This window comes from Motacilla alba, chromosome 1A (assembly GCF_015832195.1).
Source record: "Motacilla alba alba isolate MOTALB_02 chromosome 1A, Motacilla_alba_V1.0_pri, whole genome shotgun sequence".
Lineage (NCBI taxonomy): Eukaryota > Metazoa > Chordata > Aves > Passeriformes > Motacillidae > Motacilla > Motacilla alba.
The window spans coordinates 36,772,783-36,916,961 of NC_052031.1; the positions used below are offsets into that span (position 1 = coordinate 36,772,783).

General features: G+C 42.7%; 2 protein-coding genes across 3 annotated transcripts; both read right to left on the reverse strand.

Moving 5' to 3' along the window:
* Positions 1-59,532: 59,532 nt before the first annotated feature.
* PHLDA1 (pleckstrin homology like domain family A member 1) lies at positions 59,533-64,056 on the reverse strand. Its single transcript, XM_038153798.1, has one exon. The coding sequence runs from the start codon at positions 63,914-63,916 to the stop codon at positions 63,458-63,460; it is 459 nt and encodes a 152-aa protein (XP_038009726.1). The 5' UTR covers positions 63,917-64,056; the 3' UTR covers positions 59,533-63,457.
* Positions 64,057-68,989: 4,933 nt separating this feature from the next.
* NAP1L1 (nucleosome assembly protein 1 like 1) lies at positions 68,990-97,771 on the reverse strand. 2 transcript variants are annotated; one of them, XM_038153795.1, is made up of 15 exons: positions 97,606-97,765; positions 83,891-83,925; positions 83,098-83,186; positions 81,882-81,984; positions 80,685-80,826; positions 80,163-80,243; positions 79,804-79,932; positions 79,231-79,302; positions 78,469-78,608; positions 76,598-76,743; positions 76,492-76,511; positions 75,239-75,361; positions 73,971-74,003; positions 73,489-73,539; positions 68,990-71,754 (listed from the first exon to the last, which is right to left on the reverse strand). In XM_038153795.1, exons 2-15 carry the CDS (start codon positions 83,905-83,907, stop codon positions 71,719-71,721), a joined length of 1,182 nt encoding a protein of 393 aa, XP_038009723.1. In that variant the 5' UTR covers positions 83,908-83,925; positions 97,606-97,765; the 3' UTR covers positions 68,990-71,718. The 2 variants fall into 2 exon arrangements, with proteins under 2 accessions (XP_038009723.1, XP_038009724.1); XM_038153796.1 differs by lacking the exon at positions 73,489-73,539 and having other exon boundaries at positions 97,606-97,771.
* Positions 97,772-144,179: the final 46,408 nt, after the last annotated feature.

Sequence of the window (144,179 nt, forward strand, 5' to 3'; positions counted from 1 at the left end):
CTGCATTATGAACCCTGCAGGTGATTTAAGTGTGTGTGAGGGGAGGAGTAGGGAAAATGTGCCACAGTGTTGTGCAGTATCATTACACCTGTGCCAGCTCCATCACCCAGTGCTCTGTCCAGTCACTCTGACCTGAATGGGGCAATTGCTGGTACTGCAGCCACTGCTGACCTTGCTGTGGCTGAGCTACAGGAGCTGCACATAGGCAGGCAATTGGATCTGCGTGAAGAGGGGCTGCTGAGGGAAACAGCTGTCAGAGTGCAAAACACCTGGAGGGAAAGGAAGAAGTCATATCTTGCTTGTTGGCTGGCCTCTGCATGGCCAGAGAGAAGGGCAAGGGAAAGAGACATCTTGCCAGATGATTCAGTGTTCGTAAAAATAAACACCTGCAGTTACCTGCCGTGACTGAAAGAGTGTCATGAGAAGATGTGCACCCAGCCAAAGATGTTCATCCAACATGGCAACTTGCTCCAGAGCTCACACAGATGTGGGCGTGGTGAGTCCTGCAAGGAGAGTCAAATACAACCTTCCTCATGTCCATTCCCTGGGGTAAATGTGCTGAGAATCTTAAGGACAGCTGGTGTCACCTCCTGCACCGTGCAGGTGTCACATTCTGTGCAAGTCAACAGCATTGACTGCACCTTTGCTTCTCTCCACCACCACTTGGGGCTGCCTTTGGCGTGCAGGAGGCCCCGTGCTGCTGCCACAGGGAGCTGCAGTGCCACAAGGTTTTGTGACCCGGGTGAGTCACGGATCTGCATTTTTGCTCTGCACAGTCAAAGACTTGGGTTTCATGTTTATATCTTTGAACAGAAACGAGACACAGCAGTCACAGCTCAGGAATGGCTGTCCTCCAAGGGTCTGGTGACATACCTGCTGTGACTAATGTAGGAGGTTGCTCTTCCTGGAAGAAAAAAGAAGAGACTGGAAAGGGCTGTGTGTCCACAGGACAAAGCAGATTTCCCCAAGTCTCTCTTCTGCTCTCCTCAAGTCTGGGAAGTGCTAAAGTGCTGGAGGTCACTCCAGATGGCTCCATGTGTAGGAGTAGGTCACAGAAGTGTAGCTATCTAGGGCTTCTCCAGGGTGCTGCCAGGTGATGGGGGAAAATGTGGTACCTGATAGTGATACAGTTATTGTGGGGAAGACCTGGGCTCTTCCAGAGGGCAGCCAAAGAACCAGACACACAACTGTGCTTAGCATACAAGTGAGGCAGTGGATTTCACTTAAGCTGGTTTTTGTTTTAGCCATAATTTTACAGCCAGCAAAAGTTTCTTTTAAAACATTAGAGAATATTCAAAACTTGTGAAGATGAGGGTTATTAAAATAGTTGTCACTACACATGTAAAATAGATCTTTCAGCTCCTTGCTTAATAAAAATTGTGGTTTTCTTTTTTTCTCCTGTGAGTCTTCTCAGTTGCTTGTTCCCCCAAATCTCTTGCCCTCGCTGCCTCACAGTTTGTCTATGCGTGCTACAGGCTATTTTATCCCATGCATGCACAGCTCTATGTGCACACATCTATATATGCTATTTATACATCTATATATAGCACACAGCTATATTCATACATATCTATAGATAGAGGAGTCAAGGACACAAATTTTTGCCTCTTACAGAGCTGACAATGTTCATGGTGATCCCTGTGCTGCCTGATCCCTGTTTGGACATCTTATATGTCCTTTGCATAAGCTGGGTTGTCATCATGACTGCTCCCTTCAGCTGGATCAGGCACCAGACACAGAGCTACAGGTTGTAGACTTTAATCAGAAGCTTCCGATTTTTGTTATGATTTGACTTCCCTTCCCTCTACAAAAACATGGACTATACAAAAGACCTCAGACATCAGAAAGCAGTTAAAGTTCTTATTATCTTTATAAGATCTCATGGACTTGAAACCCCTAATTCATCATATTTCAATGTTTTCCAATGAGGAAAACTAGAAGTGTGTTATTTTATCTTCAGTCCTCTGTTCAAAGAACCTTACCTACTATCTACAAATTACTTGATGATTTCTTCTGCATTCTTCATTAGTGACAATAAATGTCCATTATGCTGCCTCTTTGGGTAGAGTGGTTTAACTCATTTCCTTGGGCCATTACTTTTACTGGTAACCACATGTCCAGCTTTGTATATTTTTAAATTCAAGCTTCATTATTGGTACGATCAGAAATGAATCATTTTTAAAGGTGTTAGTTAATCTAAGATCCCCTCTGCCACCATTTACTTCACATCAGATCTTCCTGCCTTTACTAGCTTTCTGTGCATATTTTAAGCAGAACTAGATAGCCTCTTCCATAGACATCATGTCTTTGTTTTTTAAATGTGCTCATTCTTTCAAGGAGCAGTCACATGTAAGAGCAAGACTTATTCTGGTGGATAGAGTGTAGTCTATCTTCTTTCTACTGTTGAGATTAATCCAGCTAATTTATCGCTGCTTGTTTACAGTCTAAAGGAGAAAAAGATCTTTTCCCATCAATCTTCTTGGCAGTCTCTGAAATGCACTATTTATTGCTCTCAAATGTCTGGTTAAATAATACTCAGTCACCTCTGCAGCAATTTCAAATGGAGAATGTCCCTGAGGACAGTTAGTAGTTGGCAATGCCTTTTCATTGTATGGGATGCCATAAATGACAAATGACGAGTGAAGACACCATTAAGCTTCATAATTTCTTCAGATGAGTTTGCCTGACACCTGTTTAAATTGAACACCAGCAGTTGCTGAGTGAATATCAATTTTTTGCTGCAAGCCTACACATGGATTTTACAGGGAGAAGAGTATTTTGTGATTGCAAAATTTAAAAATTCCAGAAGAAAAAGCAAATTAGCGTTATGCATAAACTGTGAACAATCATTGCATGAAACCAGCCTTCAATGCTCTGTGAATATGCAACCAGAGTGAAGGAGGCACAGTAAAAGCAGCCTTGGGGGATTTCAGTGTACCCAGGGACAACCTGCAGTTCTTGGTGCACCACACCAATGACCAGCAAGATATCTCAGGTCAAAGCCACATTGACCTTATCTGCTCATAAACAAGCTGGCTTCCCTCTGAGGTTAAGAGGTCTCTAATGACAGCACCCTAATTAACCGTAGTTCGTTAGTGTGCAGCAGAAGCAGTGGTTTGGTTACTGGGCAGATGTACATTCCCAGGCCCAGCTGTGCTTTTCCCAGTCTGGCCCATATGGTCACTGTTGACCTCTGGCTCAAGGTCACCATTAATTTGGCATTGTCAGTGCAAGGGCTTCTAACCCAATTCAATCAAAACAAGTCAGAAATCTGCAATCTAAACTGTGCACTTCAAGAATTTTTGAAATTAGCAAGGTAAGTATAATTCCAAATATGCTTTACAGCCATAAACCTGACCAAAATTTTTGGGGCTCCAAATTCCATACATGGCCACAAAGAGCCATACACTTAAAACAGGCTTACTCCCAAAAGTCAAGGTCATCTGACAGATTGCTGTCATGATTGAATTGGGGTCTGATATCTCAAATATTTATTCTAATTTTAGACACCACTCACATTGCTCAGATGAGCACATACTTTTAGGGAATTCCGTTATTCAACAGCCCATCTCATGTTCAGTGTCCTCAATAACAACACAGTCTGAGTGTTGTACATGTAAGCATAATTTGGCCTCTAAAACCCTCATTGGTAAGCGTCAGGTTTCCAGCCCCGGATTGGGGTCACCCTGAAAGATGGAAAAGTCCCTCCTCCAACCCGTGCCTTCAAAGAAGACTCAGTAGTCTTCTGTCGTCTGTTCTCAAGGTAGTTTATTGTTGTTTATCTAAAAGATTCTTTTCCCTGAATTGCCGTGGCCCGTTCAGCAGCTCAGACAAAGGCACTCTGCCCTCCCAGGGGGCTGGTGCCATCTTTTATATCATATATTATGTACTACATGTTTATGCTTTTTCTCCAATACCTACTATCTATATTGAACAGTGACTTTCTACTCTAAACCAATCTGTGAGTGCCAACATCACCAAAGACATGGAGGCTAGGAAGGAGAAAGAAAGAGGACAGGGCACACCCAAATCCTTCCATCTTAGATCTCCTGACCCCCATGTACAAAACTTGGACCCCTGTGTACAAGGCTTAAAACCCCCCTGTACAGCACTCAAAAATCCTTCCTTTCACTTTGAAACTACTTCTACTACAATACCTAACTTGTGTGTGTGACTTGTAATTCTTCATACAGAGTTGGTAATTTGCTCCATGGGCTAAGATGCAAACCCCACGTGTGTCTTTGGCTGCATGCCAGGCTCTCAGAGCCCCCTGCCAGTGGCTCTGGCCATCCTGGGCACCCAGAGGGATGTTCTGGATTCTGACAGGTAAGAACAAGTATGAAAAGGAGAAAAAAAGCAGAAGAAGAGGCTGGATTTTCAGAGCAGACTATAAAAAAACTTGCTTCTTCAACAGTCATGAGTTAGCAGAACATTATAAATAACCAAATCCATGCACATTGCCCCCATCCTGTCTCTTGTGATCAGCACAATTAATTAATATATTCTCTAAATCTGTGCAGCTGGGTAAGTGTATACTGATTGTCTGTGCAGAGCATACAACAGGACAGAGCAAAATCTTACTGCCAGATGTATAAATCCTGCCTGAGGTAGGAGGTCCCTGCCTGAAGAATCATGGGCTTAAAGGTGTTGAAATAAAACCCTCAAATCTGGTGGTATCAATCCCACTTGTGGTCAATGCCATCCTTAGACATTCTACTGGTTCCCAGTCTTCAGGTTTCGTTGTGTCACTTTGTAAAAAAATATTAAAGAGGTGGTCTATCTGTTAAAAATATTTTGTATTTTCAAATTTCTAGAACGTAAAATATGTGTCTCTGCTAAGACAACCCTATCTCTACTCATTTACCCTTATGTGGCCTTGTTCAAACTGCATTTATGTTCTAAGGGGTCTTCTTCAAGAAGTTTCTGATCTCTGTAGTTCCAGTGAAAGCAGAAAATTTCTCCCTGCAAATATGTTCCAGATCTCTCTCAGGAGCCAAGATTCAACAAAAATGAGCTGCCAGCTGCATGAAAGTTTTACATGTGTAGCAAGAAGAGTAATGGAATGAGAGCAACAGTTTATTTGTAGAAGTAGAAGCAAGCAGTCTAAATAAATGAAGCAACTGATAATTGTTTAGATATTCAGAGGTTTGGAAATGTTTCATTAAATTGATGGGATCAAATGCATGCTTCCAAATTTGTGCAACATAGAAATTTATGTGGCTAGGCCCTTTAGCATATTTCTTTTCAGCATTTTTTTCCAAGCTAGTGAAGGCACTGAGACTTCTAGGTCTCAATTAACTACAGGTCTATGACCTTTGTGAACTTCAGTTTTGAAATTCAGGGAACACAGGCCATCTCACAGCTGTGCCTAGACCATGCATGGGTTTGTAAAACCTCTGCCATGTACAACTGCAATCATTTATTGTCCTTTTGTGTTCTTCAGGAGAGCCTAATCTAAAGGAAGCATGTAAGTGGCCTGCTCACAAACAGGAATGTCTAGATACAAAGCAAACCAAGGCTAAGGGCTGGAGACTCACTGCCTTCAACTCTTCCTACATTAAATTGTCTGGTGACCCCAAATGCAACACCATCACCATCAATCTGGGGAAGGTCAGATCCAATGAAGAAATACCTTCTACAGCAATTCAAAGCCCATGTAAAGTCAGATACTGCCCTTCCATCTCCACTTTTCTCAGATGAAATCTTTTGAGGTGATTTTTTTAAGTCCTCTTCCCACAACCTTGGCAAAAGTCAGACTATGTTGCTGGCACTGAACAGCCAGCAGAAAACAGTAAATAATTCTCTTTAGGAAAGAAAACTGAACCTGAGTAGAGCTGTTTTGTTTATCCAGCATGGTTGGGAAAAAAAGAGAAAAATGCATCCTCTAATCATCTGTCAGGAGATGCTAGCACAAGCTCAGGTGGTTCAGACCAGTAATGGGAGTTTAGGGAATAGAAAGCAAATCCTCAGGAAAGGGTCTATATGTTCTTCTGCCTCTGCCTTGGTTAGATTCACATCCTGTGCCCTCGCTGCTGGTGCACAGGCCACAAGTGGAGCAAGTACTGGCTGGGTCTGTCCCAGTATCTGTATAGTCTTCGTTTCCTTCTTGTTTGGCTTTCATTTGGGAACTAAACAGTCCACAGAGCTAATGGGGTACAAATTCCTTTGCTCTAAATCCAGATAAAGGAGCTAGAAAATCAAGACCTCCCTATCATCTTCATATTCAACCTGTGGCTCCAACTTTGTGCTCTTGGGATCACCCGGGGTCTTAATTCTGTTTACTAGAAAGCCAGGGACAACTTGAAGACTCTCTTATGGAGATCATACTTTCTGATAAAATGTGGAATCACAGGAAAAAGATGTTTTTTCTTAAGATAGTGCAAACAGTAAGCTAGATGACAGAAAAAAAATCAGGAAACAAATCTGGAAGGGCACCTTTTCCCTCACCTGTTCAATTTAATTGCCTTGATTTCAAGTCAGTGAGCTCAAAGCAACATTTTTCCAGAAAGACCAGTCTGCCAATACTGATCAGTTAACGCCCTAGAAGGTTCCTCTTTTGGTCACATGACAAAACAAATGCCATCATTACAACAAAGCTTCCCCGTCAGGGAAGTCAAGGATGTACAGAAGTGCACTGACTGCACACTGCGATAGAATGCAACAAAAGCAGGTGTAGAGGTGACACACGTGTTAATGCCAAATGCTGAAGACAAGGCGGAAAGGGTGGCAGGGTGTGTTTGTTGTTCTTCTCCAGAGGGATGAAATGAAGATGGTTAAGGACAAAAGAGGATTCTGAGACTGTAAGAGTCATACCTCTGTTAAGCAACTCTGTGAAATGTCTAGTTACTTAAATATGAGAAGAACAAAGCACAATATCAAAATTCCCAGCCTCCTGTATCAGCCTTGTAAATCTAAAGTCAAGCAAGAAAACTGTTGTGAGAAACTGAGGTAACCTGAGAGCCTCATCATTGTACTAAAATGCACCTACAAAGTAGAATGAGAAAAGTACTGTCACTTGCTTGATCCTGTCATTACTAAGAGACACCAGTAGTGAAAAGAAGTGAGGATTGCACAGGGGATGGGGGAGTTCTATCCCAGTATGGGATAATTAATCCTTAATGTCACATAAAGTGGTGACGGGAGCTCCAGTGTCCATCTTTGCACTAGGTAAAGGCTGTACCTGCCTCTCTACCGACCAGATGGAAAAATATATTCTAAATGCATGTTAAAATAACCATTTTCATCCTCTTTATGAACAGGGCCAACAAATTCCTAGAAATGATACAATAAATGTGATGCCTCCAAAACAATATTTCTGTAGCCCGGTTAGCTCTGTAGTACACACAACACAAAACATAGGAGATTAGGCTTTTAACACACTATTTCTATTAGCTGACAAATAATAATCTTTGGATTTCAAAGCTTTGACAGGGTGCCATTAAAGAATTAGAGGCTGAGCTTTGAAAAAAAAGTCTGTTTTTAAATCCCATCTTTATTAGTTGAGCTATCAACTATTCAATTATAGTACAAATGTGCAGCTTTCATAAAGCAAAATGCCTCTTCAAACTCTTTTGACAGGATTAGATGCAATGTCACTTACTCTATTCAGGCCAGTTTTTCAAGATCCCAACATGCTCAAAATCCCCCTCTAACCTACTGACAATGCAAACTGGAGGGGAAGAGACCTCTAAGAACATCACAAAAGATCAGAGAAGCCTTCCTTAAAATTAACATGGCAATCATTAATAACAGTCAAAAATTCCATTTCTGCGGTGTTGTTTCTTGGAGAAAGACAAGGCAACAGGACAGACTCACCCTTAGACAGGAATAAAACAGACTAACAGTTAGAAAAGAGTAATCCCTGATAAAAAATGCTGAGGAGGAGAAGAGGTGGGAAGAGAATTGAGAAGGAATCCTCTGTTTCAGTAATACTGCCTTGTTGATCTTCCCTCCCTTCACCATGTGGTTTCTATTTTCTTGTATTAATCCATGCTTCCCCTCCCTACATTTTTTCATGTGGTTGCCAGTTTGAGGTCAACAAGTACTAAGAATGGACCGAAAAGAATTTCCAGGATGTTTTTTAAGACTATTAATAACTGTAGCAGCTATTCAAGCAAACAGCACTTCATGTTCATTGTACTCCAGGGCATAAAATCATCACTTCAGGAGGCTGATTCAGAGTTTCCTCACATTAGAAGTTGTACAGACAGTCAGGTACAGTGTAGGGTGTTGGAGGCAAGATGCCACTTCCAGTGGGACATTGAAAAATGAGGAGACCATACTGTACATTGGGGACATTTTCCAAAGGTGAGGAAACTCCTGAGACAGGTCTCATGGGAGATTTTTAAGTGCTGGCACTTACAGTACTGCACTTCCTAATTTCCCACCCCCCCAGAGACAGGCATCCTCAAAGCCCTAAGATGTGAGCTATTGCTCAACAACGTGCAGCAAGACTGAAGCACTTACAAGTGAGATCTGCAGAGGACAGCCAAGCCAGCAGACTGCCAGAGCCTACAGGGAGAGGAGGCACATCTGGACAGCTGTGATTAAGGTTCACCAGTACTGAATCATGACAGCCTGAGCAGCATCCCTCACCACAGTGGTGCAGGGGTGCGCATCTGGGCCTTGAAGAAGAGAGGCACTGTGAAACCCACAAGGCAGTGAGTAAAGTGAAAAAAGATCAGACATGCGATGTTCAGGACAGCATACCTTGAAATTACACCAAAGCCTTCCACAGGACAGATTGCCAGCCAGATGATGATCCAACAGGGCAGAATTCTGTGGCTTCACATGGCCCAGTATGCTGCTTTAACAGATATAATGGGCAGTTTGCAAGGTCTCATTCCTAGCTATTTTCTGTGTGAGGCCTAATACAGCAGATATGCTCTGAGAATGCCTCAGATTAGAAAAAAAAAAAGAAAAAAATTAGAAAAAAAATAAGGCCTGGAACATGAGAGAAGCCATTGGAGGAGCTGATCTGAGAACCCCTCAGGGGCCCAGGCATGAGGCAGCCTGGAGACATCAGGTGTGGCTGCTCACACACAAACAGATGTCTCTGCTTATGTGTAATCCCCTCTGCTTCCAAAGGGATCAAACACCTGACCTTGAAATACTTAAAACAGTTCCCAAAGCCTATTTTAAAGCTGATTTTTATAAATTGGAATATTACATTTATTCAAAAAGAAGAGACTAAAACTTGCACAAAAGGAAAAGAAGCACTATGTCAAATTTCAGAGTGATGTGCGAGGGCATAAATCACATGTTTGAAGGGAATATCAGGGAATGAAGTGATGAGCTCAAACCAAGAGGAATGTGTGCTATATTCTACTCCACCTACAGACAGCAGCTTTTGGGCACACAGGGCTTTCCAGAATCCTAAGAAATTATGCAAAATATTTATTTTTTCCCCAAGGTTTTGCCTTGTGTTTTCCTTATTGATTTTGTATTTCAGGGGATAAATGAAAAAAAAAAACCAAACAAAGGAATACTTAGAAAGGATATTAATTTTCTTTCTTGTCTTCCCTGAAAATACACAGTTAAGCAGAAGGAAGATTACAGACATTTAGGGATTTTTTGTTTGAGATGCAAGGTTAGGTCTGATATTTATGTAAGCACTAGCACGCCTGATCTGAGTCTCAGAGGTTTCCAATACTACTTCCCAAAGGTAACCAGAGACAAGGAGCAACCCAAACCTGCAGCTGACATACCTGAAGGGCAATGTACTGGGGCTCCCCACAGAAAGAAGAACAAAATTCCAATAAATAATGTGTTTAAAGATACAATTGAATTGTTCCCTCTCCAAAGCAATTGCAGCCCTCTTTTTCATTTTTTCTGCCACCTATGGCTCTGAAGAAGGCTTGTATACATTACACTAACTTACCCCAGCTAAGAGGCTGATCCAAGCAAAGAGAAACAATGGAGAAATTTGTCTGGTTGGTAGAAATAGAAGATGGAATCATAGAATCATTTTGGTTGGAAAAAATCTCTAAGATCATAAGTCCAACTGTTAACCCAGCACTGCCAAGTCCACGTGCCACATCTGCATGTCTTTTAAATACCACCAGAGAAGGTGACTCCATCACTTCCCCAGGCAGCCTCTTCCAGTGCTTGACAACCATTTTGGTGAAGAAAATTTCTCAATATCCAATCTAAACCTCCCCTGGTACAACATGAGGCCGTTTCCTCCTCATATCCCTGGTTACCTTGGAGAAGATACTGATCCCCATCTGGCTACAACCACCTTTCAGGCAGTTGAGAGCGTGATAAAGTCTCCCCCTGAGCCTCCTTTTGTCCCTCAGCTGCTCCTCACAGGAGCTGGAGTGCCTCTGGCCATACCACACGATAGGCAATGCCATGGGGAGCTACTTACTCTTTTTATGCTGAACATCACAGCTGCATTTCCTGCCCATTGCCTCAGTGTCTCACATTTACTAGACTCTGCTGATCTTAAGAGTAACTTAAGGTGTTGAGTGCTAAACACATACAATCAGCAAACCTGGTTTACTCCTTTACCCACTCCCTCCAGCACCAGAATGCCTGGGGCACTGCACAGGGAGCAGCTGAGCTGAGTGGTGCAGAGCTCACACATCCCAGCAGAACAAAAGTAGATACTGCACTGCACTTGGATGAGGATTTCAGTTGCTGGGCTTTCCTCCAGGCTTATTTATTACCTTGGGCAAATTATTTAACCAGTGCCCTGAGGGCCCAAATTAAAAGCAAAACAGTGGTAATCCTTTTCAGCAACTGTGCTTCTTGGGCTTTTCTAAACATCTCTGAGGCCAGGGACTTTTTCTCACTAGAGCTTGTTCCAGCTATGATCTAAATGTGGAGCTGAATGCCTGTGTGATTCTTCTCTAATGTACTGGGCAACACACTCCCACGCAGAGGAGTGCCCATTCCCCTCTCCTGGTTAACTCTCTTTTATTTCCCTCTGTATCTATGCAATGACTGCTCCAAAGCATTTGCATTTCAGCTGGTCCAACATTCCCAACATTATTTACTCGTGTCATTGGAAATCTAATGGCATTTTTTTCTAGCGCACAGACATGTTTTCATTAACTGTGGTTAAATTCCAGCTAATGCCATTAGATGATCCCTACCTTCACTGGCAATTGCAGGGGAGTTAATATTGCATTTTCACTTCCTGCCTTTAAAAATGAGACAACTGTATTGTTTCAAATTGCTCTGTGTATAGCACATTCCCTTCATAGTTTCAGAAAATCTGGGAAAGCTTGTGAGGTATGATAAAGGTCAACAGAAATCTAGTCTCCATTGGATATCCCTAGAACAGTGTCTGCATTGAAGCCTTTGTGGTGAGGCTTTGGGCACTGGTGTGTACATGAGTGTGAGTGTTCAGAGGGAGGCTGGCAAGAGCCATCATGTTTTGGGAAGAGGAAAGGGATAAAGGGGCACTGGTACTGTTGAAAGTGAGTCTGAAATAGATTTTATATCCTCTGAGCTAAACCAGTAAGAGGAGTCTTGGGGGACAAAGCAAACAAATTTTTCTCACCTCTAAAAAGTCGAGCATTATTGCAGAGCTGGTTTGAACCGTAAGTCTGGAATGCTCTTCTCAGAGCTGTAGAGAGACAGCCCCACTCCACCTCCCCCTTAGCACAACGGGGCAACATCTCACTGCCCTTGGAGGAAACCTCTCCAGCGCCTCTCCTCAGGCTGGATGTCTGCAAAAGCTCAGTCCCCAGACCCACTTCCAGGAGGCGGAGTAGAATGAAGGTCTGTCTTTGGCAGACTTGGGGAGCAGAAAGGCTAAAGTGCACAGTCCTCCTCGAGCAGCCCTTTGCACAGCCCACGTGAGCCCCAATTAGACACAGTGTGCAGGGAGTGTGGGCTGCAGCCCTCCATCCTGCCTCCAGTAAATCCGCTCCTTGTTATCACAAAAAACTTTTTGTGGGAGGTCACGAGGAGTGGAACAAATTTTGGTCAAGGGCACCACATTTTCAGATCAAAAGCATGCATTTATATCCTGAGTAGGTTAGATTAAGATTCAAGTGGATGTGGACCTGCAGTCAGGATGACATTTCCTATTGATTTTTTCTAACACTTTTCAGAGCAGAAGTTGGATGCATGGAGAAGATGGGTTTCCTGGGGGCATGATATGATCTTTGGCATATAGATGATAGAGTTGAGATGCCTAACACCAGAGCCAGAATGATGCTTCATTTCTTGATGGCTAATCACATCTGAGGCTTGTGCACTCAGATAAGTACAGTCACTGAGCTGGCCAGATTTACAGGTGCAATTAATTGCATTTTAGGCAGGTGATGGCTCCTTCTGTTTCACTGACTTTTCATTCCCAGATTTTGGAAGACCACAATGGTTTTTTATGTTAATTGGACTCTGTTTCTTCAGATTGTCACACAAACATTTAGCACAAAGCACAAACTGCTCTTTCCTCAGCCATCTGGCAAACTGAAATCAACAATTTTCCAAAAATCAGACATCTGAAAATAATGTTAATGTATTATAACTCCCTTATATATACTGAACAAGTCAACAGGCAAGCTGGAATATGGAGAATGGGGTGTCAATAGGGCACACCATTCATCTTGTTCTTCAGCATCCCCAGACAATCAGACTAAGGCTGCAAGGTTATGAACACAAATTCACCCTCTCCCAGAAAGCCAATACCTCCTGCAGCCCAGCATCTGCTGCACAAAAGGTCAGGCACAGAAACTGATTTTTTAAATGGATTTATGCTGCAAAACAGAAACAGACATGTATCTTTAAATATACACATGCATGCACACACCTATGCCTGGGATATGGATCATTTTTTGCTGTCACACTACACCCTACTTTCACAGTGACACAGGAGGAGGAAGCCACCACTGTGTTTAATGCCAATGGCAGTTCAAGAGGTAAACAAAACCACACTCTGCATTCAAGGCAGCCACCTCAAAAGGATGCATATGATATGCACTGTACCTGTGTTTGTGCTTATCATATTTACCTGCTTAGCACAACCTAGTCCCTTGTAGTTCACTGATGTCAGCTGTGAGTCCATCAGGAGTTCTGCTTTTGCAGGACTTTTCCAAAGAGGAATACCCATATAAAACATTTCATGAGACCATCACAGTAGTACTGAACGATGAGAACTAAGAAACTGCAACAGCAAGTGAATTGATATGTGGTAGAATTTTTGTCATCCTAGACCAGTTTCTAAATGAAAGGCCATGTTCACACAGAGAATTGTTGCAGTGGAAATATGTGAAAATTCTATTTGATCCTCTTTCCAAGGAAGAAATTATTTTTTGATTTGTTAAATTTAAACAAACATTTTTCAAAAATTTTCCAAGTACAGCTTTTCTAAAAAACTTATTACAAAATCAGTGCTTGATATTGTCATTCACAATATGTGGCCCTTTTGCCCTTGCATTAATTCTGCCAGCAAACCCCCCAAACAGCTATATTCAGAGCAGCAAGTACCTCACTCTTACCCAGTCTGTGACACAATATCTACATGTTTATCCCACGGTTTGTGTATGTGGTCATCCTAAAGGCTCATGAGCAAACAACTAGAGACAGAAATTTCTGCATTTCCAACTTCCACTCCCTGCTCTCTGAATGTGCCAAACTACTACGACATGCTGGCTGGAGCACACAATCTCCAAAGTAAATCTGAAGGGTTAAATTCCCACTGAAGATGGTGGGTGTTTCAGTGTGCTGGGGACATACTGGTACCTCTCCATTATCACTGCACCCCTTATTCGGTAACAATAACACAACTATTGAAAGGAAACAATGCCCTCTTTGTCAACATGACTTTGCTATTAGAATGGTTTTTATAGCTTAAAAAACGCTGGGCAAAATTGATCTCAGAAGAGGATGTCATCGCTGTCCAGCCAGCAAGGATAAATTATCATCAGCTTTTAAAAGCAGCAGTCTATCTTTCCAGTGCTGGGAGCCAAGCAGATGGATGCCAGGATGGACAGTGTGGGGGTAGCCATAGTAACCATCATCCTGTACAGCTCCTGCTCACATCTCTCTATCTATCAGTGCCGGGGAAAAAAGCCAAGGCTCGCCGCTGGGGTGCCGATATCCGGTCAGACCTTCGCTCTCAGCTCCAGCTGGGCTCCCCAATTCTCTGCAACAATTTTCTAATCTCATCTCATGTGTCTTCACTTTATGGATTGTGAGTAAAATTCAGTCCCAGGGGAAGATGCCTTGAGCAAGCAGCTCCCCAGCTGCTGCAGCCCATGTCACGGGTGAATGTACTGGTGCCTTTTACCCTCTGCTGGGTGCAGGAAGCCCCTCATTCTCCCCTGAGCCAGGCAAACAACTCTCCTGAACTCACCTGCTGTCAGGACAATGGCAGAGGCATGACTACCACAGCAGAAAGCTTCAAGCATCTGCAGCTCTTCATCTTACATACATTACACCTGCGTGCCCTCTCTACCTTTTGGTGGTTGGTCAGTGCACCTGGGCACTCCATGTGTCCTTACCTTCAGTACTGTTCACCTGTCCTGCACAACTGTAGCCCATTAGGGATGAGGCTCGGCCGCAGCCCCACTCCCACTTACCACAAACTGTGTGCCTACAATGACCTGGAGTACTGTGTGGCCCATGAGGAGACATTGGGGTTGACCCAGCTCCCAGGCTGGGAGTAGCCTGTCAGTGTTCATCAAGAAGCACACAGGCTACAACCAGCCTTGTGCTGTGCTGTCTCATAAGGGAGTTGGCTGGAGGGTGCTCTTACCCAAATACCACCCTGGCTCATCAGAAAGGATAACAGACCTGAAAGGAGAAGACTGCTCTACCAATGAGCCATGGTGTTATCCACTCTCATTTTCATTTGAGGTTCATCATCATTTTCATCAAGGGCAGAAGTCTCTTCTCAGAGCAAAATGACACCTGAGTGATACCTGAGACAACTCATCCAACTGCCCTGGATGCACTCAGAACGTGCTTGCTGAAAAGCAAATATCACTTGTATTAAGCTGGAAGAGTAAAGCCTGCTCCTATTTTGGAATCATGGAACAGTTGAAGCTGGAGCTAGCCTCTGCAGACAGTCTAGTCCCACCCCTTCATCCTTTTCTATAGCCTGTACTTCATTACTGAAGGCAGAGTTGAAAGCCTTGCTAAAATCAAGATAAACAATGTACTGCTCTCTGCCCAAGCACAAAGCCAGTCTATGCACTGCAGAAGGCTACTGAGATGGTCAGATGTGATTTTCACTTCATAAATCCACACTCACTGCTCCCAGACACCTTCTCATCCTCCACACATTTAGAGGTGGTTCCCAGAGTGATTTGCTGCATCACTGTCCCAGGGATCAAGGCGAGGCTGACTGGCTTGTAATTCCCTGCATCCACCTTTTTGAAGAAAGTAGGACATCTGCTTCACTTTGTTCCCCAGTAACCTCTTCCAACTAATGTGATTCTCCAAAGACAATTCGGAGTGGCCTCACAATGAGAATGCCAGCTCTGGCTTTATCTGTCATGTTCCATAAGCTTCTGTGTGTCCAGTTAGTTAAAATGGTCCTTGTCTTGATCTTCCTCCACCAAGATAAGTCATTCCCATGGTTTCAGGAACCTGGGATTCCTGAAGGCAAATCTTATCCACAGTAAGTGGGTACATGAGTATATGAAGAGAGTGAATGTATGAAGCCTGTGTGTCTGCAGCCTCCTACTGCAAACTTGCTTGAATCAACATGTATTTGCTTTTTCTGAAGATATTCTGAAAACCAGAGCTAAGTCATAATCATAATAAGTGACTGCCAGCTGCTGCTGGTGACCTGATCTACCTTCAGGAGGTTAATGGGCACAGCAATCACCTGGAGTCTGTCAGTATCACTCCCTGCAGCTCCACCCTTCAAACAGTCCTTGGACCTTAGCCAAAACAAAATCAAGCTACTTCCAGTTCAGTTTTGGGAACTGTGAGAATTTGTTAATTTTTAAACTTGGTGACAATGAGGAGATTAGGTTGGACAGCCTGTTTTGAACAGACTAATCCAAGTTTTTCCCACACGCAACTCCAAATACCATTGACTTCATTAGCATGCACTGAAAGGACAGCCATAAATTACTGAATGTATTACAGTTGTCACCTCCTTCCTTCTCAGCTTTGTGAAGATTTGGAATTGGCTAAAACACACCAGGTTTATGAGTGGAAGAGAGCAGGTAAAGGGAGTTGGAAAGGACCCATCACTGCCTCGCAGCAGGAAGGGCAGGGGCTGTGGAACCCTGTTTACCCGCCAGCACTGCAGCTGTATGCAGCCCTCCTGCTGCCAGCACGTGGACCCTGCTGCATGCCGTCCCTCCTCTTTTCATTAAACCAACAGCTAAATGTTAAATATATTTGTTCATTTACTTTGCAAGGCATACATCTGAAATAAAATCCCCTCACTTTAGTGGAATGGCTTCTTCTACCTTCCTTAGTTTCTCCTTTCTCTCCTGTCCCCTGAGACTTGCAAAATTACATTTGTGAGGCACAGAGGTGTTAAGCAAGGAGCACTGAGAAAAGAAAAGCTTACAAACAAATTAATAATTCCGCATGCATAGCAGGGTTTGAATAATGGTCCCTAGAACCACACACTGCGAAAGGAGGAGAAAACCAAATACTGAACAGATGCTCATTAGAAAAGCACTAGCCATCCCAAGCACTGAAAGACACAGGAGTTCTGTGGGGGGAAAGCACTGCGTGACCATGTAATTAAAGGCTCTATCAGTGTGTCATAGGGGACTGCAGCAAGGCTACCCCGGCTTTGCAAGCCTGGTGCTCTTAAAACACAACCACTTGCCATTTTCTGGGGTCAAAAACCAGGAATCCAGGCGCCCAGGACACAAATTGTGTTGTGTGTGGTTCCAGGAACACATTCCAAGGAGGAGTTGAGAGCTCAGAAGAAGGGACCTGTGCCACTTTAGCCAACAGGAGAGCTGGCAGCAGCATTCGATATCCTCTCACTTGTACACAGAGCTGGGATGAGATGCTTTGTGCTGGCACATACCTGGACTCCTCTGGCATTTGCCAGCAGTAAAAAGGACCCTGAAGTTCCAGACACCAGTGTGACTGCCTGGGTGTTTTGGTGAGGCCAGTATTGTGTTTCCATGAGCCTTACCTGCACAAGTACACAATTCTTCCAGGATGTTTTAACACAGGTGAAATAATACATTCTTCTCTGACTCCATTTTGAAAGCAGTTGGCAGCAAGTTTGGAATGAAAAATCAGCTTCACACAGACACTCAAAATTAAATATTTAATGTCTGATGGGTTTATCTGGCACAGCCATCAGCAGTTTACAACAGAACAGAACCATTGAGCAAACCAGCCCTGCCCTAAAATACTGATGTTCAGATTGAGATGCCGTGATTTTATTGCTGTTTTTGTGGAATACAGGTGCTTAGAGGGCATGACTGATCTCCAGATGTGTTGGAGAAGGAAGAGCAATTGCTGTTGGATTGTAATCACTCCCAAAGCTTTCTGCAGAGAATCACCGGAAGAGAAGGCATTTTTGCATTCTAGTGAGATGTGAAAATACCACAAACATGGACCAGTGGGACTGGCTTTCTGAGCCTCTACTCATCCTGCAACAATTCTGACTGTGGTTAATGGAAAATGAGTGTTGCAAGCTAATGAAGGCAAAATTCAAAAGCATCTGCTGGGAAACTCCCGGGAATTAAAAAACCCATGAAGCTTCTGTTATTCTCTGGGTTAATTTTAGTCCTTAAAGATCCACACCACACTTTTCAAGCTCTACAAACCACCAACACCTCTGCTGCACCTAACCCCATCTTCTGTGGCTTCAGTGGTAACTTTTAGCCTACGGCATGAGCAGAGGAAGGTACGAAGACACCTTTCTGCAGAGGTGAGGAGAAGGAAAACCATTCTTTGGAAATTTCCCCTCTCCAACATGTGAAATTTTTTTCCCTTTCCCCCATGTCTCCCCAGGAGACACCCCTGTGGCTCTAGGGGGGGCCGATTCTTGCTGTAGCACTGCACTTGCCTCCTCAATTTGGTTATCTGCTCTGAGCCAAAGCCTTGGCTCTCCCCTGAGTCACCCTCCCAGCACTGGCACCTTTTGTCGAAGGCAACAAATGTTATGCAGAAATTTCGGGGTTGGTTTTTTTTTTTTTTTCTTCCTTTTGCTTTCTCCCTTCCCCTTTGTTTCCCTTCTCAGCATGAGTGATGAACCTGTAGAGATGTTCTGTGCCTACAGATTTCCTGTGTGACTAGCTTTTGTGTAAGGCAGTAAATACTGCAGGTCTATCTACCAGGAAGAATATGTAGTTCTGTGTGTGTGTATATATAGATATACACACAGCAATATAATTATACATGTATATGGAGAGGGAGCACAATGTAAGTACACATAATTACAAGCAGGTAAATATAATGGAACAACGTGAACCTAGTGGAAAATTTCTTTTTTAAAAAATTCAAGTTTCCAGTTTTCACTGATGCATTGAGCATCTACAAAATCAGCCAAGTGCTCATTTTAATAGCAAAGTTAAATACCACAGACTTCCTATTTGATTCAAATAAGTGTATGAAAGAGTTTCCCCAAGATAAGGCTATTTGCTTTGGGAAACAAAAGCCTCTGTTTGCCTGGAACACGAGTGCCGATGCTCTCTCCTGGGCAGCTGCGCCGCCGCCCCAGCGGAAGCAGACGGCTCTCCCAGGCACAGCTTTGATCTGTGCCGACCGCTCCCTCCAAAACTGCTGTGCACCTAGCTTCTGCAGGGAGTGAGGGTGTTCTGAGATCCCCAGGAGACCAGGGTTCTCACAAGCCCACCTGCACCCTCTGAGAGCCAGGCACCTTTGAGGGGTGCATTGGCAGACCGGAGCAGCTGGGGGCTGCGCTGTCAGGGTGAGACCCCACATTATTTCATAGACACCTCACAAACTGTGTGCCACCACGCATCTGTCCTCCACACCAACACACGATTTCTCTCAGCCATGCACGGTACAGGTGAGCTCCAGCCTCAGTACAGCTCAGTAACTCATGCAAGACAAGCCATGCAAACAATATGTATCTCAGGCACAGATCCCGTTGGGCCAAGGTGCCCACTAGTTTGCAGCAGCTCAGCTCCAAGGGTCAGCAGGTTGCTGCATTTATGTCAGGTGAGAATCAAATGCACTGATTAGCAGTAAGCCTCCAATGTCCCATTGTTACTATGGGACACGAAACAACACGCAGACTCACTGCTGCTTCCAAAGTAAAAAAGGGAAGTTTATTTTTTGACTCCAACATTTATAGTTTTCCAAAAGTGACAGTGGATTAGAGGCTGACATTGCCACCTCTCCAATGACACTGGACAAACCAACAGTCCATCAAATTTCTCCTCCTCCATAAAAGAATGCAAAACAATAAGTTATTTACAGAAAGTGTGTGAGAAAGTTTGTTACAAAAATGTAAACATCAGAAGGCTTAGAGAATCTTAAAAAATCGGGGCGACATACCATGAAAAAAATTGTCCAAGTTTTGAATAAATTACTTCTTAGTATATGTACCTGTGGGAAATAAATATGTTTTGGAATTTTTTCTTGAGTCTTCAAGCAAGAAGATGAATATCCATGCTACAGTATTAAAAAAAACACCATCAAAGTTCCCATTATTACCAAACTCTCAGTTTCTGGGTCGCAAAATTCAATTCTTTTTGAGAGTGTAAGAGAACATGAACTGCCCACAGCTTCACAGAATTTACACCTGGATTTTTCTTCCCTTTAAAAGAGATGTACAAGGAGTATTCCAAGAACAGGATACAGAGGTGTATCCATCAAACCACACACTACTCAGAATTGCAAGAGGTGCTGGCCTCATTTTGTTACTGCTGCTTTGTATCACCAAGGCAGCTGGGCACAGACTTAGGATGGTGTATTAATTAACCTTTAAATAAAAAGCACACTCACATTTGACTGGAATACCTTGCTCCAGTCTCACGTTGCCATCCCTTTGAAGTACAAGCTGGCTTCCAGGGAGCTGTACTTATATCAGGGCTCCATTTTGTCCTGTAGAGGACGAGAACACGCAGTTTTCAACTGTGAGTGTTGAAAGGATGGAGGCATTGCCATAATTCTGCTTTGTACGTGGCCAGCAGGGAAAATCCAACCAAGCTGCAGTTGTTACTTGCCTTCCCTTCAGCCCCAGTACAAATATCAACTCCCTGAGCACAAGGAACATTTAAGTGATTACTACCAATCTGGCTGTCACCTTACCACACTGGCACATCCCTTGTACACTGGATAAATGGCAAGATGGGGAGAACTCTGGCTGCCCATGCCATCTTGAAACAAAGAGATATTCTCTGAAATTTGCAGGCAAATTCACTATTTGTAACTTAATTTTCTCTTTCCTGCTCCAACCCCACCCCCCAAAACTTGCACCATTTTCAAGCCAGCTGCCAACACGAATGCAGCCTGTTCATACCACCTGTGTGTCAGGTAAGAAAGCAAATTCAGGTTATCTGCCTGACCCCAGCCTTGTTGAAGTTGGCTGCAGTGCTTGCTAACCCAAAGCCTGACCCTGCTGCACTCCCCAGCATAATTTCCACCGACTTCAAAGAGGTCCCAGGACTGGCGCAATGACTCCCGCGGGCTTGGCACCAGGCTTTAAATCACTGCACAAAGTCACTTGAGAAGCTGTCGGCAGTCAGAAATGAGTCATTAGTATGCTGCCAACACAGTATTCAGTGACAAAACCCAGCTGCCACTGTAGTCAAGAATGCAGCTTCTTTAGCACTACTGTAAGTCTTATTAGCATAGAAATCAAGTGTATGTATGTAATTGAATTTCTTTGTCACATCCTACTATGAGATTTTCCATCAATCCTGATTGTTACTAAATTTGAACTAACAGCCCATATTTGCACTTAAGCAACATCTGAAAGAGGACTACACAAAGAAAGACTTTCCTAAGTCAACACATCCTAGAAAACAGCAGCTGTGCAAAGGCAGAGGCAAGCAATATTTCGTTTTCTTCCCCATAGCATTCTATCTCTTGGCACCTCTGCTTTAAATCTGGGTTCTGCTGGCAGCTTTGCATTTACTCTCAGCAGAAAAGAGCTGTGATGCAGCCAGTGAGAGAGCAGGGGCTGTCCCCAGCAGGAGAGTCTGTCTGCAGGATTTGTCAGGATGTCATGGTGCTGATTACTGTTGATTAGGAAGTGAGATCTTGCTGTAGATGAAGTTCATTTTAGGTCACTGGTAAACTCAGCTCCTGGAAAAAAAAATTTAAAAAAAGAAGTAATAAAGACAAGAGGGGAATAGCAGAGTGTTGAGGAGCATACTTTCCAGGTTGACTTCACTGACATAGGAATAGGTGTTCAGAGGCAAAATGAGTCTCAGAAACAGATTCACAGGTTGTCTCTGCAGGTTTGGGGTGTGCTTGGGATAGGTAAGGACTGACTAATCCACCCTGGATTGAGAATACAGCCACCATCACTGTAGCTGACTTTTCAGTGGTTATTTCTCAAGGGACTACATTAATCCAGTTAAACCACCCAGCCATATTTTCCTATGTTTTCCAAGCAAGACTGTGATCAAAACCACAGACACCTGATGACAAAACAGGACAAAACAGAAAAAAGATGGTGAGTGAGGAAACTATCTAAATATCCTAAATATCCTCTCCCTGTATAGATGGTCATTGTAGACCTTGATTAGGTTTTGTTGCTAATGACTGTATTGTGTACTCATCCGTCATGGTTTGCTACTACAACACTTCTCCAAGGTCACTGTCCCAAGCAGTCTACAAAGTCATCAGCCCTTGTCCATTAACTCAAGAAACCGAGTTCTTACAACCCCCTGGCAGCCTAGTATGGGAGAGGGGCCAGAACCAGGGCACAAGATGTATCCAAGGACCAAAGGCAGAGCCACTGCAAAATTTCACAGTTCATCCTATCACAAGATTCTGACACGAACCAATTTCCCCTGAGGTGGCAATAGATTTTCAGGAAACATGACTGTTACTCCTACAGGTCTCAGGACCATTGTAAAGCAGGATTTTGCTCCTGGTTTTTTTGTTGTTGTTGTGGGGTTTGGGGTTTTTTTTATGATAGTAACTGCAACTAAACAGAGACAACAGGGACAAAATATCTTTGAATATTGGATGCTTCGTAAGTGGCAAATCACAGTCAGATTTTTCCCAGTATGTTGCAATGCCACATAATACTATTATGAAACTGATATCACCACCCACTGACGGGAGTGCGCAGACACAGGGTTCACTTCGGGGGCCAAAATCTCCAATGGATTTTTTCTTCAAGGAACAAGCCCTAAGATAAGGTGTCTTCTAAATCAGTCAGAAGGAAGGATTGACCTCCTTTCTCCCCTGCCACAGTACAACAGAAACTTCAAGGAACAGCTAGGTTCCACCATGAGCCATGATCCTGAGCCTTGTCTTCCACTGGAGAGCCCTGGGATGCGTCAGGCTGGATGTTCCTTTTAGGGAATCATGAAGAAGGAAGGGAATGGGTGGGCTTTGTGTGCACAGCATTAGCTTTTCCCTGTAGTTTCCATCCATGCTGCTGATTAATTACTTCACTTTGGCCACATTGTGTCACTGTGTCTCCCTTTGGATCGCCATAAAATTGATTTTTGTTCCAGGTTGGATTTACCATTATTTCATGTTTCACTTTCACTCTTGGGAATTTCTTTTACTTCTGTGATTTCACTTATTGTTAGCTCACCCCTTTTTAACTTTACACAAAATTTCAGGTGTAGAAGGTAATAATTTGGGGAAACGTAAGGATTTCAGAGAGGAAACCTGTGGCTTCCTTTGCCTTCCCAGCTCAACAATGCCAACCATGTGCCAGGCCACCCTCTGCAAAGAAGGGCGAATTTTGGAGGCATGAAGTAACTTCAATTAGCACTTGTAGAATGCTCTCTGCAGTAAAGCCATACTTCTGGAGGAGCATGATCCCAGCCTTGCCCTTGAGTTGATGTTTTTGGCACCAAGTGATATAGAACGGGGATTCCTCTGACATCACCATTTGTCAGATCTTGTTGCAGATACTAAATATCCCCAAGGACATGGAGTGCATTTGCTCCAGCAAAACACTTAGCACTAGTTAATACTGCTGCCAGCCTCCCTTGGGGAGTTTTTTCTTTTTTGGTTAGTTTGCTAATTTAGTAAATATTTAGAAATCCAGTTCTGCTAAACTACAACACTGGACACCATTCCTTTTTGTTCAAAATTGTTTACAGAAATAGGCACAATTATATCAAAATTCCTAGTTAATACTCACTGGGCTAAAGGCAAGAGATCCTAAAAGGGGTAAAAACAGGGTGGGAGGGAAAATGGGAATTTGTTATAGCAGGTCAACAGTGCTTTGAAGCCTGTGTAGCTGAAGCTGTAAGAGAAAACTTGTTTCCAAACAAAAAAGTCGGAAGGAATTCAAAAATAAGGCAGGGAAATGAAGGTTCGAGACAGCATATCAAATGTGAACATTAAAAAGCTGACAGAAGGATGGGAAGAAGCTGCCTCTAGCACATGGCACAGAAAGCCAGGTTGTGCATGGCTGTAGGGAGACATCTCCCAGGAACATGACACCTTCTGGAAGTGCTTCTGCTCAGCACAAGCCCTTGGGTTTCCTACCCACTGGTGCTCCTCTTGCTGCACCCCCAGTGCACACTGGTGACCACTGATTTGCCTCCAACAAGGGGCTGGTGTCCCTGCCCCAAGCCTTTATATCCAAGGGAGTCAGCAAACCATGGGAGCAGCCACGCACTGGGCAGAGGTCTTCAAAACAAAGCTGACACCAGACAGTCCAGGTCCAAAGTCCAGACTATTTTAGGAGGTAATTCTGAATTCCCACCAGTTCTTAGCAGGCCTGAATATTAGAGAGGCCAGAATACAACCCAAAATGTCAACAAATTGTGATGCCCTCAAGGAAACAAAAGGCACCTGGTGGGAACAGGCATTATGGGCTTAGCTTCTGACTACCCAGCCCAGGAACTTGCTGTTTGTCACTGCTGCATGGCTTTTTCTTCTAGGAATGAAAAAAAAAAAACAGGAAAGCTTCCCGGTTCCTGCAGCTGCTGTGACTCTGCTGTGAGCAACACCCATTGTGAATGGTTAAAAATGGGTTCAGCTGTGTCCATAGGACAATTCTTCAGCCAGCCCACAGGCAGGCAGTTGCCCCTCAAGTGTCCAGGCAGAGGTCAGCAACTGTACAACCTGAAATTACTTTAATTATAGGACAATCACTTTCTACTGTGTTGAATAACTTCCTATTTTAGACAGGACCAACCCCAGGGAGTCAGCTCCACTTGAAAAGGAAGGCTAATATCATGGTTTGCAAAGCACACATGCAGATTCTTTGAGCCAGCTTATCAAGATGGTTCTTTACAGCAGTGTAATTTACCTTCTCACAATGCAGGTCAAAGCATGAGGCTCTCAGTGGAGGGATTTCCTCCTGGGTAATGGACTAGAGAGACAATTCTGTGGGGAGACATTACTCTGTTTTAAGTCCTTTAACCTGCCACCACAACCAGTCCAGGCAGGACAAAGAGCAAAGGGATGGAAGTCCAGTGCTTCCACATAGTGTTACACCACATCCCCAACACGAGTGCTCCCAGGGAACCCTCAGGATAAACACACTACAGCTCTCCAAAGGAATAAGAAGTAATTATCCTCTCTTCTGTCAAGAGTGTTGGGGTAATCCATAGGATTTGTCTCTCTGTAGAGGCATCTGTGGATGCTCTATCTGGTCCTGAACATTACTGAGGGGTTTGCTCTTCTTTCACGGTGCAATAATCTAGAAATATGAAAGGAACCCCCCTGCCTAACAACATCCCTTCATAGGCTTCTTCCCCTTAACACTTCCCATCAGGTTTCAAATCTTTGTATTCTTCCCCTCTTGACAATTACAGTTCCGTAAGATTTAAACTCTTCCGCCATGGCAGGATAGGGGTCTCCTTTGAAGAGGGCTGGGGAGACAGAGAAAGGATACTCTGGGATGCACTACATGTCTTTGGCTTCTCTGAAATGTGAAAATGAAGCATGACAGACCCATGTCACATAACACAGACTACATTTGAAAGGAGCACCATGCTGCATTCAATAGAGTAATTTATGTGAGGCCCAGCACACCATCCCAATGTACATTACAATGTGTGCACCAAAATAACGTGGAGAGCTGAAATGCATTGGGACAGCGGCTGTACCTGAATCTGCTGATTCAACTCTCAAAGCTGCATTTAGCAGCTGTACTCTTTGAGCCCTGCAGATGTCTATTTTAATCATCTGTCTTAAAATATCAGCTGGTTTTATGCCCTATTCTGAGGCTTACCATCCCTCACAGAGGCTGAATTGGTTTCTCTAAGCACTGTCATCCAATCAAAATTGCAAATGGGCAGGAAAGAGAGAATATAAGAGCAAGTTGCTTTTGTTTGTAGTTGTTTCCACACATCTTGTACAGCTTATACAAGGCTGAAACGCCTCGGGAGGGCATAGCTGCAGAACCTGAGCCTGCCATCTGGATGGGACCAGAGGGACTCTTTCGTTGGAGATCTGAAACACGGCCAATTGAGGCAAATCCTCATCAAAAGCAGAGATTCAAGTCAACAGACATCCCTTATCCAATATTTCCTCCTTCTATTCTGACTTGGTGACTGGGAAACATGGCACTGAGCAGCAGAGAAGCTGTTCCTTTTTGTGGTAGAACATCCTGCCACAAAACAGGCCAAGGGTCCTTCCTAAGCCACATTCACAGCATCAGCTCACTAATGCCCTTTTATGCTACTTTTTAGTAGAAGATAACAAAAAGAAGTTCATAATATTGTTCCTCTCTTGAAGGCTCTTCTCCCTCTCACAGCTGCGCTGACCCACACACTGACCATCCAAGGTGTGCCATGCTCATGTAGTCTTAGTATTTTAGCTATCCTCAATGCACCTGCAATTTGTGCAGGCAGACACGAGCCTAGGATCACCTGTAATCTTGTTAATTATTACAATTAAGGACATATTACAGAGCTCACTGTTCGTAGGAGCTTCCATAAACCCTTTCAGCCGAAGCTGCCAAGGTCAGATTCCATACACAACTCTTCATGACTTCCAAAGGACAATGAGTGTGAGGTGTGGATCTCATGGCCCTGTGACCTACACTCTCAACCATGGAGCTTTGCTCATCCATAGCCCATGTCTGTTACTCACCACCGTGAAGCCAAGGCTTTTAGTATGTCTCTTTGTGGCTGTAATAAGGAGGAAATGCCCAGGAGGAAAGGAGATTGTAGCAAGTTGGGCATCAGTCTCTTCTCCAGCCTCAAGTTGCTCGAGGCAAGATTTAGATTGGATGTTAGGAAAAATTTATTCACAGAAAGGTCTGTTAAGCATTGGAATAGGCTTCCCTGGGCCATAGTTAAGTCATTGTACTTGGAAATAATTAAAATGTATATAAATGTGGTACTTGGGGACATGGTTTTCTGGTGGACTTGGTAGTGCTGGGTTACCTGTTGGACTCAATGATTTTAGAGGTCTTTTCCAACCTAAACAATTCTATGAATCTGTTATTATAAGAGGTGAAAATGCTGTATGGGTGTGTGGCCCACAGCCCAGCAGCTAGAGGTGAGAGAGTTGTGAATGGCTTTTAGACTGCTGGCTCATTCTAACAACCATAAGAAGAAGCTACTCTTGGGCCTCTGAAAGCCTGTTTCACACTTGTCCTGGCCAGAGCTGATGCCTATCTTCCATATTGCAAGAGTGGGTGAGGTGGCTGCAGCCCTCATGCCACAGTCTGCCCAAGGAGGCAGCCAGCCCTGCTCCCCAGGGCAGCAGCTGCAGGTGAGGTCAGGTGAATCACTGGCTTGACTCACAGCGACCTTTTTGCCACAATTACAGCCTTCAGGATGGAGTTGAGGCTCTTCCCCTGGTCAGCCAAGCTTTGCAGACACCAAGCCAGACCTATGCTAGGCACCTGTGTTTTAAAGGATGGGAGGAGGCTTGCCCTCTGGAGACAGCAACCTCTCATCACAGAAAAACATCTTGACTGAGTAATGGTTTCTCATGCGGTGTCATAGAAAATCATCAGGCTCCTGGCATGTGTATGACTCTCTGTATATCTCAGAGAGCTGACTTACAAACAGATTCTGAGGGCTTTTATGCTAATCAATGCTACATAAATTTTAGCTGCTGTTTTCAATTTTCAAAGCTAGCTTTGTCAGTGCAAACCCGCATTCCCCTAACCAGGGCAGGGCAAACTCTGCTGATGGTTTTTCCGCCAGCAGTTACAACACATCACATTAGGTGGTCCTATCTTGGGAGAGGAGACAGCTGATGGATGGGGAGGGGAAACTGATATAGCCTAACCATGAGGTCTCACTGCCTGCCTGGGAAATAAAGGACACCAAAATATAACTGCGTGGGAAGGACTTCTAAGAAGAATTTGTCCCAAACCATTTCTGGAAACTGATGATAACATTATTTACTCAAATACAGGAAGCTTGAGATTGCAATGAATGATGAAAGGGTGAGGGGGAGAAATATGTGCTTTCCCCTGCCCCTTCCCAAAAGATAGAAGTAAAATCCTCACCAGCAAACCCCTGGTTGTTAGGCTGTGCAGTCAGAAGCTGATATATCCTTCTGTGTTTGTGCATGTGCACATCTCACACCCACACACTTCTGCCCATCCTCCTTTGGACCCTAATGCCAGGGGCCCTTTTGAAAGCCAGGCACAGTATCCCACAGAGAAGAGTCCAGCTGTTGGGATCTTTCCCAGAAAGCAAACACTACTACATTGAAGCTTTTCTGGCCTTTCAGTAGTTAATCTGGGATACTCAGAAACCCTCTCCAATGAGAAGGGATGGGAATCAAGGGGATGTGCTTAAAAGCTTTTGTATTTATTTATTTATATATTTGTGTTCATGTTTATGTAAATTTTGCATAAATCTAGACTGAACTTTGGGAGACTGATCTCTCAAATACAGAATCCAGCTGTTTGAAATCGCGAGGAATGTACATTCCCACTAGCAGTGTAAAGCCAAAATATAAAAAGGCAAATAGCTCAGCTAGCCAAAAGAGGGGCAGAGAAGGGAATAGCTCTCACAGAACAGCATCCTATCTACTCGTGTATTTTTTTTTTTTTATTGCTGCTGCTTACTCTGGGGGGTGGCGACAAGTGGGGGAGAATGGGGAGAAATAGATGCTGGTTGTTTTGGAATCCACTGCAAGACGAAGCATCTGTCAGCACCTACTCAAAGAGATTCCAAGCCATGAGCTCTGCTATGCTCAAAGCCAGTGAAAGCAGCACAGTCCCCAGGTATTTCACTATGCTGACAGACTGACTGATCTGGATTCAGCAGCATTTTTTTTATCTCAGCAGTGCAAATCAGCCCAGCCACTGTGAATCTGCTGGTAAACCAGAGTCCCTCCTCATCACACTCCATGGCTCAGTGTACCCATAGAATCATAGACCAAACATAGATTGTGTTGGAAGGGACTTTAAAGGCCATTTAATCCAACTCCTCTTGGAGTAACCAAGGATATCTTCAACTAGACCAGGTTACTCAGAGCCCCATGCAACTTGAATGTTACCAGGGATGAAGCATCTATCACCTCTCTGGGCAACCTGTTTGAGGCTCCTGTTCCTCATTCTAAAGAACTTCTTCCTTACATCTAATCTAAATCAATCCTCTTTTAGTCGAAAACAATTACCACTTGTACTATCCCAAGGCCAGCTCAGCTCCTGAGGGTCTTAGGAAAGCTAAAGATCACAGTCATTCTGGTCTGGGCTTCACGGCACGCTGACAGCATTCTCACTCCAACTGCGGGGTGCCAAGCACCAAGACAACACAAACTCACCATTTTCATTCATCTGTCTCCAAAGGATTTCAGCGTGCTAGCTTTGTTTGAAGGAGCTATATGTTAGTTCAAGTGTCTGCTGCAGACCCTTCTGCCAGCGTCAGGCCACATCCTCAGCACAAGCTCCACATTGTGTGTTCTGTAAACTTTAATGGCAATGTCAGCACAAGCACAGGCACACATCTGGTCTGTACATACACGTGGGATGGGGCGCTCCAGTGAGAGCTGCAGGACTGGTGACCTCTGAGGTTCAGGCTGCCACTCACTGACTTCAAGGTAAGGTATATCTGTTCCTTAGGCACAGAAATGTACATAGCATCTCTGCAGAATACATTTAAGTACCTGCTACAGAGATGAGCCCTCCCTTCCTAACTATTACTTTACAACAGGGGAAGAAGTTAACTTTCTGAACATTCTTTCAAGCCCTAAACAAATTGTCAGGCTTTCAACAGCATTCTTTCTGTGAATCTGTGAATTCCTGTCAAATCTGTGAATATTGTAGTTATTATTACAATCAAGATTATAGCAAAGGTTTTGACAATCTGCTTTGACACCTAAATGTGGAATTTGGATTATAATGCAAAAATGTCCATTTGAGTGGGAAAAAGACTAAGGTATCCTTAGGGCATGCATGTACTTGGCCTTGCACCCTAAATGAGCTATGCAGTACATGCAAGTACATGGATTAACAGGTCTCCATTTTCATAGATAATCATTTGCACGCACGCAAAAATGCACTGGCAGAAAGGAATGACCAAGGGTGAAGGCAGAAATTCAGAGGTTAATTACTGTCATTAAGGAAAATATCCCACTTCAGCCACATCAACTTTAAAGCTAGTTGGAAGTGGCCCTCTAAGAGGTGGAAGCAGCCATAAATAGAAGCTGTTCAATCTGTGATATAATAAGTGTGATGTGATACAAAGTCTGTGATAAAATTTCATTGTAAAAGTGCCTTGCCAAACGAGAGAAGGGGCAAATCAGTTCAATGAACTCCAAGAGCACCTAAACCCAGATGGATCTCTCACTGATGCCCAAGGTAATTTATTTATAACCCTGGTCTGACACAGCTCCAGGACTGTGACAAGGACTGTGACCTGATTTACACCAGCACTTCACAAGTAACAGGTGAGCCCTGATTCCTGCAACATTGGGACCGTGACTTCACCACTACAAACCCTCTGCAGCTTGGGGGTGGATACAGTCTGCTTGTATAACCCAGTTTTCTCTCCTCCTGTTTTCCAGACAGGATCTCAAAAAGAGCAGTGCTCCCCCAAACCTCCCCTGATGGCTCTTCATCCTTGCAGCCATCAACACCATTTTTCCTAGTCCTCAAGATGGTCTTTGCCTGTCCTTGTTATGTGAGTAGCTGTGGCTGAGCAGAGAGGTAAGGGTAGCACTTGTGGGTGGATACACCTTGTGGCACAAAGTGAACGCTTCAGCTGAGCACACGAGATTTCTTCCTGCTGACTGATGCATTTCAATGTCAAAAATCATGTATTAGTGTTTAGATGACAGCTTTTTTTACATTTACAGTGCCTGTGTTACAATGATACCTCTCCAGAGCCCAGTGGTAACTGAGTGCTGGTAATTAAAATGATTCAGATCATCCTTGTTTTTCCAGTGAAACTGCCTTGATGACACTTTCCTTAAATGCTTCTGCAACACCTGCCCCTGCAGAGAATCACTAAGGAAAAAATTACAGCCATGATTAAGTTTCAGCTTTCAGAAAAGAAAATGCTTGAACTAAAACCCATCACCTGTTTTGATATAAATTAAAAACATTGTTTTTCTTCAGCAAGTCAAAGCTCCAAACACTGCGCACTAAATTCAAGCAGATGTTCTTTAGTCACAACTACCAGCTATTACTTTTTCCTCAGCTCAGCAACAGAGCAGTTAGCAGAAGTCATGTGAAAGGGGCTGACATTAAACAGAGAATGTCGTTAATGTTACGGTTCCAAAGAAAAGTGAGATTTCTTTTATATTCGTTCATGGCTGTGGCTGATAATTGCTTCCTGTCTCACACCTACACAAAATTCATGAATATAATTACAGCAGCACAGTGCTGAATTCAATCAGAAGGGAGTATTGATTTGTGTATAAATCAAAAGCCATCTTCCTCCAGTTCTATTTACATGGGGAAAAAAAAAAGACCTTTCTAAAAAAGCTGCAAATCAAGGAAGGATAGCGTATTGCAGAAAACCTCACTTGTAGATTATAGGGCCAGAAGGGAATATGATAATCTAAATATGTCTACATATGCAAACCACAGATTTCCCAAATTAATTAAGCTTTTCTCTACAATGTATTTTTGAAGAAAAAACATCCCCTCTTTTGGTAGATTTGCAAGTGCATAACTTCATTTATATGCACATAAATTATTTCCATCTTCTGTGCAGCAGAGCCTGCTTCCTGGAACTGGAGCAGGTGCTTCTGTTCTTGGGGTGCACATCCAGGTGACTATTACTCACTGGCAAAAGAGGGATGCCAGCTAGCACTAGGGGTTGCTAACAGGAATGGGGAGAAACTGTAATTTTTTAGCTCGCTCACTTTCTTCCCCTGCTAGAGCCTCATCATGACTGGGAGACATATCATGAATTTTGCAGTAAAGACAACATGAGAATAAGGGGATGTTTCTTTTCTTGATAGGCAAAACAAGACCACATCAGTCCCTCTGCTAAACATCCATCACCAAGAATTCAGCTCAAATAACTGTCTCGGGAACACTTTCAAGTTCCTGACTTCACCTGGGGCTACTAGCAATTAAAGCTTGCTGTTGTCAGCCGAGAAAGAATCGATCAGAACCGATGGCTGCATGGTTCTGCGTGCATGGTTCTTTCTAGTGAGCCACCCAAGCAATATTAAAATTGATTTTGTGAAGCATTCTTGGATGTTTTAATAAATGTATACTAACAGTCTATTTATGAGGCCACAGTGTAGAAGGATTAAAGCCTGATCAATTGTGACATGCCTTCATTTTTAAATAGGAGCCTGTTTGAAGAGACACAATCTATGCAGAATATAATTACATATATTAAGTTATGCCACAGTCTGTTCTGCCACCGACTATGTGAGATTAAAAACATTGCTAGGAAATGGCTAACTAATTAATCAAACTGGCTCATTTCCAGCAGCTTTCATTTGATCAATTGTACCTCAGATCTACTTTTATAGAAACAGTCAACCAAAGAGAAAAAGCTACTGCAATGGAAAGGGCTTCAAGAAATCACAATAAAGATTGCAATTATTTTTTCCATTGCTCTAACAAACATGACTCAGAAATTTGAAAGAATGAAGTGTAAATATCTTATTTCTAAGTATCAAGGAAAGATGATGGATGAGATGCACTATTAAAGCACACCCTATACATGAATATATACACCACCTACACTGTTTGCCAAGTGCCATCCTCCATAGATAAAAACAGAGCATGAAATACTCTAAGTGTTAAGACTTAGGAAGCTGCATTGTTTTAAGCACTTGTGTCACTGAGTTTGTAGAAGATACCTGAAGAGTAGCTATTGCTGGGTAACTAAGGACTTAAAGTTAAGGAAAAAATGTTGTGGGATTTTCCTTGAAGTTTCATTTAGTAAGATTCCTGCCAGAGTCTCAAAGACATTATTGGTGTATTCCTGTGCCTAGCAAGCAAACGACCAGCTCTGTGGGGCACTTTACAGCTTAAGGTTAAGAGCAAATTCACACACACAACCTAGAAGAAGAGTTTAACCTCTCAAAATGGCATCCTGAGCAGACACCATGTAGCTACCAGAGAAGATGATAAAAGGCAAGGGATGGCTCCTGCAGCTTTCTCAGGTGTAGCACCTCAAGAGGCACTGAGCCACAGCAACACCTCCCTTCTGAAGATGAACATGTTGTACCCTGGAGCGTGGAGGACCACATCTTCATTTTCTTGGTACACAGAGCGCACAGTAGGCAGTCTTGTTGAACTCAGGTTGATTTAAAGAATGTTAGAAACATAAAGGGGATGACAATGTAATAAAATCAGCAGTTTTTCAACAAGGTCCTTAGCACTGTTTCTACAGCATATTTTGTCTGTTAATAAAGGAGCATCTAAGAAAATTAATGTATACCCAAACAGCTGATAAAAAACCCCCACTGCCTCAGAGAGCAATGTCAACAGATATGGTAACCCCTAGCTTTTGGCCTTGGATCTAGAGTACTCACAGAGAGACCCTGGGGAAAACGTGCCTTCCCATCCCTTCCTGTGAAGAAAGAGTTTTGGGCAGATGGGTCTGGGAAGGTGATGAGACAAAGTGGAAACTAAGCTAGAAAATGACTTGACTCTGTAAAGTGAAAACCACTGTATATAGAACATAAAGAAGTCCTTGCAAACAGAGCCATAGATACTTTTTATGAAGATTTGTTTTTTCTCCTACTGAATCCTAGAGGATTCAGACAGTGAGCCTACCAAGGTGCTCTGGAAACTCTCTCAATAGCATATGTGCATATTGACTTGTTTACCAGCTTGAGAAATTGGACCCTGACTGTTCACAGCATGACAGCTTAGGTTGCAAGAAGGTGACACTCTCTTCTGTGTACAGAATTAGTTAATCCCCATCTGCTAGTGTGCCTACAATTCTAGTCAGTCATCTCCTGAAAAGAGACCAAAAGCCAGGCAGATAATTAAAACACATGTTTTAAAATGCAAAATTTTTCACTCAGGCAAGCAGCTGAAATAATTTTTGCCACTTTGTCTCCTTTTGTTTTCTCTTCCCCAAACATTTGGTGAATTTGTTTTCTGACAGGGATATTCACTAGGCATTCATGTTCTATGAAACGTTTACAGAATATCTATAAAAAGCAGGTCTCAATTATTCTACCACCGATGCTGGCATATGCAGCCTACACCTTGCCAGTCAGGAGTCACTGCATGACACACACACACACACACACACTGAGGAAGCAGAACACAACTGAGAAGGCCAGGGATAAAGAGAAACATCACCAATATGAATGGGTACAAAAAGTTTTCCAGGAAGACCGATATATTGCATAATTTGAAGGTGTTGAAGGTGGCCATTTGGCCAGTTGACATCATGAGCCTAATCAGCAAGCAGGATCTCCAATGAATACTTACTTGGGGAAATACCTGGGATGAACATGAGAAAAGCCAGCACAGGCCAGACTGTCCAGCCAGACCACGGCCCAAGAGCAGACAGCGCTTCTCCCGAGCTGCTCCAGGGAGCAGCACCAGCCGCTGTGACACGAGGACAGGAGAAGCCTCAGCTGCTGCAGCACAGGATTATATTGGTACAGCAGGGCAGGCCAAGGGTCAGAGCTAGCCTGAGCCCAGCTGCCAGGGACATGTCACTACTGGCATGCAGGTACTCCACTGAGGACCTTGATTTTAGGCACTTTTAAGATCCCGTAGCATTCTAGCAAGGGTTTTGTAGAATTACATTTCCCAGCTGTTGTTCCTACAGTAATACTGGGATGGTTCCTGTTCGTTTACCTGCCTACGGCCTAATTACTTCAGAAAATGTTCCCAGCAACATTAATAAGAGTGAACTTTATTCTTTGAGCACTTAACACTTGGCTAAATTTGACTAAAGCCCCTTCTGTACTCCATAGTCCTTAAAGGCCTTGGAATTTGAACCATCATACCAACTAATTACTTAATATCTATGGCCCAATTTGAAGTAATTAATGCAGTTTCACCTTCATTTATTCAAATTAGAGTTCATCCTGAGTACAGGCTACGTAAAACACAAGAGACTTACAGAGATGAACTGGCTTACGAATGATCCCTGGACAATTAATTTTTGTTCAAATGCTGACTGAATTACACATGTATACCACATAATAAATTCAATAATGTCAGAAATTTCATCTCCGTGGTAAAAGTGTCCTGACATAAGGACTGTTCATGTTCCCCAAATGCATCCATTTGTTCACAAAAGAAATCTCCAGTTACAGCCTCCCTTAGAAGCTGTCCTCCAGCGCAGGAGAATTAAAATCCCTTCATTTCCTGGTGAGAAGGTTTTGTGACAAGGAAATCTGTAAAGATAAGAAAAAGCTCTTATATTCTTTTTTGTTTCTGTTGTTCCTTGCAAAATCTAATAGTTACTATATAGTAACCACCATATGAGCATTGAGAAATGGAAATACTGTTCTTTTGTCTCTCTTTTTTCACAAGGCTGCTTTCCCATGTGAGATTGATGTATGCAGACAACCATTCGCAGTGTCCACAGGAGACCTGGTACATGGCTGAGGACATCGGGGTGAATGGGAGAAGTCACCTGTGAACACTACAGTCCTGCTTTAAGCAAAACATCCCAAAATATGACCCCAGATTTGATTCCCATTGTGTCAAAAGCAAAGTCCCTTTACCTCTCTCTGCCTCAGCATTCCTGCTACTCTGGGTCTCACAAGATAATGATCAAATTTGGTGATTTGGTTTGTTCATCAAGGGACTGGAGCACGTCTCTTACGAGGACAGGCTGAGAGAGTTGTGGCTGTTCAGCCTGGAGAAAAGGAGATTTTGAGGAGGTGTTATTGCACCTTCCAGAGCCTGAAGGGGGCTATAAGAGAGTTGAAGAGGGACTTTTTGCAGGGACCTGTAATGAGAGAGGACGGGGGGGTGGTCTTAAACTGAAAGCGGGCAGGTTTAGATTAGCTATTAGGATGAAATTCTTTACTGTAATGGTGGTGAAGCACCAGAAGCAGTTGCCCAGAGCAGCTGTGGGTGCCCCATCCCTTGAAGTGTCCAAGGCCAGGCTGGATGGGATTTTGAACAACCTGGTCTAGTAGAAAGTGTCCCTGCCTATGGCAGAGAGGATGGAACTTAAGGTCTTTAAGGTCCCTTACAACACAAACCACTCTGTGACGATTCAATGAATATCGTTAAGGCCCACTCTGTAATCATCAGGACTGTCCTCGTGAGAGCAGGACAAAGCCCTTTTCATACACTCTTTTGACACCTAGCTACCCAGTGAGGAGCCATCTGAGGTAAGTGGCTAGGAGGGGTTGTTCTCCAAATCTGTAGGAGCTTGACTCAGAGGAATCTTCATCCTTTAACTGCCCCTTACATCTCTTCCTCACACACAGTCACAGGGATCTGATTCCCCATGGGCACTCCTCTCTGGAGAGGTTCAAAATGGAGATGGAGGCAGGCAAGGAAAGCAGCTCTCACAAGCTCCTGGCAGTACTGCTGCAATCTGCAGGAAACTCCATAGAGCTGTGGAAGGAAAGGGGGAATCAGAAGGTTCCTTGCCTACAAGACAGGCAACGCAGGGCACTGTGAGACTGAGGATTATACACAGGAGGGAGCATGGGGAGAGAATACAGATGGTTTTGTGAAGCTGTCTTCTGCTATTTAACAACCTCTGCCCAACACTCTGTGCTTAAAATGTCCTTAAACTGGAAACTGTCCACCAAATGTAGCCTGAGGGCAGCTCTCCAGTTTGCCTTGTAACACTAATCTGCTATCAAGACAAGGAAAATATATAAAACAGGTTTTACAATTAGGCAGGTAACAGCTCTCCCAGCCCCTTGTTCAAGTGGGAAAACTAAATAAGAGATAGTGGTGGGCCCAGGCAGATGCTCCAGGCTGGACTGGGTTTCCCTCTCAGTGCTGTGGGGTAGAGCCTGTGCCCAACAGTGGCTCTGCCACAGGAGAGGGGCACATCCTGGCCTCCTGACCCACGAGGGGTGAGCCTCCAGGGCAGCCAGGTTTCAGCATTCAGACATGTGAGGAGGAGCACAAAGAAGCCATTTATGCCGCTGCAATTGCAACATTAGATTTCAGTTTTATTCCCAAACATGAGCTGAGCTCTCAGTCATAGACGGGCTTTTTAATCAGCCCTGGCAGAGATGAAAAGCCTGAGAAAGAGAGGCAGTGTCTGTGCAAGAACAGCTCATTTACATTAAATAATTATCCTGGAGGAGAGAAACAGCAAGGGACTTAATTTTTTTAATTATAAGAAAATAATTGCTGTCTGAGGGTGCATATAGAGTCCTAGCTTTCCCTGCAAGTTACCTATTTGCTGTAAAACCAAAACAGTAGGTCTGAGAGGTAAGAAATATCTGTTTGTTATTATTTTGAAAATAGTGTTTTGTATGAGAAGAAAGACAGGGAAATACTTCTGCATCCCCAAAAGGCTGCTGCTTTTATAATGTCTCCTCTGCACAGCAGGATAGAAAATCAGGATCACAAACATAAATGCTAAAAATACAAGAGCTGACACAGAAACACATTCTGTAATCTGTTAGGAATGACTCGGTCAATGAATGTCTGTGTGTGTGTGTGCATGAGAGAGCAATACAGCACTGTCAGACAGGGGTATCTGACTGCTGCCCAAACTGCTTGTGCAACCTGCTGTGTGCTTCCTCTTCTTCAATATTGCTCTAGGAACAAAGAGAAAGGATTCAACTCCAATATTTCCCCATAAAAATTACTTTTGAGATGAATAATAATACCAAGACTCCGAATTAGGAACTATTTTTTTATTGCCAGGAATTTATGATAGGGGCTGCAGTCTCTTCTGGTCTTTTTGGACTACTTCCCTGGATGGAGCTGAAGTCCTGAGCCTCCTGGCACATAGCACAAGAGCACCGTATTTTGGAACATGAGCATTCCATGACAGGCTCGATTGCTTGCACTGAGGAAAGTGCCAAAATATGCGAGATGCTGTCTGTTCCTCCTGCAGAATCAGGGCAGTGCTCAGCAATTCACGACTGCTCCTCAGCACAGGGCAGTGAGCACACTTTAGCTTCACACGGGGAGCTCATGGGCCAGCCTGGGAGATGACCAGCAGTACATTCAATAACAACATGAAGGTGGCAGGAGAAAGGGAGCTCCTGTGCTCCCTGCTGACCTGAGCAGTTACCTACAGCACATCCCTGGCCATGCCATGTGCCTCAGGACCACCAGCAGGGTCCTACGGGCACAGCAACCTGCAGCACCTCAGGGTGCCCTGCTCTCTCAAGCCTCTCTCCTGCCTGGGCTGTAAAAGTTAGAGGTGTGCCATATTTCTGTTCTGAAGGGGTCTACCTCCTGCTGTTATCCACTGCATCTTACTGTGCCTTCTCATCCTTGATTAAAGACCTGCTTGGTAAATATACCTCTAGCAATGGTGACAGCTTAAAATTTGAAAAATATTATTTCACTTTAAAAAGAGAGAGAAGTGCAGTCATAGGGAGGCCAGTAGAAGAGAGAGGCTGGAGAGAGCAGGCATGGCAATGGTCACTGGTGGGATAGGGCAAGGAAGGACTCCCACAGCAAGGAAGATGGGCAAACAAACAAGGATGGACTTTCCCTTGCGAGCGCATGACAGCTGCTGCTTTGCCCCTCAGCTTTCCCCTGTCACCAACACCAGGTGACAGCATGGTTCATCAATTCACATGGCCCGACTTAGTTTTTACACTGGTAAAAAATCTGAACTAGTGGCTTCTCTCTGTAAGTGAAAGCAGGATGTGAGCTGACAGCTGGGTACCATCTTCCTGTGATGATCAAAATGGTTGCTGCTGAGATCACAGCAATCGTAATCATTACAGAGCTTTTGTGTTGCATAAAATTGCATAAAAATATATAGAAAAATAACAGTCTATACAATTATAGAATAAAATTTATTACATTAATTCCTTCAGATGCCAATTCTAAAATTTTCATGCTGTCCTAAATTCTCAGAAAATCTCCTTTTCAGACCCTGCAAGCTACTATGTTAGAATACGTAAAGGCTTACAATAGCAGACATAGAAATCAGACTGTAGTGCTCATCTATACAAATGTCACTGGAACGTGACCATCAGGAACACTGATTTGCATTTACAGCTCTAGAAAACGGATTTGGTGTCATGAACTGTGTCAAGTACCCAAGACAGCATAGCAAAAGTTAATGTGCATAATACATTAAGCTAATGGGATTCAGTCAAGGGTGAATATGTTTCTTTGGGCTAAGAAAGCATCAAGTCTGCTCACGTCTTCTGAATGCTCTGCAGCCTGCTGAGTGCTTCTGCTATGGGCATGAATGTGAAACCAGAGCAGGAGAGGAAAAGACACAGGGTGTATCTGAGAGAACAGGGATGAAAAGATGTCAAGGAACACTACAAAGCACCAGTTCTCTTCTGCTGGAAAAAAAAAAAAAAAACAAACCCCAAGTTTTGTTCATACACCTATTTTGAACCAAATCCAGCCTTGAAAGACTGACCACTGCCTCAAAAGAATATGCTCAAAATGGCCTTGTTTACGGTGAAGAGAATTTAGAACAGCAAACTTATTTTTGATAAACATTGGTGAAAAAATACTTCCCTCTGTTCCTTTAGACAGATAACTTCCTCCCACCTCTACTGTGTCATGGAAGTTATTAGGGAAGTAAGTTCAAAGAAAAGACTGAAAATTAAATCTGAAAAGTAAAGACCATTGATTTAAAGGATTATATTTTAACCTCAATTTGTACTATTTCCACAGATTAATAGAAACAGCACCACCACCTCCCCAGCCCTTAGCCAAGGCTTCAAACAGGCTCTCCCTTGGCTTTGTCCTCTCCCTATGAGGCAGCAAGGAAGGAAGAATTTAGCTTTACTTACAGGCAGCAGATGAGGCAGGTTCCCAAACACACAGAACAGTCCAGAGCACAGCCAAGAGATTCTCCTGCAAACTCTCTGCTTGCAAGGACTGAATCAGCACTTGTCTTCAAACATCTTCACATAATTTTTCAGGTCAGCTCTCAACGCTAGAGCTTCTCAGCTGTTTTATATGTTAATATAGAAATATGTTTCCTCTATGGCTTGGCTCAACGCTTTCTTTTATGGCAATGCATTTTATTTCAAGACTTCAGAATTTTCTATTATTCTCAAAGAAATTAAATTGGAAAAGCTGAGGAAATTTTTCTTCATACAAGGTGTGAGATGCCATGGGTAAAACTCCCAGCAGAGAGTAAATGAAGCCCCTCTATATGTCTGTGTTTGTATGCAGGTGTCTAAGCTCACTGTGTCTTCAGTTCCAGCTCCTTGCATCCATATCCTTCTTTCTGGGTATCTCCTGTTTGTCTTGTCCATGTCCCACCAGCCCACTCTGATGTGCCTCTGCTCTCCCCTCTTTGGCTGCCAGTCTGATCCCTGGCACTTGTACCTGTTCTGTGCCATCCTACCTGGCAGAGCCTTTCAGGAAAGGTTTTGTCACACGGTGCCGTCACAAAGACACGTAGGATACACAGGACAGGAGAGTATCCTCAGGCACACCAGATTCACTTTTACATGAGACTCACAAATACTGAACACAATGAAAACTGTGCAGTATCCTCCAGTGGACAGAGATATTTAGAGGGCAGTATTTTCCTGAATGCAAAAAGGCCAGAATAAATTAAATATTATAATAACTCTAAACTAAACACTAACTGGTCTGCAAAGTAGTTGTATACTTATATGCTCAAATATTGGTGTAAAAACATTTTCAGAAAACTTGTTTTCTCTGGAAGATGTGGCACACAATCAGTGACCTCTTTAAGAAATCAGGAAAAGCTTGAAAGAATGATAGATCTAGCTTTGTGATCTAGCAGCCAAATTCTAGTCACATTTTAAGGGAAGATGGAGATATCAGAACTGAGACAAGCCATGAAATATTCAAAATACTTGGAGGATTTGAGCAGTAAAGGTTCCTTCTCAGCAGAAGATATTAAATCATAAAGGTCCAGATTATGCTGCACAAAGTCTTGCCCTGAAAGAAGATGCACAGAAACAAATTAAAGGAAAGTAACAGGGCTATTCAAAGGCTTCATTCTTTTTCACCAGAAGGATGTCAAAATCTGGTCTCTAATAAAGTTGATATCATTCCTTCCCCTTATTCCTGAGATTACTTGCAAAACTATAATCAATCACACATTCCAATACTTAATTAAAACCCCAGTAGTGAGCTAATATGAATACTGGTCATGACCTGAATGGTATCAAAATCTGAAACAAGAAATGAAGTGTGGTGAATTAGACCATCCTCTAAACAAAACCTGGGCAGAAATGGTAACCCCCAGCAAAAGCTGGGTGCAGGGAAAAGCACCCAGGCATGTTGGCAGGACAGGCTAAGTTCTTGCCACTGGACTTGGTGAGCAGCTCTGTGTTCAGAGGCAGGCTACCCATCAGCTTCCTTCAATCCCTACTGAAATGAACTCCCTGAATGAAATTCAGTTCTTATTACGGGTGGTTGTGCACAAATAAGACCCAGCTGAAAGACGGCGAGTAGCAGAAGATCTTTCCTGGAAACAAATAACATCCTATTTTAGTGGCTCATTGTTGAGACTAATGCCCGATGTACAAGGAAATGAGCATGAGATAACATTTTCAAAATAGACCGTGACACTTCTGCCGCATGGGCTCCATGGTATTCTGATGAGTAATGCCCGTCCTTATCACGGCGCCGTGTGACTCACGCCCAGGAGCCGCGCAGGGCCCCAGTGCCAGCGCAGCCGTGCCCACCCTGCCACACGGAGCCCTCGATGGTCCCCCCACACCAGAGCTGTGCCCCCCTCCAGAGGGCTGCATCCTCACAGCACGGCTAATGCTGGTACCAGCACTGAGTCCAGGCGGGCATTCTGGTGCTAATTTAACCCCTCTTCCTCTGGAGACACATCAGCTCTTCCATGCTGCCAGGATGGCCAAGCCCGTAGTATGAGCTGCTGCAGAGAGAGAAGTCACAGAGCAGAGAGAAGGGCAGCACGACTGGAAGGGTGGCTGCCATATTCTGCAGGATTTTGTTGTCCTTGCACTGATAAACTGCCTGAAAGCTCTGGCACCAAAGCCAGCTGGCCTCATATGAAATGTGTCTTCATGGAAGGCACAGCGGTGCCAAAATACTCACAGCAGCCCACGTTCCATGCCATGAATGGAAAGACAATAATTCAAGATATGGGAAAAAAATCATGGCATCTTCTGATTAGAAAGATATGATTCACGTTTTCAGTGCCACGGTATAGGTGTTCTTATTGTCAAAATTTACAGTAGCAATAGCAAAATTTCTGGCACCAAAAAAAATTGATGGTTTACATCAAAATTGTTATTTATTTTCTTATTAATTCCTCTGGAGAGATAATACACATCAGAAATAATATCAACATCTTTTTTCTAAAAAATAAAAATTTTTTTCTTAACTCAATCCTAGACTTTTCTTTGCCCATTTCCCTCCTATTTCCCTCCCATTTCCCTATCCTATTAATAAAAATGTGGAAAGCAAGGAAAATCAGGTAATGTATTTAAATAGATGGAGAACTGCTCAGACCCTTTCTCAGCCCAGTCAGATTTTGGAGTAGGATGGAGGGGGATGGAAGCAGTTCAGTCCAGGTTACTTGTGTCACATTAAGCTCAGGAATTATTATTTCTTACTTGAAAACAGTTACGAAATAAAAGGAATTTCAGGGTATACCCACAGCCTTTACAACCATATACTGTTCTTAATGAATCATTTCCTCTGAAGTTAAAGAGATGAGGTACACAATTGTATCATTGCGCACACTTGTATAAAAGGTACAAAAAGCCTTTTCTTTTAAAGTTAATAGCAGGAGAATGAAATAATCTCTTCTTTTTTTACAAGAGAATAGTTTCATTGTTCTGCCCACACACTTCATTTGTTGATCTGACATCTGTAATAGTGAAGTGGAAGAGGAAAGGGAAGCGGATGAGAGAAATAAGTGAATTAAAATATTTGGGATAAGCTTTTGGAGAACACTATACGACTATGCTTGAGTAAACTTGACGTGATCTAAGTAATAGCACAAATAATCAAACACTGAAGGAAAAAGTCCACTCTGATCTAGTTGCAAACATTGACCTCTCTCATACCATCACCCTTCCTACAGTGTTATTCTAATTTGTTTCTAAGGCTGTTCCCTGAAGACCTAATTCCCCTTTGTGCATAGACAAAATTTCCACTGCTGCCTCTGAGAGTTGTTTTTTACTATAATGTGTTTGTTTCTGACAGCAGCTCCTTGTGCTGAGTTAACTCTTTCAACTTAAATTTGGTTCCTCGGTTTTAGATGCCTCATGGGGTTCACACCATACTGCTATGGAAGGTGCTGAAAATATCAATTCCTTGGCAGGGCTAGGGAGTCTTGTCCTTATCTCCAACCCAGAGTCCAGGTGAGGGACAACCCCATGGCCTTGCAAGGTGTGAAGCAAAATGGGGGTGGAGGGAGCCTTTACGTCTCACTTCTGCCAGAGAGCACCAATGCTGGCACCTCCAAGCCACCACAGCCAGAGGCTGAGCACCCTCCTTCAGGAGAATAACTCACACAGAATGGGGCTGTCTGGAGGGCTAGCAGCCACCTGATTTGGTGGCCCTACTCCTGTCACCAGGCAGTAGAATTTGTGCAGGAGAGGAGGAGGAGACTGAACTGCATAGAAAAAAACGTAGCCCAAGATTTGCAAAGTTCTGCTGATGAAGGCAGCAGTCCTTACATTCCTTCCTTGTGCCAGGGACTTGTTGCTGAACCAACAAGACTTAGGACCTTGAACAGCAAGTTACAAGAATTTGGCACTGTGCAAGGAAGCCCATCAAATTTTGTCAGTATTTCTCAGCAATGTCTCTGCTTGTTAAATATTTTCTGGGTGTAATGGGAGGGATAGGTTAATTACCATGTACATTTTTATGTGGACCAGCTGTCTACTCTGTCTGCTGTCAGAAATGAAAAGTCCTCTGGGAATCCCTCAGAGAAAACACATTTTGTCTTCTAGGAATAGAATGGCTTTCTTTTAATATCCTCTTCAACTGTAACTCATTTAGTTTATAAATCTTGACAACAGATTCTGGCCACTGATGTACTGTTTTCTTATCTTAAGCTCTTTTTTTCCTCTCCTTCCCCCTTGGATACCTTACACTCTGTGTTTAATGTGAGACACAGCTGTCTCTGCCAGCAGGAGTTCACATTCTGAAAATCACCAAGATTTATGCAACAGGTGTTCTATGAACCCACTGTAATAACATTTTCTTCATGCAATGAAATAATATACTGGGCTGGGATAAAAAAAATAAATCAAAATAAAAGAAGAAAAGATTTGCTGGCTGGAAATAAGATTTGGCACAACTTCAGCTTAAGAGATGAGTTTTTCTTTTTGTCTTACAGGAAACCTAAATAGCTTCCATACAAGTGGATGGGTGAAAATAGGCAGGTAGAATATAAGTAAAGGATTGACAACCATGGGACAAGGCTTAGTAGCAGGAGGATAATTGGGAGGAATCTCCTTCTAAATATATGCATCAGTTGCCCCAATGCCTCTTCTTTGAGTAGTCCGGGTACACTTACCAAGCACCAGAAACAAGGTCACAGACCAATGCATTTCAGCCTCTTGCAACTGTCAATCCCACAATATTTTTCCAGTTCATGATATATGGAGCCCTGCATAGAAGCTTTTAAGTCTAGTGGCTTTTGCTTTTGTCTTGCAGTCCCATTTTCAAGATCCTTCAGTTACCAACAGACTACCAGTTTAAAACTATTGCTTGAGTCCAGCAAGCCTCATGGATGATAGAAACTCCTCACATCCCCAAAAATCTGAAAACAGCTACTAATGGTTTTAAAATATATGCTGTGTTTGTACAGTATATGTATATATAATGTAGAATGTCATTATATTTAGATATGTGATACACAATATTATAGCAAAAATGCCCCTGCCACCAGGCAGTTGCAGAGAGAGGAGCACTTTAAGTGTTTTATTCAGTGTTGTAAAAAAGCATTCAAAATTTCATTCAGCATGTATGTAAGAGACAGAATGACATTTGGTACTAAAGCTTTTGAATGGATCAGATTAATTGTCCCTCCGGAGACAGAGTTATGAACTCAGGAAATGCTTGAGCACTTATCTCTGGGCTTTCTTCTGACAATGTGTTGGGAGGCAGAAAGTGGGGACAGCAAGAAAAGCAACCATTTCACAGGGGAAATACACACATGAGTGGGTACTTCTTACACTACAGAAAATGGCACTCAAATTCTGGGAGTAAGATCCTGCTCTTCACACCTAAAAGAAAGATGTATTTGATAGCCCAGAACCCTTTGACTTTCAGTCTGGCACATCTACCTGTCTCCTGTCTCTCCCCACGGCCAATGCCAAATATTTGAACGGCCTTAACTCACACTCAGGAGTAAGACCACACACCCCTGAGAGCTGTGTGGTTCTAAAGGCAGGTGGAGCATTTCACCCTGCCTTCTCTAAATAGGTTTATGGCAAGAAACGTCAAGCAAAGAAAGATGATAAGCCAAAAAAGAAAGTTAAAAAAACTCCTCTCATTGGCTTGCACACACATGATTGGTCCAAACAGTGATGATACAGAATAGACAGTGCTGGTCATGACCATGCACATCTCCTCCATGCTAGTAACATATTTGAAGTAAAAAGTCTTGAATATTTTGTTTAAATCAGGGGATTCACTATCAAGGCATGTAAAGAAAAATGTACCAAATAGCTGTGACGAGGGCAAAAATGAAGGATTTTTGAAGTCCTGGCACTTCATGCTACTGTCTTGTGGATAACCAGTGGAAGACTGTAGTGCCAAGAAACTGAGCAGAGTCCAACCTGGAAAAGCTCTTTGCAACTTCAAAATTATATCCCTTCCTCAATTACAGCTGATCAGTCAGTAAGACAAACCTCCTGCCTTTCAGTAGGCACAAAGGAAGCAAAAACCTCCAAGGGTTACTGTATACCTGAACAACAGTATCAATGAGCTCCTGAGGGAAATAAAAAAAGAGCCGGCCAAATGTTGACTGTGAGGATTTAAAACTCTGCTGAAACATGTGTTTCACATTCAGGCCTTTCCTGTGAATTAGCTAGCTTTTCTGAAGGTACTGAAGATACATGAGAAAGACTTCAAGTACTAAACTGAATGAAGGGATTATATTTGTTAATGCTGTTCCACAGTGCTCTGAATCCCAGAGGATGAACAATACCTGCCTGCATATGTGACAATTATCGTTGTGATTTGGGATTGACAATTGACAATGACTGTCCCTCATTGCTAATCATGGTGCAGCCATCAGCACTAAAAGCATTCACCATTGCTCTTGTTATTCATTCACTTGGAAAGACTGCAGTTCTTATTTTTTGAATTTGTTTTACATAACTGAATTAAGCTTTGACTTAAGAGTCATTTTACCATGTGGAACTTACATCAATGAGTAGCAGACCTTCTAGAAGAAGCAATTTTCTGCATACTGGAGGGGAAAAGATATAAGTCATTAAATACATCTATGTCCTTAAATATGCAAATACTAAAAAAAATGTTGTGCTGGTAATGGTATTTGATAACCACCACCCCTAACAACCTCTTCCCCACTCCAACAAAAACCCTTTTACGCCCAACTGAAAACCCTTTAAAAACAGAACAGAACCCAACAACAAAGAAAATCAAACCCATGGGCTGAGTTTACCCCCCTACAGATAAATCACAGGTGGTACTGTTAATTGGGTTAGAGGCAGGAAGTATACAAATACAGTTAATATTTGAAATAAATTAGGGCAGGTGATCTTTCTTGTTTTACAAGAACCAAGGAGACTTTTTTGCTGTTGAAGATTGTCAGTAAATATCTTAAGGACAATTTGTCAATGTTAGAGTCTTTCTCACTGTTACCTCAACTTTCTTACAATGACAGCTAATTTAATGCTTAATTTTAAGACTGTCTTTGGTTTCTAATGTATCTGCGAGGTGTTTTCTGTGACTTACCTGGTCAATGTTATCTTGGAGAACGAAGTAATCCATTTATTTGTTTCATTGCGTTATTAAGACAACAATTGTGTTTCTGTGGTGATCAGAGGTGGCTATGGATTGCTTTCAGAGAAAATGATCAGGCCTTCAGATGTGTGAAATGCTGAGACTTCATGCTGCCAGTGTCAGTCGCAACCGGCATGGTGGCAGCAAGACCAGCTCAGCTGCCCAAGTCACGGTGACATCCTTTGCAGGAGGTCAGAGGTGGGTACTTCATTTAGTGCTTTTCATGATTAAATAAAGCCTCCTTTCCCACTAGACGGTCAGACTCTCTGGAGGCTGCCACAGGCAGGGTTGCAGTGCCAACAGCCCATCACCCAGCTGATACCGCCAGCAGCCACACTCCCCCTGCGGCCATGCTGGGTTGGTGGGCACTGTCCCCACACAGGGATGTGCTGCAGAAGATGCCCAGCCAAGCCCTGCTGCAGTGGGAAAGCCATAATGCACAAGCACAATTGTTTCCTGGCAGCCTCCAGCTCCACCAGCTGACAAGGCAGGTAGGATCCCCAGGCAGGTTCAGCTCGTGTCACCCCATCAGTAGCAGTGCAGACCCTCAGCTGCCAGAGTCCTTCCCCTGCCTGAGAGCCCTCAAGGTCATGGTAAATGGAAGTTCTTTGGCCAAAGGTAAGTTATTCCTGCCAGGAATGCATTCCTACACAGTGCAAGGGCAGCCAGAGGTGCCAGATGTTTCCCTTACACTCAGTGCAGCAAGCACTGTGCTTGGAAGCAGCTTGGCAGGGGGACTGAGCCTCCCAGTCCTTGCACACCTCAGCCCGAGCCCTCCCCTCACCTGCCTTTTCTGCCTTCAGAGAGGGAGCACACCATATGTTATCCCCTCGTAGCTCATCTCCATTTTAATTAGATTTCCTGTCTTCAGTGAACAATTATTGCTGTAGGGCCATGGCCTTATGATGGCAGTGAGAAAGGCCAAGCAGAAAGTCCTGTGTGGCTCCAGGGTGATGTTCAGATGGATGCCCTATCAAGGAAATGGCTGGGAATATTATTTGGAAGTGGCTCACCCAGGAACCACCACCAGTTGACATGCTCCCCTTCTACTTTTAGGCCCTCAAACCTCTGCCCTCTGACTGGACAAGCAGGGAGATATTGACTCCAGCTTCTGCAGGAGCACTCCCACACCAGGGTGGGGATGGGATGGACATGCTTCCCTCTCAGATGTCTGACAGCCAAGAGGGACCAGGCATCTGCAGCAGGGACAGTTCTAGGACTGGCCAGGATCTGTTCCACCAAATGTGTCTGGACCCCGAAGAACACTGGAGAAAACTCCGCCCTGCTCTCTGCACCTGTCCTGGTACTGCCAGCCCCCCATGTGCCAAGAAAAAAGGGCATGCTGGAAACCTCTAGAGGATCCGGTGAAGAAGGAGCCTGACTCACCACTGCATCTCCAAATAGTCCTAATGGCAGCAATAAAGAGCATGGGGGAAACAGGGCAGCAAAAATAAATAGCTCTACTCTGAAGGAAGTTCTGAACATTTTAGAGCTTGCAGCTGGGCAGCTCTTATGGAAAATATTTTAATACAGGCAACTAAATGTTTTCCCTGGAAGTCTGCACTAAAACTGGATCTCTTGAGTGAGAGGATGCATCCTTTGGGCAGTAATTTGCTGATGCAATTTCAAAAATGTTGAGGTGGATCATGTACAACTTCTCTCAGCATCTCAGTCATTCTAGTTTTTATGCTCTGCATTGTGAGGATGGGCTTGTTCCAAGTTTTGCAGCTCATAACACAGCAGTACTACACTGGCTTCTCAGTGTTGATACAAAGATAAAACCCCACAGCAGAATCACTTCTGCACTAACATGGAAACTTCATTCCAAGAGGTAATCAACCCAGCCTCAACTACTCTGTTTTATCAGGTCACTTCCCTTTGGGAAACCTCTCCCTCTCCATAACAAACATTACAAAGGCGTTTCAAACACAAGTCCATCTTTTTGACAGAAGAATGTGTGATAGGCTTGCCTCTGTCTTTTTGCCATGTGATTATTGATTAGCCATCGGGCAGTCATATATTTGAGTCCTTGCAATACATCTGGAAGAAGCAAGATTTCTTACAGATATGGTAGATGATACCCACAGAGCGTTTTAAGTAACTAAAGGTATTTGTGACTGGGGATGTGAAATGATGATGGTAACTTGGCTGCAATGTTCAAGGGTCACTAAGGATCTGAAGGTCTTTTCCTTGGAGATCGTTGCCTCTCCAGGCTGCTCTTCCATGACTCACTCCCCAAACCAACCTCATTGCCACAGCCAGGAGGAAATGATTCATAAATACTGACCTTTCCCCTTGCCACCCCTGCAAAATGAGGTCTGTGTATAAGCACTCACAGAGCTGGAGCCATGGGAATTACAACTAGATAAACCATCCACTGACGGCAACATCACGCAACCACTTCCTTGCCTGTGCAAATGGTAGAGATGTTTGCTGTGAGCCAGGCACAGGAGAACATAACTGGGGCAAAACAGACAAATTAGGCAAGGAGAAGGTGAGTCAGAACAGGGGAGGTTGAAAAAGAAGGGTCAGAGCTGGATGAAACCCTTCGGTCTCCTCTTTGCAGATTTGTGAAGTCAATGTCTTATAGAAAAATAGTCATACTCAATAAAACTGATATCCTTCATGCCACACCCAGTCTATGGGATTCACAGTGCCAGGTCAGCAGTCATTAAAGAATAATATTTCTTTGTTATTATTTGCAACTTCCTCAGGACACAGGATGCCCAGCCTTGGGTTTGCAGCCTGTCATCAATCTCCTGCACAATCATGAAGTGATGAGGGGCTGGGACCCAAAGCACTCTAAGCTCAAACTCCTGTCTCAGGACTGGGTGCAGCAGATGGGAGGCAAATGCAAAAGGGAAGGATGGATACCTCTTTGTCTCCCTTGTGAACCATACTCATGACCTAGGAGGTCCTCCTTGCTTCTAGGCAGACCTCTCATTGAAACTTCCCAGTTTAAGCATCCCAGAATTTATTTTAGTCCAAATACAAAGACAGGCAAAAGGATCAAGACTTTTAATTCCTTTATCACACCATTGTGGGCTTCAACTCTGTTCAGCAGAGCATTATTCCAGGTCCTGCAGCATTATTCCAGGTCCTACAGCTATCACCAGAAATGCCTAATTAAACTAGTAGGAATGTCACCAGGACCTGGCAAAAGAGATTTGTTCCTTAGTTTTAAGTCCACACTTCTGCCAGGAGTTGCCGCAGAGGAAGACAGTAAATGCAAACTGCTCACTCTCCTTTAGTGAGAGCAGCCTCTAATGATATGGCATCTAGGTACAAGTTGCTCCTCATGTACCAGGTGTAACAGAACCTCCACCTTTGGACACAGTGAGTGTGGACAGAGGGCAAAACAGCCAGTGTGTACCCACAGGGAAAGCTGCAGGCTTTACAGGTGGGACTTCTCTTCAAGTTGAAGCATGAGGGTGTGCTGCAGCACCTAGCTGTGGCCAGCCTGCAGTGGGGTTGGCAGGCAGTCCCCAGTGTGGCAGGCTGCCATGGGCACTGCTGTGCTGGAGTTTGGGGCGGCAGCCCCCCAGCCCTGCCCTGGCTTGCCCCCAGGCAGCCAGCTCCTGACTGCCCCGTTCTACGAGTGACAGCATGAAGGCACAGACTTGTAGCTAGAGTGGGGCATGTGGGACCCTGCAAAGGCAGATTAAGGACCTGCTCCTGCTCCCAGCACCCTGTGATGAATTTGAACTTCCACATTTTTCCCCCCAGCAGTGGCAATGATTTTGCAAAGGAAGCAGCAGCTGTGAATCCACCCCAAGTGTGGGGTGCACAGGGTGCTGGCTGCCCAGGAGCAGGCAGCTGCCTGGCAGAGTATCCTCAGGCAGCCATATGGGTGGGACAGTGCCACCTCCTGCACCCCCCTGTGCTGCTTTCCTCGCAGGCTGCGTGGGACAGCGTGTCAGGACTTGCAGGCAGACTCAGCGATAGCATAAATACAACTCTGGTTGCAAGGGCTGGCTCAGAGGCAGGATGAGCAACAGAGAAGAAGACAGCTCAGTAATTATTTATGCTGTACAGAGAAAGGAATTATTAGGCAGCTGTTGGCAAGCAGGCAGAGGTACCAAGATAAGCCAGGCTTCGTGGTTTAAGAGTTCTGGGGAACCAGTGACCAAGAGCAGCACTTCAGCCTCTTGGTGCCATGTAGACCCATCTCTGCCAGTATGACACAGGTTTACCTTCCTCTCTGATGTTCTCGAAGCACGTTCTCAACTGCAGCACCCTGCAGAGAAATGTAAGTAAAGAGAAAGATAGCAACCTTTCATCATTATTGAACAATACCTATTTTGATGCCACTGACAAATGTTGAATTCCCAGGGACAATTAGGAAGCTGGAACTGTGTTGAAATGGCTGCTGAAGACTTTGACCCAGGCCAGTTGTCCCTTCAAGGGTGCACAATTGGGTACCATGTGGCAGTGAAGCTCTTCATTATCTAAACAAGCACTGGAGCTTCTTCTGGGACAAACAGGACTCATTTCTCAGAAATCATCTTAACAGAGGGTGAATACTCAAATATCTGGTACCTTTCCCTTTGGATGCCTATATGTCCTCCCAATACCTGAGTAGCTAAAGCAAACTAAAACAATTGCAACTGATTTTTTTTTAAAGTCTTTTCATATAAAATATAAATTTAATAGGATCCCATGCTTCCTATTTTGATCTCAGAATTCCTAAAGAGGCAAGTCCTTCAGTGAAGTCAGTGACATTCTGTCACAGATTTCAGCAGCACCATAATTACACCTCTGGAGCTTTATTCTTTATTTTCCTGAATCACCATTCACTTTAGCTGTTCTAAATTTTTGGAACATTTTATTCACTGCTGTTATTATGGCAAAGGTGGCTGCACCAGAAACATGTTCACCATGGGTGGAAGGGATCTCCACGGGTGGTGCCCACCTGAGGAAAGCCCGGTCTGGTCTCCACTAAATCTTCCACCAGCGTGTTTTGAAGTCTCTTTGAGAGACTCCCTCAGAAATGGGCACTATCTGATTACGAGGCCAGGGAGGGGCAGGGAGAGGCCTCGGTGTCCCGTATCCTCAAGACCTTTCATGGAGCCGCTGTGTTTGAGGTCACTGTTTCTTAAGCCATTTCACTAATGTGTCGCTCCCACCAAAGGCCCGAGGCTCTCCCTGTGCCCCTGGGTAATGCTCAGGCTGAAGGGCAAATGTTAAAGTATGGAGTGTCCTTCCCCCTGGGCCAGCCTGAGATCAAATTGCCAAGGAGGCCAAGCTGTAAATCAGAGGAAGGAGGGTGAGTTATCCCCCCTCCACCATCCACTTTCCATCAACATGCCAGCAACAAACCCATCCTCTGCAGATTAGCCTTGCAGGGTGCCAGGAGACCAGAGAGGAGGAATCCTGATGTGTCTATCAGGGACTCACCTCCTCTGCGGGCAGCTGGGATCTGGCACCTGCTGTGAGCCCTCTGTGCTCCATCACGCCCACGAGCGACCCTGGGGGTGCAGGAATTTCCACTCCTGTGCACGCCTCCATGCACACTGAAATACAGGGGTTAATTTTTCCAGCAGAGTAGACCCAAGAGCTTTGAAATCATCCAATATGAAAAATTCAAACATTTCCTGTGTCCTAAGCTACAAGACGTAGAAATATGACAGGTTGTCAAGGGTGGGCAGTTACTGAGCATCTCTGGCTGCTGAATAGACTAATTTTTCCTCATTCCTAGCACCACACTCGCACATGTTCTGTGAACATGAAGAAACTGAACACCCTGAGTAGGTTGTGTGCAAACCTGGGGGCTGGAGATCTCTTTGAAGCTGCTGACAAACTTAAGAACTAAGGTTTCTTGGAGAAGGAAGGTGAAGTATACAAAAACTGAGCTTTCCTCTTCAAATAGCCACAAAAGGATGTAAAGGGGTGGAGAAAAAGAGACAGCGTCTATAAAAGCTGAGGATTTTATGGGTTGAGAGTGGGCAGCAATTAATATAGCTCACTGCAGTTCTGAGCTATTTAGCCCACTGGCATTGTAGCATCTATAGCAACACAGCTAAATAGACCAGCAGTAGTAAATTTAAGATACAGCTTTCCAGTGTCATGTAGTCAACATCTGGGAGCTGAAAACAGCTGTATCCTGGTATGCCTCATGAGTAGCCCTAAATCTGGGCTAACCCTGCCAGCTCCAGAGATTGCTGTGCTATCAGAAGTAAGACACCTGCATAAGAATCATACTAAACAAGACCTGGCTTGCATTGCATCACAAACTGGGAATTCTGTGTCATAAAAGCATTTTTCTTTTCCAAGTGGTGCATACAAACCTTGCCACCCTGACCTCTCCCAGGCTACAGGTTAGTGAGGAACTGGATTTTACAGCATCTCTGTGAGCTCTGGGCTAAAGAAAGGCCACACACAGAGTATTGGAAGACCCGTTAAGAGTATCACATAAATACCCTGTGCTTTTAGACCATTCCTGCCTTTCAGTGCACCGTAACTCTTGCCTGCAGCCGAAGGGCAGTGGTGAAGGCAGCAAAGGCAAAGCAGCTTTCACCTTAATCAATCACATGTGGAAAGCAACGTTGGCAGCTGCGAGAGGGGGAGCACCATCCCATCTCCTTAATGTCTGTGAATGCTTTTCAGTGACTGCAACAAAGGTGTGGTGATGAAAAGACCTTCCTGAAGGACACTGGTGCAGCAGTGCTACTGTAGGGCTTTGCCTACCAAGTACCCCTGGGCCAGTTCGGTGCAGACTGTGACAGCTGAATTAAGAGCAAGCTCCAGCTATGCCAGAATTTCATTTTACAAGGGCAAATCTAATGGAGGAGGCTGCACACAGACTGAGCAGAGGACGTAGCTGTGGCTGCTCCAGGGCTGCCATAGCTTTAGGAGACACTAGCCTGAGCAGTAAGGTGCACAGGGTGGGTGGGGGAGCAGTTGCTGTCACCGCAGGTCCCACTAAACACTGCACGTTCAACTCAGAGATGAGGAAAGGAAAAAAGAAGGCTGAAGAAAGAGGAAGCGTATCCAGAGCTGAGCAAAAGTAAATTACTGCTCCCAAATTCAGCTTGATTTAAGGTTTCAACTTTGAGTGAAAAAAATTGTTAAGTGAATATTCTGAAAATTAACCATTAAATCCGCTTAGATTCAGTTAAATTAAAACATTAGGAAATTAAAGTCAGCAAAATGATCTCTGTAGCCATGACAGATTTGAAAATACATATAATCTTTATTTTTATGCAAGCTTTGCATTGTGTTAGATCTCTGCCATTGCCCAGACAAAAATGAAATATTACCATTAAGGTTACCTGCATAAGCATTCACCCTTTTGCACCTTTTCAGCAGCAATAGAGATTGCTGAGGATTTTCTACTGTCAGGAAAATTGACCAAGTTATTTAGAATTTCCTTTGAGAAGAAAATACACTTTGGTAGATGGCTCTGTGGCTGAAACCAACAGAATTAGGGAAAAACTAGGAAGACCCCAACCCTGCAAGGGAAGGTGCCACCAAGTATGGATGCTACAGTCCCACCCCTGGGATGACTAGCACCCAGCCCACTGGGCTAGGGGACCTCTGTCCTCAAGGAATGTTTGCCTTGCACCTTCAACTCAGAGTACCAACTTCCCCCAGCCCAATTCAAGATATATCACTGCAGCTGTTTCTGAGCTTATTAGCAGCAGAACTGCAGGGTTAAAGGCTCTGCAGAGCCCTGTGAAGCCTTCAAACCTCATCTAGCTGCTCATTGCAGTGTTAGAGCTCACAGAGCCCTGGTGAGGAATGGCAGCACTGGTGAAGCTGCCAGCAAGCCAGTGGCATGGCACAGCCCAGGGGGCTAGTGAGTGCCTTCAATGTCATTAATGACAAAGCTTGTTTTGTGGGTCAGGAGCCTTAGTAGCGAGTGTGGCCCAGGAAGACTTCTCTGATCAGATGTACCTAGCAGAAGGACAGAGGTGAGTCCAGAGCCCACCCATCTGGCTGCCCCAAGTTGCTCTGGGAGGCAGCTCCTGTCTGGGGAGTCCCTCCTCAGCCTCCCTCCCAGATGACTAAGGATGACGGCGAGGGTGGCAGGCAGCTGATTGCCCCATGGCTGCAGTTTCACAACTCTAGCCATCTGTGGGCCAGGACTGCAAGCTTCTTAAGCCCTCAGGAAAACACAAAGGAACACTTTCCAAATTGCTTGGGAGTGACTGTAGCAGCTTCCCTCGGGCAGCAGAAGCTGAGTGCTCCTTTGCAGCTGCTGCTCTCCACTGCCTGGGCTCAATCTTCAGCACAGGAACAGGCCCACCTGTCATCCTCTGCATTTATGCAAGCTACAATTTTCTTTTAACCAGGAGGGGGGTGGAAGGGGGAAATGGCTAATTGTTCATAATTATCATTGTGTTAACGGTGTCTTACTGCCATCTCAGCCATCAGATACCCCTCTCTCTTTGCACCCAACAACTGAGCTTGTGCCTGCAGAATTGCTTTGTGTTCTGCAGATGCATAGGTCTGACTCTCCCTCTGACCAGAAAGAGGTCATCTGACCATCCCTCTCCATCTTCCTCAGATGTGGAAGGACAGGCAGTTTATTTTAGAGGCCCAACCCCCACCCCCAAAACAGCAGCCTTTTCCCAGGCCAGCTGGGTGCCCTGGTGAGGAATGCTGACAATCTGTCGTCCTGGAGCAGAGCTGTCAGCATTACTTCCCTACTGCTGAGCCCTCAGTCAACACTCACATAAAGGATAAGTATGCAGCCCGCTGCCTTGTGACAAGAGCTGTGACTTTGTTTAGGAGCCAAGCACTAGGAAAGAGTACCAGGGAAACGTGGCTTAGTGGAACAGGAAATATTAACAATCTGTGATAAAAATGAAAAAAGCAGCCAGTAGACATTTAACTCAGCTGGAGGCACAGCTCTGTGACTGGCTGCGAGTAGCAGCAGCCTCCGAGAAAAACAATAAAGAATAGCTTTTCAGTTCAAGTCTGACTTTTAAAAGAACAGTAATTTTTCATGTGTTCATCTGCATACAAGAAAAGCCCCTAAGCAAAGTCATCTGCATATTGCAGTAGCTGCTGGCACTGGAAAAGACATGGAGCTTTCAGGTCCACAGATGGTTGAAGGAGCTGTAGTGAAAGCCCACAAAGATACACTCACACAGCCCCATCACACTCCAGCAGCAAGTTAGGATGAGTGGGTTGGCTACTACAGCTTTGTCCCCCAGTCAGTTTTGGGTTTTCCTGCTAGAAAAACAAAATTGGGATAAGTGTCTCTGACTAAAAGGATTTCTCTCAAAGCACCTTCTTTCTGAATGAAACGGTTAAATGACAGCAGAAGAGTAGAGAATTTTTTCTCCCCCCCCTTATTTTCTTTTGTGTGTTTTAGTCAAAGCAGGTATCAGGCTGGAAAAGCTGCGTTAACACTGGATTCATATCTACAGAGTCCTTTCAAGTTGTTATGGGGTTGATAACCTCTCTTTGTCCTTGTAATCCACAGTAAATAGAGGAGCTTAATCGCTCAGGAAATAGGGAACAACTCATAGATCCCTTCGCTCCTAGTACACTGTTTGCACAATGCCTAGTGCTGGGAATAGCCAGAAGCTGATTTAATAATCTGAAGTCATCCAAGACACTGCTAAAGTGAAGCCCAAGTGTTTTTGCCTTGCTCTTGTCTCCAGGGAGCAAGCAACTGCAACATGATGAATCTTTATGCTGGAACTTAAATGGCAAGGCAGGCACTCATTTAGGTCTCCATCCAAGGAGCCGTGGCACTGGCAGGGGGGTTGGACCACCATGAGCAGGTGATTGTAAGGAAGGTCTCTACCAAGCACAGAAAATGGAGCAGGCACTGCTGTGAGAAGCAGCACTTCTCACACAGGGACAGGGACCTGGCTATGGATGGAACACTGCTCTCTGGCTCCCAAGGCATGACCTTGGGCAGGCAGCATGGGGCTCTCCGGTCCCGAGTTTCCTCTTCTCCAAAGCAGAGATATGATATACAAGTGGGCTGAGAGCTTTGCAGAGAGGTGCTATCGCTGGTACAGAGAATTATCATCCCAGGCCCAGGTCCAAAGCACACAGCAACATGGAGAGCTATTCCCTCAAAGGACCCTGTAACCCAAGCACAGGCCGTATGTGCTCTCTGAGCTGCGGGCTCTACTGCTATACTTTTACTTTTGTAAATGACAGTAGGTGCAAAAGGTCCTAAAGGCTGAGCCTCAAAACCCAACAAAAATGACCAATAATGAGATAATCTCCTCCTAGATGGTATGCGACCCAGCTCTTGAGCCTCCTGCAAGTTACAATCGAAGCCATATGTACAGTCACAAATATCAGAAATATTTACAAAACACAGACAAGATCTTAAAAACAAAAGCAGTGATTTCTTCATCTCACTGGAAGCCTTACAAAACATGGGGAAAATTGTCTCAATTGAAATATTCTGCTGACCACAGAGGGCTGTATGCTTCATTGTAATGGTTAGTCATTCTATACATATTTTCTGGTTCAGTTAATCTACTACGGCTGCTCACAAAGTATCGCAAGGTAAAGATTAGGAAGCAGGGTCATTAGAAATTTCCTTTATGCAAAATCCACTGTGGTCATAGCACAATAGAACACAAAAGGTAAATCAAACCCCCATTTGAACAATCATTTCCCCTGCACTGGTGGCTGGCATAGCCAGAGACATCTAGGAGAAGACCAGGAAAGGCTGCAGGAGTGGCTTATTCAAATTTCCCATGATGAGCCTGTACTGGGATACATATCTCTACTTTGATGTTTTTCTAAAAGCCTAAAAAAAACCCCAAAAAACAAACAAACAAAAACCCAAAAAGCAAGCACTTCAGCACAGAAACCTCACCCCTGGCTTTTTCTACAAGTCTCCTAAGGAAAATTTGTAGGTGCTGCAATCCAACCAGGATGTTGAGGCAGAGCATGAGCTTCATGCAGACACCAGCTGGCAGTACAGCCTCACTTCCAGGGCTTCATATAGGAGCTGATGTCCCTTTCCTTGTAAATTCAGGGTGTACCATTCGGCTAAGACTCCACAAGTAATTGAGCCTCATGCTGAGGTCCCACGCAGCTCCCAGCTCCTTTGGGTGCCAAGACACTTTGACAATGTTCAGCTCTTAGCAGGCCCAAAGGCACATCTGCTCATCTTCAGCACAGAAGGCACAAAGCAACACTGTGAGAAGTGTGTACCAGGGTCCTTACCTTACACATCAAAAATCCCACACTGGGAAGACAGAAAAAAACATAACAAATACCTATGGTACTGTTCATAACTTTTTTTTTTTTTTTTTAATGCTTATTTCAAATTTCTAAAAGACTTAAGCTGAAAGTCTTTATGGTGGTTGATTTCATTTAAAAAAATATGGATAGGTGTGGAAAGTAATTTGGCACTTTCTAAAAAGGACTGAGATGTTCCTGATAAAAACAAGCACTCAGAGAAGTAAAGGCTTTCATTGAATTCTGGTTTGGGTTCAATTACAAAGAAAATTGTTCTGTTTCAGCTGTGCTGTGAATTCAGTGAAATTGCATTCTGGTCTAGATTTCATCTGGGGGAAGGGGGACACACACACATTTAGATTGGTCTTCTTTTGTATTTTGTTTTGCTCAGAAAGCATAGGCAATTATTTCATCTTCTGTTTCCTCTCCCCATCATTTAATTGGGAAATATGAAAGTGTTACCCTCATCACACACCATCAATACTGACACAGATCATGGGCAAAGGTCTTGCTTCTGGGGTTTCATTCCTGGGGTGTCTAAATCAAAAGAGAAGCGGCCACCATTTGTGAAAAAGGCCAACATCTGTCCCAGTCTGGAAAAATTCTCGTTGATTTCAATGAACTTTGAATCAGATCTAGATTTTGTCTCTGTATCCCACATTGCATTTCAGATGAGAGAAAATTTAAGAGAAAACACTAATGAGACAACATTCCCTGTTAGGAAAATAATAGTCTATTTTCCAGGACCATTTCATATGGACCATAAACACATAAGCAGTATTATTTCACATCCTCTTAATCAAAAGTTAAAGCAGAGGAGCAAGTATTGATGTACTTTTGTGAAGATATCACCATTGGTGCTGGAGCAGAAACAACCACAAATTATAAAACTCTTGTTCTACTGTATTTATGTCCTTACAAAGATACTTACCACTGCTATTAAAAGCTTATAAGGGATACCTCCAATAGCTGTAAGGAACAGTGGGTCCTTGAATAGATAATAAATTTAGAGATGCTTAACTGACTTTTCAAAGCTGCTGAGCACCAGCACTTGTGAGAGATCAGATATTTAAGCCATAATTTGCATATCAATATTAAGTTCAAATGCCTATATTTTGGGGTCTTTGCAATTGAAAAGAAAACTTGTACTTGTTACAATAAAAGCCTTCTTATGGAAGAGGTTACTGACATCTCCCCAGTGAAGGCAAACAACCCCAACATGTCTAGGTCAATGCACACTGAGTCCCTGAAAGTAATACACCTTCAGCAGATGCTCGAAAATGAGGACCTGCTGCAATTCAAATACATATCAGGGGAGTCAAAGATATCTGAGCAGCTGCAGCACTACAGAGAGCCCAAAGCAGCACATTTTTCTTGTTATACCTCATTTCTTTTCCCATGAAGCTAGAAAACAACAGGTCAGTTTATGCCAGATGGTGGAAGTGGTTTTTTCTGGATTAATTTCAGGTTACTTGAAATTCAATCATAGTGTTTAAGATCTATGAAAAAGAGAAACAAGGCACATTTAATGCTAGAGTTTAGACTCCTAATGTCACACAGAGCAAGGCATTTACAGGTAACAGTGATGAGCCTGAATCCTGTGCCCCAAAGACCTGCTGTACTTGAACTGTGACACTGAGTGTTACAGAAATTGGCTACACTTGGTGTGGGTGCTCACACATCACACACTGCAAGAAGCAAAACAGAACACTCTGAGTCTCATCATGGTGCTATATATATATAAAGATTAATTGGAGCATCTGAGTGGGTCTTCAGAGAGGTACCTACCCAGGTTCAAAGTGTTCCTCTTAGGCTCTTAGATTGAGCTTAAGACATTGGAAAAGCTTAGACCAGGCTTTAAGCATCACAAATAGCCCACCAAACAACCATTCTTCCAACATATTGAGAGCTCTTTCAATAGATACCTCTTTATTTGAAATGGAATGTATCTTGAAAAATATGAAAAATAAATCACATCTCTCAGAAATCATTTATGAGTCATATTTACACACTTTTTTTTGATGACACTGGTATTTCTGCTCACAAGAGGATATACTAGAAAACATTTCGTACATCACTGCAGCTATAATTCAGAAGCTGGCATTTGAATATCATGAACCTTAAAAAAGAGGAATTACTTCAGGATGTCACAGAAACAACATCCAATTGATCTTCCTTTTCCCCCAGTTCCTAAATTGTCTTGGTCACCACAGCTTGGATTTTCTTGCTAAATCTGCCCCTTGATAACTTTTTTTTTTTTAATTACAACAAGTAATTTTGACCTTTTCATGAACACTGTCCCCATTTTTGCTATCTATACCAAGCATTTGCCTGTGTGTGTTTTACCAGCATTTTTGTTTATTCTGTAATGAATTTACGTCAGCCATGTGCTGTCAGATTTCTTTTCAGTTTTTTTTTTAAGAGGAAGGACAACTTAATTTATTTACCTGCAAAGCTCCAATAAGATGGAACTTGATGTGCTGAACCTATTTTCATAGCCATTGCTACAACAATGCAGTAACAGACAGTATTAAATCCAGATGTTCAAATGAAGACTATGCAGTAATAGAGGGGTAAGATGAAAAAAAAAAAAACGAGAAGTACCTCTTTTAACATCAAACAATTGCTTGGTCTAAAATTACTATCAGTCAAGAAAAAACAACAACAACAAAAAAAAAAAAAAACAAAAACAAACAAACAAAAAACAAAACAAAACAAAAAAACCCCAAAAAACCCCAAAACACAAAAACCAAAAAAACCCCACCAAAACAACAAAACAAAAAAAACCCCAAAGCCCTAAAAACCCCACATGCCATGGAATTCAGAGCGTGAGAAAGTTGTCAGACTGTCCCCATCAGACAATTTAGCCTTATTTATACTGTCAGGGCATGAGCCACAAGGTCCAACTGTCCCCAGGGGACCCCAGCCAATTTGTTCCCATTCAGTTTCCAGGAGACAGTTTGGAGACATGAGGAAAAAGCTGGATCCTTACACCCATCCCACCCACACAGGCTGGAGGTATCAAGGTAGATTTTGTGATTTGACCACCTCTCACACTAGGAGGCTGGCTGACACCAAAGTTTTTAAACAGGTAACACAGCAGGCAATGACAAGCAACAAAAGTTTGTTGAACTACATCAGTCCAAAAGGTATTCAGATCATCCTTCACACCAACTTAAAACAAGAAACATAAAAGTGGGGTTTTGACCTTGAACCAATGAAAAAGAATAGCAAATTTGAAATGAATGTAGTTTCCTCATACCTTCATGGTAATTTTCTCACAAAAATGATCATCTTTAGCTTTCAAAGTACAACTACTTCCAGAAGAACAGTACAATTTCAACTTTAGACTACATCCATAGACTTTTGTGGCATATAGAGGCTTGCATCCACTGTGGACAAAAATAACTGCCTCTTTCAGGGAAATACATGTGTCTCTGATCAAATAGTAATTAATTCTCATCAGTTACATTTATCCTTCAGTAGGCTAAAATGTATTTTAGTAGGTGAGATCAGCAATACATCTGTATACCTGAAAAGGTAGATTAGTTTCTCAGTAAACTGTAGTTAATCACTCTAAAGAGAGGAGCCAAATTACAAATTACGGCCTATTTTGTGAGTCTTTGACTAGCTCATTAGAGAATCCCCTTGCACCTCTAACATCCAAGCGTTAGCAGAAGGATAATGGCAGATGTACAGAGACATGGAAATTGAGTATTATGATTGCCAAGCCAGCGAACCTAATCCTAGAAGATGCGGGGCACCTTCGGTTTTAATTAATCACCAAATAACGACTTTGTTAGGGCAGCTGTAATCCACCACCCCAAGTTCACCACGCAGCCTTGTCGAGGACCAGGCCGAAAAGAAGCGCTCAAGAGTAACTGCAGAGGATTGTCAGGGCTTTGATTCTGCACCATAACATGCTTTACTTGCCCAGATCTGTGACCTGACACCTGGAGGAATGAACAAAGACGAGGGCTAACACAGACCTCAACTCACTCCTTACAGGACCGAACTTAATCTTAAGAGTGCGGAGGAAGGGACCAAGGTACACCGTAGTGAGTTCTAAAATCTCCCTTTGAGTATCACTTCAGCTTTTTTGCTTTAAACGCCTACAGAAATAAGCCTGCACCAAGAATTAATGTAAGGCTCTTGCTGTCAAGTTACACCTCATTTACACAAAAAGCCTTGGATGTGTAGCTTTAAAAGATTTTGTTTATATTAATGTAAATTGTAAAGCGGCCAAAAGCCATTTTCCTCACCACATTAGCTAAAATAAATATCTCCATGGCTTTGACATTTTACCTTGGACCAGAGATAACGGGCCACAATGCTCTGTCCCACTTGCAGCCTCCCCGTTTCATTTAAACCCGAGAAGCTGGGCGGTAGCAGCACCCAAGCTGAAGCCAGCCGTCGTCAGAAGGGCCCTATCCTAGAAAGCTCACTGCCCATGCCCCACTCCCTCCTCTGCACTGGGCAAGCAGCTCCGACCCGCTCCCGCCAGCATCGGCAGCCCGACTCCCACTGACTTTTAAGAGGCAGAGAAACACACACCAGCTGTGCAATTAGCCCTTTGTTTTCCAACTTCATGGCTTCATCAACGTTTTCAGAGGCAAGATGGCACGCCTCTCTCAACATCTGACAGTGCTAAACACCAAAATTAATCTAGTTCATCTCAGCTAGAGAGCAACTTTCAGCTTATAAAAACTGTGACCAAAATAATCCATTTGCACGCTAAAACATACATAAAATTTTAAACTACAGACTGCTTTAATGCAAGACATTAAAAAACCGCCATGAAAATGCAACACAGGTTGAGAGTCCAGATCACTCGAAAACTGAGCGTGCAGAGGGAGCCCTGAACTTGGATGCTAAGAAATGTTCATGAACACTTCCCAGCTCTGGCCCACCAGCCTAGGAGCAAGCACACCACATAGATAGATGGAATCCAACTCAGATTCCTGTATCTCAAAAGAAGTTAGTCAGATTCCTTCCGCTCATACACTAAACAAATTGGTTTAAATCCCAGAATGACAAGCAACATTGCTTTTTTAAATAGCCAAGCATGAATAACTTCTTATCATCTTCCACCACATTTAATATTAAAAAAAAAATCAATTAAGCCCCAGACTATAAGTGTTGTTCTCCTTAGAGAAAATAGGTTTCATATGCAGTATGGGTTTCAGCCAAATTTTGAAACACACATCACATTTTCCATGCTGGTGGAATATAGTGTATTTTGGGTAAAAAAAGAATAACTTTTTTTGTCAAATTGCACACAGTCAAAGCACCCAGAACTTCTCCATTCTTTCAGGGAGTTAACATGCATATTGGTTTTTTCCTTTACTTTTTTGATACTGCCTACATTCAAAAATGTCTTGCAAATAAGCCTTAAAAAAAACAAAAAGGAAAACAAAACCAAAAGAAAACAACCCTAATAAATAAAATAAAATACATTAAAATAAAGTTACAGTACATCATGTCTCCTAGAAGTCCCATCGCACCAAAGGATCCTTTCCAAGGTTCATAAATAATGGATTTGAAATGCTTCTCGGCACCGAGGGCGGCAGAGCAGCAGCAGCAGCTGGCTGAGGTTCGGGCTCTTGAGCCGCTTCTCTCCGGTCTACCTGCACCTCTGGCGTTCGCCCACTTTCTGAGCCCCTGGAGCAGGTCCGCCACGAACGCGCTCTGTCCCTCTTCTCGGAAGCGCTCCGTGAGCGTAACCTGCAGTGAGACAGAGAGCACAGCGGGCAGCGGGCAGGCGGAGAGGCGGCGGCCGGGCCGGCAGCCCGCGGGTGCCGGTGCGGCGGGCGCGGGGCCGGGTCCGTACCTGCGCTAGGCGGAGTTGGAGGCGCCGCGGAGCCGCGACCCGTGGGGCGCCGCCAGGTGCTGCTGCTTCTGCCGGGTGGAGCGCACGGCCAGGATGGCCTGGCGGTTCTTGTACTGCACCATCTGCAGCGTGATCGCCGCGTTCCAGCCCTGCTCCTGCGCGCACCGAAAGTCGATCTCCTTGCCCTCGGCCATCACCACCGTGAAGTACACGTACTTGCCCTTCCGCTCCACGCAGTCCACCGTCTTCATGTTGGAGAAGTGAAGCTCCTTGATCTTGGCTGCCGGCTCGGCCGGCGGCGCCGGCTGTTGCGGCTGCTGCGGCGGCGGGGGGTGCTTGGGGGGAATGAGGAGCAGCCCCTCCTCGGTGAGGATACAGCGCTTCTTCTTCCAGAGCTGCAGCAGCCCGTCGCTCCTCTTCTCCAGCATGCCCTCCTTCACCACCTTACAGCCGCTCTCCAGCATCCTTCTGGAAGGGTTAGACGGCCTCCGCCCGCAGGGGCTGGGCTCGGGGTGCAGGCGGCACCAGCCGAGCACTCTCCGCCGGGCGCCGGCTCCGAGGCGGAGGGCCGGGAGCGCCCCGGCCCGCAGGAAGCGGAGCGGCTGCCGCCCGTGCCGCGGCGTGGCGAGCGGCGGGCGCTGCCGGTGCGGGCGGACGGGGTTGTCGGCGGGCTTTTCCCTCCCCTCCCGCTTTTGAATGCGCCTCTCCCACCCCAGAGTGACACCCAGCGGAAACAGCGGCTCCTCCCGCCCGCCGGCCGCGGGGAAGCCCAGCGCGGCGAGGGGAGCGGAGCCGGAGGCGCGGCGGGGCCGCCCGCCGGGCGGGGCGGGGGCTGCGCTCCCCGGCGGCAGCGAGCCCGGCCCGGCTCCCCGCCCCTCGCCCGCGGCTACGGCACAGCACGGCTGCGGAGAGAAGCGGTTCCCCGCCGCAGTTAGCCAGCGCTAGACTAACACAGAGAGATTACCAGGACTCGGCAAATGCCCGAAAACGCTCCTTTGCCTTCCTCGGGGTGTTCCCGCACTATTTAGCTGAAATAGTAGTAGTTCCTCAGCCTGCCTCCTTGGGCAAGAGCAGTAAAGGGCCCTCTTCTGCATGTTTTCGATTCAAGCCCAGTAAGAGTGCCAGTTTCCAGCGGAACCCCTGATATTTAAGCGATCATCGCTCCACTAAACAAAAGAAAGCCTGAAAGAACCGGTACAAGAGCTTGATTCCTACTCTGGCCTGGGGAGAAGCAGCTTCAACTGCATACATAAATCTTTACTTTCTGCAGCAGTATGAATAATGTCTAAAGAAAGACATCTGTACCACTGCCCTAAGGAAACAGCAGGACCTCAGTACATGGAAATTGCAAAAGCAGACTAGGGGGGAAAAAAACCAAATAAAACCAAACTGGCAAGCAGCTAGGAGCGTTTTTATCACTCTGCTTTGTTGCCACACATTTGCTTATTGTTTGGATTATCCCCCGAGGTTAGCTTTTGAATAAATTTGAGTAGAAAAGTAAAGTGACCTAAGGTTAATATGAAACTATTTCATTCTTAATCCTCTGATGTATTAGATGTAAATCAAAATCCCATATAGCTGAATTTGGCTGACAAAGCCAGTGTAAACTGAATGCTAGAAGTTTCATACTATGTCTGAGAGCACTGTTTTTAAACATACATTTATCATGGCCATTAAAAAACTCTCCTCACATCAATCTTGGCAGCTAGGAAGCAGATCATGCTGCAGCATGTGCTGTGTTCTAACAGATTAGAGAAAAAAAAGCAAGAATGATGATAGCTTCAATGGAGTTTATCTCTGATAACATTTTAAAAAGGATTTCCTCTTATAATCTTTTCCTCTTGAAATTCAAAGGTAATTTTGATAAATTGCTGCGGGGTAAACAATTTAAGGCAATAAAAGCAATTAAAATTTAGCTGGTTTACCCTTTTTGTGGTAACTGGAAAACACTCAGTAACAAACACAACTTGACTAGCCATAAATTAGAGGGAAAAGGAAATCAATATCCTAAACCATCCATTTATATAAAGAATATTCCCTTCTCCTTAGAGCTGAACGGATAGACTGTAAGATACAGGTCATTCTCACAACCATTTTATGCCTATTTTAACAGAGGCACACACTAATTTTCAAAAGATCTGAACACCATTCACCAATTGCCTCCATCAGCAGTTTACTGCCATTTGAACCTAAATTTCCTTGCACAAATATCTGTATCTCCAGCTGACTGTGCAAACACAAAGTGTCTCAAAAACAGCTTGAGCAAGGTAAGAGAATTCCTGCCTTTCCACCTGTGTTTTGCACCTATTTCTTTGTTCCTGATGAGGTCTCTGCTCATGTGACACACAATTTTGAAACTCTCCTACTAAAGCAAACTGGTTAAAATGCATTCACCTATATAGAGCAGCTTGATAAAATACTGAGTTTACGTAAGGCAGAGGACACTAGTCTAAACCTACAGAAGACCAATTTCTAACAATTCACCTCTTCAATTTTAGTTGCTCCTCCACTGCTGTAAGCAAACAGCCATTTGATTCCAGGTAAATGCACTAACCAGTAGTGAGGAAACTCGCATTAGATTTGAGAGTGTAACATGTTACACTGCAACAGCATTCAAAAAACTCTCCCCCCTACCCCACAACACTGCACTGTAACACTTAAGGACATTAACACACAACCTGTATCTGTATAATTTAAGGTGAGCTTTTTTTCTTGTTCTCAGGACTGACAGTAAACTGCAATTAATCATATGAAAAAACGGAGACTAGTGTGGAGGGCCAAAAATTTTCATCAAACGTACAGGAGAAAGAGACTAAATTCATTCTACTTCACCTTTCCATGACAAAGCACTGAATGCCAGATTTTGAACCCAACTCCAAACACTGATGGACGTACTCTAATATACAGACTCACAGCACTCTTTATTCCTGGTGAAATTCACCTAAGCATATAGTCAGAAGTAAACACACAAAACATCCATATAAATTTGTACTCTATAAGCCAACAAATATTAACAGCCATTTAAAACACACTATGTTTGACCAAAAAAATCCAGATCAGTCCAAAGCTACAAAACTAGTGCAAGATGAAATACTGACAGTTTCATGATAAAAGAACAAAATATTGTGCAGAATTTGCTAGTAAAGGATAACAAACTTTGTTTTCCTAGATGCAAGTCACAACTGAACTTCTGCAAATGTTTCTTACATTACTACTTTGAGAAACCACATTCAACAGTTAGGCACACTACAATATCACACTGAGATTTTACTTTACTTTTCTTGAAATACATATTTAAACCACTGCATTTATATAAAATGCTTCACATCTGCTACCATTATTGAAGTTTCAGTAAATACTAGGCAGGTTCTGCAGCCATTCCAGAAATAGCTGATGTGAAGATGCCTCCTACCGTCAAACTTGAAATACTACAGTCTGAAGATGTGACCTTGGGTGCAGACTTTTCCTGTCAGCAACTCCATCTCACAGATACCTGTATATATCCCTCAGTAAACGAAGCATAAATGAAACATTTACCATAACTAACAACCACACTGCCCCAGGCCTCAGCATTCCCTAAAACTCCTGGCAGTACCAAATAAATAAACTGTAGGCAATTCACCAGCTATTGGCATAGCAGCTTCTCCAGCCTGGCTTTTTCAAAGTCCTTTGCACTTCCAAGGCAGTGGTTTTCCAAAAATATTCCAACTTTAGCTCACACGTTGTAAAGAAAAAATAGGCTGTAAAGGAGCTTTTAACGTTCTCAGATTTGACCACTACAGTCAAACATGCTATGAGTTCAGAACAGTTCCTCCACTACAGGGCAAATGTAAATCTGAGCAATTACTTGCCAACACTTGAGCACACAGAAGCAAAGCTCGTAACAGCAAGTTCAGGACTCAAGCCCCTCCTGCAGCAGCACAGCCAACTTGTGTTGACAATTCACAGGCTTTAGTCAGACACCTGCGAACACAAGAGCCCTTCTGCCACAGCCTTTGAAACCTTGTGTGCCTGTCCCTGGTAAACACAGGCACAGAAAAATATGGAATAAATAGCTTATCTGTGCTTGGTGTACCCTGTCTTGTCTGCTTTACTCACTGATTTTCCTACAAAAGCTGAGACACAGGCCACATGTGGGACACTACCAGACCTGAGCAAAGGTCTGACAAGAGGATTTTAAGAGCAATGAGACAAATGCCATATGGACAAACTTCTACCTCCTCTTGTTAGTGTATAGAAGTAAGACTTTATTATTTTCAGTGGATAATTTATGCTCAATTTAGGCAAGCATTACCAATTAAAAGTAAATTATTTCAACATCCTCTTGACATCTTGTGGGGAACCTCAAACAGGTTACTGAGCAGCTATTAAGAAATGAAAATGGAGATGTGGTTGCAACAACTTCTCCGACTTGTAAAAGTCTTGGATTAGAGAAGACCAAATCTGTACAGAATAAAGGAGAAAGCGCCATAGAGTTGAGTCTACCTATGCCAACATCCATGTGGCTCCAGACCCAACCTAGCAGACCATCAAGGCTGTTCATGCTTTTATTATCAGGCTGTCCCTTTAGTACTGAGGGGTATAGCATTTTGCTTCCTTAAACTGCTGAGAGTATCACAGCACAATCCTCTGCCCAACAGAAGGCATTTGATAAATAACTGCTGCATCAACACCTTTGGAAATAGGAAACCTTTAGCAGAAAGGTTAATAATTCATCTGCATGTAAGTTTCCAATCAATTTCCAAATCAGATTGACAACAATGGGCCCTGAAACACAGGAAAAATTTTTGAGTACCAGCTTTAAGATGAACACATTAATTCTTTCCACTTTTCTATGTTCTGCTGGCTTTTTCCACTTAAAAGCAAAACATGTCAGAATTACAGTATCAGCTATTAGTTTCAGGAACATCAATTTCAATAACCCAGAAGAGAATCTAAGCTTATGAAGCTAGGAGACACTGGAAAGTAGTGTTGCTATGCCCAGTGTTCAAATAATCCAAGGTAACACTTCTAACTGCACCTGTTCCAAAACGTAAAACTTTGGAACGCTAAGGTTAAATCTGGGCTCCTTTATTTCAGGGTGCTGTAATTCTTTTTTTTTTTTTTTAAACTTGAACAAAGTTGTATCAGACAGGCAAACTCTTCAGTTCTAATCTAATCTGGATTGCTAAAAGCAATAATGAAAGAATTGCAAAGAAGCCTCCCTCTCCATCAAGCACAAGCCCCGAAAACCCTCCCTTTCATCCAAAGTCTCACTTAATTCTCCTCTTTCCTCACCAACCCCCCACTTTTCCCCCCAAAATAATGCTCCCTTCAATACAGCAAACAAAACTGGATAGAAGACACTACTTACACATGTGTTAAATTATGGTGCATTTCTGCAACTGCTGCCAAAGACAGCGGTTTCTATTTCAATGACACAATTTCCCAGCCAAAACCTGTTAACAAGGTAACTTACCCCCCTCAAATATTAAAGGAGGAGATTCTCTACACCTGGTATAAATGAAAAGTGAAAAGAATGAGTCACAACACTCCAATCAATGTTGAAAGTTTAATGTTCCTGCTACATACTGCCTTTCAGAACTGCTAAACAAGAGTGTCATTAATAACAAAACTACAGTAAGCACCAGAACAGTTTTAATTTAACCAATGCCATAAGAACTGGCACATCACTTATATTCTTCTTTTTGCTGCAGTCTGGAGAGCACAAGAACTGCTGATTTAGAACTAGCATGTCAGTATGGAGAGACGCTTACCAAAATCTGTCAATAGGATGTATTCATGACCCTGGATCTTGCAGGCTGCAGGTGTGCATCTAACAACTCCCCTTTTCAAACATCGTATCCCATTGTATGTTATGAAGGTGTTAAATGAGAAAGTAATCAAAGAGCAAGCCAAATTTGTTAAGTAGTGAATTTTGAAACTTAAAAGTTTTAAGTTTATTTTCTTCTAAAAATACAATTGCCAGATGTTGTTAGCAAAAATGGGCTAGATCTAAGTAAGGACTTCAGAGACTTCCCATATCCAGACGTATGAACCCCAAAGCCTCATCTTAATGGCTTCTCAAACTCAGAACATACTATCACGGTTTGGTCTCTACATGTCTTCAAGTTTAGACTTAATCTTGGGAGATGTTTAGAGAAGAGACCATGTGAAACCCAAACACCTGGCAGGGTCAGGGATAAAGGATAAGCATAAGCATATTCTGATACCACAAAAAACACAACTACATCTACTTAAACACATAGCTACTGAGAGTGTTTGTTAACTTTTCATAACTGTTTTTTCTATGCTATGATCTGTTACCTAAAAAAAACCCAAGATCACAGCTTCAACAGTCCCGCTTTACATACAGCTATAGTTAACAAGCCCCTTCTCCCAAATCCAAAGATACCTGGAGAGGAGACAGATGAAGCCTGACAGGGATTCTGAAATGAAGCAGTGTGGTATTTAGGCCTTCAAGGAATTAAAAAGAAAAATCAATAACAAAACTAAAACAGTTTAGTCAGAGGACACTAGACCCACATCTTCTTGAGGGGGGCTGAGGATTTAGAAGGGCACTTGGGATAAGTTTCATTCTGTATTACTTACCCTCCAGGCAAGAGACATGCTACAGAAACTCTTCCATCAGCCCTATCCTCACGTGGTCATTGCCTCCTCCTTGGCCTGCTCTTTAAAACCTTTATGGCTAAGTGTGTAAGTGGCACAAAAAACAGTAGCTACTGCAGAAATAGATCTATTTCCAACACTACAAGGACTCTTCCATCCCTGAAAAAGCTATCTACTTGTTTAGAAGATCAGAAAATATATATAGTTGTGTGAAGGACAAGACAGCATGGAGTATAGTAGCATACTACTGACTGCAAAAACTCAGAATATATCAGTTCATAGCCTCTTTCAGCTCAGTATGTTTAAATTTACATCTCATCAAGCACCTCCACTGCTAGGCTAGAGGCAAGGTAAGAACGAGACGAGAAACATCTTCTAAGCCCATGTGTTTAAACTGACAAAAATATCCAATATGGACAAAGTATGAACCAGAGTGTGCAAACACAAGCACAGTGAACAGAACATTAGGTGAAGAAAGCAGAATTTCTTTGGGTTTGTTTCCTCATAGATGCTTGATACAATGAGGACAAACTAGAATACAGCCATGTGTTGGCAGCACTCCCTTCGGCTGTAGGGCATGCTATGCTCAGGACCACCTAGTTCCATCTACACAGACTGAAAATCCAAGGCACTTCACTCCAGATTTCATACCAATAGGCAATGCCTTAGAGTCAGGCACAGCAATACCGAAGTCCTTTATCAGATCTAGCCCCACTTCTAAGAACTTGTCTTCTCTAAAATGGCAGTGTGGACCAATCACTGAAACATTGAGCTCAGATTCACAAGTATCACACTGCAAGTGCAAAGTATGGATCAAACTTTCCAAACTATTGTATTTGTTTTTCAAATGCTATATACTTTTCCGCAATTATCAGCTTTTGTTTCTAGTAAAACATGAACTGCAGCATGTAAGATATGCATTACCAGTTTACACATGCAGATACACAAGTAATAAAACAAAACTAGCTTCTGAAAATACTAGGTTTTATTCACACCCCTGTGGTAAACAATAACCTTAATATGATGACTAGGTTTCTTTTGTAGATCACTATGTCACATAAAATACAAAACCCATAGCATAAACAAGCTGACAGTTATGAATGTTTAATGTGGTCTCGTCAGGAAATTAAACAAGTTATACTAGTCTTCTCAAGTAGTCAAATTCAAAATGCATCATCATCTCCGAGTTAGTACAAGTCACTGCCATTTCTATAACAAAGTAATGAAGGCACAGCTAGTGCAAGCAGACTTAAACCCGTTCAGACTACTGGGCTGAAAAAATACTTTGGTTGGTTCTTCAGGAGAGAGTTTTCTCTAAACAAATATTGGTCTCAATTAACAGTTCTGATCATCTTCACAGCTGCAGTCTAATAGCTACATGACAAAGACTTCACAAGAACCAAACTATGTAGCAATGAATTAACATTCATGCTTTAGGGCATTTACTGCATTCTACATATTGGCAGAAAATTATACTGTTAAAATGCTAGGTAGATTGAACCTACATTTTAAACTGGTTCTTAAGTGTTCGATTTATTTTTTTAACAAATTGGTTACTTAATTCTACCAAGATACAAAACATAAGGCTGTAAGTAACTAATAGTTGTGTTTAGGCTATTACAGTGCAGGTAATCCTCAAGGCCACAGACACACTGCTTCACTGCTGCTTGCATTCTGCTGGGTTCTGATCCTTCTGTTGAGAAAAAAGGAAATACAGTTTACAGAAACAGTATTTAAGAAGAACTATCAATATTGCTAAGCATGCTTTCTCAAGCTGCAATATTCTTTCAAAGTTCTTCCATCTTTTCCCTTGCATTAATTGTCTAGCATTAGCAACACTACTCTCTTTGGATGCAGCAATATCCACACTGCTTCTCTTTTGGCTTTGTTGGCATATCAGGATATAATCCAGAATAGAAAGCTGTTCAGAACTAAGTGTGGTGAAGTACTCTAAAAGACACTGTAACTGGAAAAAGGACAAGAGTGAGGTGCAGTAACAAACAACCCAGCTCAGAAGAAGCATGCAGACCCTCTCCACAGTTTTGAGACAAAAGACACTTCCTATGGGCGGTAACAAGAGCATGGCCTTATGCCAGAAGACACTGTAGAGCAATGCAATGAAATGCCAAATCACAGTTCCTAATGCTCTCAAAGCATTTTTAGTAATAAATTCCAGTTGTTAAAATATTCTAACATGGAAAACTTCTTCTGTTCATGAAACAGACAGCCAGTAATATGTCACAGTAATATGGGAATTGAAGAAAGTTTTTTTGTTCAGTTGCAGGTTTTACTCCACCACCTTCCTTGGTCTGGACGGCTATTCTAGGACCACAGCACTTCAATAAATTCAGCTGGCTTACAGCTTGCACCACTATAGCACCACTACTATCTCTAGCCTTTGAGCAGCTCTCTAAAACTGAGCATAGTCTAGCCCTTTCTCAGTTCTGTTTCACTGAGAAAAGCAATCTGAAATGGTGGAAGTAAGCCCAGCTTGCAGCTGTTTCATTTGGATTTCAAAACTTTTCTTGACTAGGAACCAATTTGAATACGCTAGAGCAGATCAAACATCACCAAGATGGCTGTACATTTTGATCACAAGTTTGTACCCTGCCTTTCTATGTACAATGCTAAGATTAATGTAATTTTCTCAACAGTACTTTGATAGCAGCTCAAACCATTCCTACTGAAAAACACCCATTTGAAATGACAAGCCCTTTTAACAGCAGGTGGTTTGGAGCACTTCACAGACTTCATGACTGCAACTTTCACCTACCACATCAGATGCTTTCAGGTGGTCAGATGTACCTTTCCCTCAGCTATTAAAAAGCTATGAAATTGAGTGGCTCACAATTGTTTTTCCAGCCTGATTAATGATTTTTCCCTTCCCATGGAATAATGTAACTCCCAGTTGCTCTTGGCTGTTCACATTTTAGGACTTGGCTGTAGATGCATTGCTGAACCTTGACTTCTGCTACCTCAAACAATGAAAGACTTGACATTTACCTAACATGAAAGAGCGTATTTTGTATTCTGCTGGGAAAACCTGTGCCAGAGCCAGCTTGTAGCAAGTTCCCAAAAACTAAAGCTGGATGACACAGTTCTCTCCATGTCCTTACAACCATTTTGCAATTTTCATCATTAGGCAGCAAATTGGTGCAAGACAAGTTTATAGAAAACCAAGCCTGACTAACCTCAGTGCTCAAAGCCAAAAGTTACTTTTACAGAATGACTCCTGAAGAAAGAGCTTTTACCAAGTTTCTCTACCAATTCTACTCTGTCAGAGGCCCGAAACAGCCTCAAAACAAAACATGCTCACCCAAAGGAACTATTGGTTTAATACTTAAACTAAAATCAAGATTCAACATACATAAAATTTTACATGTCTGTATGCATACACAAACTTTAAACATTCATTTTAATTCCTTACTTTTGGTTCATAATCAGGATCATTTTCTTCATCTGCTTCTTCTTCTCCCTCCTGAAAGAAAACACTTAATATTTCTCTAGCTTATCCACATTCAGGTTCTGGAGCCATTTTCACGAAAATTAAGATTAAATTGTACTCAGAAATACATTCACTACCACTTTATGTTATACATATTGTATTACTTTATCCTCCATAATGTGTATCTTTTGACATCAGCAGCAGCTTAATTTTTAAGATACCTTAAAGGTTGTCTTAGCTTGGTTTGTTGTTTTTTTTTTTGTTGTTGTTGTTGTCTTGCTGGTTGTTTGTTTTGTTTTTTGGGTTTTTAAATTATTCATCTGAGATCCACAAAACAGTATGTTCTATCTTATTTCAGAAGTAATTCTTAGTGTCCAGAACACTCAAAAACTAAAGGTACTCTTATTCTAGATAACAAACTACAACAGGTAAACTATTTGAATCAAGGGCATCTGTCATCTTACCTCATCATCTGCCTCTTCACCTTCCTCATCATACTAGAAAAGAAAGTAAATAGTTTTGATAGCATTATAAAAGCAGCCATCTATAGGTCACGTAGATGTCAGAGACCACTCCACATGGTGATCTTAAGAGACTCATACAATGGTTTGGGTTGGACAGGGCCCTGATGGTCATCTAGCTCTAATCACCCTGCCATGGGCAGGGAAACCTTCCACTAGACCAGGTTGCTCAGAGTCTCATCCAACCTGGCCTTGAATATCAGCAGGGATGAGACATCCATAGTTTTTCTGCGCAACCTGTTCCAGTGTCTCACAACCCTCACATTAAAGAATTTCTTCCTAATATCTAATCTAAATCTAGTCTCTTTAAATTTGAACCAAGAACCTCTTGTGTCTGTCAGATACAGAAACACTTTTTGCATCAGCATGAGCAATGTTCAACTTCCCCTGGTGAGCTCCGGCAGAGCAGACTGTCCCTGCTCCGTGCAGCCCGGGAGGAGCCGATTACGCTGCGGTACCACTTGGGGACAGCAGGGGACAGCGGAGCCCAAAGCAATCCGTCCTGTCCGCACCTCCCTCCTCCACAGCCTCAGCCAAGCCTTTCCAACAAGGGCCAACAGTTTTGATTCTAAAAATTTATTTTTAAGACAGCACATATCTAAGCCATCTTAACAGTCAAACTGTCCTTGTTTAGAGGAGGCAGCAACAGAAAAAATGTTTTATACCTGCATAAAGTTCTGAGGCTTTGTGGTTTGACAATTTCAAGCTCAGCTCTTTTAAAACACTTAAGCTTTCACAGAACTCGTTTTGATTATTTTGGCATGCTTTGGATGTGCTTATCTAGCTTTTTTTTTTTTTTTTAATAAGAGAGTACTTTTGAAAGGATGAGGCTTGAATCTCATAGAACTTCATAGCCCAATGTGACTGTAAGCACAAAGAACAGGCTCAGCAGCTAGATAAAGTCTCATTTGTTCTCTGGCAGCTTATTACAGTTCCACAAAGTATTGGGTACACTTCTCCAGAAATGCCTTAAATACAAAATTCTACTATGACATCCTCTGGATGATCAGCTTTTAGCACTGCTTTTGGCACAAAACTCTGAAGTCACTACTTCAAAGAAGAATTATTTCTAAGCTGCTCTTTCTGAACAATCTAAGAAGCTCTGCTGCAACTAACATCCCATTCTACAGATACCAATGTAAGAAATTCCCAAGGTCTTTAAACAGCATTATGTCAAGGTTTTTAGTGGTCTGAATGAACATTATACTTACATCATCATCATCATCTTCAATAGCTTCTCCAGTGAAGTACAGTACTGACCGGGGGACTATACGTTCACGCAAGAAATGACCTATTTCAAAGTCTGCAGCAAGGATTGCCTCGGAATCATCATCCTGCATAAAACAATATTATTTCCTAAACTATAAGATGGTAACTACTTTTGACACATACACACAAGTTACATGGTTTTGATGTGGTCAGATTTACACAAATCCCATCACTGATTTTTTTTTGTTCCACTGAGCTGCTTTACAGAACTGAACCCGAGGGGCCAAGTTTGACACTTTGAACAGCCCACCTACATTATACAGGGAGGAGCTGCTGCTTCAGTAAGCCTAATTATATACAATTCTGGAGTTTCTTTTGTTCCAAGTATCAAGATTATCTATTATCTCCAATAGTCTTTCAGTTCATATGCACAATATTCTTAAATAACTGAACAATAGCCAGGTGAGCCTATCACAATAAAGATTTTACAACCTACTTCTGATTACTACAGCACATCTCCTTGATTCCCATTAGACAAAGCCACTATTGAAGCACTTGAACACCTAAAACTGCTCTCTGATCCAATCCTAGACTTTCACTCTTCTTGTTTTCATACCAAATGTTCTGCTGTCTCCCATCTGACCAATTACTTTCTTTTCGGGTCTTGTTTTTCTAAACATTATGAACATACAGCTTTTGGTGTCCATGCCAACTAGAGTTCTAACAGCATGCTTCTGGAAGCTTTAATTTTGTATTTCTCACTCTAACTGCATAATATATTCCCTACTGTTAAGTATTTTGGTAGTTTTTCTCCTTAGAAAAACACAGATTATTGCCATAGTAAGCACACAAAAAAGCAGGCTCTTGTAGTTTTCTGTTCCTGCTTCATTACTTTCAAGAGTTAAACATTTCTCAAGCTGTTAACAGAATAAAACACAAACTGGATACATTCAGCTATTAGATAAAATCATCCAAAGAACACATCAGATCAAAGACTAATAATGTAGATCACTACATTTCTACAACTGTTAACAATCCACAAGGTAGCTTTCAAGGAAGGATAAACTATTAAAGTTGACTAAACTAAACTCCACCATCCAAATCAAACACTCCTCCTGAAAAAGAAAACTCAAATACATACTAGTCTTCATAAGTATTCTCAGTTAAAGACAGAAGCAGTTAAAGCTGAGGTTGCTTAACAAATTCTAAAATTCCATAAACACTCCATCATAATTTTTTAAATAAGCCAACTTACCAGGTCTCCACTTTCAGGAACTGTAGAAAAAAAAAACAGAAGAAACAAGTGAGTGAGATACATTCTACATCTATAGTTAACACATGTAAACTAGTGTTCAGCTTACCTTCAGGAGGACTGAAGAAGTTGAAGAAAGAGTCATTGGAAACAGTTTTTGTCACCGTCCTGACTGTTCCGCGGCCCTTATGTTTTTGCTTCTTCTTAATGGTTTTCAAAGTAACATTCTTTCCTTTTTTCCAGTCTATTTGGCAACTAAAGAATAAATTTAAAAAAAAAATTACAGGGAAAAAACCCACAAGCACCTGCAGCTTAATACCATTCCCATTGTTACAAATATCTACTGAGACTATCACAACTGCTAGAGACACAGGGAAGAAAAAATACTAAGCTAGTATTTATTCAGTCCTATCTTTTTATTAGTTTATCGGTTGAGAACAGGAGTAACAGGTTAATTTTAGGGTTATCTTCATCCAGAAGTTTTTCCTTCTCCGCTCAATCTCTGAAATGCTAATTTTCATTAGCTAACAAATAGTGCCTAATTTTCTATCAACAACTAGTATTGCACCATTTTAAGAGCCACCCATCCATTACAAAGCAATGTTGTATTTGGGCATATTAGTAATATGCCAAAGTTCACCACACCTATCATTATAACCAGTAAGTCCTTAAACAATGCATCAAGCAAGCACATAGGTTTTGGCTGATTTTGAGTTGTTTGTGAGGGTTTTGTCTTCTTGTGTTATATTCATTTGTTTGGGTTTTGTTGTTTTGGAGTTTTTTAACTCTACCCTGCTTACAGAACAAAATCATGCCTACGGGCTTCCCTAACAGTCAAAGCATTCTGGCGACAAGTAAATGAAGAAGTCACATCAGTGAAACTAACTGCATTTGCAGAAGTTTCTGATTAGATTCTTTTACAGACTAAGAAATTGAGTTGCTTTGGGACAAGAAGGGGCTGTCCTAGTCACAAGAGAAAACAAGGACTAGGAGTCAATAATTTTTACGGAAGCAGTGGCATCTCACACTGATCTCTGCCAAGATTCATGATTTTCCAATCAGCCCAAACTGGGGAAGACAAAACAGTTTAATCAAAGCTACTCAAGCACTTAAAACTAAATCTTACAGGACTTTGCAAAATGTTATAAGTGACTGGGAAATAAAGAGGCAAATAAGTCAGTAGGAGCAACTGGAGATTAATTTAAGAGTAAAACCAACACTGACTATGCAGTGATAGGCTGCAACTTAGTTTTTATCACTCAAAAGATCAGTCAGAACACTGAAGACTTGAACACAAAAGTTACTGAACAGGCCCAAGTGTACTCATAAGAATAATTATGCACAACATAGTCTTCTCTCATCCCTCTGTTCACAAAAGGGAAATGAGGAAAAAATTACTTTAATAATTTAAAACAGAAGATTTCACTAACAAAGGAGTGTGACAGCTTTTTAAAAAGAGTAACCTGGAATTATATGACTATTCTCTGTTTCTCAAATAGATAGAAATTCAAAGGCAAACATGCAATGCTTATAAAACAAAATGGATAACTGCAATATAAAAAGTAAATCTGGAATAAACTCTCCAAAATGCTGCATGTCAGAAATACAAAAAGATTAAAAGAAGCAATCAAATTCTAGCAAAAGCTATCCAGGCCTAATAAAAGATAACACCATCCACCTTTCAATTCACCTTTAGTGACTGCAGAATGGTATTTCTAAACAAATACTGACCATATTTTTAATTTATATGCTTATATAATATATATGTTTATAAATTATGCAATACAAATAATATCTTTTTCTATATTGTATTGAAGTTATTGGTAACAACTAAAAAGCTTGTATCAAACCTAGCTGTTCCCAAATAACTAGGGGAAGTATCTTTTCCAGCACCTCCCCAAGATGCTGTAAAACTCTACAGCTGGATAATGCTAAGGAAAAACCTGTTATATTGCTCTAAAGCTATCTATTAGCACTTACCCTGTACAACCCATGATTTCTGGTCCATCAAAGGAAAACGGATCAGAATCATCTGGCTCTGACCTCATTCTATACGTCTTTGTCAATACTTCATTTGTGAAGTAGTCGTTTGGTTCAAAGTGAAATTCTAATGTGAAACTCTTAAAAAGAATTGCAGAACAGTAACTTTAGTTATTTACAAACACCTTTAACTTCTTAACACCTAAATCCAAGCAGAACACATGCAACAGAATACATTTTTCTCCAATACATGCATAACTTATTATAGAATTTGCCACCCCAGTTTTACAATACATCTTCAAATCTTTTAATTTACTTGATCTTGCACTTTCTAGTCATTATACTGCTTGCAGTAATGACAGATCTCCCAGCACACAGATTTCCTGCTACTAATGTATAGGGAGATTTTCTAAATTTAAAAATATTGCAACTTAGAAAACTGTCTGATTTCTGCCAGGGAAATATATGAAATTACAGCAGTTACACAAAAAGTACCCTAAGGTATCAAAATGCAATGGTGAAACCTAAGTTATCAGCTATTAAGGCAAATCTCATCAGAAGCTGAAGGTTAAATTTAGTATACATTTATTCACAGGGTGATGCAAGATTAGCACTAGACCTTGTACTGCTTTCTCAGAAGCAGCAGCTGAGTATTTTCTCATGATTTCCACAAGACAATTGGCTATCACAGACCATGTTGCTAAAATACAAATAATTTTTAAGATAACATAAAAGTAATCTTGTTTAATAAGTCAAACTAACCATAGGTTGTCCAACTTCTGAAAATTTCACTTTTATATCTTTTAAGTATTTCAGGATAGGTTCATCATGTTCCTGTAGAGAAAACACAGTGTATTTAATTTTCATAACATTCAATTACACACTGATTTAAGGCCTCACAGAGATAAAAAGCCATGTTTAGAACAAGTTTGACTTAGGAAAAAAAAACTTGTTACAACACTAAAATACTTCCATGAACATGACCAGCAGATGGCAACAATGGCTGTTACAGAGTCCCCAATACAGTACACAACCAAAACCCATGCAAACACCATGTACAATTTTTAGTAATGTCTAATATACTTTTCACACACACTTCTATGAGCACCAAAAATTCATTAGTATTGTAGAAGAGGTTCAAGAAATAAAACACCAGGGAGGTATTTCAGTGCTCTGTACTCTCACTTGAAAAGTTACCAGAGATGACATCCAAGTAACAGTTCCATTATTGCTCTCCAACAGACATATCAAATATCATAGTGTTTCTACTGCTTTCTTAAAGACACCTGGATTAATTAGCAATGCAACTTTAAACAAAGCCAGACCAATGCCTACCTGAACCATATCACTGAGCAAGTCCACATTCTTGAATACTGTCAGCCAAAACTCAGGGATTCCTTTAGGGTCTTCTTTTTCTTCATCTTTTTTTTCTTCTTCAAGCTTAGCTTTCTCTTTCATTTCATCCTTGAGAAAATAAAAATATTAGGTTTCCTTAATTTTAAGAGTGTGCATAAGGTTCATCAGTTCTTTGTTGATATCAGTGTCATGTGTATGTTTAGGCAACCGTTAAGAATTAGCATCATTATTAATATCAAGAATCATTACAAACCTGTTTTTTTAAAAACTTCAGCTTAATTAATCTTGTTTCATGTTAAAGCTTGAGATATTTGATGAGAACCAATTAAGATACTCACTGAAATTTCTTCGTCAGCATCTGCTTTCCATTCACATTCTTCTTCTGTAGGCTCATAAATGGCATTGATGATTTCACTTCGCTGGAAGATCAAACCAAGAATATTTTCTAATTTCCTAGTCAATGCAATCAGCAATGCCCTAACCAATAAATTCCACATCCTAAATTACACAATTAGTAATACATTAACTTTCTGCCTTCTGGCTCTAGAAGATTGATTCAGCAGTTAGGATGTTTTCAACACCCTAAAATAAACACCAAAGTCCCAGAAAAGTTACAGTATCATCTGACATTGCTCAATTACAATGAGGTTTGATATACTGGAGTAATTTTGGTAACTATGGAACAGTTAACTTTTCACTCTCAATCTTAGTAGATATTCACTTGGATGGCAAAATTGTATCAATTGAAGGGGCACATATGAGACCAAATTTGGAACATGAGTAAATTTTCTGGTTTTTGTATTCTCTTGCTGTATTTTAGATGAAGCTTTAAAGTACAAATCAGAGTAGCAGTAAAATACCTTGTCAAATAAGGGCTGATAGAGAGCAGCATACTTTCTTTCCAGCTCATGAACTTCCTCATAGAACTTTGCTTCTATCTGTGCACACTGAACTTGAAGGTTCTTGAGAGCATTCACACGTCTTTTAACAACTTTAGGCAAGCTGAAAAATTCAGTGACAGAACTGTTATTAACACTGCATTTTAAGCACATATTGATCTCTCCTTTACCAGACTCCTTGCAAGTTAACCAACTTGTACCACAACAAATTTTACACTCTGTTTTAAGCTTTAGAAAGTTTAAATCAAGCTGCAACCACTTTCACCAATGAGATTGAAATCCTTCACACAAGCTCTTAAACTGAGGCTCAACCACGGTTAGAACCAGAGTATTCCAAACACCTGGGTAAATCATGACAGAAGTTTGTGCAATGAATCTTCCTTATAAAAACAAGTTCTACATTATTAATGAGTAACAAAGTAAAATCATAGCATTGAGTACAACTAAGAAAGGTCTCACCATTAATTTGCTTGGTTTTATGAAAAAGTTCAAGACAGTTGAGTTATTCTTTGTTTAGAAATTTAATCTTCAAAATTTGCTGCTTTGTTTCCCTGAGTGCAGCAGATGGTAGCACTGTCTTTAAATACACTGTCTGACCCAAAGTGAGCCAGAAGTGGTTTGCTAAATGAGCCGCTGTATTACAAATGTGTAAAAGGGGAGCAATTACTGCCTGCCTCATAAATGCAGACCAACTACGGAAAATTTTGGCAAGAATTTATAGCAAGTTTTGATACATGAGAAAACCACACCAAGTGCTAATAATAACACTCCTGTACCAGCTAATGCTTACAGTCAAAGCATAAAATTACTATACTAGAGACACCAGGCCTCCAAGTATCTGTCCACAGTTTAAATAACTGATGTTTCAAGACCAAGGCAAAGCTACAAAAGAGATTCCAAGGAGCAGGAAAGTACCCTATGAAGTGTGCCATGCTGTAACTGCAGAGGAAAACATCAGCCACTGTAAATATTAGCATTCTTCGTGAAACTTCAAATAAAAACTCTTCAAATCTGAGATGCACTACAGTGTTAGACTATATTAGTTTTTCTGCTATCTGAGCAGCACAGTGGTTTATGACCACTAATGCCATAGACAACACTGTTCAGAAAACAAAAGAACCATTTTAACAGTCTGCTCATACTAAATGAATGCTGTACCTTTCTACATATCCTGCAGATGTTCCTACCAGACCATCAAGTCTTTCCTGAAGGGCTGCAAGAATCTGAGGATTTTGCATCATCTGCACAGTCAACTGCCGAGCTATATTAAAAAATAAGATTATGTAAGCACAAAGTGCATCTCTTGGACCATTCTTGAAAGAATTGTGCATTAAAATAAAGAAAATTAGACAAGCAAGAATTACAGATGCAGAAGAACTGTTGAAAACTGCGTGAAGTCTCCCCAGTACTAAAATATGTTTCTGATTTTAAAAACCGATTTCCATCCAGGATTCCTAGAGTATAATTTCCCCTCTGATTCTCACCTAAAACAGCTGGGAAATCACTGAAGATACACATTATTCATCTCTAGGGTCCTGTGGGACACCTGAATACTTACAATTTAATTACTGTATGCCATTTAATTACTTCAGCTAATTAATGTGCTCCCCAAAATTTTGCAATCCGGTTTTAAAAACATTTCTTTCAATAGAGTAGCAAAGCATAACATCTTGAGCAAAATGTTCTATTTTAATGTTATTATTCTGCTCAAGCAAACTTGAAATGTGGCACTGTCAGCAGTCCTAGTAATTTTATTGGAGATATTATTAATTACTGTTTTTTTGGCTAATTGCTCTTTAGATTCCATCTGTGCCCCCACACTTTAAATACAAAGCATGAGTAAGACTGTTCAGCACTGACAAAACAAGTATTTTGATATGCGCTTATGTTTTTTGTTGGGGGGGAATAAAAAAGGATTTATTAATTTCAAGAGTGGTAACACTAAGCATGATTTGCTCTGCTCATTGTCAACTCAGCAGCAAATTATTAGCAACTAATCAAAAGTAAGAGATACACATACACATATATGCACATTAATTTTTTATACTCAAAGCTTCACATGTGTGAAGTTTTTAAATGTTTTCAGTTTTGAAATAATCCTGTTACATATCCACAATATTCCTGTCTTTTCCAATTATACAGGTGGCTAGTGCTGCCTGAACCTGGTATTAACCATGACTACAATGAGTAACTGCAAACAACTAATAAAAATCACTCAATTTGAAAAAAAAAAGTCCTTGCTTCAGAACTTAAACACAATTGTCCATCTGAAATTGTTTTACCACTTTCTATTTTTTTGCAGTAAAAGCGTTTTAGCACACTAACTAGAAAGCACATATGCTTAAAGTTTAGAAACTCTTGGTTTCAACATTACCTTTGCTGTTGGCATCTTCACCAGTTTCTTCTTCTTCCACTTCTTCAACATCTTCCATATCCTGCTGATCAAGTTCAGACTGTTCTTTGCTATTAGAAATATTCAATAACAGCATCAAGAAGTTAATTTTATAATATACTGTAAGGAGCTTAAAGAGCTCAAACTAGAGATTATGTGGGTAGAAACAAACTGTTGCATCTTTTGACCTATGACAAGCAAGTCTAAATAGCCAAACAAAGCCAAATTTGTCTTCACAGAAGTTTCACATTTGACAATCCCAGAACAGTTTAAAGAATTAGCAACTGTCCAGAATTACAAAGTTTCCTTTTATAAAAACTTCATCTCCTGCTCTTATCAACCAGTCAAAGCCTCCTTCTGCTCCTCATTTGTTCCTTAGATGTGCAGGCCTTGAGAACTGTGGGTAGGATCACCTACACTACACTTCAAACGCCACAAAATAAGAGCACTCGAAGTATAGAAAAAACCCTACACGGAGTGAAACAATAGGAATGGGCAATATCATCTGTTCTTACCCTCTAAAATTCCAACTAACATAGGAAGTTGACTCACGCCTCCTTCCACTTTTTTATTTACTTATAATTAAGATCCCAAACTCATTTCTCATGAGGAACATAAGCTTTTCTCCCACATGCTATAAACCTCAGGCCTTGCCACAGTGCTCAGGGTCAGTATCTAGACCCTGCCTATCCATTATCTGGAGAGCCCAGCCACAATAAGCACAGCACAGGACACATTCAGAGGCTCAGTAAAATCATAGGCAGATTTTACTTACTTGTCTATGTCTGCCATTCTGCTAGATTTCAAACACTAGGGAAAAAAAAGAAAAAACCACGTAAGAACAGCAGCACCAGATTTCAGTTATAAACTCTATGGTCATGTGCCATAATACTAAAAGAAACGCAAACCATGTCAGCTTTATGAAACATGATAAATATATATTGCAGTCTGAAGCGTGGTACATATCCCTTGCATATTTTGAGCTGTCAGTCTTTAAAACATATAGAAATTTTGAAAAACTTTGTTCTGGTTTAGGACCTATAGATCTACTCACATAAACTCAAGTACCAAGTACCAGCAAAACGCCGTGTTGAGTTTTAGATCTTAGGGCTGTACTAATATCACTGACTGAAAATTAGTCATAAGTATAAAACTGGAATATAACCTGAGAAAAACTGAAGCAAAAAGGGTGCTGGTAACTGTTTACTCATTTCCAGCATGTGACTGCAAACAGAACATACTTACAGCTAAAACAATTTAAGAATGAAGATGCCTTTTTGTGGCTTTACTTTTAATCCCAACTTTACAAAACCAATCCAAGTCGTTCCTCAGAATAGCCACAATACTGCAACGTTTTACAAAAAAAAAAATGATGCCAGGTGCCAGGCTATTTAACATGACTAATTCCCATGTTCAGAATGATCACAATCTTCTTAAATATCTCAGTGAAATCATAAACATAATCCATACACAGTAACTAGAAACATTTAATATTGAGACTATTGCAAATCTTGCATACCAAGAAGAAACTATGTTCTCAAATATATTATAAAACAAGTAATATTTTCTACCAACAAAACCATACTTGGGAGTCTCTTCTCCAAAAAGATGTTTTAGGTAACTTGAAGTCTAACACAATACTGTGCACAAGAAAACACTGTCCCGTTATTACAACCTGCCAGAAACTCAGAAGGCTCCAACTACCAGGAATAATTTGCTGGCCCAGAAAACAAGGAAACCAATGCTTTAGAGTCTCCATTTTACCTGCTCTCCAGTAAGCTAAACAATTTCAAGTTTCCTTCAGGAATTTCAACTCCTTACAATGCATTCAAATGGGAATTTTAGCAAAGTGTTGGACAGATGTGTTCCAGAAAAAGAGAAAGATGTGTTTGATCTGTCCAAAGTGTAACACAAAAACACAGTCCCAATAAGACCCGGATATTAACAGCCAATATGAAGAAACATCTTAGAATCCTCAGAAATAAATACCCACATTTTATGTAAATATAATCTAAATATAGTTTTTCTGGTGTCATAAGTATGTCCCAAGAATTCCATGAAAAGAATGTATCTGATGTCCTCATTTAAGACCACAATCTCATAGTGCCAAATAAAGATCTAGAATGCAATCAAAAAGATTCTATTCCCTAATATGCAGAAAAACTAGAGAACCAAGTCCATCTATTTCAGAAAAATAATGCATTATTTGCTAATAAATGGGATGGCAGCACTGCTATACACCAAAGAACATCTAACAATTCAGTAAGAGGAATTACAGCAATATTCTTGACTCATTTTATGCAGATCACATTTGCTTGTCTTGTGATTTCAGTTTTACCCATGTAACAATTCCCTGTAACAATTCAAAAGAATCTTTGAATACCATTCTCAAAGATAGCACGCACTGAAGACCTACAGAAACAGAAAGCATATTACAATTACAACTCTCACATACAGGTCCCCATTTTACTTGAGCAATGTAACAATTAGCATTATTTTTTGATGTACACAACACTGTATCCATGAAAAAGATACTACTTTTTCCTTATACAGTTCCTCTTGTTTTTAATGCAGGACCATTTCCAGAAGGCTGATAGTACTGCTGTGCAAAAGAGCACAAGATGCACAGCTCACCTGCCTCTCATACATTTTTCTGCAAATGCAACACAGTGATGCTCCTTGCAGAGGCCATCAATTCCTTTCTCTGTTCTCCCCATCAAAAAACGCTTTAATTTCCATAAAACAGAAGGTAGTTCTTTTAACAAACATGTGACCAGTGGCAGCACAAACCCTGTGGTCTCTCCAAGTCAGTGGGATAGATGAAACAGCAGCTGAAACACCTTAGAGGTTTTCTGAAAGAGGCCAACTTCCACGGTTCATTTAAACATTGTTTCCCAAATGAAGATAAGATTGGCTATGACCAAATGATGCATAAAAACTTTAAGCATCCATCCCACCTCCAACAAGGACCATTAGCCAATACCTTGGGAAAAGGCAATGACATGGTAAGAACTCTCCCAGGAACCCTTCTAGCTTTCAATTACATTCAGAAAAAACACACTGGATCAGAAGTGCAGGTATTTGACAATGTCATAAAAAATTTTTATTTCAGAAACTAGTCCTCATTTTCTCCAAAACCATGCAAGAAAACTTATGATATCACTCAAGTTTCTCAGGTGCAATATTCAGCTCAGAGATCAGTTTAAAGATTTTTCTACACTATGCAACTGTGCAGCAGAAAAAGTTTCACCAGCAGTCTCCTGTTACTGAATTCCTTACTGAGCCCTTGTTTTCACCTCTGAACAACTGCTTGTCATCACAAACTTTTATCCATCCTTTCACTGTTCATCCTCTTTCCAAGACCATTTCTGATCATGCTAAAGGCATTCATCTCGCTACAGCACCCTGTGGGACTCCAGCATCTGCCTCTCTCTTCTCATTGCAATGGGCAATCACCCTCTGCTTCCTGGCTCTTAAACAATCCCTGCAAGCACTGTATGGTTTCAAATTATGGCCCAGTTTACTCAAAGACTTTGAATAACATTCTTCAAAGATTTTTTTGAAATTAAAATAGACTGTATCAAGCAGCTGTCAGCTTTAGAGCTTCTCTCTAGTGTGTTTCTCTCTCTCATCCAATTTTTCCTAGTCTCCTTGCAGCAGTCTTTTTCATGTCCCATCCTTTCATCTTCCCTCCATTTTTTACACAACTCAGTATCAGAATGCACACAGTTGGAAGAGTTCTTCTGCAAACTGAGGAGGCACTAGTGTCTGTCACGACAATTATCTGCCAGCTCTAGACAACTGTTCTTGAGTAAGGAGACTACAAGGCACTGCCAAGAAAACTATGCTGGCAGACATTTAGGCTAATCTGTGCAACCCACTAGCATGGAAGAGATGTAGTTGCATCACATTTTGTTTACTGTCATTTACTTAAACAACCATAAGTTTCTCTGCAAACACAGCTCTACCGGCTAAAAAAAAACCCTAACAGAAACAAAAACAGTGCAGAAAAGCACCGAGAAAATGCATTGCTTAAGAGCAAACAACCTCCACTATTTCTGCGCAATGCCCAGTTCAAGGGGTCTAATCTTCAGAGTTTCAAATACACTGCATAATAACACTCTGATAGATCACTGCAGTATTTATTTTGCAGCATCTCCCCAGCACTAAATATTTAAATATAGAACTCATATCACTCCACTTTCCGTAAGACACAGCTGTCCTTCTCAGTTCATTCATAGATGCATTTACTTTCATAAACAGCAGCTACACCTTGGCATGTGAGCAACATAACCACTAGCATCACTCCCTGAAGTAGTGCCAGGGACACATCAGTTCATCAGTTGTCAATGCAGGATTGTAACAAACCTGGATACACCTGGTGTACTACTTCAAGACCCAGTGTCTGGGTAACTGTTTTGGACTAAGATTCTGCTTGGAATATAGGCCTCCTGACTGCATGAAGAGGCTTATGAGCACAAATAAAGGGCAGTCTACATCCCTGTATAAAGCCATCATGCAAAAAACTTTACTATTAAAATATTTTATTACCCACTTACTTGAAAAGCTACAGCCACTAACTGCTTGAATGCAGTAGACTGCATTATGGTCAAATACAGAGGTGCCTACAGGCTTTACTTACAATGTTTTGCTGTTCATTGTAAAAATATGCAGAAGAAAAGCAACAGTTATCTTTTCAGGGCTTGAAAGAGAATGTGTAGGAAGTTCATGCTACAAAAAGAAAGCAGAAGTACAGAAAAGCAAGCTACAGTGCAAGTTTCCGATAGGTTTTAAATTTAAAACCTTTCACACAGGTACCTTAGGCCTGCCTGCCATCACAAGAAAGTACGTTCTTTATCAAAATCAAAAAGTTGGAAGGCTTAATGCAGCACTAGCTTGCCCAGTGTTTTGAGCGTATCCTGCAGAATTACTAAAAATTAGCAAAACCCCCCTACAATTAAAAACTTATCAAAACTGTGTGACAATTTGCTATTTTCATTGGGTTTAAAGAACACTTGATCTTGTTAAACTGTCAGGTTTTTCAAGAAATGGAGTTTGATACAAGTGGAATGTTCATGTGTTCATCCTCAAGTAAGTCATTAGTGAGCTTTCAGTTTTCAAGGGTTTTCATTTCTTCACTAAGTGATTTTTTAAGTGAAGATAGAAATACAAACTCCAAGTGTTCAGTGCTTCCAATCTTTCCTTTATCCACACAGAAACTAACCTGAATTTGCACAGAGGCACCAGCCATGTTACAGCTAGGACACAGGCTTTGGTGAGAAGCCTTTTCTTTTTCAGATCAGCTTTACATGTCCCAAGTAAGCACACCACTATTAGATTACCCGGACATCCGCTCGCCCTCAGGAAGACAGGTCACAGCGAGGTGAACTACAAGCCAGCTGAGGCAGCAAGACATTCCTGAGACACAGTTCCTCCAGCAAAACAACGGCATTTTTGCACAAGCCCCAAGGCTGGCAGGCTGACAACACATCTCAGCTGTTCAGCAGCTCTGAGCACACCACACCACAAACAGTACCCGTACCCTCCCCTTTCAGGAAACGCCTCTTCCCCTTCTCTAGACAAATTGCTCACACAGGAGGACAGCTAGTTGTACTTAAAAAAAAATCATCACGATTAAGTCTGGTAAACTATTTGCAATGTGTGCAGAAACCAAAGGTGCCAGACAAATGACATCATACCAGCCAAGTTCAACTCTCACTAAAGAGTGGGAAACTCAAGAGCAATACATTCACTAGAAGTTACTTCTAACTGATGTTCTTGCCTAGAACTCCAGGACAACTTGTAAGAGTTCTCCTTACATCATCATCAATAAATACAGGAAACAAAAATTAAAATATTGTAGAGATACATTAGAAAACACTCTTTAACTGCACATGTTCAAAATAATTGTCTGGGGTGTTTTGCTCAAAACCTCGAACAGAGGTTTGTAACTTTAAAGAGCTCAGATGCTCTGCACAGTGATCTTAAAGGTCTTTTCCAACCTAAACAATTCTGTGAGAACTGAGTGCTTAAAAAGTGCACAATACATTGTATAGAGTTTCACAATTCAAATGTCTTAGTATTACAACCCAAAAAATGCCTCACTCATTCCAAAACTGTTAGTAGAAGCTATGGTAGCAATCACAGGGTAGGGAAATTGTTATGAGAGAGAAGATCATACAGTTCAATAGTAACTAGGAGAAAATTTAGCTCTTCTCCAAAAAGAAGCAACTGAATAATGCATCAGGTTAAAAATGTCATTTTAAAAGGGAATAAAGCAGAAGACCAAGTGTTTCCTTTATACTTCTGAGATCAAATTCATGCATCCATTACCACTAGCATGAAAATGGTCATGAAACAAGGGGATATTGTATCTATTACTATCCTGAGGGGAGACCTCACCACTTCCTGCTACAACCCAAAATAAGGCTGTAGCTGGGTGGGGAGTGGTCTCTTCTCTCAGGTTAACAAGCAACAGGATAAAAGGAAATGGCCTCAAGTTATGTCAGGGAATGTTTAGATGAGATATTAGGAAAACTTTCTTCACTGAAAAGGTTGTCAGGCATTGAAACAAGTAGCCTTGGGAAGTGCTGCAATCACCATCCCTGGAAGCGCTCAATGTTGATGCGGCACTCAGGGACATGGTTAAGCAGTGAACACAGCAGTGTTGCGTTAACAGCTGGACTTAATCTTAGAGGAGAGGCCTTTTTCAACCTAAACAATTCCATGATTAACACAGCAGATAAACATATTAAACAGATTGTATCATTCATCTTAGGGAAAAAAAATATGCCTTCTTAGGAAAGCTGAAGGTCCAAAAAAGAAAATCAATCTCAATCAAATGAGCAGAGTAGTGCAGTGCTAGAACATCAACATACCACATCTGTATGAAGAAAGACTTTATCAACCACTGAACTCTCCAGAGACAATTCCTTTATTAGTGACTCAAAGTTATTCTCTTAACAAAAGATTTCTAACTGTTAATGTAGGAACAAAAATTGACAAAATTTATTTAAATTTGCAAATCTAGAATAGATAATTAAAACTGTCTGCCCAAATACAGGAGTATGATAGAATACAGAATACAATACTAATATATAAAAGCTATTAAGTTCTGCATAAAGAGTCTAAGGAGCTAATGGTCAGTGGAAACAAGAAATCCAGGTGCCTCAATACAGTAACAAGAAGGTGACACTGGACCCTTGCAGTAACTCCAATCCCTTCATTTTGACACAGCTTACTGTGCTAGCACCAACTCATCCACTACATGCAAAAAATATGCACAGTTAACAGCAGAAATTCTAACCGGCGTGGCAATATATAGGAATCTTTAGCAGAGGCTGAAGTAAGGTATCCTGACAAAGCAGAAGAGGGTAAGAAATTCAGACAAGAAGCAGCATTTCATGAAACACACTCAGAACAACTTCTAGCTATGCAAATGAGCTTAAATATCCAAGGTGGGAAGCACTCATATCACATGAGAGATACATTCCTTTCACAAAAGGAACATGCAGTTTCTCTTCTGAATGATCTTCAAGTCAGAGGAAGTAAACCCTGCTGGAAAAGCTTATTGTAGCTCTTCTTTAGCTATGCAAAACCCTATACCCTTCCTTTCATCAATGTCTGAATGACAGTAAAGTTAAAAAATGTTCAAAGCGTTTCTTTGTACAGTGTTAGACCCTCAGTTACATGAGTATCAGCAGAGTCAAGAGACAGAGGCTGTCACAGGCAAGTATCTTTTATAACTCATGAAAAGGGTTAGGCAAGTTTGAAGTTACTGGGCCACTGTACTGATACATCTCGATTATGGTGATGTGGCAAAATCCAGATTCTGACTGTAGAGAACAAATAAACATGATAAAAACATTAGAAGGCTGAACCAATAACACAACACAATTGAAACTGCTCTTTCCTCTTCAAGTGGCATTATTTTGCACTCCCTAGTAAAGGGAGTGCCTCCTCCTGAGGTAAAGGCATCAACTTCATTTGCCAATGCAACTATTTCAGTAGTCCTTGCAGGCCTCTGCACAATACACGTATACATGTAACAGCATGAAAACACATCTTCCACATCACAACTTACAAGTGCTCTACACTTTATGAGAATGCCAGTTGATGGGAAAAAAAGTCAAATTCTGCAAAACAAAGCAGAGGGATCATATATATATAAGTAATAATATTACTCAGCTATTAGTAACCTCAGGATTTGTTTTCATTCATGTAGAACCCCACTGTAAGCTTTCCCCTGAATTTTTATCAGGAAATGAGGATTCAATCAACAAATACTGAACTCCTCTCTCTGTAGTATATTTACTGCATTTTAGATAGTGCCTGCTTACTCTTTCAGCAGAAAAGAACCTCCATATCAAGAAGGAGATGGACTACCAAATTACAAATTAAAATAAGGACTAAACTACATCTGCATGCTTGTCTATGCTACTGACCTGAGCTCCGTGATCATGTTCTAAAAATAGGGTAATTAGCACACAATGTTGCCTTTGTTCTGAATGCCAAGATTCTGCAGCAGAAAACCTAACAATTTCTACTAAGAACAACCTCTCATTACTGGAGAAGTAACAAGTTTAAATCTAAACCTGGAAAAATTAACAAGGATTTTTTTTTAAACAAACTACTCACTATAGCTTTTTATGGTTTTACTTTTTATCACTGATAATAGGAAGAAGAGCAACCATCCTAGAGGGTTGAAATCAAAGTCTTTATGTATAAAGAAATATTTGAAATTTCCTAGGACAGTATTTCCCAACACAGTTCATGTTGGTGCAGGTATTCAGTTTGTTAAAAAGTGGCAAAGTAATTTAAAAAATTGTCTTTGAACAAAGTTCTTCTGGTAGCAGGGTGCACTGTAACATCTTAATAAAAACCAAACTTGTGCGTGCCACAACATCAAACAATGGCAAAGAGCATTAACTGGCTGCCTAGATCACCACATAATCAAACACAACCATATTGGCAATTACATTGCTATCTGCAAAACTCACACGCTGCAGCATTTAAGTTTTTATCCAATTTGACTTCAAAAACATCTAAGCATCCTTCTGTGAAAAGAAAGTTACAAAATTCTGAAAAAAATGTACACATTTCAGAAGTGTGCTTTTTGCTAGACCATCTGATGAATGCAATTTTAAATTCATTCACTAATCAAGAAGCCACTGAAATTCCTAAAATGCATTTAGCAACTTCTTTGTTAGCTTCTGTTCAGTATTTTTTCCATGGAAGCCAGGCCACTACTAGACTACTAACTCTAAAACACACAGTTTTCAACCAACAAGTTAATGTGCACTTAAAAAAGAACACAACCACAACTTTTAACACATTTTGGAGGCTTTTGGGATGAGATGTTACAACTGGCAGTAAAGACCCGACAGAGAAGAACGCCCATGGTTATGGTTTCAGCCAGTCACTTTCAAATGAATACAGGTGCAGTTTAAAAGCAATTCTAAACATGTAGTAGGGCTACAGAGAACTTGAACCACGGAACTTGAGCACTGTTTACAAAGTTATCTTCAGAAATACTCTCTTGTGAATTTCATTCAATCTTGCCTTTGGCACCAATACAGAAGTATGTGACACCTCCAAAACACTAAAGATGGTGGTAAAAGAATCAAGAGAAGGTGTCATGAAGATCTCACCAGCTCAAACACAGCAAGCATGTTTCTGACAAAGCCACCTTGCACACACAAGAAACACCATAAAGCACTATACCAACTCACACTTCAACATTCAAAGATGAGTTATTTCCAAAACTGTAGTATCACGATTTAACAACCGCTTAAAAGGGTGACTCAAATGAGGCAAAATAAATAGTGTTGAAATCTAAAGTAACAAATAAAAGATGCAATTCTAATTACTTTAGAATTCAAAAGGTCAAAAGACATATATAATGGCATGCAGTCCACTGGGGACTTCTACTCAACATGCAGAAGTGGCAAGATCTGAAATGAATGCATGGTGACTAAAACACACAATTACAAAATATGATCATCAGTAATGTATCCTTAATGAAAATACTGTATCCATTGCTCAACACTGAAGAGAGGAACCACCTCAGTTAAGGGCCTAGCAACATGAATACCTGAGTAACAGAAGCAGTTCACATTCTGCATTAACAGGATTTGAGTAAAGAGCAACAAGAAATGACACAAAAATACATACATAAACAAGAAGTTGAAAAATAACTGATTCAAACTTGGTTTCAATATTAACATTTTTTTTTCATGTACCCTCCGTGTGTTCCTCAACTTGACTTTTCAATGTCTATCAGGTTTTTAATGAGGGCCTGAACTAAACCAAAACTTTCCCTTGTGGGCAATTCATCCCACAAGAAACATGAAAGAACTGCTTCTTTTTCCTTTGAAATACTGCGTATTAAACAATACCTAAATAAAGTAGTGGATTGAACCAATCATAGTGCAGATGGTCAGAAAAGATAACAAGCATTTATGTTTCTATCCCAGGTCTTAGAAGTCTAGGGGTTTGTCCATTCCAGATTTCAGGCACTCACTTTGTCAAATCTCATAACAAGAATCTCCAATACTTGGCTAATTCTAGTATCTCTCATGTTTTGGGTGAAGGCTTCTTCATTGTTCGTTATTTGGTAGTGGTAGTTTTTAAAAGAATAAATGTATAAAATTGTCAGTTGAATGCTTCAAAGCTACAGGTACATCCAAAACCCAGTTTTTGTATCTAAAATTGGCTTTCACCTTTTTAACATAAAAATCTACCAAGGAGCAACTGGTAGTACTTTCTTCTATAGTCCTCAATGACGAGGTGAAACAGTTGATGTGCAAACTGTCTATTCATTATGGCAAGTTAAGATTTAAACTGAAACATCACCATTGCAAGTCATGTCTGTGCAGATGGATATTCAAGTACACGGCCCCCAAAAGCATCTGTATTTTCCAGTACTAAAACCTAAACAGCTTTCTGTCTAGGAAAGACCTGCAGTTTAACCTTTGACAAGTAGTTAGGATGCAGATAATGTCTTCATTTAAGCAGATGATGCAAATTCATTTAAAAGATTAATCTTTCAGGAAAATACAACTTACTTCATATCCTAAACTATTTTTAAGGTATTCTAGAGTATCAAAGGTAAATTAGCAAACTTTTTTTATTGACTCCAACTGAAGCTTTAATCTGCAATATGTGAAGTCTTCCTGAAAACTTAAGGTCAAAAGTTATGACTAAATACACAAGTACATCAGTAATTAGGATTTTTACTTCTGCATTAACTTTGCTGAGCCAGAAAATAATACAATCATTTAGTGTAGAAAGCCCTCAAAGCCCTCACACGTTGCTTCTAAATAGCATAATTTTTCAGAAGGTCATCAAATGAATCCCCAAGCAACTTCTGTGATGCCTTCCAGGCATGTCTGGTTTTCTAGACAAATACATTATGACACCAGACCTACTCTCCAGATTAACAATGTTGGGTGATGAGGAAATGCACTAACCTCTGAGCTGAGTGAGAATCAGCTAGATTGAATTAGCTTTGATTACAATCACTTTTGAACACCAAGTAATTTACAAATGAAAACTGACCTATAAGCATTAAACCCATCATCACAACCCTTCCTCAGATTAAACACGTACTCTATTATTTACTAGCCACCTCCCTAAGGAGAAGCTCCAAGGAATGCAGTTGCCCAGAGCAGTTGAGAAGACTCCTCAGCAGTACTAAAATAAAACCAGCATTAAAAAGTCTCATTTCTGTTTGCAAAGTTCTGTCTTCTGTGCAAATGGCTATTTGTACCTCACAAATACCAAAGCACTCCCAGCTCATGGAAAATCACAGAGCTAAAGTTGCACTGAAAGTATACATGGACACAGAAAAACAAACAGGCATTGAAAGAACACCTGCATCTCCATTTTCTGTAACCTGTGCAATTCCTGCAGTTTCCTTTAGAATCAGATCTTTAGTTAGAGACATGCCATGTTTGCAGCTGTTTCACAAGTACCTGAATATGAACTGCATTGCAACTACATTAGCAAAAAGGTACCAGAGACATGTTCATTATACCTGTTGTTCTACTGGAATAAACTGGCTTTTACCAAAGGATTGAACCAAAATTCAAAATAGGAAGATTCTTGTCTTATCCCCCCCCCTAAAATTTTTCATTATTGAAATTAATATCCTCAAGCTATTTTACTCTCTGAAGGAATACCATTTCTGCCATGATAGGTCGAGCTCTTTGTGTTACCACTGCTTTAACTTTTAGGAGCCTAGTGAACAAACAGGTTTTGATCAAATACAGGGTAAGCCAAAGTTTCCTCATAGATGTGGAGTTCTGTATTAGAGGACACAGCCTCAGCCTGGAAGATCCAGGTCTCACTCAGGGTTGTGAAAATTCTGTTAACAAAGGTTCATAACACCATGCCCACATCACCCTGGTTTCAGTTTTGCTTGTGCACACATGCTCAAAGTTAAGGAAAACACCACAACACCCCTTTCCAAGGTGTTTAGTAAGCAGGTCACCGTAACAAGTACCCCACCTGCTCCCAGGAATAGTTCCTGAGTGAGGCAGGGGGTAGATGATGCACAAGGAGCACTCCTGTGTATATGTAAACAAGCAGCGCTGCAGCAGATCTGGCACTTGTGAAACAGTGGGCTGGCAGCACAGATGCAGCATGGTACTTCTGCGTGCTTCCAACACTCACTTCCTAGTCTTGTCAAAGTCAGACAAAGACCAGGAGCTCTGAAAAATACCAATCTACCACCTGTGCACAGGACCAACATTCTGTCCTCAGAAACCAAGAGTACACGATATCCAAGGCTTGTCACAAAGCACAGAAAAAGTGGAGGGCAGTAACACTGCTAACATGTATCACTCACAGGACTAAGTGGGGCACACACACACAGAAGCTCAGGTGTCAGTGGCCTGTTCTAAGCACTTCTATCAATGTTTCAGGTACTCAAAGCCTGAGCGGCCTCAACTTTGGTCTGGTACAGAAGCACCCAAGCCACTTAAATTTCCATATATGTATATTTTAAATGCTATCTTCCTCTAAGGATTAATGTAACTTCTGGATTTACCAGAGACTGGAAACCACTCAGTTTGCTTCAATCAAAGTACAGCACTTCTCTCATTCTTTAAAGAGGACCATTGCAAAACGCGCTCAGCAGGAAGGCTGCTAAAAAGCTACTAACATTTTTGTGAAAAACTACCTTTATCAGTTCAGAGCCCTAGGCCTTAACTCTTCTCTCAAGTTTTATTTCATGACTGTAATTAAAATTATCAGGCACAATCTCCTGCCTGATTAATGTAGCATCTACCAGCAGACGTTAAAATCCCAAGAGGCGCTGAGCAGAGGAGAGTATTTGTCATACCTTGCAGACACCATGCCCACTTCTCTTAACCTCCATTAATGAGTTGGAACACGCAATGTTTTCACTAGAGTGAGATACACTTAAAGTGTACCTCAACAGGACTTCAAACATATGCCTAATTGCAGAGAGCTTGGAGATAAAATGTAGAAGGTGCTGCTGTATTATTACTATACCAGTTGCTTGAAAAAAAGGTTTGGTTTTTTTTCTGCAAGCAGATGAGGTCAGTTTTTTAGCCAATATTGAAAGTCTCACAAGTACTGGCAGTATAAGGCCCCTAAACATTCAATATGGAACAGAGTATGTTTTATACGCATACACATCTAAATGAATTCTGAACACAAGATAATACTTCCACTTGTAATTACTAAATCCTCCAGGTAGTTTCTCAGCCTTCCTTGGGGACACTATTTAGGGTGATACCAGCTAACAGGCACCCGGAGAAGCGACATGTTGAGCTCCCGGACACCACTCTACCCCGAGGCAGGACGCGGGAGCTGCCCGTCCGCTGGCTGAATCTCTGGGTCCCCCTGGCAGCAGCAGAGCACAGCACACCCGCGCCGCGGCTCCGCACGCAGCGGGAACAAGGCGCGGGAGGCGGCACAAGGCCACGGCGCGCTGCCATCCGCCGCCCCGCCATGTGCGCACACACCGCGCGGGGCCCCGCGCCGCACCGGCACCGGGCCCCTCCCGCGCCCGCCCCGACGCTCACCCGCTCCTCCCCGCGCCGCTTTCCGGCCCCGCCGCCCTCCCGGTCCCCGGCCGCGCCGGGCGCGGCCCCGCTCGGGCGCCCACGTGTTGCGGGGCCGACCCGCCTCCCCCCGGCGCCGGCCGCGCCGCGGGCCCGGCCTAGCGCGGCCCGGGCGCTCCGCGGGGCGCAGCGGAGGGAAGCGCGGGAGGCGGCGAGCAGCGCCGCTCGCTGCGGGCCCGGGGGGCGAGCAGCGGCGCAGCCGCCCCGCGGGCCGGTACCCGGCGTGGCACGGGCACCGCCGGCCCCCCGCGTCCCGCCAGCTCAGGGGCCCCGCTAGGCCGGGCCGGCATCCACGGCTTCCCCGCGAGAGAGCGGGGGCCCGGCGCCCTTCGGCCGCCCCCCGTGCCCCCCACACCCCGAGGCCGGGGCGGCGGCGGCGGCCGCGCTCCGGCGGTACCTGCGCGGCCGGCGGGCGGCGGTGACTCAGGAGCAGCGAGGCGGAGGCGCCGCGCGGCCGGCGGTGAAAGGACCCGCGCTCCCGCCGCTCGCGCTCATATAGAATTAACGTCACCACGTAACCCCCCTCCCCCGCCGCCCGCGTCTCATGGCAACGCGTGCGCGCGCCCTCGCGCCGCCCGCCCGCCCCGGGAGCGCGCGCCGGCCGTTGGCCGAGGGCGGTTGGGCCCGAGCGGCGGCGCGCGCGGAGCCGCCCGCGCCGGCGCCCGCTCATGTACCGCGCGCCCGCTCACGTAGCGCGCGGCCGCGGTCCGGGGAGCGCGGGGGGAACGGGCCCCACGGCGCGGGGCGCCCCGCCCGCCGACCCGCACGGCGCTGCCCCGGCAGGAGCGGGGCGGGGGCGCAGCCGCCCGCCGGTCAGGGCGCGATGCTACCCCGACTGCTCCGGTGCCGCCTTAAGCCTGAACTCGGGGGTTTCTGTAGGCACCTGAGCATAAATAGAAGTTACTCGGGCAGGTAAACTGTATTCACACAGGCCGCAGGGACCGCAAAACCACAGACAGTGCTAGCTTTCCTTGAAAAACCAAGCTGAGCGCCGTGGTGGTTCATCAGTTTCGACCATTTCTGCCTTGGCTGGGGTGAACGGCCAAAGGTTGAAGCAACAGCTCCAGCCCTCCCATTTTGCCTTGCCTTACTTTCCTGCCAGAGACTTGGTTTCCTGCAAATGCCTGTCGTGCCTGACTTCGAGCTCCAAACAAAGCCGTTCCTAAAACGGTTTCCTTTCTAGAGTCTCACTCCCATGCTCATGGTCTTGAGTAATAGCATGGAGCACACTTGGAGAAGACATCTGTGATCTACACTAAACGTACAGAAATGTAAATGTCTTTGAGACTTCCCTTGGCTGGAAGGAGCCAATGATTCCAAATACAATGAGGTGGGATGGCCAGACACATGGTGTGATGGCATAAGAGCTGTTTGCTGAGGATATACTGCCAAATACTTAATGCGTGTTCTTTGGAATTTACCAAATTCTTCCATCTACTTGTCTAAGCAACCTGCAGCCCGAATGTATCTATTTAAATAATGAAAATGACAACAGAAAGCAAAATAAGAGAAAGTGGTGGATCTGCCAAGTGTCTGCAACACATTCTATATTAAGAACAAGGAAACTATAAAGGATTCTATTCTGTATGGTGCCACACCAGCTTTGTTCCAGTGTTTGGCAGTAAAATCTCAGCCCCCAAAAGCAGATGTCTTTGTGGCAAATAAATCCCATCTGCAAGACAGAAGTTTATGGAGAGAACTTAAGGATGCCCTCCTATTCCCCAGCACACTGAATTTTTGAAGGTGGGCTTCTTTATATCATTCAATTTTAAATAGTTTGAAACCACAAAGCTGTAAGGAGGAAAAAGAAGGATCCAGGTCAAGGATTGCACAGCATAGTCCAAGTGACAGGAATTAGGGAGAACAGAGATGGGGATGCCACATGATTCTAAAATTAAAATATCTGTACTCCCACTTCAACCCTTTTAAAATTGTACTGGATACTAACGTCTTATTTTTCCGAGGTGTTTGGTGCTTGGGAATATGAAGAGGGCAGAGATGTACAGAAGGCATTTGGTAAAAATGAGCAGTCAATTGCTATTATTGCAACAACAATTGTGTGCCATTGCAGGCTTTCCCTTTACTCAATCAGCTAGAGTGGCAATCAACTGTAAATAAGTGAGTCACAAGGCAGTGGCTCGCCTTGCTTGTCTTTCTGAGATCTGCCACCTGGTGACAAGCAGAACCCTGAGGTGACACCCAGTGACCCCTGTGACGGGGCACAGAAGAAATGAGATGTGCAGAAGCCAGCAGTGTGGAGTAGAGAGCATAAGGTAGTCAACAGCCACAGTTAAAGACTGGGCACAAGTCTAAGCATGTCTAACCTGGAAATGTACCTCGAGGTTGGAGGGAAATGCTTTTCAACGAGAATTCAGAAATGTCTTTTGGGGGTTTGAATTAGTCAAGTAAGTCAGCCTCTTCTCATAAGAGAAAATAAAACCAAAGTCCTTAACCAAGAGCTTTTCAGCAGTTTTGAAGAACAACAGGTTTGGAAGCATTTTTCAGTAAGAAGCAGTTTCTGTGAACACCTAGAAAGGGACAAGTGACAGGATATAAGGACACAGCTCCTGCCACATGGCACCTGCCATCACAGATGTGTGGAAAGAGGAAAAGACAAACTTACTTCTTACCTGAATTGTATGCGCATTCAAGCTTTATAGTTCTACTTTTTTGCTGTCAAATGGTTCAACTTATCCTGACATTTGTACAGTCATGAAAATTACATAAAGAAACTTTAGTCAAGCTTGAGTTTTAATGGCTGATATATTTTTCTTTGCTTTTTGTGTGTTTCCCATGAGCATGCTCTGTAACTTGTAGTTTCAGTCTGTCTGGATAGTTGAAGTACTGCCTTGGAATTGCACAAAACATCAAACTAATGCCATTTTTTGAATAATGGGAATAAAATCACCGGAGAATACCTTAGATATTGACATAGATATATTTTCCTTGCAAATGTTTTTTGGGCTATTTTTTAATATTACATCTTAAAGCTTTTTTAAAAGACTCAGAACATGTGTGTAAGAAACATTCAGGTGTGATCACTGAGTGCACAGAGACACCATTTTCTCCCAGCTGGGACAAAGAACCTTGACATAGACACTAGGAGAACTGCCCTGTGGCATAGAAGCTGGGATGTGTCTTCTGGGGACAGTGACTTGAGGTCATATTGCTACTCCAAATCAGCAGAGTTTGAATCAGGTCCTCACGCGCTAGTTGAGTGTCTTACACATGGAGCTATACAACAGCTGGGAATCTGACCTCTGCCTCAGTGCCTAGCACTTATCAGGAATGCTCCCTTCTGCATCCTGTCCCCCAGAGCTTGCATCACTGACTCAGTTGTTGCCTGTGGAGGGGTGCTGAAGCAGAGGCTGTCTGCAGAAGCCTGGAGGGCACTCAGGGACAGAGCACAGCTCTGGGTTTGTACATGGAGGGCCCTAAAGAAGGTCAAGCACTGTTTCTGTTGCAGGAGGCTAAACCAGTATTTCTGTAACAGCCTGTTGCAACAGATGGGTTTGGCACTGAGATCCAGGCTCAGTCTTGCTAAGCACAGCATTCAGTGTGCTTGTGCTACATTCAGGCCACAGCCAAGCTAAAGCAGCAGTGCCTTAGCTTAGAAAAACGTGTTGGTCATGAAGCTTAGTATGCTCACTTCAGACCAAGAACTCCACTGTGGCAGGTGATTCATTGAACATTGCAGCTACCTTCATTCTCTTTTGTACATCTTGAAAAATGCAGAAGGTCCTTAGTACGAACCTGGATGTGATTACCTGAACACCTAGACACCCCTTCAGACTAGTAGGCACAGGCTTGGCACCTAACAAAGGTTCAGTTTTACAGGATTCATGTCCTGCTCAGCACTGCAAACCTGCAATGTATGAAAACTATGACTACACATTGTCTTCTGATCATGGCAGACTCCAGAACAGCTCGCCCTGCGTGTTTTCCAAAGAACCAATTGCCCAAAGTTACCCTCTCCTGAAATCTGTTGGCAGATGTGAGCACTGAGTTACAGCAATGGATAATATGAGTGCTCCTTGTGTACTTGTGTCTCTGGTAGCTGGCTGAACTACAATCACCATGGAAGTTATCATCAGTCACTGGAAATGAGAACACTCACTGAACTATTTACAGAGCAAAAACTCCGAGTGTCACAAAGAGATGCCTTTTCCTTGGTACGATTTCAAACAGCACTGAAACCCTGTGCAGAACTGCTCGGTTTATCAGTACACAGTGAAAACAGAGAATCCAGAGTATTCCTTTAAAAAGATGAGATTGCTTTCTTGTGGCTAAAAGCAATTCTTTCAACTCTCGCTGGATGATTATTCCAAATTACATGGCTAGACAATGAATGACACACCACAGAGCTGGTTAGTTTTTCCATGTATTGTTTACTTTTTGAGGAGCTACTAAAGGAAAACACATCATCCCAGAAAGCAAGTCGTAGTTTAGAAACAGTGCCACAGGCAGCATAGAAAGTTCTGCTGAGCTAACACATGGCAAATCATGCAAATCCCCCCATAGAGCTGAGTGAACAGCTCTCATAGGTTTCTGGTTTGTACTTACTTCTGCTTTTGTGAAATGAGTGTAAATTTTCCCTCAGGGAACACAGGGGTAGCAGCAAACTAAAGAAATACAGTGTGTGTAACCTTTGACATACGGTAATAAAAGACAAAGAAAAATTACATGGTTTGAAAAAAAAGTGAAATGCTGAAATAAGACTATATGCTTTTTGATACAATAAACTTTTAACATCTTTTCAATATTTTTTACTCTCCAGGGACTAAATTATGACTTTTCCTTACATTAGAGGGATTGCTCATAGATACAGAAGGTATAAATGAAAACTAACAGAAAGGAAAAAAAAACAAACCACAACCCAGTCCTAGAGGAGAGATAGAGAAAATAGGGATGTGATGTGTAGTGATAAACTGCAGCAAAAAAGTAAATTATTCAGGTGTATTAAAAACAATGAAGTATGTGCAATTACTTTAGAGGTAGTACAGAAGTTAAACTCTCAAATACAGCACACGATGTTTTCAGGGTTGTTTCTGGAGGCTAATACTTACTGCAGGTTTGGGTTTTTTTAAATATTGTACTTTATGTGAAATAATTTTATTGGGAAAAAATCAACAGTGCTAACTGTAGAGTAGACTTTTTACAGAAGCTGTATCTGAAAACTGATGAATTATTAAATTATTACATTAGAAATAAATCGTTTTAAAAAATATGTAAATTAGTTAAGTAATAAGAAGAAAAGAGGCTGTATCTCTTGTAGTGTCTGTGATTGGTGCTAATGCATCTAAAACTAAGACAGTATCTAACTCTAATGTATCTAACACTGACAGTAAAACTATGTCCAGAGGGGTTCTTGTTTCTAGTATTATTGGTCACTTCACTTGATAAAATAAATGCCATGAAAATGGATAGGTATAGTCTAGGGGTTTGCTTTGGTCTCATAAAGATGTAAGTAATATATTGCTTAAAGGGTGTCCAATACCTTATACATAAAAGGAGGAAGCTCACTCCCTTAAACTGCTCTGGTTCTTTGACCTTCCCAGGTTTAATGGTTTGGAGTTGGGTTTGATGTGGTTTGTTTTTTTCACAGTAAGAGAGTATACTAGCCATGCCAGAGTTCTCTGTTATTATCAAAGCACCCACAGTAGCACCCCTGGATATATATTCATCCTCACAGGAAGGGAGGAAATGGTTTGGAGCCATATGAAAAAAAAAATAGCATCCCAAATAAGGGGGAAAAAACAATCACCTGTTCTTGTGGGTAGAATTCTCTCCCCGCTTTTTCCCCCTCTAAAAAAAAAAAAAAATCATAGAGCAATTGCAAACATTCCATTCAGAACATTTTGTTTAGTTTTATTCTTACTATTTCACTCTCTTTATTAGTGTTAATTGCAACATTTGCAATTAAAAATCATAATAAAGCCAAATATGACATTTCATAATTTAAAAATATCAAAATTAAACTTTGACAATTTTAGCACTTTTGCTCCATACACACCTCAAATTGAAACATTTGCTTAGACAATTTGCTTGTCTGTTTTGACAAGCAATTTATTTTCAATGAATTGACAATTACAAATTTAATCTATGGCTTTGACCTCTAAAATAAAAATTCTCAGCAGCTCTAGTCAGAGCATGACCTGGCACAGGAGAGCTACTTCCTTCCCCTCTTGTAGCCTGATTTCTCAGAAGATCATGAACCTTCAATGAGCACAGACACTGACACCACTTGCTTTGTTCAATGCATTTTTCTAAATCTTTGTTTTCTTCATCAGCATGAGAAAAACAGGTGTCTTGGCACCACATAGCAGTAGAGAATACATGTGGAAAGAATTGTACCTACTGCAGTCAACAAAAAAATTAAGGGTGCCTCAAAATTGCAGTTCAAAACACAGCACTTCAAGTAGATGACATTCAAAGGCTGATCAGCTGCATAGCAAAAGCCACCTGAAGCATGTCAACTTAGAGATATGAACAAGCTTTATTAAGTAAATTTGTAAGAAAGGGTGCATATTTAAAACTTTGGTATAAGGTTCATTTTTCTCTCTTTGCTCCTGTACTGCTTCCTCTGTAGCTTTGGCTTGGGGCTAGAGCTGAGAGGAGTCAAAAGGAAAGGTAAGGATAATGTGCTGAAGATCTTTCAGTTTGGGCTGCAGTATCTTGCATAGGGATTCTTAGGACACTCTGTCAGGGGCTGACCCCAGTTCTGTCTCAGAGGGTGTCTGGAAGAGTTTGTACCAATGGGGTTCTCAGATGCTTAAATCCTGTCTTACTGCAATAGCCAAAGCACACTTTTGATTGAAACCAGCAGTGCAGGACTGAAGGGGACCTCGAGCATATACACCCAAATAAAAAATGCTAAGATAACATTATGAGGGAAGCTCTTACACTTTTCATGGTAAAAGGCCTGCTCAGGGACCTACTTAGATGAATCTCATAGAAGATGGGCCTGCAGAGAAGAGAGATCCAGGTGAGTTTACTAATTTTTAAGGACTCCCTCCTCGAAGTTTAAGAGCATCCTGATTTTCAGAAAGCCAAACGAAGGTGGCAGGAGGTCTTCATGGACAATGAGCTCCTCAAAAAACACTCTCATATAAAGGAAGTATTACAAGAGGTGAGAGTACGGATAGGTAACCTGTGAGGAATATAGAGATGCTGTCTGAGCATGCAGGAATAGCATTAGAAAAGGCAAAGCCTGCCAGGACTTGAATCTGTTAAGGGACATGAAAGGCCACCAGAAGGGCTTCTACAAGTGTCTCAGCAGGAAGAGCCCTGTGTTGAACAGGACAAACAAATGACACAAAAATGGCCAAGATGCACAATGCTGCCTTTGCCTCAATTTGCACAGATAAGATTTGCCTTCAGGAGTTCCAGGACCCTGAAGACAGGGAAAATTTGGACCCAACAGCCTCCTGGGTTTCATCAGGTCTTGGGAGGTGTTCCTTCCCCTCTGGTCTGCCCTGGTGAGATGTATCTGTAGTGCTGAGTCCTGTCCTGGGCTCTTCAGTAGGACAGGGATATACATACCAGCTCTGGAAAAGGGCTGTCCTGATTAGGAGACTGGGGCATCTCTCCTATGAGAAAAGGCTGAGAGAGCTGAGACTGTTTAGTCTTGGGAAGGCTGAGGGCAATTTTATCAATATTTATGCACACCTGCCTGGGGATAATAAAGAAGACACAGCCAGACTCTTCTCAGTGGTGCCCAGTGAAAAGACTACAGGCAACAGACACAAACTGAAATATGGTAAATCTCATTTAAACATATGAGAAAACTTACTCTGAAAGTGAATGGCACAGGACACCAGTTTGAATCATTGGAGATACTCAAACCTCAATTGAGTACAGCCCTGAGCAACCTGCTCTAGCTGTGCTTTGAGCAGGAGTTTAGACTAGATGACTACTCTGTGATTCTATCACATTTACATAAAAGCCTTGTTGACATTTGATGTTCAAGGATGTTAGATGGAAAAGCTGGAAAAACACTCTCAGCTAAAATTTTCATTATGAAAAATGCAGTGTAATACCTTTAGTTTAAAACCACCAGAACAGTAGCACAGCATGCCTGACATACACAGTGCTCACATGTCATCTGATTAATTCCAAAATGTCCATGAAGAAGGCAAATCAAAATTGTTCGCTATGGTTTGCATGACAGATTTGCCTAGGGAAAGAAAGCTTTCATACTTGGGGAAGTGGAAGTTGGCTGCATTCTGTTATTTATTAGGTCACTTTCTAGAAAGCCACGCTGAGTCCCAGTTATAAATATAACATTTTAGTGTTCTGCAGGAGAGCAGACTGCTTCTGCATCATTAGGCCTTATAATCTCTATACATTTCAAATCATATCTGTAGCCTAATTTAGGCTGTTTTCTTATAAAATATACTAGCATTTAAAAGCTGATGGTACTGCTGAAACTGCTTTGACTTTTTTGCTTGTCATTCTGTTTTGTTGCTTTATTTTGATACTTTTGCTTTTCATCTTTCTCTATCTCCCACTGCAATAAGCAGACTTGGGATTCTTAAGAACTCTGTGGTATTGCTACATCAGCTGAAAAAGGATGCAGGGAAGAAACTAGGCAGAAAAATAAAGGGAAGTTGCAAAGCATGAGAGAAGAGCAAAGGAGAGGAAGTTTGGTGAGTGAAGTAACCAAAGCCTTTAAAAATAAGGTGGAATTAATTCCACCTGACTTCAGGTGTTCTCAACTTCAATATCTCCACTTCCCTGTGTTGCATTAATAATGGAGAAAGATAAGCCTTTGTATAGTATAATTCACCATGGCTGTTTTAATTCTGTTCTTAATCCCTGTTTTAATTCTTGGAAGGTGAGAGGACTTATGCTCTAGAAATGCTTCTTTTTGTCTGTTGACAATACAAGGTCTAAAGGAATAAGTGTGTGCATTTAATGAATCCACATAAATTCTCTAGCACTATTTTCAATACACAAAGTGAAGAACAGAAAGCTGAACATTAGAAGCAGTCTGGTCAGCTTGTACTGCCAAAGGGGAGTGCCCTAGAACACCTGGAACACAAATTGCCCAGGATATTTATTTTGCGAGATTAGTATTGTTTTTCCTTTCTGTTTTGCACAGTGGTGTCTGGGTCTGAAATGCAGAGTACACATACAGTCAGTAGGTTGTTTGGCTTGTGTTTGGATCTGGAAGCATAACATCTCTGCCCAATTTCACCTGCCTCCCTAAGTCCCTTTACCTCAGGTGCTCCAGAATTATTCTACTTTATGATGGCTGCAAAATTCCAGGTGTGGGCAGATGTGCAAATATTATATGATGTGTTTCTCCTTTCCCTTAGCACAGCTTTGTTGTTTTGGGGCAGATGTGATGTTTGTTCTCAAGATCCCTTTTCTTACTAATTTGCTGCTCCAGGAAGCAACATCTTAGTATTATTGCTGATGCCAGAAGGACCCTAAAGATGGTCAAGATTCCTGGAAGGTCTAGATGATAGCCAAGAACTGCTATTTGTATTTGTCCCTTAGGTGAACAATCTGCATTGAGGTAGAATTACCTGGTTATGAAGCAGCATTTAAGCCTGGGGAATTCAACCAAACAAGACATCATACAGGTAAAGAATCCAACTGATGCAACAGTGAAGCTATGCAGAGAGAAAAGACAGAAAGCAGACTGAAGTGCATCTGTTATGTAAACAACTTCTTGAAAAAAAATCCATGTGGAATTTTTTTTTTCAGCTCAAAAGGAATAATAAATGGTAGATAAAATAAAAAGGAACTCAGAAGACGTGGTGAAAAGAGCCTTTCTGCAAAATCCCTTGAGGGATTCTGAAAAAAAAAAAGTTTCCCTACATGTCAAAGGCCAGATTCTTCGATTTCTTCTTAATAGTTGATCATCCAGTCATTAATTTACTACTAATGTACAATGAAAAATAATATGTGTACAACAGAAATAATTTATAAGGATTAACCATCACTGGAAATACAGACTTAAAAAAGAAAAAGGAATCTTAAAAAAGATTCCCACCTTTTATTTTGGAATGGATAAGCATAATTACATTTGCTCTGTAAAAATCAGGTGTCCTATGTAAATTTAACAGAATACAATTAAATTTTATGACAACGGTGACAACAACTCTTCAGTAAATTCCAGAATTCAGAAATCTCTAGGGAAGGTTTGTCTGTTCACAAAATAAATTTTACCTTGGAGCTCTTGTGATTTCTCTACCAAACCAGTCTTACATTTAGGGTAACATATTGGTTTTAAATTTTCCATAGCTATCCAAGTAGTGGCATTTCACATATCAATATATTATGTACCATAAAATATTAATATAAATATTTACTACTATAAACTAGTACATTTTATTGTGCAGTCCATCAGTAAAGCATTTTTTTAAAATATTGTTTCCTATTAGATATTCAGACATGAATAAATTCATTAAAATGTCATGGTATCTAAAATACCTTACATCTTATGTGGCATTTTATAACATTAAAGTGGAATTACTTGTATTAGAGGAATAGGAATACAATAATTAAGTAATTTGTAAAGGGGATATAAATTCATAGGCAAGCAGTGCTCCAGATATTTATGAAGGTCTAGCATGCTCAAAGCTCTAGTTTTTTTAAATGGTAAAATATGAGTTGATGAAATACTGCTTTGCAAATATATGCTCTTGACAGTCAATGAACTGGAGGAATCCTCCTTCATTAAATTGATTGCTTACTCCAAAAATATCTCCATCCACAGCTCTTCCTCCCAAATCCCATGAGGCAGACGGCAGCAGCCCGCCACCCGAATGCTTTTCAGCCTCGCAGGATCTCATTAGATGCTGAGTATTCCAGCCATTCTTCTGTTCCTGCTGCCCTCCTTCCTGCTGCCAAACAATCAGTCTATTCCCAGTCCTACTGACTCCTTGTCCTGTGCCAAAATGGGCAGTATTGCTGTGCTGCCCTCTGAACTCAGCCTCCTGTGTTACTCTTCATTCTGCTGTGTGGGTCCTGCAGGCAGCTCAAGCCTCCCTCCTGTGTGCTTCCCCTTGGTGCTGTGCTGCAGCTCAGTGGGGTTTCTACCCCGGGCTCCAGTTTTAGCCTTCAGTTCCTGTAATCAATTACTGTGACTGATAATTGTTATCTAAGGTCTCACTAGCATTACACCTTTTTGTTTCTGTACTCCTACCAAGGAACTGAAAACATCTCCTAGGTGGTGGCCAGGAAAGCAGGTACAGCAAAGTGCACTGCATAGACCTGAGGGTTCTGTAAGGAAAGATATACAAGTTTTTCGAACCATTTAAACAACAACTATTTTCTGTTTGAACTTTGGCACCTTAAATGAAAGGCACTTTTGACATAGCTAAAATGAAAGAACCGCTTCAAAGGAAATAAGAATGTGTGGCCTCTTGAATTTTAATTCATTTGCTTCAGCCAATTAACTATGTGCAGTCTATGTGTAAAAATATGCTCTTTACTCTCACTAGTTTACTTACCACTGTGGATTTGGGGGTTTTTGTTTGTTGTTTTTGTTTTGGGTTTGTTTTTTGGTTTTTTTTTTTACTGTCAGAGTGTTCTGGAAAAAAAATTGAAGCAGACGCAGTGATAAGTGATTGCAGGCCTAATCTTCTTCATGCATTACTCAGCAACAACAATAATGAAGTTGGTTTATAGTCTGTAAAATACTCACTTGTTGCCTTGGACTTAGATCGGCATTGTCAAGTCTGGTTGAAGTGTTTGAATAAGAATCTATACACTTGCAGGAAATCTGTGGAAAAAAGCAACTATTGGAGGTCCTGCATAGCCATTGGAAAAGGATTAAAAATCCCCCAGGATTAAGCAGCAGGCAGGGCATGCATCAGCAAAGGAGAGAGCTACACATCTTTGCAGTCCTTGGAAGCACTCCTGCATAGATCCCAACCTGAACAGCTCGGCATCTTTCAGCCATACCTGCAATTGCTCCTTGCTTTGATTTTTCATCCTCTTGGTGTGCAACTTTTGTTTAATGGGGTTATTGCACTGGAACAGTATAATTGAAATTCTTTTCTTCCTTAGTATGAGCATGTGCATTCCATCTGCCTCATCTGCATTAGTCATGTTTGCTGGGAATATGCAGCCATTAAGTGGGTCACTTGGAGCTGGATGGCATGCCATCAACCACACGAGTCCTTCCCAGCTCCCTCCCACATGCTGCTTTGATGCATTTGCCCTCGTGGGTAGGACAGAGCACTTACTACTCTGTTCCAGTGCTCCTGAGAACAGAGAGACATTATTCTGTACTGTTTCTTATCTTGACAAATTAGTTTCTTCCTCCTGGAAACAGAAATTTCTGCTTGCAGCCCCACAAACTACAGCTTGATGCTCCTTCTCTTTCTGTTCTTTCATCCCTTCCACAGGAGCCCAGAGCACTTCAGAAGTTCCTCCAGTAGGCATGTGAACTACTACAGGCAACTGTGTAATTTTAGGGGAAAATCTTAGATTTGCCGGCTGTGTAACCCTTTCTTAACTTCATGGTTATGGCATACATTTAGAACACTTTTCAGGGCTCTAGAGGTTCCATTTGATCTGTGTGTTGCATTCAGAATAATCCCTGTCAAGCACAGGTGGCATTTTGCAGGTGCCATAAAGGAAATGTAGAGTTGTGCAAACCAAAAAAACAATGCAAATTCTAATTTAAAGTATCCCTGATAATGCCCCAAAGACATTTTAAGTAGGAAGAATATAATTTTGAAATGATTTTGCAAAGGGAAGAGATGAGGCAGCTGTGAAAATGAGACTACTCACTTGTTCTTGCTTCTCCTTTGCCCTATCATTCCTTATGGTGCAGTTAACCAACAAGAGGTGACCCTGAGGGCAGGTCTTTTCTGTTCCCTACAGAGTCAATCTGAGAGGCAGGAGCTCTCCTATGCAGCACAGTCATTTCATTAAGACACCATCCAGCCCAGAGCTTTCAGCAGAGCAAAACCATTAAGAGCATCAGCCTGAGCATCTAGCAAGGATTTCCTGGATTACAGCTCAAGCTGATTTTACATCAAACAAGGCAGATGAATTTAGAGATTAAGATTTTCCTCTGTTTCTGGTGGACCTTACTAGACACCATGCAAGCACTGTAAAGGGCCTAACCAGGCAGGATTGCTCATCCTGAAGGGTGATGACAGACAGATGAACAGGGAATGTGCAGTCATCACCCCTCTTTGATGGCTTGCATATTTGACAGCTAAAGTAATACACAGAACAAAGATAATCTCAGGTCCCTAAATTAATGGACTACATGGAACTTCAAAAGATAAGCACAGATTGCAGGATTTTAATGGCCAGGAATCTACTTGCAGTCATAGTGTCATCAAAGAGAATTCCATTTATAAAGGATGGTCAGGCCTTACAAAGAGATAAACTCCATTCTTTGCTCAGCACATGGTGTAAAAGGATCAAAAAGAGGCAAAAATACTATGAGTAAGAAATGAGTAAGAAATTTCTGACTCTGCTGACATCATCAATGCGCTCATTAGCACCTTTTCAATTATTAATTGCTCTGGCTGCTGCCGTTATTACTGATCCATATTAATCCTCCAAGGAAGATGAGATGACAACACCGAGTCATGATGACCTTGTCTTTCCATATGCTACTGCTGGTTAGGAATTTTCCAGTGAAACAGCTGTTCACTGGAAAGTGTGAATTTTCAAAAAAAATTTGGTTTTGTTGGAAATAAACACATTTCATTGATTTCTGTTGGGAAAGTGGTTTCTGGTCTGACATGGCCTTTCTATAGCTGATATTTATGAAGAGGGTTTTTTTTGTGAAGATGCTCAATAAATAGCCTTTCTTCCTGGCTATTCATAAAGTGAATGAGAGGAGAGTGAAGAACACCTAACACAGATTGCATTCTAGGCTGACCCACCTTCAAGAACAATTTTTCCTACACAGGCTTCACACAATATAGCAGATAAAAAAATAATCCCAAAACTTAACAAAACAATAGGGAAGCAACATCAACCGCTGTTATTTTTCTCATGAGTGCTTCAGACATTTTGTAAGAGTCACAGCTGTGTGAGAAGGAAACATCAGAGATTAAACTTCAGACACCATCAGTTCAACCAAATATTGAAATAAATCCATTATATTCTGAAAGAAATAGATTCTTCCTTTTTAATATACTTCAAAATGATTCAAATTATTTTAAAATATATTTTAAAATACAGCTGTATAATTTTGTTCAATATCTTCTTCCCAAAGTCCAACCAAGCTCCAGTAAACCTAGGAACAATACCTAGCTCTGTGTGCACTGAAGTGCTTTATAGTATTTTAGTATAATTACAGGATTTTTGCCTTTCCTTTTCTTTTTCCATACTTCTGCATGGTTCAGTGCTCTTTCTGCATATTCAGCTGGGTAGTGGTTCTGAGCAACAAAGAATTCTAAGTATGTGATTAATGGTTATATTGAAATGAACACATTTATCCAGTTGGGAAAGTCTGCTGAAGCCAACAGACCCAAGAAGATATTAACTCAGGCTTTGTTGTCATCAAAGTTTTTATTCATCTTTGCATGTGAGATGAGTAATGGTCTTCAGAAGGCTCTAGAGGAACCAAAGAGTTATTCTTTTTAGTGTGAGAAACAAAGATCAGGAACTGCAAGTAAATGGCCAGTGTGTGAGTTACAAGGCCAGAGCAGAGTGAGGCAAAAAAATTTCTAGAAAGGGGAACAAATAGGATAGCAGATTCATGAAAAAGGATGAAGACAGAAGGAAAAGCAGAATTAGTGAAGATAAAAAGAGAAGGCTGAAATCTGATTTTATAGACTGAAAGATGGAAGACATCATACATTTTTATTAATTATTATTACTTTCATTATTATTACAATTAGTATAATTGCTATTGTTTCCTTTTCTTTAGCAATAATAGAACTAACAGAAATGTGAGAAGTTAGGACAAAAAGCCCATAAAAATTGCAAAAGGCTCTTAAAGAGGGACAGAAATCTGCATAAGTGTTAATTGGTTTGGTTGTTGAGTAAAATTTTTCCCACTTTCTATTCAAAAATTAGTGGAAAGTAAATATTTGTGCAGTGACCCGGAAGCAGGTGTTGTCTTGAATGAAATAGAACTAGGGCTGATCAAATGAATGTGAGAATTCTTCAAAAAAGTGTTACCTGCTCAGAGAAGGAAGCCACTCAAGGTGTTAATTTTCCTGGATGCCGGAAATGTTTCACTTCCATACCCAAGGGAGTAGCAGAGATGCTCAGGAGAGGATGCTCACATGCCAAAACTCTCCCTTTGCTCTCCAGAGTAGCATGGTCCTTAGGGAAAGGGTGTTCATGGCCTGAAAGATCTCCCAACCCAAAGCCACAGAGATGTTTGCAGGCTGGTCTGGAGTGGAATGCCTCCCAGGCACATCAGGAGACAGTGAAAGGACTGAGCTCAAGGCAAAAACTTGCATTTTGTATTTTTTGGAGGAGCAGAAGATGAGTTGTCCTCATTTTGAATTTAGATATTTTTTAGAATGTCATTTTAATTTAATTTTATTTAAGCAGCTCCTAAATCCCTTAAATAAATCAAATTTGAATTAAATAGACAATGACAGGAACAAGGGCGGTAGGAAGGAAACATGCTACCTACTACTTTTCAGAGAAGCATCCTTTTTCATGGGAAGGAAAAAGGAGTCAGAATCCCTGTAAGAATGCTATAGAGCTCATAGCAGCTTAGAAGATCTAAAAAAAAAGCAGTAGAGCTGTGTAAGAAAAAGTATGGAGCAGCTGAAATAAAATGGGTACTTAGCCCTTAAAATCAGAATACAATCAGACTGAGTATCTCCTTCATTTTAACCCCCACAGGACACTGCTTTTGCTATTCATTCATGAAGAGATTTCTTCAAATCTCTTTTATTCCCAATCAAAGCAATTTAATAAAGATGCATTGCCTGATAGGCTAAAACTATGTTTTCTGAACATTAAGTACAATAATGTTGTACTTAATGTACAAACAATGTAAAAATTTCCAGGTTTTGTTTACATTCCTTTTTCTCCAGCCTCGTATCCACGTGGGTAAGCACTTCAGTGCTGGAATTCACATTGCAAGTGTCCTGTACCAATGATCCCTCCAGTAATAATTTTGCTTCTCTGGAGAAGCACCAAATAATCTTAAGCAATAAAGAATCTTGGCTTTAGCTCTTTTCACCCTCATGTTTCTTGCAGGAAGAAGAAAGGAAGGAAAAGCGTGTTTTTCCCTTATTTGTGTGAGTTTCAGTTCACGCTAAATGAGCAGAGATGGTGTGCAGGTAGAGTGGATTTTTAGCAGTCAAGCAATTTGTCTGGGTAAGGTTTTTCCTCTGTAGTGCCATATAGCACCATTATTTTTGGATGAGACATGTAAAGAGAGGGGAAATGGGCTGTGTGAAAATATGCAATGCCATGCCTAGATGCAATTTCCATGTGAATTATTTTAAATCTTCACTTGCAGGATGTCAAGCATTAGGGAACAAATGCAGACAATCCTAGTTTCTTCTCTGAAGGAGATTGTAAGTATGAGTTCACATTTTTGGAAGGTCAGATGATGCATTAAAATCCCATAATTCCAACTTTGAGTAGGCAGTCCTTGCAGCAGCTGTAGAGATCATTCTGTGCTTGTTCCCTTTTAGGTTGTTGTTTCTACATCTACTCTTGGAAAGGAAAAAGATGTTCGCAATACCTTGATCTGTTTATTTATAAATTGCCGGATCTTTGTCTGGAAGCATCCCAAGCACAAGAAAAAAACACAACAAACTTAATATAGAATGCTATAGTTTAATTAAATGGGTTTATGTTATCCTAGAATTTCTTTGCTAGTTTATTTTCTTTCCTGATTAAAAAAAAATTCCATTAGCAGCAATGTACTTGTCTCTCATAGTTGAAATTAAACTTCAAAAGAATGGAAGTTCTTACAAAAATTGATTTAATTTTATAATCTTGGTGCAAAAAAAAAAAAAAAAAAAAAAAAGACACCGGTTTTGCATTTAGCTCTCATCCTCACCATCTCCATTTCCATTTTCAGGAGAATTTGGAGCTCAGAAAGGTGCCAGACTGACAGTGCTGGAAGCCAAAGCCATTTCTTTCTGCTTTCATACTGCCACGCTGGTGAGGGGACCAAGGATGAGTGGGAGCTTGGGAGGAGACACAGCCAGGACAGGTGACCCCTGCTGACCAAAGGGGTACTCCAGACCACCTGACATCATGCTCAGTTACCTAAAATGGGGAGAAGGAGGAAGGGAGGGACATTTGGAGTTGTGGCTTTTGTCTTCCCACGTCACTGTTATACCTGATGGGACTCTCCTGGAGATGGCTGAACACCTGCCTGCCCATGGGAAGCAGTGAATTAATTCCTTGTTGTGCTTTGCTTCTGTGTGTGGCTTTTACTTTCTCTATTAAACTTTCTTCATCTCAACCCACAAGTTCTCCAGTTTTTACCCTTCTGACTGTCTCCCCAGTCCCACTGGTGGGGGAGTGAATGAGCAGCTGTGTGGGGCTTGGCTGCTGGCTGGGCTTAAACCACAACAGCTGACAACACCAGCAAGTTACTGAGCTTGAAACTATTCCTGCAGGTGTGAGGAAGAGGAACTCTCTTCCATCGGGGAGTTGCTATGTAATCTGACATTGCTGTAGTGCATCTCAAATTAAAGGTACTCTTGCAAAATCTCTTGACTAGCAGTCCTAAAGAGGCACACTGGGGAGGAGGGAAAGAAACTAATAATGCATCCTGGAACTCCACCCAGACACTGCATGAGGCTACCTGAGATGTGACAAGGGGCTTCCAAAGTCAGAGGGCATTCACAGCCATTCATTTTTGCCACGTCTTGGCATTATATATAGAGAATGCTTCTCAGCAGAGCAAATGAATCTGTGCCAAGTTCCCTGCTGCAGTGGTGAAATTGCATCCTGCACCCTTGGTCAGCAGGAGTTCTGCACCCCTCTGCTCTTCCCTGGGGCCTGCTGGGGGAACACCTGATGAGCAGCTATGAAAATAGTGGACAAAAGGATAAAAGGTGTCAGAAGGACAAAACTGTCAAAACTGTGTTGTTTCTTATTCTGCGTGTGTACAAGAATTGAGTCTGGGCATTGGTAGGTGAGAATGAAAAAAATGAAATGCTCAATCTGCAGTTTGAGGAGAAGAGCACACTGAGGGGCACAGGGATACCAGCAGGTGCATATCTCACTGGATTCTTTGGCACTGTTTCTATTGGTTTCACACGGCAGAGTCTTGGTGTGAACTGATCAAAACCCCCATTCCCCATCTCCCTGCACTGCTGAAGGGGAGAAGGAATCAGGAGTGAAGTTAAGCCTGGAAAGAAGGGGGGAAGGGTGATTTATGATTTGGTTTTAATTCTCATTGTCCTACTCTGATCTGATTGGCAATAAATTTAACCCATTTCCCCAAGACAAGTCTGTTTTGCCTGTGACAGTAACAGGTGAGTGGTCTCTACATGTCCTTATGTCTAGCCAGGAGTCTTTGATTGTATTCTGTCCAGCTGGGGATAGGAGGGGTAGAGCAGCTTTGGAGGGCACATGGCAGCCAGCCAAGGTCAATCTACCACACTGTAACAACATTTCTACAAGAAAAAGCCATTTAATTTCTTAGAAATAGTACATTTTTATTGTTTTTAAGGTAATGCACTATATATGGAATCTATGTTGTAATTTGCTGTAAGCCTTGCTGCATTAAAAGTTGTGTCTTGCTCAATTGCACATCTGCAGTTTATGATGCGAAGCACAATGGCCCAGCTGACAGGATGTCACCAGTGTAACCCATGTAATCTGTCTCAGACACTTGTTCCAATGGCAAATTTCTGACATAAATCTATGGCAGTGAGTCCAAACAAATTCAAGACCGATAAGATGTCAAACACTGTGGTTCAGCAGCTCATCAAATTATTTTCAGGTATTCTGTGAAGGCTTTTTTAGTGAAATTTTGTCCAATCTTCCAAACTATTTTACTGAAGAATTTGATTGCAGGGTTTGGGCAGGGTGTGTCTTTTTTTTGGTGGGACAGCTTTGCAGTTAGCTAAAATGAGGTGATGCAAATTAGCTTGTTGTTTGTCTTACCTAGATGTTTAATTCAACTTTTAAAAGCTGGAGGGAACTCAAAAACTGTCTGGTCAGGACACTAGAACATTAATAGTTTGGGACAACCCTTCAGAAGATGATCTAAAAGATCACTACTAATCAGTTTCCATGAAAATGAAATGTAAATTGCCAATAAGTAAGGGTGACAATACTGTCACAATACTGTCTTTAACTACTACTATTTCCTTTAAATATCTTGGGGCTGTGGCTATGGATGCTACATACAAAAAATACAATATGGAAAATGAAAATAAAATTAGGGATAGAAGATTTGGCATTCACTTTAGCAGAGTATTTAAATGTCTGTTTTTCAAAAATTACTTCTATTCCATAGGAGAAAAAAATGCTCTTGACATTTCAGAAACAGGTGAGAATATTGTGATTTTGGGCAGCAGCACAGTGGGCACAGAAAGCCCTAGAGGCAAGGTCTTTTCAACAAGTCACATAACCAGACAAGCAAGCAAATACGAAAGGCAAAGTGTGATGATCTGGGCTACTCAGGAATGACTACAACTTAGGATCTAAAAGCCTTTTTATGAAATATATTTGAAACAAGTTACCCATGGACCTGAATTCTGAAAATCTCCTTTTCCCTGCTATTATCACTTTTTGGCAGGTGAACTCTTACCTTTCCACACTGCTGACTGCTCTCTTCATTACCACAGCCCTCAGCTTGGTACCAGGGGAAGTTACTGAGCCCATGCACACCAGTGAATCTGCAGATAACTCCAGTGTTACCAACAGAATTACCTTTTATTTCCCCCAGGGGAAAAAAAAAAAAAGAAAAATAAAATAATTTGTCCTGAATAAATAGGTGTTTTGTTTTTGACTCAGCCAGGTGTCACAGCACTCTTTCAGATCTATTGTCTTTTTTTTTTTTGTCAAGACCTGGACTTTGCCTGGAAAATTTGGATTCAAATCCATATGTCCTGTCTTGTTTGTTACCCTCCAGACCACCAGCATTGTGCAGCTTTGTCTAGACCCCCTTTTTTCTGGACTATTTTAAAGTACCCAGTTCTAATGCAGTGTCATCCTACAAAGCACCCCAAGTTGATTATTTATTTCTTTGTATCAAGATAATGTTAAGGTACAGACCTTCATAGCAGGCAAACTAAGTTTTTGTCCCTTCTTCACAGAATTTTCTTCCCTCTCTATTTCTGTACCCAGCAAAGTACAAAGCCATGAGACACACATTTGCTGGAATACCTCTCAGAGGGCATTGCAGCAGCTCGGGTGGTAAACACAGCTTCTGTCTTCATATTGACAAAATAAAATAGGCCAACACTCTCTCAGAAGCTGCGTAATCTGCAAAAGCTGCTGACTGTGGGTAGCAGATGCTTGTGATTATCCTGGATACAAAGGGAATAGGACCAAGGAGGTCAAGCCAGAAGTAAATAGGGGCCATAGGATCCAGGTATGCAAATGTTACACTAAAGATGACAAAACTGTGCTAGTGCAGATGGATGACTGACCAGTGGAAGGATCTGGTGAGGAAATTTGTAACACCAGCTTCATTTTTACCAATAGGAAAAAAAATCTCAGAAAGCTACAGTGACACGCACAGAGCGACCCAGTAAGTTATTGTATAGTACAAAAGAAAGCACTTGGTCTCTGTATTCCTTTCTTCTGCTCTCTCTGGGTTCTTTTGTAGCACTCTATGGGTCAGAGCCACAGCGTCCTAGCAGCAGAAACTGCAGGACAAGGAGCTATGCTTTTTCCAGGATCTGTGAGCTCTGCTGAGGACAGGGTGGGAGATTCTCCTGGCTGTATATTGTGCCTTGTTTTCGCAAATGCATCCTGAAAAAAAAAAAAAAAAGAGTGCTTTGACTGCTAAAGTGTTTTTCCTTTGAACCTGACCCAGATCTTTCTAAACCGTCTCAGCTACAGAGCTAAGTGGAATGTGGCAAAATCCCACTGCTTGCCCTGGCACACAGTGCACCTCCCTCTGCACGGCTGGAGTGAGAGCTCAGGGGAGTGGAGGTGGGCTCTGTGCTGCACAGTCTGCACAAGCACTGCCAGGCACAGTGGGCATCTGTCTTGTCCCACTGCTGGCAGCGTGTTCCTGTGTTTTTACAGTGGCAGACTGTGACAGAAATCTTCAAAGAAATGTTGCATTCTTTAATATTTAAATTTGCATTACGCTGAGGTGGGATTCTGTTTATGGCCTCCTCATGAAAATCCGGTGATACGCTTTGGCTCAAGGTTTCACTGCAGTGTACTGGTTGAAGACCAAAGGTTATCTTTGCACTCCAGTGCATTGTCAGTACAGGATTTCAGAAACACAAGAAACAATAAAATAGGTGGCTTGGAAGCTGCCAGCGACCTTTCCCAAGGACTGACCTCCCCGGAAGTGTGTGGCAAGGATCCAGTACTGAAAGATGTGTTTCAAAGAGACAGCCAGCTGAAATCCTAGCCTGGTATAAGTACATGGGAGTTCTGATCAGCAGATTTCCACCTGGTTTGTGTAATAGGAAGGCTGAGGTGGAGCTAACATTTCAGTTTTAAACATTGGGTTTCAAACATGGTAGCCAAACAGTGAGCAAAGTCTAATAATAAAAGCAGGACCTTGAGGACAGCAGAGTCAAGGTCTGTGTCTACTCTTACTCCCGGCTGGTTGGACAACCTTGGCAAAAACTTGGCATCAAGACATTCCAAGGCTGCACCAGAGAAAATTAAATGGAAAGATGGAGCTTGCAGGAGACAGCTGTTCAAGGATGGAGACGGGGACATGGCATTAGTGTGAGACCAGGCGACAGGTGGGGGAGAGATGGCTTTTGGGAAAGAGAATCAAGCACACTACTGTTCAAAGAGCTTAGCTAGAAAATGACAGGTACTGACAGGTGGGAGGAGGGGATGCATAATTCTGTCCCCAGTATTGCAAAATCAGTGCTCATTAATGGCTGCAAAACACTGCTGAATATGGAGGGCTCCACCCAGGCTGCTAACAAAAATGTGAGCTTATGGATAGGAGTATCCCATCATTATTATTTTGCAACATTCCCAGGAGTAAGATCAAAGGAAGGATCCCTGCTCTACTGTAGATAAAAGGTCATTTTCTTTCTTAAATAAGAAGAGTGACTTTTTTCTTTTTTGCTCAAAGAATGGTTCCGAATAAATAATTCCCATATAAGTGTCTAGATGGCAAGGCTGGAAGTGCCAAGTGAAATCCAAAATTTTCAGAAAACCACAGCAAAATCTTATTCTTCATCTGGTCACAAGAAGGTGAAAGGAAAGGAATAGCAAAGGTCTGTCCTAACAAAGCACCGAGAATCAAGGGATGATTGTTGAAAGAGCTTTTCCTAGTGGTCATTATGCTCTCGGAATGGGGCAGGGGGTAGAAAACCAAAGAAAAAATATTAGAAGAGGCTGAATAAAAATGTAGCTATTTCCATTTCCCTAACTGTTATGAATTTTGAAAAGATGTTTAATCTTTTGAGCTAGACTAAATTACAGACAGGATGACAGATGGAGCTTGGGCTGAGTACAAGGCTCTGCTGACATCAGACTGAAGGGATGCTACCTGCAGTATCCAGTTTAGGGATTTAGAAATGCTACCATTCAAACACCGTTTATTGATTAGTTTGCATAAAATCATAGGTTGATAAGATGCTCTTGTCCCCATATATGAACTATGTGTGATTTCCTGATCAATGCTGAGAAGTATTTAAGCAAGAGAAATTAACCAAACCTTGCTACAGTGATGCAGCTGCTCTGCTTCTCTTTCTGTGGTTGCCCCACGTGTGCTTATTGCCTAGCTCCAGCCCAGCCTCCCGGTTCCCTGCCATGCCAGTGTCCTCTTTCCCACCAGGAAGGTATCACATGCAGGGCCATGCAGTTTTCACATGGGCTTATCCTGCCACATCAGCTCTAATGTGCAGCACGTTAAGTTCATGAGTGGCCACGGCACAGGGAAGAAGCCCTGTTGCTGAGTGGCATTGAGGAGCCTGGCCATCTGCAGCTGATCACAGATCGCATGGGCAGGCAGACTGGCACAAGAGGCTGTGGGCTGGGAGGTGAAACACAAGGACAGCACATACTTCTGCTTGCAAGGGACTGCGAGTCAAGAAACAACTGTGGCCAAGACTGGAGAGCTTGGTCTTCCCCACCCCAGCCTTAGTCCTGTTTTGGAAAGGCGATGTGCTAACAAGGTCATGGTGTCATGCTGTCCTATTGCTCCCAGAAGCAGCAGCGTGCTCCAGCCCCTTTTCCTGATAGCTTTTTCTTTCTCATAACAAGGCCTGGAAATTATTATCTTTTCTTGTGATTTATTCTAATGCTCCCACTGCTGTTTCCCCCTGGTTTTTACAAAGACCTGTCAAGGCATTAATCCTGGGAGGTCAGAAGCATCACATTGCCAGTGGAGCAAGGCAGGAGAAGAGGCACATCTGTGACATGGAGCACAGTGTGGCACAGCAAGTGCTGAGCTCCCATTGACCCTGTTCCAGAACTGGGATCTCCTCAGCTGTGCCTAGCACAGTGCTGAGCAGGCTGCAAGCAGCTGGCTGGCACAGCCACCTCCCTGGGAGGCTCCCAGGCGTGAGATTGCATGTGGTGACAGGGTGCCACATCTGCACCTTGCTCCACTGCTTGGATGTGCCTGGTAAAGTCCCAAAGTACTGTTTTAGGATATCAATGCAGCATCATTTTCAGGCTTAAAAATACTCCAAATGGAAAAGACCTGTTAGCTCTTTTGATCATCCTTCTTGCCTAGAAAGGATTATGGGAGCCAGTTATACCTGAATTTGCATCAGTCTTTTCATGTGTTCTCTTTGCAGAAGTGTAAGCACATTGGCTGCAGATTGTACCTTACTTGCAGCTTCTGAATCAGATACAGCACTAACAGCAGTGCTTAGGGGGAAGCAAGGAGCATCTGGGTGCAGCTTGCTGAAGGACAGGGCAAATCTGTGGGCAGCAGTATTCATTCTTCCTAATCTGCCTCATGATATTCACAGAAGAGAATAAGAAAAGCGAATGGCCTAATGTGTGATATCATCATGCTTCTCCTGCATGCACTCACCCTCCTGGTGCCTGCAAGTCAAGTCAGATTTCCCAGTGTTGGGACCGGATATGTTAGGCTTAATTCCTGATTTTGTCAGTCAAGGCAAATATCTAGAACTATTAATTCCATCTCTGGAATATGATGAGGAAACAACTATCTTGCCTTTACATGCTTAAATATCTTTGCCTCCTGAGGATTGGCAGAGCCTGTTTGATGGTTCTTGAATTGGGTTCTTAATTGCTTTTAGGAAGTACACAGGTACTGCTCACATTGCCGAACCAAGCACTTGCTATGTTACGCAAAGGCTCAGAGCAGAGACAAGAGAAATGAGAACCTACTTGAGAGCTCCTTTTATACCCCTTTGCATCAGGAGTGTCTCATCTGAGCCTGCAAGGGTTAACCTGGCACAGAGCTGCTGGGAAGGAGAAGAGAAACAGGCCCCAGTACCATTTTTTTTCTTGCTAGCAGCTAATTTCTCTTCTGGATTCTTTTGTTTCCCTGCTGCAAGAAGTTCCTGGCTCCTGACAGAAGTCACAGGGAAACTCATTAAAAGTACAGCCTCCTGCCACCTCCACAAAGGAGCCAAAATTCACATAATGCTGGTGGGCTGGGAAGGTTTATAAAATATCTTACTGTGATTCTGCTGTTTGTTAAACACTGAGGGCGGAATACATAAACCAGGAAACAGAGATCCTGGCACTCCTTGCTGGACCTATAGGATGATGGATGAGTGTTTGTTCTCAGCGCACTCAGCACTTCCCACCTCCCATGCTAATTCAGCATTTCTGTGGTACTGCCTTTGCTGCTGTGAGCAGCTGACGGTGAACACTGGCAGTGCCTGGCTCTGCAGGGTAGGTGTGGCATTGCAGGGGACACCCCGGACAGAAATCTGACAGTACCACACTGATCCTGACAACTAATATGCTTGGACAAAGCAGCAATTGCAGCAAAACCAGAGAAATCGATGCTGTTATCCTGCCCAGCAGGAGCTCTAAATGCACTAGGAGAGCACCTAGGAGAGAAGCTGACCAAAACCTTGAATTTTTTCAAAGAATAAAATCCATTTTTTAATGCAATATTCCTTTAAATTGGTGTTTGATTTTTTCCAAACAACTGAACAAACACAATAGCAGATGGAGTCCCTGCTTATTCTCCTGGTATGTTCGCAGCTGGAATGTGCAAAGCCTTAATCTCCATTTGTAAGAATATTAGGAAATATATTTACATTCCGTGTTGCTATGGAGGCTGAATGGTAAATAATAATGATCTCAATATACTGAGATGGTTGGCAAGATGTTAGCAATTAGTACTACAATACTTTTGTGTCATACTGCAACACTGAAAGATTTCTATAGAAAAATACCTATTTGATGCATTAATACATACAACAAATACAGAATTTTACTGGTATAATCCTACATAACACTGAGTCATTTATATGGAATTTGTTTTTTAAAAGAACAATTAATAAAATTATTCTTTCAGTATGACAAGGCATAATTTGCCAGGGACTGTCTAAGGACTAGAATACTTTTAAGCTACAGTTTGGGAAAAAGAATCCAACAGCCTCTTAAAAACATGTGTTCTGGGGTCAGCCCTTCAGTTATCACCTCAGTATGTGAGGGTGCCAATTAAATTTGGTGTTGACACAAACTTATGAGGTTTTGTCGGTCCAGGGACAGATGGTGGGGCGGTAATCAGATGACCCAGGGGGCTGAAGTAGCAGGAATCAAATTGTATCTAGCAGAGCAAGGTGGAGTACCAGGTATCAGGGGACTAATAAAAGGTAAACTCAGAGCGCATCAGCTGGAAACTGCAGCCACACTCAGGGTACAGCAGCCACACTCAGGGAGGCTATGTGCTGACCTCAAATGGCCCCTGGGGACGCATTTCCAGAGGCAGGGAAATATGAGACAGAGGCTAACTTAAGGCACTATAATAGTTTGATACTATGAATTATTAATATCTTAAATGTTAGAGATTCACAGAGACCAAACATTAAACAGAGCAGCACAGGAAACTCTCCCCTTCCTTTGGTGTGGAGTTTGTCCTGTTTCTGGTACAGCTGCACGCCACTGCAGTGGGTTGGATATGGAGAGCCATCTTGCTCCTGGCTGGAATCTGCCCCACCTGCCTTTAAGGACAACCCCTCCATCATCCAGACTCCTTTGTCAGAGCCTGCCACCCAGGCTTGCTCCAAAGTTGAAAAGGAGCAGGTATTTTAGGAGCTGCAATGTGTCTGATCTATTTTAGACAGCTGCTCTGGGATAATGCATATCATGTCCTGGAAGTGCCTGTTTCACTCTGTCGCTCGACATCTACATCGGCTCCGAGGGCTCCACCCTGCCTGCCATCAGCAGGCTCAGCGGAGCCCAGGCAGCCCAGCTGACTGTGGGAAAGTTCTGCTAAACAGACAGATTCCTCTCTGTATATTACTGTTTTATTTACTTTTCGGGAGGGTGTTATTTACTTAGTTTTATTTTTGTTCAGAATCTCTAAATAGTTCGAGGGGTGAACTCTGCATGTGAATTTTGAACTGCAAGTATGATTTTAAATACTTGTTGAAGAATAGGTATTTTTGCTGGAAGCTTCTTTCAAGGAGTTCCTTGAAATAAAAAAAAAACCCAAAAAAACAACAAGGATTTTAATTACTGTGGAGTTTGTGCACTTGCTTTTAGAAAACGGGAATTTTTTTTCAGAAAATGTATGACAATTAGGGATTTCTAGCCCTGATCTAATTTAAGTATGCTGGCTCTGAGTGTTTGTGAGAATCCCAGCTGCAGATTTTGGACCTCATTTTGACTGACACATTCTTAATTTCAGTATGGCAACAACTGAAAAAAAGCATTTCATTTAACATCTGTTATCAGGGTTTTACACCAGCAGCAGAAAATTCAGTTGCTGTTTCAGTCATGCCCCATAAGTGATTGAAGGCCAGTTTTGTAAAGCAGTACGATGCCTGTGTACATTCCTGGGCTGATGTTACCTGTTTGTTCATAGACTCATAGAGTCCTGGAATCATCAAATGGTTTGGGTTGGAAAGGCCCTTAAAAACCATCTAGTTTCAATCCCCCTGCCAGGGACAGGGACACCTTTCACTTGACCAGGTTACTCAAAGCCCCATCCAACCTGACCTTGAACACTTCCAGAGCTGGAAATTCACTTTGCCACATTTCCCAGAGTAAGTGCATTTGGGAACATGGAGCCTGTATATTGAGGGCCAGGGCCTGAAGATGTACCAGTACTTCCAAGAGAAAGCCACAGGCAGTTTTTCTTGGAAAATAGAAGAAAGGAATGTATATTGCAGGTTTCACATTTCTGACTGTAATTGTGCCCCTTCCTTCACCATTGCTAAAACACCAGCTCTGTCCCCAAGCAGACAGTCATTACTCATTACATCTAAGCCTTGCCGTTTTTCTGAGGCTTCAACATTAATTTTGTTGGGCTCTGTTACATTGTTTGAGGTGCTTCGAGGCAGTTCAGGCATCCACAACGATCTCCAGGCAGTGCTGACCTATCCTGTATTCCCGCAGGTGATTCCCACTCACTGAAGAAATCCTGCTCAAGTAAACATCAGCAACAGCACAAGCACAGAACTGTATAACCAGACTGAACACCCTGGAAAATTTTGCCATCAGAAGAAAGACAGCTCTCTAGAGCTCTCCTTTTCATATTCATGAAAGACGGCAGAACTGCAGAGGAGTGAAAGTAAACACCATGCATAATTTAACAAGTATTGGCTGCGAAAATATTTTTAAGATTACCTGCAGAAGACCCAGAAAAATGTGACTAATTCATGATGTGGGGTGTGGAAAACAAGAGAGCCCCCATGCAGTTTGCCATGCTGCCTGCCTGATGATACTGCTGGGTGATGGTACAGCTGGTGGGGCTGCTCTGGTGCAGCTGCACCTGTCTCTGGTAGAGATATTCCTACAGAGTGGTTGTGGTGGTAGTGGTGGTGGTGGTGCCATGCTCAGCTCATGAGCGCACCTGCAGCCCCATTTCCATTGGCAGGCAGTACATCTGCTTCCTGCTTGTCCTGAGAGCCCAGCCATGTGGTTAGGAGAGCTAGATTTTGGCTGAGTTTCCCTGGCATCTGCCTCAGTGTTATTTCCATCTAGCTGTTCCTTGCTGTGGCTGAGTAAATGTTGCTAAAGGCAACTTTTTGAGAGTTTGGGATTTGGGGTGGAGAATGGATGGGAGAGAGTGGAAGTCCTGTTGGGATTCCAAGTCTACCTACATACACCTGCTTTGAAATAAGAAGGAAAAATACAGAAGACAGAGTATAAAGCGCCAGTTATTAGCAAGAAGCAGAGGACTGGCAATACTGAACTGGCATTCCCTCCTGAGCTATATCCTCTCTCTAAAAGAGGCCTAGAACAGCTGATTTCAAGAAAGAACAAGAAACCTGGACACTACTATTATCGGGTAGTTTCCTCTGGGAAAAAGTGTCTTTTGAACCTGTATTAAATGAAGGGGTGTTACAGTCTGAGAAATGAGTATTTACATTTATGCAAAAACTCTAGTCTTTTTATCCTTAGCAAATAATCACTTCCAGCAACATGAATAGAAATAGAAAGCCTTCCTTAAAGAGGCAAAGATTCCTGCATTCCAGTCTGGGCATATGGTTTGATTTTCTTCCAGTTTCCAGTTAGTGAAAATAAAGACTCATAGTGAAATAAAGGTCAGAAAGAGCAAGCAAAAATAGGCCAAAACAAAGCCAAAAATCTTTAGGAATTTAATTTCAGAAACCAAAGATGGGAGGCACTGTTAGGTGTTGCAGAGTGCAGGAGAGAGGCCATTGTCATTCCAAGCTGGGTTAATGCAAAGCCTCAGAGCCCTGAGAAGGTGGTTTGTTTTCTTCTTTCTTTCTCTACCACGTAGATATGGCCTTTGGGTAACCTGGGCATACAGCAGAAGAAATGTCAAGAAATCAAATCGAGTTTCTTTTTTGGGGAATACCCATCAAGCTGCAAGAAAGAAAAGGTCACTATTTAACAGGGTTTAAAAACATTCCCTAGATGCTATGGCTGGTACAAACGCAAAGATTGTGTAATTCTGGGGGAGCAGCAGTGGTCCCAGTGGTGTTTCTTTCCATGTTCTCTGGAGAGAGAAGCCAATTAGAAAAATTAGCTACATTTTTTAAAATTCTTCTAACTGCATGAAGTAGAGGCTTTTCTATTTACTGTATTCTGTTGCAGGCACTTTAGTTGTTGGATGAATGATAATCACTGTGAGATTTGTGGCAAATTTAACCTTACAAGACACCTCTTTCAGGACTGGTTGCAGGTAAGCTCTCCAGAGCACCATTTAATCAAATGTTTGTAACCATAAATTCTTTTTTCACTGGAAACCAGATAAATTTAAAAGAGTGAGAGGCTGAATCTTGAACACTCCAAAAACAGTGAACAAAAACTCCCCAGCTTCTTGAAAATTGCCTTGAGTTACTCAGATGTAATTTAATTTTCATTTTAATTTAAAAAAAAAAAGGAAATTGTTACACTTTTACAAAAAGCTATTTTTAAAATCTGAACCACCTGTTTCTCCTTAGCATTTTTGTGTGTTGAATGAAGTGCTACGGATCCAAGTACAGCATTGCTCCCCTCCCTGTTTCAGGGCTCTGTGGGCACTGGGTGCAGAACAAGACGCTTCAGCAGGGTCTTCCAGGCAGGCACTTGGGAGCCCTTTGCAAATACCACTCAGTATCTGGAGGTGAGGTCATTAGGAGTTGATAGCCATGTTGGTTTGTAGATGGCACAGAGAGCCTGAGGGATTAGGGATCCCTCCTGCCTCCTCCTTGTGCACTGGAGGGATGCAGTGCCCAAGCAATGCATCTCTATGTGTTTGCACAGCTATCAACTGCATCAGTTGTCCCCAGCTTCTTCTTCAGCCTGGGCCATGCTCCTTCCAAAGGGATAGTGGGCAGAGCCAAAAGTCTGAGCAGTGGGAGTTGAGAATAGCTCCATGGGGGTGTGCGTGCATGGGGGAAGGTGGAGGCACTCCCAGCACCTTACTGGGATGAGGGCAGGGCAGGGGTGAAAGCTGCCATGAGAGGAATTGCCCAGCAGCTGAGTCCAAGTCCAGATGCAAAGAACCATCGCAGCCATGTGATTCGCAGCCCTGCTTGACTCCATAAGAAACACAGCTGATCCAGAAAAAATTCCACCCACATTTTATACAGAATAGAAAAAAGACCTGTTTTTCAAAATATGTTTGGTTTCTGCAGGTTTTGTCAATAAGCCCCACACAGACTCGTGCTTTAGGTTCTCAGACACCCACAGGTTTCCTCTGTGCCCAGGAGTCAGGGCCCTTCCTCCTGCTGCTCCCTCTCCATGCAATGAACGTCACCAGTTTCCTTATGTCACAGGTGTGTGGTCAGGCTAAGGGCACAGAAAGCCAGTCTGGCAGTAAAAATGTAGGCACGTATCCACTCTCAAATCAGAAAGGCAAAAAAAGAACACTTTCTCCAGAAAACCTTTGGCTGCAAAGGAAACAGTCCTACTGCAAGCCCCTGCATGGGAGGTGCAAGTGAGTTTCTCCATGCAAAGAGCAGAGTTCCCCTGGGAAAAGACTTTTACTGTAATTCCCACCTCATCCATGTTTTTCTTCCAGCCTTCTTTCAGTCTGTTCACTGTTAATTATTTTTTCAGACTCTACCAATTTCTCCTCTCTTTTTTCCCCAGGCAATTGCTTCAAGGTACTTCAGCATTAATGGGCCATGTGTTTATTTTTAGCTCTGCATCTCTTTAGTGTAGGAGAACCTGGTGGATGGCAAAGTAAGTACATCTAGCCATTATGAACAGATTCTGCCTCCAGTGCCCTTCCAGATACTATTTTATCTTTTTTTTCAATGAAGTGACAGTAAATACATGGTGGCCTACTGCACAAGATGCAACATGTGCATCTCTGTGACAGGCACCTGCAGACAGAGACCACCTGGAAGGGCGGAAATGCTTCCAGCAAACTGTGGGACACCAGCTTGACCTTTCTGCAAGCGCACAGAAACAGCAGAGAATGGAGGAACACTCCAAAAGAACACTATTCCCCAGTACAAATTGCAGACTACGCCTTTCACCCCAGCTGGAAGGGCTTCATAAAAGGCATGTCAGTGCTGAAGCACCCCAGAAAACATGAAACTGTACTGAAGGTCTAACTGGTAGTGAGGAGGGTTGGGACAAAATGCTCACGCAGGCAAAGGAAAGGGACAGCTCAGAATGAGCCCCTGGGCTTCTGAGTAGAATTTGCCAAACAAGCTCCTGGCTCAGGCTTGTTGTGTCTGAAGTAGCTGTGTGCCAGCACTGCAGGTGGTGCAGAGCCTTCAGCACTGTGGCAAGCCCTAGAAACAGAGCTCAAAGATGACAGCCCTAAATGATATGCACACACTCTCTCCAAGCCATGAGAAATCCCAAAACAGGGAGGACCAACCTGAAATCAAAAAGTATCTTCAATAACTTCAGGTACCACAGAGGGAGGCCAAGTGCCAGAATTATTGTCACTGGGGCAGAAAGAAAACCCATGAGCAGTGGAAGCGGTAAAACTCACTTTGTGTTGAAGTGACTACACAGGGGGGTGTAGGATGTCAGGATGCAAGTCATCAGAGAGATGGCAGATGTTTCTAGGGCATGATTAATCTCACCCCAAAGGAGATGTCAGCATTCAGTCAGAGAAACTGTACCGTTTCTCCATCACAAGACTGCAAAGGTGCCTCCCTTTGTCATCTTAAGGGAACACTACCAGAGTGGTTCAGTCACCAGTGATTGTTGGGGAAAAAAAACAAAACAAAAAACAATGTCCTTAACCACTACCCATGGATAGAGACAGATCTGTTGGGCTACAATACCAGAAATATAATTTTGTATGATGGGACACAACCTTGCAAAATAATTGTCACAATGTTTAGCACTGTAAGGCCAAAGAGGATCCTCCCAGATCCAGTTATGGCTATTGGGGAAAACTCTCTTTGCTATATAGGAATTTTTTAAAGACATCAGTGATCATTCAAAGGAAAAGCTGTTTAAAAGGTCAAATCTGAACTTTTTGATTTACTTTAATTCCTTTAGTTTCCTTAAGGAATTGAGAAGTCTAAGGAAAGAACCAGATATATTTTGTAGGCACCTTAGATGAACAAAATTACTGACATTTTTCTAGATGAACAAAATTACTGACATATTTCTAAGACTTACTGTGTGTGCACAAGAGCCCAGGGAGGTAGAAGAGGCCTTTCTGGGCAGCATCTGGCCAAACCACACATATGTTCTGGCAAAAGGATACAGGGTCCAACTGTGGGAGCTTTTACCTCTCCTCTGAGCAAGCGCTGCTCACAGGCTGCTGTTTGGCCTTGGCATTTTCAACGCATTTTGATTCTTTTTGAGGGTTGTTTGAGAAGAGGAGAGCACACACAAGGCACCTAAAGTGGCACGTCTGACTCATCAGGGGCTTGATCACTGAGGCACCAAAGAGGGAGAGGCACCTTCATCACTTGCTTGGTGTCACAAGGGAACGGAGCTCCTTGTTCCCCCATCCGCTCTCGCTGCTCCACCACCTTGAGGACTGCACTGCTGCATTGCAAAAGATCCACAGCCTTGTGAGGGGTTGTGAAATGGGCTTAGGAGATTGCTCGTCCACAAGAAACTCAAAAAGCTCCATAAAGTCAATATGCATCAACACTAGTTTTATCTCCTTGAAAACATATGTGTGGGAAGGGCTCAGCAGCTGCACAGTTTCCCTTCAAACTGTTTAACACATTTTTTTTTGACCGGCACTGTGGCATCTTTTAGTGGCCATATCCGCCATGGTCCATGCTTGAATATTCCATCTTGGAAGAAGCATGCAATCCTGGAGCACAATAGTGCGATGTCACATTTTCCAAAGAGTTGTACCCACTAACATGAGAAAAATGAAGGACCTATGTGGCTTAATTAACTGGAACAGGGCTTATTCCTGCAGTGTTTTGGTTGATCTGTTCAATGTTGGGCGTGGCTTTTCACCAGTGGGACACTCTTCTTGGGCTGGCATTTATTTTATATTCTGCAAAGTGTGTGTGGTGCTTTTAAAGCTCAAGGCTTTTCCTGACTATTTCCTTGACTAGTTTTTCATATTGACACCAGGGATCTGCAATGCAGAAGTGCTTCCTAAAGAACTTCCAAAACATTTCACTCACCACATGTGGTCCCCTGCCAACCTAGCAGTTGGGAGCAGCACTGTGGCTTTACTGGGCTGTAGTAGAGCAGCCCAATTACATGGAATGTACAGCTCCTGTGACTGATTTCCCGGCCCTGGCACCTTGCTGATGGCACAAACAAAAACCTGTAGATGAAGGCTGTGTGTCTTTGCCGGATGCTGACACAGCAGTGTCCTGTGCAAGCAGCAGGAAAAGCGGGAGCCAGGGCAGGTCACCCCAGGACTGGGCCATGTTTGCAAGGAGAAATGCCTTCTGACTAGACTAGTTCCTCTTTTCGACAGGCAGGTCTCCATGCTTATCTCTGGGGCTGAAGGCTTTCTTCAAAGCAGACATCAGGGAAAAACACCACCTGTACTTTGAGCATTCCTGGCCTCCTTCTGACCTTAGCTGAAGCCCCCCTCCAGGAGCGAAATCTGGATGAAGGGGAGGATTACCTCTCTCCTTTCATATCAGTAATTAAGTGCAAAAGGATAAGGAGAAAAACTCTGGGATTTCATCCAAGGGAGGCCAGGACAGGGGACTGGGAACTCTGTGTGGGTAAAAGCGTGGAGGTCAGGAGGTCACCCATACTGGTGTAGTGCTGGGCAAGGATGGGTGAGCAAGCCCCATTCATCTTTGTTCCTCCAGCTGCAGGATTTTAATAATGCACGATACAGGAAAGTGCTGCATAAAGCAATTACTCATAAAGTCCATCCTCCTCATGTGTGAATGAATTCCAAAATATTAAGTTTGCCCTTAGCCCTTAATAAAGAACATGTTGAATCCCATTTGGATCATTGATTTTAGAGTGAGAGTTCAATATCAAAATGCTTTTGACATATTTGCCACCTCTGTAGATTGCAGAAGTTATTTGCTGTTGCTGCATTTTTTATTTGTCTCCGGACTCTGGGAGCAGAGTTGGCAGGTGTGATCTCAGAGAGGGGGGTCTTTCTGGTTAGCTGATGGCTGGTGGTTGGCCTGCAGGATGACAAGGTAATGAGATGTGCTTGCAGAAGGTGTCAGGAGCCCCTGTGCCACACACCGACAGGGGAGGAGAAGGACAGGGATTCATCCACTCCTGTCAGCTCCACCCCATGTCACATTAGAGAGGTCAGCACACATGCTAGGAGGACGTGTATGCAAGTTCATTATGGGACTTGAAATTGAATGTAAAGCCTTTTTCAGTCTAGGGGGAAAATATCTCACTGAATTGGATGGCTTTTGACCCCATTTTGGGTCCACACCATGTCACTAAAGGGAAACCAGTACTCTGTGAAAACTGCTCTGCAAAATTTTATAGTGCATTTTATGTCTTTTTTCATTTTTTAACAGGAGAACTCCACACCAGATGTTCTTTCATCTTCTTGCTTTCCTTCCCTGCTATTGACAGTGATTCAAATCCACTGAGGGCAGAAAAGCCACACAAGTACTTAGACGATGAAACATAAAGCTTAACACTTAGATAAAAACTTGCACAAAGATTAGGCAATTTCTTGTAATTAATACCAATCTCTAAGTTTTACTGATGACCATTTCAGCCAAGAAATACAATTTCTATGTTTAGAAAGTATTTTAGAGAGTTATTTTCCCAAGTTTCTTCATAGTCTTATAATTATCAAAGCTTGATGTGTTTTTATCTCCATAACACAATTGCTGGCTGGGATCAGGAAGAAATGTATCCTTATGTCATACAGGTATGTTCTACTTTCCCAAGTGCATTCCAGTGTGGATTTGTTTTTTTGGAGGTTTTTTTTTTGTGTATTCTGTGGCTTCATAAATAGGTCGCTGCTGAAGAAACAAGAAACGAGACCATTGGCAAATCCTGGTCTCACAGTTTATGCACTCCTGTGCAATATGGGGATGTGGGGGCATTTTCATCTTAGGGGGGTTAGACTAGGCTTCCTTTAGAGGTCCCTTCCAATCTAACTCTTCTATGATTCTATCCTGGCCTCTGGGTCAGTGACATCTTGGTCTTTATTCCCAAATCTGGTCTATTTTGCTGAGGATTAGCATAACATGCTGGAAGTTTTTGCAGAGGCATATGTTTGTGCCATGAAGCTGCTTTTCGGAGTCAAAAAGAAAGCCCATGCTGATGCAGGATTTGATTGCTGGTGATGAAGTATGATGCCATCTCATAAACAGGGAAACTGAAGGAAGACATTCACACATGAGGTGTTGGCCCATCTGTCAATTAGGCCACAGCTTTCCTGGAGAGGAGGAAGAAGGTGTTTATCTCCTCAAAGCCATGTGAAGACAGGGAGAAGGAGAGGGCACACAGTGCTACAGAGACCAGCACCCTGTGTCAGACGGGACCAAGATGGGGATTGGAAAAGGACCACCTGCTTGTTGGAGTTACGAGTCAATAAATCAGACATCAGGCAGGGAGATGCATTGCTTGCAAGCCCCTGTGTGTGAGTTTGTGCAAGGGAAGGAATGACAGCTGTGATGGAGGATGCAATAGAAGGCTCTGCCAGTCATGCTGGATGTCCTTTGCATAGGGTCACCACCCCGGGGCACAGACATGGAGCTGCAAATCCATGTGTCAATGCTGCAGCCAAGCCTGGCTGCCCAAGCTGACACGTAGTCCTGGCCATGTGGGCAGCAGGCTGTTCTGCAGGCAGGGGTCAGTGGGGGATGCACCTCTAGGACATAGGTGAAATGATGTTCTGAGGGATCTCTGCAGGGAAACAGAAGGGCAAAGCATGAAGAAGGGCCTTTCCCCACCCAAGTGGAGAACTGTGCTTGGTGTGCAGCATTGCAACCACCTAAAATTCCTTGCTGCCTTTCAAATGGAAAGGAGCATTACTGAAATGCTTTGAAGATGCTGTGTCATAATTCCCCCAACCCAAAAAGACAGATGCTAAAGAGCACTTTGATGAATAAATGATGTGACAAAAAGGAACAAGAGTGAGTATGGAAGTGCTTACCCCCCCTCACATGCATGGTTGAGCTCTTCCCTGCTGCTTCCTCACAACCTCTTTACCCTTTCTATTTTGCACTCGTACAAATATGCACCCTGTACTCTAATACAACCTATAGCCTTGCTTTATAATCCTCTGTTATCATTTCATCTGTCAGCACTTGACCACAGCACACTGCACAGCCTGACCCACCTTTGAAATAACTCATTTGTGCTCTCTCTTTGAGGGGCTGACTCGCAGGACCCCACAGCTGCTCCGTGCCTTTGTGTCCCTCTGCACTGCAATGAAAGCAGGGCATGGCACCCAGTGGGCTCCCTCCCACGGGTGGGCTCCTTTCCACAGCCCCCAAATTCCCAACTACTTCTGCTGCTGCTGCTGTGTAAATGAAAACTGCAGGATCAGAGCCCTAAGGGCTAGAAAATACCGTAGTGTTAACATTTATTCAGTCTCCTTGGGCAACTCAGCTGGCAGGTCATTAAGTAACAGCTGAGAAGGAGGCAGCAGGCAGGAGTGCTTAAGAAGAGAGACTGAGAGGCTGGCAGTGGGAAGGAGGGGATGGATGGGGCTCATGGCAGGAGCTCCTAACTCTAAACACTGAGCAATATGTGCTGCATGTCAGAGGCAAGTAACAGGTGAGGAGACAGTCGTGGTTTTCATTTAATAGGGAAACAGAATTTCTGCAAAATGCTGCCTGCAATATTTTGCCTCTCTGCAGCACAAGTGGTAGTTGTGGGAGAGCTCAAGTGTTTGCATGTCATTGAGCAGGAATAAAACATCTCTCATGTTTCTCCAAGTGCCTGACTGCCTGGGGATCAGCCATTGGACTCATTCAGCCAAAGTCAATGGGAATTTGACACTGTGGATCTGTTTCCCCAGGGATACCAGCACCCATCTTCCAGGCAGTGTTCCCCATTCCTAGCAGCTGGGTATGTGCTGCATGGCACCCAGAGCAGTGTGGTAGCACAGGGCAGTGCCAGGACACCCAGTTTGTTAGCCCCCACCCAGAGCCAGGTTCCAGGGGCTCTGCTCACCCTGCCAACATCAGAGATAGGGCACAGGCAGAGCAAGTAAAAGGAGATTTGGACATCTCCCAACTCCCCATCTGATTTTTCCACTTGTATTGCAAACTTTTTGAGTAAGGGTCATCAGTAGAACACAACCCAGAAATGTTTGGGTTTAGAGATAATCGAGTAATAACAGGAGATATTAGTTCTTCAGAAAATTTGTTGCTGGATGCTCATCTCCTTGGATGATTCATTATTGATAGTCTCCATGTGACTTTTTTCAGCAGTCTCTTTTAAGTTCAGTTACATGCTTCTTCATTTGTAGAGAAAGAGGAACTGAATGAACATGTCACCAGCTTGTCACTTTTTCATTCCTCTTTCTGCCATGGCCCTTCCTTTAATAGTCTGAACCAATTTTAGAAAAGTCTCTGATGTCATTGATGATCCATGGCCTCTGAGATCTGGAGAGCCAGCTACCAGTCAACGTGGGCTCGCTGTCACTACCGAGGAAAGAACAGTACTAACACAGGCAGTGTTGCAGCAAAGCTGATGATGTGCTGTACGATCTCCAGCTGCTTCAAAAATTCCATTTTTAGTCCTTTTATTGATTAAACCGACAGATCCTACCCCTGTTCAAGAGACATTTTAGGCTGAACTGAATGCAGCTATCAGATATAGAGATACCAAATATGCTACAAGAGAAAAACAATGAATCTTTAAAGCCCTGGTGCCACACAAAGACAGAACTTGTGACCTACCTCAGTGCCCTTAACTCATGCAGAACAGCACTGTGCTCAGCCCAAGCTCTCAGTCCAGGCATTGGCATACCTCATCCTTGTTGCGAGGAAGAATAAATGAGGGCTGGGCTCCCCCACAGCTGAGCAGTGGGTCCTCATTCTGGCTAAACATGTAATTGCATGAATAAAGAGGCAAATCTAGTTCAGCTCTGTCTCAACCTCACTGCTGCATCAGTGCCATGGGCCCTGCAGACAGAGCCTGGGAGAGGCAGCTCCTGGCTGGACAGCAGGAGCTCCAGATGGCAGCTTGGCTCTGTGCCTCTTTTGCCACAGTTGGAGCCAGAACTAATGAAAAAAAGCCCCCCAAGGCCTTTGCAATTTTCCTTGAAGTCATTCCTGAACTTCCCTGGTTGGCTGGTTGGACAAGAGCAGTAGGAGTGGGGAAGGGGAAAAAAAATCTCCCTTCTATCAGTGAGAGGGAGGAAAAAAGATGAGAGTGCAATCACAAGGGTGAAATTAGCACTCTGCCAAAAGCCAGTCAGGAGTCCTCCATGGATTTCAGAATATGACAGAGAGAGGAAAACCCAACACATTAAATCTAGCCACGCTTGGAAACTATAGCACCAAATCATTTCTACTCAGATGCCAAACCTAAACTGTGGTGAGAGAGACACTTTGCTTGGCTGGAGGCTGGGCTAGCAACACACTCGGTACCAGCTGCTGTGCAAACTGTGTTAGTGACTTCTGTTCAAGACACATATTGAAAGATGTTGCTCAAGCCATATAACTGCAATTTCTCATTAATTCTGGGCATAAAAATCACCCAATGAAGGTGTTTCAATAATATTGCTTACTGCATCAGTTAGGAACAGTCTGAAGTAAAATCCCATCTTCCTACCAAAAGCCTGTTACAGCCTGGCATGCAAGAAAGGCCTTTGGCAAGGTTGTAGTTCACAAATCCAACAAAGTCATCTGGTGACTGCACATGTCCCTAGGAGAGCCTTCATCCTGCAGGATCAATAGAAACTTGGTGTAAATGGCCGTGCACTGCCAGCCCTGGAAGTACTGGAGAAGAAACTTTGATGTATGGGGGCTCTGGGCTTCTGGGCCTTCTGCATGTAGGAGCAAGACAGGAAAAGCCATACTGGCCACTCTTGCTGGCTGTGGCTGGTACAGCAGCTGAGCATCTCAACACCCCAGGGGGGGCTCAGAGCAAATGTCCCTGTCAGGCTGGTGCCTCAATGGCTGAGCAGCTCAGAGACATGAGGTCCACAAACCCCTAATCTGAATGCTCCTTGGATGATGGGGGTAATTCAGCACACACATTGGCAACTTGTCAGAGCCAGGCTGGGTCCAGCCTTTGTGGGCTGTCCTGTGCCAATGAGAATCTTCCACAGCAGAGACAACTTTGACAAGGCAACTTTGACAGTGGTTTAAGTCACCATGATCACTGACCAGGTAGATGTTGCTCCATGCTTGGTGAGCAACAGGGGTCAAATCACACACTAGGCAAATTCTCCAGAAACAGAGTCCTATGGTTATGCTAAATGGAATCTTCCCACATCCAGCTGGGGCTTTTTGTTTAAAATATCCATATGCTTTGATTCGCAGGTAGCAGAAAGCTCTGCTTGAGATACATCCATCATAAATTAGAGCTCTTTATTTTATGCTCTATACTTCTGATTTTATGACCATGAATGGTAACTTATGTCTGAAGAGATTTATTGCTTTGCTGTCACTCTCCTGTCACAGTGCCACCCAGCACCCAATGTTGGCACTCAGAGGTGTGCTGAGGCGTGCAACAGCACTGGGCAAAAACAGGCTGGGCTGGTTTTTATTTCTGTGCTCATTATCATTTCAGATTTATAGGTGGCCCTCATGTGCTGCAGTCAGAGCCGGGTTCAAGCAATAAAAATTCAAATTCAAGCTGTGCCTAATGTTTCCTGTGTTCTCTGCAGGAAGTTACATAAACTCCTAAGCTATAGAATGGAGATAAACTCTCCTAAAACTTTGCTGCCCCTAATGCATTGTCTGGATGATCTGCTTAGACTAGTCCCTTTGGGCTGTTAGCTGCTTCTGCAGAGGTGTTTGCACATCTGGCCTTGAATTTGGTTGAAAACTTGCTCTCCACATGTGACAAGTCAATAAATAGTGTTTACTCCTTCTGGACTTCAGTAAGGTGAGAGGCTCCCCAAAAAGCCTCTGCAGGGCTCAGGATGCAACAGGCCCTCTGCCAAACAGGATACAGCATCCAGGCACCACAGGCAACAGCTCAGTACAACAGACAAACCAATAAAACTATGCTTCGGTGTAGCTGAAGAGAAAATGGACTGATGCCGGGCCTAGGCTGCTGGGAGGTGACAAGAAGATCCTGTTGGGAATTTGCCATTCCTTAGATCCATGTTCCTGCCCTCATACATCCCCAATGCTGCTCAAAAACATAGCCTGGGGGGGAGATCTGCAGCTTGTGCCCATCAACTGTCAGCAAATCATCGGCAGTGCCTGTGCTGAGGAGGTCGGGGTAGCTTGTGCCAGCTAAAACTTTGTACTCCTGGCAAAAGCCATGTCAGGCAGCCAGGACATCCTACCCCACGAACAGAGGAAGTGGCAAGGCTGTGCTCTCATAACAGAGAGCAGATGACAGCTCAGAGATATTTTATTTGTTTTAATTTGTGGTATGCAAATTCAGATGCTGCAGCAGATGTTCCGTAGTCTTTAGTCAGAATATGTTTTCTGAATGTCACTTTAGTGATATTTCCTGTTTTGTTTTCTTTTGTTTTTTTGTCAGGTTGGTGATCCCCTGCATTACATTTCTTTTTAGTGTTTTTGTGTTATTTAGTGGCAAAACACCTCGCAAAACAAGCATTTATTCTTCTAGAGGTTAGTGCGAGCTGAGTATCATCTGGCCTATTTTTTGTATTTTGTGGAAATATCCACAGCTTTCTGCAAAGCTGATGTGGATAGACTTCTGACAGTCATCAAGCTATGCAAAAAAATCTTAAATTATTCCATTTGGGGAATTTCTACCGGAAAGATGACACGGAGTGATGCACTTCACTCAAGTGTCCTTGAAAATACATTTTATCACATCACTTTCATGTCAAGAAAGTGCTGCAAGCACTGATGGAAAAAAATTCAGTATTTAATGTGCTTTCTGAGAGCTTTGCAGCAAACGCCTCTATTTTGATTTTAATATTTGCATACAACTCCTCATCAGAAATCCAGATGTGCTGGAACTAGCAAGCACCAGAAGGGCTGTGGCCAGCTAGCAAAGGGGAGAATATTCCCCAGTGCCAAAAAAAAAAAACCAAACCAAACACAACCAGTTTTCAATCTTGCAAAAAACACAGTAGTCCCCTCAGCTGGTCAAAAAGACAGAAAAAGGGCTGGATGCTTTCCCCAGTCTTTCTCCTGGGAAATCCATGAATCAAGGGCTGGGGCATCATGTGCAACATCTCCATGGGTAGTGAGCTTGTGGTCACGTGGGGAAAGTTTCCATCCAAAGGTGAGTGGAATCTTCCTCTGTAGCTCTGTGGGGATGCTGCAAAGCTCCTCTGTGAATGTCAGTTTGAGGGTTTGGTTGCTTCCTCAGGGCTGCTTTTTTCAACAGGCTGTTTTCTTTCCTTCTGTGATTCAGCCTTCATTTTGTGTCATTTCTGAGTTTCACCTGAGCAAGAAAAATGTAAAAATCTTCTTTGTCTAGAAAATTATTTTAATTAGCAGTAATTTACTAAAGAGTTCTCATGTGAACAATGAGAAAGATTAACATTACACATTGAAAATACACCCAAGTGACAAATGTGTTTCTTTTACAAGACAACGTTTGACTCACTTCAATTTCAGTGGGTATTGGGAGATTAGTCTCTAGTAAATATGGTCCTGATCCAAAGCTATCTTGCTGAAGGGGGCAACTGTCTGTTCATCCAAGTGAAATGCTGATTCCTCTACAAATGCTAAGCTCACCTGAAATCTCAATCATCTGAACCGATTTCTACAGCAAAGTCAGAGTGACAAAGGTATGATGCATCCAGACCGAGGGACTAGATGTCCCATCTAGTTTCCATACTGGATGTCTCTGAAGCCACGCCACCACACACTGGCTCTGCAGAAAGCTAAAATGTGGTCATTTTCAGGCTATTTTCTGTGGCAGTGATCAGAAAAACTTGGAGAAATTTCGAGAGTACTGCTTATAGTGAGGGGAGCACAGGGTCAAAAGCAGAGGTTGATGATTTTGATCAGCTATTTGCATGGCTTTTACTTGCTGTAGATCAAAGCAAATAAGCGGTGTGCACAACAATGTGCATATGTTAATGTGTGCTCTCATATATATAACCTATGGAGGAGTTTGGTTGTCTGTGTCAACAATTAGTTTGGGTCAGGCTTCAGGAGGTGTTGGGTGGGATAGCAGCAGACTACAGAGCGGCTTCAAACAACAGTTTGCATGTGATACAAGGAACTGCTGTGTCTCTTGAAGGTATAGAGGCCCTGCAGAGAGACCTTCACAAATCAGAGGGCTGGGCTACCCCCAGGCACATGAAGTTCAACAAGGGAAAGTGCCGAATTCTGCGCCTGGGACAACCCAGGATGTAAGGACAGACTGGGGAATCAGATGCTGGAGAGCAGTGCCATGAAAGGGACCTGAAGGTCCTGGTCTATATTGAAGAGTCAGCAGTGCCCTGGCAGCCAGGAGGGCCAGCCCTTCCTGGGGTCCATCAGGCACAGCAGCACCAGCTGGGCAAGGGAGGGGATTGTCCTGCTCTGCTCTGCACTGGGGCAGCCTCACCTTGAATATTGTGCGAAGTTTTGGTCACAATATAAGAAAGATGTTAAATTACTAGAAAGTGCCCAAAGGAGGACAACTACTATGGTGAAGGGCTTTGAGGTGAAGCTGGATGAGGAGCAGCTGAGCAAGCAACCTGGAGGAGACTGAGGGGAGACCTCATTGCAGTCTACAACTTCCTCATGAGGTGAAGAGGAGGGGCTCCTCTCCTCTCTTCTCTGTGGTGACCAGTGACAGGACCTGAGGGATTGGCCTGAAGTTGTGTCAGGGGAGGTTTAAGTTAGGTACTAGGGAAAGATTCTTCACCCAGAGGGTGGTTGTGTGCTGGAAGCTCCCCAAGGAAGTGGTCACAGCACCAAGCCAGTCTGAGTTCAAAAAGTTTTGGACAACACTTTTGGGCACATGGTGTGATTCTTGATGATGGTCCTGTCCAGGGCCAGGAGCTGGACTCAATAATCCTTGTGGGTCCCTTTCAATTCGGCATGTTCTGTGATTCTGTGAATATCTGCTTGTCAGTGATAGAAGTCAAGGAGAACAAAATGCCATAGTCTTGAGCAAGGACATCCCAGCTGTTCAGGCGTAACACTGCTTAGTTCAGGGCAGGACTGGAAGCATCATTAAGGACAAAAATAAACCCCAGTTGTTGTTGGAAGCTTTCAGAACAAAAGCAGGCTCGGAGTACAGCCAGTACCCTTCTTCTTGGCTGTGTCTCCCCCAAGATACAGTTGGAAAGGCACAAAAAAGTGGGATTTTATTTTTTTCATTAGTCACAATTGTGTTTCCCCTCCATCTCACTTGTCCTCCCCGGAGCACTTGTTGGTGCCCACCATTTTATGTTCTCTACTATATTTCTATGAATAAGAACACAATGCTAAGGAGGTCGTTGCCACTGCCATGGCCTAAGGTCAGAGGAGAAGCAAGATTGGCAAGGAGGAGTCATGTCTTTTAGACCAAACTATACACTCAGAAAAAAATGGAGACACCCAAATGCCCCAAAACTTGCCTGCTCTTTTCTCCTGCATGTGTCTGATGGTCTAATAAAAGCTAGGGGTTCTCCTGACAGAGCCTGTCTTCTGATGCCAAGGGATGTTCACTTTGCTCTAATACTTTTGGTGAGCAAAGACTGCAGGGTCTTTGTCCCTGGAGTCCCATGAGAGCCTTCCCACATTCTTTAGTGGGTACAGACCGAGAACTCTTAAGCAGGAGAGACCTCCCTGTTGTGCAAAGCAGTCCTTTGCATACTCAGACACACTGAGGGCACTGAGCCACCTGATCAGCTAATTGTCTCCAAATGCCTTCCAGCATGTATAGACAAACTCCAGAGAAAGGAAGCACTCATGTATTTAGTCATGTGATGTGAGAAACACACATCCAGCCAGCTGCCTTTGTCCCCACCAGCCAGCCACGCACCAGCCAGCCATCTCAAAGCTGAGCCTGTTTCACCCTTGATGGTACTTAATGAGTGATCTCTCTCCCTGTCCTTATCTCAACTCATGAACCATTCATTAAACTTTCTCTTCTCTGTCCAGCTGCAGAGGGGAGTGAGTGAGAAGCTTTCATGTGTGCCTGGCATCTGGCCAGCATCAAACCACAAGAGTCAGGTTCCAGGCATGAGAATTGCACTGTTGGGCTGGAAGAGCTCTCAGTACACAGGCTGGTTTAAGTGCAGAGGACCAGGTCTGCAGGGAGCTGTGACTTTTTTCCATCCCAGGGCTATCCTGCTTTGGGCTGTGCAGGTCAGACTGCACCCTGGTGAACACGGGCTGGGGTTTCCTTGGCCAGGTGCTCCTTACCCTGAGGCCCTTGGGAGGCAGGTGGCTGCTTGCTGCCCTGGGGAGAGGGGCCACCAACAGGAGCAGCTGGATGCAGGGGACATGAGGGATGGGACAGTATCCTGCTTTGCACTTTTGGGGGTCCTGGGAGCCTGGGCCCTGCAGCTGGGTTCTGAGTCCTGAGGAAAGAGTAATTTCTCCTTCTGGTCTGAAGAGAGGGCAGAATGGTTTCAGATCCCTGCTGGTGCTGCTGACACACCTTGGAGCAGCCACAGCTGAAAATGCTTATTTCCTTGAGCAAGGATTAAACAGCTCACCAAATAAGATTGTTGTGGTTTCTGACTTATTTCAGTTTTGCAAAAAGTATTAAAAGAGGATAAAACCAGGGAAAGAGTTCACTTCCTTCTATATTCAGACTGCTAGTCGAAGGCAGTGGCAGGAAAGACCACTCATCCCTGAGCTCCCTTGCCTCTGTGTCCTTGCTGAACAGGGTGAGACATGGGCAGCAAGGCAGTGCCTTTTGTGTGCTCAATTTTCACACCCACACATAAGCAGTTTCCTTTCACATGTAGCATCATTCTGTCTTAGGACTGACCCAGTATTTTATCAAAATTATGCAAATTGATGCCCCTCCTCCCCCAAGTAGTCTGAACTCTGGAAACTCATTTGATTACTTCTTTTAATGCATGATGTCTGCTTCAGTTCTGAATCTCAATAAAGATGAGAAAACCGCAGAGGTCTGCTAGGCAGAAAGAGTTGAATTTATCTTTTTTCCAACCTGACAGGGAAAGGCCAGTATAAGCAATCTTGGAGGAGACATACTCCAAGGACAAGGACAAGAGCTGGCAGGGACAGTGGGTGGCCTTGGCAAACCACCCTGCAGTGAAACCTAAGAGAAACCACAGTTCTGCTTTCACCCTTCAACCTTGACTGTTCACTCTTCAACCTTGCCTGAGGGAGGAGCCCAGAAACACTCCATATACCCCCACACTCCCCTCCTCGTGGTCTGTGTTTTTTTCTTTCCATGTGCTAAAGCGAAACAGGCAGCCAGCAACTCCCAGGGCCTTTCCTCTTACAGCCAGGGGATATTTTTGGAGGTGGACTAGGTGGACTTGTTTGGTTGGCTTTTGCTTGTCTCGCACTGGATCAGATACCAGTGGCTTGTCTTCCCAGGAGCAGAGAGCCTGGCAGGGAGCGTGCTGGTAGACATGGCTTAGCTGGCTTTCCTCTCCTTGGGCAAATTGCCTCTCTGCATAATGAAGGCCATATCCTCGTGGCTGGCATGTGCCAGGTAATCCATACTGCAGGATGACTCTGCTCCAGAGGTCCCGAGAGCAGCACTAAAGCCATCAGCACTTGGGCAGTCAGTCAGGAGATGCAGCAGCCTCAGTAACCTCCAGTCCCAGCCAGGAGATGTCCTGTAGGAACCTGACCTCCAGATACCTTTAATTTTAGTCTGTACTGAGCTTCAGAAGGGTAAAATGAGAATCACTGTGGGTGACTCACCACTCCAAGAGCATGACAGACAGTACCTGTGGCTGGTGCTGCGCGGTGTCTGGGGTGGACCTGAAGCCCCCTGGCCCTGGGCAAGCAGCTGTAAACCATGCCAGCCACAACACCACGAGCCCCTGGAGCAGCCACTCTGGGTCAAGGGGCTGCATGCTGCAGGAGTTGATTGATCTCCCTGATGGCAAGGACCCACAGCAGCCAAGGGCACAGAGACAGGGAGCAGATGGGGGTATTCAAGATGAATTTTAAGCATTTGGGCAGCAGCAATAGCATAAGAGTAATTCTTTAGAGATAAGGGAGAGAAAGAAACAAAGAAAAACTGGCAATGGTAAACACCATTGGGAGGGCATCTTGTCAAAACAAAGCAAGAGTCAGCTGGGGCTCAGGACAGATGGGCTGCTATGGCTCAGCTGTGATTTTTTTGTTTACACAGCCTCTGAAGCCAGCCTAGGTCACTGATCTCAGCTGTCCAGGACCATGAGCCCTTGCTCAGAGGAGTTCAGAGGAGGCTGCTCTCAGGTCAGCACAGACACACTTCCACAACACAAGGCAGACAGAGATTTGGTGTTAGGCATTATTTCTTCTAGACCAGCCTCCCAAGCAAGGGCTCAGCTGCCCAGTACCCCCGTTTAGGCATTCCATCTGTGTCCCTCAGGTAGTTTCTCAGGGACCAGGTTGATAGCTCTCACGGTTAGAGTCAAAGCTGCTGCGGATCTCCCACTTACCAAGCTGGACTCAGACACACTGAGGCTTTGGTGAAGCTTCAAAACAGCCATGGTTCAGTGATATCACTGACTAAGCAGAATGTGAATTAAGGAGTCTGTGTGAGCCAAACCTCATTTGGTCACCTGTGTCCTCACCTACAGAAGATGCAAAGTGAAAACTCCCCACACAGCAGACCTGACCTCCCAGAACTCTTTCCCACTGCCAGTTTCTTCTAGTCTCCAACTGACCAGCAATGGGAAATGAGAGATTAATAGTATTGAAGTAGCTGTATAGCGCTCCTCACAACACCATGGCACTCCTGCTGTTT

Coding starts and splice junctions, on each gene's coding strand:
- PHLDA1 (XM_038153798.1), bottom strand. CDS start 63,916: ATGCTGGAGAGCGGCTGTAAGGTGGTGAAGGAGGGCATGCTGGAGAAG.
- NAP1L1 (XM_038153795.1), bottom strand. Junction 80,244..80,684: donor ATCAGCCCTTATTTGACAAG/GTATTTTACTGC, acceptor TTGATCTTCCAG/CGAAGTGAAATCATCAATGC. Junction 78,609..79,230: donor CAGAAGTTGGACAACCTATG/GTTAGTTTGACT, acceptor ATTCTTTTTAAG/AGTTTCACATTAGAATTTCA.